The sequence below is a fragment of the Onychostoma macrolepis genome, chromosome 12, assembly GCF_012432095.1.
Source record: "Onychostoma macrolepis isolate SWU-2019 chromosome 12, ASM1243209v1, whole genome shotgun sequence".
Lineage (NCBI taxonomy): Eukaryota > Metazoa > Chordata > Actinopteri > Cypriniformes > Cyprinidae > Onychostoma > Onychostoma macrolepis.
The window spans coordinates 4,727,427-4,834,235 of NC_081166.1; the positions used below are offsets into that span (position 1 = coordinate 4,727,427).

Here is a 106,809-nt window from a genome sequence, read left to right on the forward strand (position 1 = left end):
CATGAGGGTGAGTAAATGATAACAGAATTTACATTTTTGACTGAACTGTTCCTTTAAGAGGCGTAACAGTAATCAAAAACAGTGATGAACAAGTGTTTAATTAAATGTCTCACAATGACACTTCAACGGGGACTCAAATGAATCAGTGATTAATTTTTGTGAATTGATTTGTTCAGACATTTTGTGTTGTCTAAGTGTTTCACAATGTGAAAGGAATAGAAACCAAAACATAAAAGTGAAATACATTAGCCTTTTTAAGGAGTCCTGTGGCTGTTGATAGGAATACACAGATGCTCAAAGTCAACATCTTGACTTAAATAAACAATTTGAAGGTAAAAATTAAAAAAAAAAAAAAAAAATAAAAAAAAAAAAAAAAAAAAATATATATATATATATATATATATATATATATATATATATATATATATATATATATATATATATATATATACAGTATATATATATATACAGGTGCTGGTCATATAATTAGAATATCATCAAAAGTTGATTTATTTCACTAATTCCATTAAAAAGTGAAACTTGTATATTATATTCATTCATTACACACAGACTGATATATTTCAAATGTTTATTTCTTTTAATTTTGATGATTAGAGCTTACAGCTCATGAAAGACAAAAATCCGTATCTCAAAATATTAGAATATTTACATTTGAGTTTGAATAAATGACCATCCCTACAGTATAAATTCTGGGTATCTCTTGTTCTTTGAAACCACAATAATGGGGAAGACTGCTGACTTGGCAATGATCCAGAAGACGAACACTGACACCCTCCACAAAGAGGGTAAGTCACAGAAGGTCATTACTGAAAGGTGTGGCTGTTTACAGAGTGCTGTATCAAAGCATATTAAATGCAAAGTTGACTGGAAGGAAGAATTTGGGTAGGAAAAGGTGCACAAGCAACAGGGATGACTGCAAGCTTGAGAATACAGTCAAGCAAAGCCGATTCAAACACTTGGGAGAGCTTCACATGGAGAGAACTGAAGCTGGAGTCAGTGCATCAAGAGTCACTACGCTCAGACGTCTTCAGGAAAAGGGCTACCAAGCCACTTCTGAACCAGAGACAACGTCAGAAGCATCTTACCTGGGCTGTGGAGAAAAAGAACTGGACTGTTGCTCAGTGGTCCAAAGTCCTCTTTTCAGATGAAAGTAAATTTTACATTTCATTTGGAAATCAAGGTCCCAGAGTCTGAAGGAAGAGTGGAGAGGCACAGAATCCATGTTGCTTGAAGTCCAGTGTGAAGTTTCCACAGTCAGTGATGATTTGGGCTGCCATGTCATCTGCTGGTGTTGGTCCACTGTGTTTTCTGATGTCCACAGTCAACGCAGCCATCTACCAGGAAATTTTAGAGCACTTCATGCTTCCTTCTGTTGACAAGCTTTATGGAGATGCTGATTTCATTTTCCAGCAGGACTTGGCACCTGCCCACACTGCCAAAGGTACCAAAAGCTGGTTCAATGACCATAGTGTTACTGTGCTTGGTTGGCCAGCAAACTCGCCTGACCTGAACCCCATAGTGAATCTATGGAGTATTGTCAAGACGAAGATGAGAGACACCAGACCCAACAATGCAGATGAGCTGAAGGCCACTATCAGAGCAACCTGGGCTCTCATAACACCTGAGCAGTGCCACAGACTGATCGACTCCATGCCACGCTGCATTGCTGCAGTAATTCAGGCAAAAGGAGCCCCAACTAAGTATTGAGTGCTGTACATGCTCATACTTTTCATTTTCATACTTTTCAGTTGGCCAAGATTTCTAAAAATCCTTTCTTTGTATTGGTCTTAAGTAATATTCTAATATTTTGAGATACTGATTTTTGACTTTCATGAGCTGTAAGCTCTAATCATCAAAATTAAAAGAAATAAACATTTGAAATATATCAGTCTGTGTGTAATGAATGAATATAATATACAAGTTTCACTTTTTTAATGGAATTAGTGAAATAAATAAACTTTTTGATGATATTCTAATTATATGACCAGCACCTGTATATATATATACTGTATATACTGTATATATTAATGTCAAACACTTCACAAAAAAATGAGCTGTCTAAATAAACAAATTCACTAACTGACGAGTCTGACATTTCCATCTACTCTAGGCTTTTGGTTTTTGCATTTTACTACTGACATTTATATAAAAATACACTTGTTATATAAATAATGTGATACAAATATGAAGAAAAAAAAAAGTTAATAATAGCTTGTTGCTGGAGAAGCTACCCTGCTTTGTAAACATCTAAGCCTCTGAAAAATCTAGTTACGTTGCTTTTTTAGTTCATTACTCCCCAGCACTCTGCATGATCAAAAACAATGGGAAGTGATTCAAAAGCCTGTGTTCTTCGCTTGTAGTTTGAACTTGTACTTGTGCACCTCCAAAAGACCTCATATTTCAGACGTTATCTTGGAAACTTGGTGTTAATAAGGTCATGTTTGCATAGCATGAAGCATAGCATAACATCTGCTTTCTTTCAAAGTGCAGAGTACACATTAAAGGGATACTCCACCCCAAAATGAAAATTTTGTCATTAATCTCTTACCCCCATGTCGTTCCAAACCCGTAAAAGCTTCGTTCGTCTTCGGAACACAGTTTTTCTCTCCATGTAAGTGAACTCTACAGGATTAAAGACGGAGAATAAAGACAAATGTTTGCCACAAATACGGCTCTGGAAGATCACGAGGAGTAATCTCGCTGGTCTCAGCACTGCACATGGACCAGAGTGAGTGATCGCTCTCACTTAAGTCAAGATATCATTACTGGGTCATCCCTCTCTTTCTCCGTCCCATCAAGAGGGAGATTTCATCTCCTAATGTGACTCTCCCACTGAGGAAGGCACAGAGAGAAGACAGATATCAGTCAAAGAAGCTCCTGCCATTATCTGCTTCCACTGGTATGATGAGATTTTTCTAACTTTTCTGTGGGGTGGGCCTTCGAGGGCCATGCTTGCTTGATGGGTGAGAACAAACCTCAAAAACCGATCGCATTGGTTCTTGCATGCATGTTTAAGGTTCCATTTACCATATTTAATGTTAATTTAATCCTAAATTAAATCTTTTCAAATTTACTGAAAATTTACCCACTCTTAGGCCATCCAAGATGTAGTTTGTTTCCTCATCTGAACATATTTGGAGAAATTTAGCATTACATCACTTGCACACCAATGGATCTTCTACAGTGAATGGGTGCCGTCAGAATGAGAGTCCAAACAGCTGATTGAAACATCACAATAATCCATAAACATGACTCCAGTCCTTCAATTAACATCTTGTGAAGCAAAAAGCTATGTGTCTGTAATCAACAAATCCATCAAGACATTTTTAAATTCAAATTGTTGCTTGGACTGGAGTCGTGTGGATTACTTGTGAATTTTTGGTCTTTTTATCAGCTGTTTGGACTCTCGTTCTGATGGCACCCAGAGAATCCATTGGTGAGCAAGTGATGTTAAAATTCTCCAAATCTGTTCCGATGAAGAAACAAACTCACCTATATATTGGATGGCCTGAGGGTGAGTACATTTTTTTGTGATTTTTGAAAAATATCGAAATCCTTTAAATACATAATTTTTGCTTTGAAGATGAACAAAAATCGTATGGGTTTGGAACGATATGGGGGTCAGTAAACTATTCACTTAAGTATGGGTGAATTATTCATTTAAGTATGGGCAATCATTTCAAGATATTAATAAATATTTACATGAAAGCAGGGTGGATTTTTCAGTATAAAAAATTGATTCTATTATTATTAGAAGGAATAATATATCAAAGGAAACATTGTTCTTGTCTCAGGCATTGCAGTCAAATGTATTTTAGTTAAGCTGCTTTTATTTTCTCTGACAGACAGTGAGACGAATCCCATGGTCTCACCAGCCAATCCTTTATCGTCGAATGAGCATTTTGAGCTTTCAGGAACAGTTTGTTATCCTGATGTTTCCCAGCACTGCAACATCCTAGGATGCACTTAACGAAGGTCTTTGAGGATGGTCAGCTCTCATACCCAGCATGCATCCTTTCAAAAGCTCCACCGGGGGTTTGTGGGGACAATGCAAAGACCCAAACATCTCTGCAGAAAAACATCTCTGAGCAAAGACAGCCCTGATACCGTGGCTTCAGAGAAGTGTTTGGCTGGTCTGGATGTGGCTGGGAGCCAGAAATGTCACAATGCCTCTACTCCCCAACTTGTTGTTGAAGCTGTGTATAAGCATTATTCTCTTCTGACAGACTTCTTTATGGAAAAACCCAAGAAACAACAGGACTGCATTCCAATTTGTTTTCAAAAGCAGCCACACATTTAAAAGGTAATTTGTGTGTCTGTATATGTTTGCCATTATGGCGTGATAAACCTTTAAAGCATAATGGTTTTCTAGTGAAAACGATGTTCAATACCCCGGTTTGTTTTCAAAGCTTTCTGGGTTTCAATCCAGTGACCCATCAGCTTTGCTCTTATCTTTACAGAAACATCCGCTTGAGATGAAAAAGGTATTTTTTTGTTTACATATATTGTTAATGCTGTCTATCATACTGACCGTTGTGTTACCTAAGGATTGTAAAGTTACATACTGTTTTTTCTCTTTGAAAGATGTCTAGTTATTAAAAATGTAAAGGTTTGTGTGGGTTTGTGCTAACAAACAAATAAATAAATAAATGCATTTTTTTTTGTTGGTGCATTAGTAGTCCAATATCCCTGTGTCCCTCACGGTCACACAATATAGGCTTGTCTGTAAACTCTTTTAACAAAATGTAGATAACTGAAGTTCTATTTCTAGACATATGAGATGGCAATGTTTCATTATAGTAATGATAATAATGCAGTGGTCTTTTTGCTGGATAAAATTCCTCCTGACATGAATGGATAATATTGCTAAAATAATCTTCTAATCAGTTTCGTGTAGAAATATAATCAACCCTTTCTTCCTCTAATAAAAGGACATTAGCAAGGTCGGCAGTTGGCTCTAAAAGAGCTTCAGTAAATTGTAGCTCAGAATGAAATGGACTGATTTTAAATGCGTCTTTCAGTTTTTTTTGTCCTCTTTCCTCTTTTAGAGGTTGTAATGTTCCCAGCGTACTGAAATAAATTGTTCAGGTCTACATCACATTTTCATTAGAAACCATTCAATAAATATGCACATCATAACATAACACACTAGAAAAGCAGGTATAGGTTCAAAGATTAATTATGGTTCATGTATGGTGTTTTTAGGAAACAAGGACACTGTTGTGTGGAGAAGAGATACAAAAATTAATAAAAATAACAGCATGTTTAATAAATAGTGAGAGATTTTTCATTTTTAGGTAAACTGTTCATTTAAAACTCAATTTTCTGCAAACTGTATTGGAAAATACACACTGATTTCTGATTATTATCGCACACTGTGATCAAAACAGTTTATCACATAATTAATTAGGGCCGTTTAATGCTGGAATCTAGCTATTCAAGAGCTGATGCAATGTGGGTTAAAATGAGGAGTAAAATATGTTGTATCCCTTGGCACCACGTGCGGGACATGATAATTGGGCATGTTTGAAAGCCCATTTATGTCTGGAGACGTGAAAAGAATGAAGCTGATGTCAGGAAGATGTCAGGCATGTGTGTGGAGGTATTAAGGTAAACAACACTAATGGGCAGGAGTCCTGAAAGCTGGTTGAGAATCAAATCTCGCCCCTGAGTTTAGAGAGATCAGATTGGTTTAGTTTTCTGTGCGTCCGTAGTAGTTCAAACAAATGCATTAGGGTGTATTTACTGATTCATGTGTGGTGTTGTGAGTGCTTCTCACGGATACTTCAGTGCTGCATCACAATTGTGAAAAGAACAAGTAAACAACCAAGTCAGTGTTGCCAGATCTCGTTAGAAAAACAAGCAACCATGTCTGACAAAATAAGCCTAAATGAACGACACCAGGAAAAAGCTGCTCAAGCTGTGGGTGGGGATATCTGAAAAATGTTATTAGTGTTCTGTCATATTTTATTGAGCTATGGGGGCCAAGCACTAGCAAGCCCAAAAACACTACTGTATTCTTGTTTTTCCCCTTTGAACACAAAAGAAATTGAGAATAATTTTTTCATGCATGAAAGTAGATATCATACAAAGTGTGTGCTTTTTGAAAGCAAATAATAATTTATCAATATTCATATTTAAGTATGGCACTTTCAATTATAAATAACTGTTTCTATTATTATTAATCAAAAAAAGAACTTATCTTTCAATCAAAATAATCATAATGCATTGGTATTGCATCTTTTGGTCACTAAAAAAAAAAAAAATATATATATATATATATATATATATATATATATATATATATATATATCTGTAAAAATATATTTCTGTAAAAAGGTCTAAAAAGTTTCGGGACCATAACATTCATACTGACATGCGCATATTGGAAGTAAACGCTTTATTGTGCGGGTTCTCTTTATGACAAATCTATCGCAATTAGCAGCATATCACCACTGCCCAGTTTTACGATGCAATTAGTAGTTCTTTACCCCCAATGCTTCATTTATAATGGATTTTTGTACTGGCACGGAGCATTCTGGCTTAATTCCCCTGGCTATCAACGTACCCCAAAGATTTGTTTAATTAAATGTTTACTATAAATGACTGAGTCAATGGAAACCAATTAATTCTGTGCTCAACAACACCGCGTGTCCATATAGGAGCTTAAAATAGTAAGCGGTTTACATGCCGACTATGCCAAGGTTTCACGGTGGGTTTATCAATCTTAATAGTTTTCTAAAAAGGGAATGATTGTTTAAGACCGTCATATTTTATAAAGAATTTTAGGTTGCTTGATGCCGTAATGTCAGAGAATTTATTCCAATCTTAAATCAAGTCTTATTTGTGAGAGATATTACTTCTAGTAAGGGCTATTGATTTCGTCCTTGCTCGTATCTGAATGTAGGACAGCGACGTATGTGAGCTGCCCCCTCAGGACAGTCATTAGTAAAAGGACTGACTGATAGAGGCAAACTACTGGGATGCCTTTTCTTGTCATACCTCATGCTATAACCAGAAGCGTTTTAAAAAAAAATTCCATCATAACTCCCTTCAGACTACTACAAATCCACCTGCCATCTTTTGGTGTACGAAACATTTATATGTGCCAAAACTAGCTGTTCCAGTAGTAGACGTATCTCGAATACAAGCACACATTAAAGTAATATCATTGCTTCAATGCTTACTATTCTTTTAGTAGTCAGAAATGTGTTTATGTGAATTTACATGAATATGAGTTAAAGTGGTACCTGCATTATTACTTAAACCAGCAAACCAGGTTCATTTGCTTTAAGCTTTTTTTCAGCAGGAATAACTTTCTGAAATCATTTCAAAAAAGTATCTACATTTTATTAACGTTGAAGATATTTTTATTATATTCAGGCCTATATTTGCCATACAATTGCTTACCATCACAGCCTCTGTTATTCATGTAAACATTAAACCAACAAACTAGAGTTTAAAAAGATATCATAGGCATCATAACTTTATATGGCAGCAGAAAAATACTGGATGTCCAAAAAACTGTTGTTATATTTCAGAACCTGTGTTTTGTTGAACATTTCTCACCAAGTGTTTTTCTTAGCCAGAGAGAGAACTATGAGCATGAATTTAAAACTGAAAATTGAATCATGACACCAAATAGTTTTTCCTGCCTCCACGACTGCACTGCATTTTTATCACAATATCTCAAAACATGCTGCCTATAATTTACCTTGTTGTTTCCATTTCTCACCTGTTATGCCATAAAGACAAAGTCAGCCTTTTTGGAAGACTACTACAGGATACATATTCAAAGTAATGTGTCAAGCTGCTGCACTGTTTGGCAAGCATAACCAACTGTTACTGAAGTCAGAAGTAAACAGCATTTTTCAAATTGCATTATAATTATTGTGCACACAGTTTTCAAGTAGTTTTAGCGCGTCACAGCCGCAGGATGTTGTTTTCAGCAGTCAGACTCCCATCTTTTCCAAGTGAATCTCTTTCCATGATGTGAAGGAGTCACATTGTAAGACTAAATAAATCAACTTGAAAGCAAATAAATATTGTTTTTTGTAAAGGGTAAAACTCTCCCTCCTCCACTTACAAAATGTTGAAACTGCAGTGGTTTTGTTAGTTATTTTAAACTTAAAAAAGGAATTAAAACAACAAGAACCAAACATTGCTGTGAGCATGCCTCATATTTTGGGGTCACCTCAAGTAAATAATCGAGATCATATGGGTTCAGCTAACAAAAAACATTTGTTAATAACGAGGTTCAAATCTTAAGTCTTACTTTGGTCCGTTTTAATGTTATGTTTCATAGGAAACAGGCACACGAATTTGAAATACTTGTGCTTTTTTTCCAGCTCATTTGCAAACATCTCTGGAATATGCAAAAACCAAAGGCCAGAGAATTGCTTATAAATGCTAGCTTGGCGCTTCCCATAATTCTCACTCATTGTGTTCTGTCACTGGGTTTTAATAGACTCACAGTATGTGAGCACCATTTGCTAGTCTCTTTCCAGTGATTCACTCCCAGGAGTGATTCTCCATTGATTTAATAGGTGCTGGGAATCATTAGAGCTCTATTGCTACACCATTCACTGAGCATGATGGAGCACTCGCCTACCTGTAAATAAAGGTGAGGCAGGTGAACGCAGAGTTGGACACTGCCTATATCTCAAACCTGAGGAAAGTTTAATAAACGTGTAGTTTCTGTTAGCAGAACCTTTGCACTTAGAGGGTTCGACAACACGCCAATTAAACAGCACTGGCTGAGAAACAGTCTGTTGAGTTTTGAGAGATGATTGTTTGGTGCCAACGAGCTCTTGGCCCTCGCTGCCTCTGCTCTGCGGCCATACCGAAGCGTGCTCCGTCACAACGGGAGATGCATACTAAACTGAACACAGAAAAAGACTGCGCTGGATCAAGCACAGCAGGATGCCACAGGCTGGATCTCACGGGGGAATGACTTGCTAATCTTCTCCAAATAGAAATGTTGCTCTGGGATATGTTGGGGTGATGCACAGGTACAAAGTATGATGTTTTGAAAGCTAAACGTATAATAGGGGATAATTATCTGTGTTAAAACACTTACAATGCATTTATTCTTTTACAGCTCAAAAAGATGAATGGTATGAGGAACAAGTCTGAAGTAAGTGACTGGATAAATATTAGAGCTGTCAATCAATTAATGTTATGTGAGTTTATTCTGCTATTTGTGTCCTCCATCAGCATGGCATGCGTTGTATTGAATTCAGAGAAATTCAAAAAGTTTTGCAGGGAGCAAGAAGTGAATAAGTTTGGAGACAGCATGTCAGAAGAAAGCTGATCACAACACAAAAGCCTCCATAGATGTGTTTATGATGGCTCAAACTTGACTACACCAGCTTATATAACAATGTTTTTTGTATGCTTTTTGCTTTTTTGAGTGTGCAAAATATTTTGTGCTTCTTGAAAGTTTTCCGAAGGGCATAAAAACTATGCATGAAATCGAGACTGATTAGAACACATTTCCACTGCATAATTCAGTCAGTGTTGTTAGAAAGAAAACTTTCTTTTTCTACGTTGTCCTTCATCAACATGTAATTTTGAACTTGCTTCTCGAATATAAAATCTCCCCAAAACAGCTAGAATAATTAAATGTATGATTTTGATGGCGGATTGTAATCCAGAAAGGATTATGTGTTTATGAAACACATGTGAATGAAATCAAATTACTGTATATTCCAGTTAGAAACCAGAAACCATAAGAAAACCAGTTCAAAGGGAGCATAGTTTGCTTTTTGGGTTAATATGAAATTTGAATGGTATGACAATTAGATATTATACTGTACAGAAATTGAAATCTATGTGCTAATACACTCTATACTCATAGTCACGCAATGCTGATGTTGTTAACATTAATAACTTGACTGTAAAGTATAACAATAATAATAATTTGCACGGTTTGATGTGATATGAGCTAAACGATCTTTAGATTAAATCACCATTGGTAGCACAATTTATTGTAATGCTTTTTTCCTCAGTTGGTCAGAACAAGGGTAACATTTTATTATATTGTCCACTTTAGACATTCTACTAACAGTAAGTAACTTTGCAACTACATGTCAACTAGCAGTCATTAGAGTATTAGTAGACTGTCTGCTTAATAACTTCTAACACTTTATTTTAGTGGGTCCACAACATATTGACTATGAGAAACTTTGCAAGTATGTGTCAACTTATTCTACTAACCCTAAACCTACCCTACTGAGAGTTAGTAGACATGTAGTTGCAAATGAATGAGAATTAGTTGACATGTGGTTGACATGTAGTTACAAAGTTACTTATAGTTAGTAGAATGTCTAAAGTGGACTATCAAAATAAAGTATAACCAGAACAAGCATGACAGACTTGTTACTTACTTGTTCAGATGACAATATGTGGTGAAAATTCTTATTTGGGTCATATATTCCAAGATGTAGGCTAGAATGTGATTCCTAAGGAAAGGATTCACACAGGTGTGGTGACTGACTGCCACACATTCACCTCAAAACATTAGATTCATTCTCGCTGGAGCCGTGCCGGAGCACAACCCACGCACGGAAGATAATTCTGCACACAGCAGCAATTCCAGGTTTTCAAACAGAGATGGCGACAAAGAGGCAAAATTTACGGACTGCAGCTTTAAGTTGTCCTCTTTCATAGATACTGTAGATCTCTTCATCTTGCTTTGTATATGTGTTTAAATTCTTCATATTTTTCAGTCTTTGAATCACACTGACTGATGAAAAGTGAATCACAATTTCAAGGCATGTGATTGGCTGTTCCTTACTGATGTTACACTTTCATGTGCACGAGCTTCATAAACTCTGGATCAAAGCCTTAGTTGACAGAGATAATTGATGATCAGCGTCATGGTTCCAACAAAGCCAGATTGAACTGGATTGGTTTTGTCATCTCAAAACTAATCCTGTATCCCTAAGTTTGTTCAGCCACCTTCATAGTACAAGCCACTGGTATTAAGATGTGCATTTGTTGATCCGATCACATGTGGACACATGTGGCTAAAGGTGTTAAAGGTGTTTGAAGCATTTTGAGCTCCCAGATGTAGTCAAAAGTGTAACTGGATTGCTTTCGAATGCATTCGAACAGCCACTAAAGACCACCTACTCTCAGCCTAAACTGACCTAATTCTTAAACATTAAGAATAGTATTATAAACAAGGCCCTAGTATTATAAAGTGTTACCTTTCTATCTTTGTGTGAGGATAAAAGCTGTGAGCTTTCTCTCTTCACCACTAAATCACAGAGAACTTTAAATTAATTAAATACTGAGATGATTAATTACGAGGCTCTTATTAAATTAGTGTTAGGAGTGGTGGGTCTGACATTTCAAGAGACTGAAACATTGCTGTAATAAGTTGATATATTAACAATTTTTGATTGAGCCAGACAAACACTAACCAGTCACCTTGGAATTACAGCAGTCAGGCCAGGAAAGAGGTCCTGCAGTATAAATACCAATCCGACATGCTGTTAGCATGTTATTAATACCAGCTGGGTAATTCAAGAGTAGACCTCATGATGTTGTTAGCTTTTCTATCACTTTGTGTGTTTGATTTCCTCTTGCAGGCAGTCTGTGGAGGCAAAGGAAGACCCCATGATCCTGTCAACTTTCATTTAGGAGCCAGTGACAACAGCCTTACTGCGTTAAATCACTCTGTCGCATGGTATTACTGGGCAAAAGCTAGCTGAGCTTGTGGAGTCCTGACTGAGTAAGCCTGCTGATAAAATCACTCTCTGCTTTCGCACTGGGGTCTGCAGGCTCCAGATAGAGGCTCAGACATCCGGTGCAATCCAAATACGACAGGAACGAGCAATTAATTGCAGGGGTTAAAGTTTGTCAGCAGCACCCCAGCGTTAATGTAAGCTGATGTAGGCCTCGTTATTACTATGGTTTTTAGCTTGGCACGAGTTGTGTGGTTTCACTGTTTTCCTGCAAGCGTATTTCTGGCTTTTTCTTATCGTTCGGCATTAACATGTTTAATCAACAAGCCCCGGAGAACAAATGATAACACTAAATGAATGGAAGTCAGCAAAGCGCTGCGATCCAAATAGATCTCTCTGGTTCATTTCTTCTGAAAATGAATAGCAATATCAAAGAGTAATAAAATGCTGTGTCAGAATATTTGCTTGCTGTAATTTTAATAACTCAAAGGAAAGAGAAGTCACAGTTTGATAACCTCACAAAATGTTTAAATGAGTCTATTAATAAAGACTTTGTTAAAAGGGCAGGGGTTATTCTTGTTACGCTGTATGTTTTGAGCTCTGTAACTTAAATGTCCCTGTGTTGTAACTTAAGTACATGTTTCCATAGACTTTCTGAAATATGCTTTGGTCAAGCTCTTAATTATTCGCATAATGACGAGAAAGTAGCAGGATGCCTAGGAAGAAAACAAAGTGGTCACTCTAGCTATAAACTTCAGTAAAATTACTTTGGCAAAGAAGGTTCATTTTCCATTATCAATAGTGAAGCGAGGTATGAGGCATCATTTACTCAGATGTCAAAATTGCAGATTAATATTGGTCAATGCAGTGAATTTGCAACAAACTTGTTAAACTTGATCAAATATCATTTAGGTTTTTTTTTGTTTTTTTTTCGGTGGATGCGTAGACCTATTTAAGGAGAAACAGGAGGAGCAAAAATTTGACGTAAACGTCATTGGATTAGAATTGATTCTCTATTGTGTGTTGCCAAGTCTGTGTTTTCCCCATGGAATTGGGAAACTTTTATACTTTTACCACGGGTTGTTTTTGCAGTCCACAGGTTGAAGCGAACTCCTCCGCCCCCACTTGAACATAATTTTTACTGCGGTGGAACTCATAGGAAGGAGGTTTTGGGCTGGTTTTGTTACCCAGACCTGGCAACCCTGTTCTCTGTGCCACCGTGAATGACATGTAAAGGTTGCGACAAATGTACGACTTTTACTGCTCCAGTGTTCCCGCAGAACTGGCTACTTTTATAATGCTGCAGGAACACAATTTCAACAGAGCTAGAACCCCCTGAAAGGAGTTTTTGACCCCTCCGGAATGCAAATTTGGTTGCGATTGTGATAGCCATGTTCCCCTGGAACACTATTGGGCTATTTTGACCATGATTGGGCTAGTTTTGAGTACCAGTTGGGCTGGTTTTATTACGCAGACTTGGCAACCTTGACTGCTGTTGTTATTTCTCTATCACTCTGACCTCTGTAAATCACATCAATAGACTTAATTGGATAAAGTTTGCTGTTCTTCTTACCATCAGACAGCAGATTAATTACTATGATAGAGTCTTTACCTGCTTCGCCAGTTTAATGTTGTTTATGATAAGCCAGAGGACACTTTCCAAATGTCAGGTGTCCTAAAATGCGTCCGACAGCCTCAGGAATACAGAAGTCATAACATGTTCTCTGGCTTCAGGCATTTTGTGGAGCTTATGCTTATGAAAACTACATTGTGACAATGAAGGAAATTGCAGTCATAAGTTTGGACAGAGTTCAAGTCAATTTTGAAAAAGTGAAGGTGTCCTAAATCATGTTCAGATAGAGTTGTCAGACTCCAGAATGCCCAAGGCCATCACAAGCATCTAGACAGAAAACTCGGTCATCTGAAAATCAGAAATGTTCGAAATATTGTCCTCGATAGTGCACTTAAATTGGATGTATTATTATGATTTTTGAAAGTTTTTACCTTATAAATGTATGTATGGAGGATGAGTTTCCTAAAGGAATAGTTCACCCAAAAATGAAAATTCTGTAATAATTTATTATTCCAAAGGCACCATAAAAGTAGCTGTATAAAAGTAGTTGAAAAAGACAGAAAGCTCCACAGAAAAATAAAAATAAAAAAGGGTGAGGGTGAGGGTGAGTAAATAATGACAGAATTCTCCTTTCTGAGTGAACTATTCCCTTATAATTAAATTAACATGACAGTCTTGCACTATTGTATCAAAGTTCAAAGCTTTTCATAGTTTCTTCTGCAGGGAAAGCCCAAGGGACAAACCTAATCACAAAATATGTTACAGCTCTTGTTCTTAGTCTTTGTGTAAAACACAGATCTGTCTATCAGTGCTGGGGTTTGCAGTGTTTGCACGAGGATAATAACACCCTTCAGTAGGGCAGATGGGAGGTCATTCCGACCTATCAGCCTTGATTTTTCCATGTATTTCCGACACGCTTGGCTGGAAATACAAACAATTAAGCTGATAAAATGTGCTCAACCTAAACTGTCTGCAAAACTCAAACAAGTTCCTAATTAACTGTTTTGGGAGGTCAGCAATCAGTTGTTGTTCAATTTACATCCCAAGCCTCGGTGCATACGGAAAGAGCTCCAGTCAGGTTTGTGTTGAGTCGGCTGGTTTACAGCCCTGGAAAGGGCACTGGGGGGATGAGCGTGGAGCATCGGCATTTGTTATACCTTAAATAATTCAACAACACTATTCCAAGGCTTTTTGTCAGCAGTAATTTCTTGTGCAGTCTATTGTGACAGAACATTTTTGTATACATGTCACATGCATCATTATAGAGAATGGAACATTGTTACAAACCGCCTCAATCTTTTTTATTTTGTAGAATATATTTAATTTAATGTAATGAACAATGAGATTTTCGTGTAACTGTAAAGTAAATCATACATATAAATGTATATATTTTTAAGTAAATGAAACATTTTCAATAATAATAATTTCACAAATAAAGCATTGAGTGTATTATTTTAAATGTACATATTATTTTTCATTAATAATGTTTTTAATAATAAAGCATGTTTCATTATCCGTAACAAATTACAAAATTGTATACAATTTGTTTTATTAAAATAATAATAATAAAATAATAATACATGTTGTTATTATTACTATTAACAGTAATAATAATAATAGTAGTAGTATAAATGTATATATTTTACATTTATTATTTTATATTATTAATAATATTAATAAAGCATGTTCTAACAACAACAATTATTATTATTATTATTATTAAATACATAAAGTAATTAAAAAATTGTATTTGTAATTAATACACTATACATATATGACCCTGGACCACAAAACCAGTCTTAAGTCGCTGAGGTATATTTGTAGCAATAGCCAAAAATACATTGTATGGGTCAAAATTATCTATTTTTCTTTTATGCCAAAAATCATTAGGATATTATGTAAAGATCATGTTCTATGAAAATATTTTGTAAATTTATTACCATAAATGTAACTAAACTTCATTTTTGATTAGTAATATGTATTGATAAGAACTACATTTGGACAACTTTAAAGGCGATTTTCTCAAAATTTAGATTTTTTGCACCCTCAGATTCCAGATTTTCAAATAGTTGTATCTCGGCCAAATATTGTCCGATCCTAACATATCATACACCAATGGAAAGCTTATTTATTCAGCTTTCAGATGATGTATAAATTTCAATTTTGAAAAATTGACACTTACAGTGGGGCAAAAAAGTATTTAGTCAGCCACCAATTGTGCAAGTTCTCCCACTTAAAAAGATGAGAGAGGCCTGTAATTTTCATGATAGGTATACCTCAACTATGAGAGACAAAATGAGAAAAAAAAAAAATCCAGAAAATCACATTGTAGGATTTTTTAAAGAATTTATTTGCAAATTATGGTGGAAAATAAGTATTTGGTCAATAACAAAATTGAATCTCAATACTTTGTTATATACCCTTTGTTGGCAATGACAGAGGTCAAATGTTTTCTGTAAGTCTTCACAAGGTTTTCACACACTGTTGCTGGTATTTTGGCCCATTCCTCCATGCAGATCTCCTCGAGCAGTAATGTTTTGGGGCTGTCGCTGGGCAACACGGACTCCAAAGATTTTCGATGGGGTTGAGATCTGGAGACTGGCTAGGCCACTCCAGGACCTTGAAATGCTTCTTACGAAGCCACTCCTTCGTTGCCCGGGCGGTGTGTTTGGGATCATTGTCATGCTGAAAGACCCAGCCACGTTTCATCTTCAATGCACTTGCTGATGGCAGTGGCGCCTCCAAGGGGGGGCCAGGGGGGGCCACGGCCACCCCTAAAATGACACTGGCCACCCCATTGCCCCAAACAGAAAGAGTGGAGTTTTTTTTAGAATAATATTTTTTTACATAAATTAACACGAACATTGACGAAACACTACATTAAAAATAAATATAATAAACTTGTATTATGTGTACCGTAGAATTCGCTCTCAACCCCTCCCCCTCTTTAACTGCGTTACGGCGAGAGACTTCGCGTGCTCACACAGCCGCACTATCGAAGCATACTGCAGCACGTGGTCTGTTCAAGTTTGAGAGATGCAATCAACGCGGGAGAGGAAATTTACAAGTAAAATTTAGTTTTCGTATGTTATATAAAACTTAGTTTATTCTGTCAAACTCACATAATACAATACTGCTTGGCTATAGATTAGGCGTCACTAAGGCATTAATTACGAACTGATCTAAGTTTTTATTAGATTAATATTACTCTGGGCTCTACAGTGCGACCCTTTCAGTTGCATTTGAGGCTGAAAACTAGGCTACTGCGTGCGACTATGAAAAAAAAAATATTTAGGAGAAACCTGCGACTGACCCAATCAGCATATTTGAGTTTGCGCTGAAGGAGCTTCAAAGGTTTCTAACGTACTCACAACGTGTTTGGCTGCATTGAGTAATGTAGCCTATCACTTACAGACTTATCCACTCATAACAAACAACGCGAAGACAGACTGTAAATTAGAGATTCACTGTGCAGTGCAAGGAGCTGATTATAATAGAGTTTTGTGAGATGCAAACTAAGATGAGTGACAGCTTTTAATGATTATTAAGGGAGTTTGCAAATGTGTTGGATTTAATACATCAGTTCATTAAACAAGAAGTTAATATTAATTTAAGTGACTTATATTTTCTGACTACAACAGTATTGCCTTATTTTGCTCTATTTCGTCAACGAAAATAGTTTCCGACAAAGTAACAGCTGAGCCGCTGCGCATCTCCATTCAAACACAGCAGTGTTTTGTTTATGCATGAGCTGCGTTTTTAAACGAATCTAGTGTCAATAAAGACAGTCGTGTACTTCGTTCCTGAATGAATCAGCTGTTCAAAGGAATCAAATAAATGAATGATTCAGTGATAAAATCAGTGACATGCTGCCACCTGCTGGCAGATTTAGTTTAATTTTTAAAGTGTATTTCCTCTTATTTAAATCATTTAATATTTCTATATTCAACATTTTATATTTAAACCTCAACATGAATTTATGAATTTAATTGCACTCTCAGCTTCATTAAACATTTGAAAATACACCTACAAGCCACTTGTGTGGTCTTCTGTGCCACCTCTGTAGTACAAATTTATTCCTTAAATACTGATTGCATTTGATTGATAACTTATTGTTATTCTACTTTTTATTCTGTTGTTTTAATTAGAAATGTTAAAAAGCTTATACATTTTTGAATTGATAAATAAAAGATGACATACTAATAAAGTTAGAAAAATGCCATTACAAAGGTAAAAACAAAATTCCCTGTAAATCACTTTAAGGAGTCAAATATCACCTCGTAATGGGATTTTTAATTATTGATTAGAAGGTGCTCCTAAATTTTTGACCGTACTCGTAAAAAGAAAAGTAAGCGTAGAGCCCTGTTACTCCATGAGTTGATCTGTAAATTATTGCAGATCTTTCGCTCTTAAAGTCGCATATGTAGAACAGTTTTTGTTACCCAGACAGACAAGTAGTATTTTATTAATTTATGTCTGACAACAGAAACAGAAAATATTTAAATTAAGCACTGACAGCATATTTCCACAAAAATGTAGGGTTTATAATAAATAATCGAAATGAAGAGGAAAGCAGTCAACATCCCCCTTCTAACATTTAGAGCTTCATTTACTGCAACAGTCAGTGTACCAATTGTTTTGATGAAGTGATGGGTTAAGCATCTTTGCTTCTTGTTTACTTTTACTCTCATTTGAAATGAATTTGCACTCCAAATAAATATGAGGGTACTTGCAGCTGAATTGCAGAGCGACTTTTTTTCTATTTTGCTCTATACAGATTTTTTACATTTTGCTCTGTATAGTAATAGCCTACTGAACTTTATATGCTCCCAGAATTAATGGTAACACCAAAAATTATTGTCTGCCATTAGATTTAGGCATGCAACACTTTTTTGTATTGTGCCACCCTAACATTTTATACTGGCCCCTTTCGGCCACCCTATAAAAAAAATCCTGGAGGCGCCACTGGCTGATGGAAGGAGGTTTTCACTCAAAATCTCACGATACATGGCCCCATTCATTCTTTCGTTTACACGGATCAGTCGTTCTGGTCCCTTTGCAGAAAAACAGCCCCAAAGCATGATGTTTCCACTCCCAATGCTTCACAGTAGGTATGGTGTTCTTTGGATGCAACTCAGCATTCTTTCTCCTCCAAACACGACAAGTTGAGTTTTTACCAAAAAGTAAAAACTCAACTTGCAATCCTCTTCTGGATCATCCAAATGCTCTCTAGCAAACTTCAGACGGGCCGGACATGTACTGGCTTAAGCAGGGGGACACGCCTGGCACTGCAGGATTTGAGGCCTTTGTTACTTTGGTCCCAGCTCTCTGCAGGTCATTCACTAGGTCCCCCGTGTGGTTCTGGGATTTTGCTCACAGTTCTTGTGATCATTTTGACCCCACGGGTGAGATCTTGCGTGGAGCCCCAGATCGAGGGAGATTATCAGTGGTCTTGTATGTCTTCCATTTTCTAATAATTGCTCCCACAGTTGATTTCTTCACACCAAGCTGCTTACCTATTGCAGATTCAGTCTTCCCAGCCTGGTGCAGGTCTACAATTTTGTTTCTGGTGTCCTTTGACAGCTCTTTGGTCTTGGCCATGGTGGAGTTTGGAGTTGGACTGTTTGAGGTTGTGGACAGGTGTCTTTTATACTGATAACGAGTTCAAACAGATGCCATTAATACAGGTAACGAGTGGAGGACAGAGGAGCCTCTTAAAGAAGAAGTTACAGGTCTGTGAGAGCCAGAAATCTTGCTTGTTTGTAGGTGACCAAATACTTATTTTACCGAGGAATTTACCAATTAATTCTTTAAAAATCCTACAATGTGATTTTCTGGATTTTTTTTCTCATTTTGTCTCTCATAGTTGAGGTATACCTATGATGAAAATTACAGGCCTCTCTCATCTTTTTAAGTGGGAGAACTTGCACAATTGGTGGCTGACTAAATACTTTTTTGCCCCACTGTAAGACTGGTTTTGTGGTCCAGGGTCACATATATACACACACACACACACACACACACACACACACATATTTTATATAAATTAAACTTTAATCAATAATAATAATAAAGCATGGTATTGTTATTATTATTAATAGTAGTAATAATCATAATAATAAATAATAGTAGTAGTAGTAGCAATGGTACAAATGTATATGTTTTATATTTATATTTATTATTCTATATAATTAATAATGAAAATGATAATAAAGCATGTTTTAACAACAACAATAATTAATATTATTACATGAATAAATAAAGTAATTAAATAATTGTATTAGTAATTAATACATTGTATGAATACATAGTAGGCTTTATATTCGATGGATATCCGATTATGCAATAAAATGTGTGCAAGCTAAAACACATGTGCATACCTCCTCAATTAAAACACACCTTAAGTCCATACTAGCCACAAAGTATGTCAGGCACGAAATTCAAGGTAAACCAATTCCGACGGAGCTGATTTACAATGATATTGGCATGCTGTAAAAGTTCAGTAAATAAACCCTCGAGCTCTAGCCAGATAAATAAGCATTTGTATTTTTTAATCCCGTAACAGTTCTTGAATCAAGCATGCTGCATGTCCTCACTGTAAACCGCTGTTATGACATCTAAGTGTCTGATCATCCTAGCTCAATAATATGCTGCCTCATACTGCATGCTTTAATTTGAAGGTGATGTCATGTGCCTGTTATTGTTGTTCTTGCTGTGACGAACCATCGCTTGCTTTCTCTCCCCCGCCGTGTAAAGAGCCATCACATCAACACAACACAACATAATCACAAACATCAATCTCTTCTTGCTCCTCCTGAACACTAGTGAGATGTCTCGACCAAACATAATACAAAAGCATTGTTCCAAAACATAGAGAGAGCTGCTGATGGCTAGGAGGTAGTCTTGGAAGACGGCTCCCTATGCAGGCAGCAGAAGTAAGTACTACAGCATTGGTGCACTTATTCATTGACTGGATAAAGTTGTATTTGGATTTTTTCCTGGTGTCTTGCAGAGATTATAGATCGGGTTATTATCCAAAGCATCTGCTTTTCAATTGTTTATTCAGCTGAGAATCTAAAGTTTAAAAGGCCTGTTCTCATTACTCCCATGACTCAGTTTGATCTGCGTATAAATAGTTCAGTGAAAAAAAAAGTGCTATTAATTTTTCATGAACATGGAAAAGTAGGGCTGAATATCAATGGAACTAATGAAATCAGAGTAAAGGGGTAGAAGATAAAAGAAGAGACGGTCACCGGAGAGAGAAGAAAATGAAGGATCGCTGCAGCAGTACATGATACGTGTCTTCTGATGGACAAAACTTGCTGTGATGACATTTTTAAATTCTAAAAGGAGCAGTGCATGCAAAAATGAAAATTTAATGACCCCCAGACCATTCAAGATGTGGTTTGTTTCTTTGTGAAAACAGACTTGGAGAAAATCAGCACTTGCTCACCAGTGGATCCTCTGCAGTGAATGGGTGCCGTCAGAATGAGAGTCCAAACAGCTGATAAAAACACCACAAGTAATCCACACCACTCCAGTCCATCAATTAACAGCTTGAGATGTGAAAAGTTGCTTGTTTGTAATATATAAATCCATCATTAAAACATTTTTTATCTTCAAACCGTTGCTTCAGGCTAAAATGCAAGCCCTCTAACCATAATATTTCTCTATCCAAAAAATTAGTAGTATAGGCTTAAAACAAGTGAGCAAAGCCTCATGGGTCACCAAGGACTCTAATTCATAATTTTTATTATAGCTTCTTATTTGTGGTACTTACAGAATTAAATCTTACGATTCAGCATCTGATTTTATGAATAACATGAATAACAGACATGATGTTCAGAGATACTGATCCAGTGACAACAGTAACAGACTTTATGAGCACTTGAAAGAAACACGTCCCAGCTAATGTGTATTCAGAATTACGAGAATATGCTTTCATGAAGTATAAGTGGTGTAATTTACATTACGTCTGTAGTCAACTAATAAAAGCTAAATAATTAAGGTGAGTGAGATGAAGGTCTGTTTTTCTTCATCTTTCTAAGTGGCCGGCATATTCAGTGTGATTTCTGAACTAATTTAATTTAGTTTATTACACTTAAAAGCTTGTGCTGCTCCCCACATCACTGGCAAAAGCTTTCATTTTCAAAGTGTCTGTTTCATTAAAGGACATAGAAACACTCCCTTATATAACATAATAGCATTTCCCATTTTCTGTTTCTCTGCTGGCATCTATTGTACGGCCCCTACCCAACATGTATATTGTTCAGTGTACAAATGTAACTAAAATGTGCTTAAATCTAGTGAAATTATTTAGTATAGGCCTAATATTAATATTAATATTACAATGAACTTCACAGCCAGAAAAAAAAAAAATGCTGTTTAAAAGTTTTATTTTTTCTTTCTTTCTTTCTTTTTTTTTTTTTTTGAAGAAACAATTGTTTATGCTAACCAAGGCTAAATTTATTTGATCAAAAATACAGTAAAAATGGTAATATTGTGAAATATTATTACAATTTGAAATATCTCTTTTCCATTTGAATATATTTTAAAATGTAATTTATTCCTGTGATGCAAATATGAATTTTCAGCATCATTACTCCAGTCTGATCCTTCAGAAATCATTCTAACATGCTCATTTGCTGCTCAAAAATATATTTAATTATTAATATTGGCATATATACATCCATATTGTTAATTTAATTATTACTATTCTTATTCTTATTATTATATATGTATTAAATATTTTTTTCTTTTTTAAGATTTTGAAAAGCAGCTTTGATGTTTGTCAAAGAATATGAAATGCCAGGAACAATCTTCGGAAATAAATCTCAGTTTTTTGTCATTTTTTATCACTCTTTTGGACTTGATTAGATTTCTGCCTGTTCTGCACATGATGTGAACAATAAGCTATGGTAAGTAACCACAACAAAAGTCTCAGCCTGCCTCTTATCTGCAGACAAGCAGCACTGCATATGTTAGACACTGTAGTAAATCAGGCCGCTGAAAGCCAACTCAGACCCTTAAATTACTGTTGATGCCTATACGGCCGCCGGGCCAGACGCATTATACACATTATGGTTTACACAGTGCTGGACGTGATGAAGAGTGTATAGCTGCATTTAAAGTCTGCTGGCTCGAGTTAGAGTCTATTAAAAAGAAAACGAGTCAATTTATATTTAAAGACTGCCATCTGCTGGTCATTAAAGCTTTCTATATTACAGTAAATAATCTTGGCCTACTAAATTAGGGTGCAATCAATCCCTCAGTAGGGCGCTAATGCACAATCACTTTATTTATTGAATTTTTTGATTAGTTTGGGTGGCAATCAACCTCACAGGACCTTTTCAGACCTGAAAACGCTATCGCAAATAGATTGTCAGCATCTATAATGTGACCAATAAAAGTCCGAAAATAATACATGCACAAAATATTTGGTTGCATTCAGAGAAATAAAACATTTGAATACATATTCCCAGTGTTTATGAAGTGGACAGAGGAATAAATCAACAAAAAACTATTAATATTCATGATGATTTGTGGAATGTTAATGTAAATATAAACAAAGCCTAATCTTCTGAATTACACACAGGAATAGCAGAGCAGATTACTGCTGGCCAGTAGCTAATTAATAAATCATCAATGAATTAATTACATATTATGCATTAATTAGGTGGTAGAGAGGCGCTCATGTGTGCTTCGAATCACTGCTCACTTATTCTGTTTCTCATTAGCAGTGCGGTACGATGTGTTTTGGTGCTGGGATAATGGTTCAGGGTAATGACTCCCCTTTGCAGGATGTCTCTGTTGAAATACACTCTAATTTTGTCCTGCGCTGCTCTCTGTAAAACATTGATCCACATGGGTCTTGCAAACAGATAAATTATTCATTCAATATTATTCTGTATGCTTTATTTCTGTTCTTCAGTGAAGAACCCAATGTGATTCCCTCAAAGAAACTAGATACAGTAAGGTACAGGTTTGATATGAATGCTAAATTGGCATGGTTATACTACTTGATGATTTTATTAAGAGTTAATTGCAGGAGTAAATAGGCAAGCTTTTGCTAATGTGTTAACTTGCTCAAATTATGAACAATGAGCAGACTGCCAATATTGTTATATTGTACCATTATAAGGAATCATAAATCCACTGTTTTCAAACACTTCTCAATCGCACACAAATACAGTGGCTCCTCCATGTGGCGCAACTATGAAATAGCCATAAAACACTACTGAATTATACTGTCATCATACACAGAGATGAGGTCAAAAAGGGTGACCTTAAAGTCCTTCAGATTATATTGAGGATGTTTTTAAAAAATTAAACATTTAATTCGTTGAACAGCTTTACTGAGATGTAGGCCTATATGAATGTAAACTCTCAAATGCATTAAAATACAGACGGTTTGTTTTAATTTAAAAAAATGGACAGTATGTCATTTGAATTGCCAGTCAACAAATAAATTCTTTTATTTATTTTTTTTTTGTCATGTGCAACAATACAGAATACAGCAGTAGTTAATGCCAGCTACATTACTGAGATGAGAGAAGTTTATGAAGAATGAGAACAATTTATGATTAAAACATAACTGAAGTTTAACATTTACAATATTGCAATATAATACACACACACACACATTTCTTTTGTCTTTTATTTCTTCTATTGAACATAAAAGAAGATATTTTAAAGAAAAAATCATCTTTAAAGAATGTTGGTAACCAAACAGTTACCACTGACTTCCATAGTATTTTTTCCAGCAACTTTTTATGGGTGAACTATCCTTCATTTACAATATGTGACCCTGGACCACAAAACCAGTCTTAAGTCGCTGGGGTATATTTGTAGCAATAGCCAAAAATACATTGTATGGGTCAAAATTACTGTTTTTCTTTTATGCCAAAAAATCATTAGGACATTAAGTAAAGATCACGTTCCATGAAGATATTTTGTAAATTTCTTACCATAAATATATCAAAACTTAATTTTTGATTAGTAATATGCATAGCTACGAACTTCATTTGGACAACTTTAAAGGCAATTTTCTCAATATTTAGATTTTTTGCACCCTTAGATTCCAGATTTTCAAATAGTTGTATCTCGGCCAAATATTGTCCGATCATAACAAACCATACATCAATGGAAAGCTTATTTATTCAGTTTTCAGGTGATGTATAAATCTCAATTTCGAAAAATTGACCCTTATGACTGGTTTTGTGGTCCAGGGTCACATATTACCTTTTTAATTACATTTAACATATATAATTTTACAAAGTGTATGTAACCTACGTATAGTCTATTATAATTGGGTTACTTACACTTTAGAAATATTGTATAATGATATGCATTTCCGTTTTCTCTCTTTTTCAGTCTTAAACTGAACACATTTCAAAATTCTATTTCATGTTGTGGAGGAAATTTGTCATGTCAAATTTAGCATTTTATGTATGCTAAATGCACAAAATTGCATAATATTTCACACTTTTTGCGTAATTTGACCAAACTGCAGCTAGAAATGACACACACTAAAACATTCTGTTCTCAAGAGAGATTGACAGAATGGGATTGAAGGTATTTTGCATACGTACAGCTAGCAGTATATCATTTCACCTGTCACTCATCCATTCATCCAGCCAATAAACAAACAAAACAAGGGCGTTTGGTCTTTGCGTGACTCACACAGCGTCTGCGCAAACCCCAGCGCAGCGAGGACGCGCCGGCAGCACTGCGCGCTTGGTTAAATGACGTCACTGTGTCATGTCGACGGGCAGCGTGCGCCATCTTGAAGCGAAACCAAATCACGGGCAGATCTCGCTCGCCTGCGCTCGCTCTCATTCCGCGCTCGTTCGCACCGTCCGCCCGGCTGAGCTCCAGGATAAGCTGCGCTGAAGGCTCGAGGCACAGGCACAGGCACAGGCGATGATGGCAGGTAAACGCGCCGCGCGGGGGTTTGTGTTGATAGGCGGGGGCGCGAGCGGCAGCGGTGCGGCCTAAACATCAAACCAGCCCCCTTAACTGACACTAAATTAAACCCACATCCACTGCTTTATCTCAGTATGCATGCTCGAGCTGGCAGGGCTCTGACTTCTGCGTGATGAAATGCTTCTGGGAGGCTGATCTGAGCATGCATTTCAATGCACTTGTGTTGTTGTTGTTGTTGCAGGGGTTGGTGGAGGCAATGATTTCCAGTGGTGCTTCTCCCAGGTCAAAGGAGCCATAGATGAAGATGTTGCAGAAGGTAAATAACGGCTTGCATTGGTTTTAAACACCTTTGGGTGAGTATGCATGAGTGATGAACAACACGTTGGAGGAGTTTTGAGTAGCGAAGCGTGCATAGCAAGGGTGTGATAGGAAGAGATGGAGGCAGGAGTGTTAAAGATCCACGAAAATGTACATGCTCATCACAAATATCTTAATTACTCTTCAAAAAAAAACTTTTATGGAGGGAAGGCAATGGACAGATCCTCTTGTGCTTGAAACTTTGCGTTGCAATGCTGTAAATATTGTTGGCTCGTGTATGACAGAATGCTTTTGATGTTCTTTAGTTGTAAGTTGCTTTGGGTAAACCCACCTGCTAAATGATTAAATGTAATGGTGGGTGTAAGGAATAATACACATTGTCACAATCAGCACAGACAGCTTATTGTGTTACGTATTTTATAGACATTTTGTAGTATCCTGGTTATTATGTGGCTATATGCATAAATATGCAACTGAATGGATATTGAGATATATAAATATTGAGTAAAATTAAAAATGTGAGCTTTCTGTGGTAGGGGAAAAAAAAGCAAAAATATTGATGACTCAAGTTGCACTCATAGGCGTGTCCAAATTGTTGTCCAATCAAATGCTCTCAAGAATGAGAATGCTACTCTCCCTTTATACTACTTAATATGGAAGAATATGGCAAAAATGTAACTAATAAACCATAATTCTCTTGTTGATTGGGCCTATTTACTGTACATTAGGGCTAATTTGTATTACACATTTTTACATGAAAATGATGCATCTACTTAACACTAAGTTACATGCCTTTTCATAAGGCCAGGTTAAAATTATTTTGTTGACAGTTGTTACAAGGGGGGGATTCGGATATCTCTTTTTAATCACTATAAATCAGAAATTACTGCCAACAACCAGTAAATTAATACATTTTAACCATGTTTTACAAAATAAAATGTTGCATAAATAAAGCAAGTGATATATGAACAAACATATCTGTAAAAATCTTTGGAATATAGATGGGAATGAACTTGTAAATTTTGGTGTGATTTCCGCAGAACTGGAAATTTTTGACTGAGAAAAGCAACATTTGAAGTTATGTATTGTAATTGAAACATAACTCAATAAGTGTAAAATTTAATATTTTGGATATTTTCTTTACACTAGACGTTACGAAAGAAGACATTACGGAAGCAAAATGGTCTTAAATGTAAAAAATTGACCAGTTCAAAAAAAACAAACAAAAAAAAACTTCTTTTTTTTTTCCTGAAGTAAGACTATCATTGACAAGTAGCAGATGATTGGTTACTTTTTGAAAATGAAACACTATGCCAGTTTCAGTAGGAAATATGGCTGTATGGGAAAGAACACAATGCTTGTCAAACTATTTTGTGAGTTTTTAACCCCATGAAGGCGATTATTGGCAAACGGGCAGTTAGCATAGTACAGTAGTAGCAATACATCCAAAACAAAATGTATTATTATGGCATGGCACTTTGTGCATTGATTGATTTGATCTGCTGGTGGGCGCGTCAGTGAACATTTTTGCTGTTTTCTGGGGCTCCTGTAGGGAAGCACATCCTGCCTTTGAAACGGCGGAAAGCACGTCCAACTGGTCCGACCTGCTCACATTATTCCACGTGCTTTGTCCAAGGGTGCTCTCGGCTTCATCCAGAGATCAGTCATTGAGGCTTTACAGGGGTTTTGGGAATACAGATGTGCTTGTGAGTCTAGGAAGGCAAATTGAGATTTACTGTAATGTTGAGATGGTCTGTTCTTATTTGCCTTTTATTTAGTTTTTGCATTATTTCACTAAAAATGTCAAGGTTGTGTGTCTTGTCACTGTATATGAGACACATTGTAGCTGTTTTATTCAGTTCAGAGACTGGAAGTTTAATGTTGAAACAAAAGTTTTTAGTAACTTAGTTGAGTGTTGATTGTATGGTGGCAGTTGGTTGTTGATGTTTTTGCCCCTTCCAGCTCTCCGCTTTGCCCTCTGTGAAAAATAAAACTGATTTCTAGGAAACGGACACATGTTGACTGGTGTAATATCATCTGAGCTGAGTGGCCCTTATGTGGTAGAGAAGGTTATTTAGAGATCACCGTTTCGCCAGATTGTGAGGTGTGATTGCTCCGAGCGAAAGCCTAGTCTTTCTTTCCATGGAATTCTATGGAAATGGAATTGAGTTGTGATAAGAAGGCATGCGAATTTGGATTCAAAACAATATTGTCCATATTGTGTATTTTTAGCGGACCTTCAGACTGTGTGCTTGCAGGATGCAAACATAGAATTAAATATGCTCTGACTTTTTCACACTCGGCATAATAAACAGCTTTGAGATGGCTCCTGGCCATCTAAGTTATTCCTAAGTGTGAAGACTTCCGTTTTTCTCTGCGCTTTCTAGTGGAGGTTTTGTGTTTTTGCTGGTAATAGAGCGGGAAACTGAGCTTAATCTGTTCTTATAGCCTTATTATCTTGTTGCATATGATTTATTGGAATAAATGTGCAAAATAGTGTTCATATTGACTCTTGCTTGTTTGTTTTACTCATCAATTAGGTATAAATAAGGTGTTTTGCACAGTGGTATGCCAGACTTTTGTGCAAAAATAAAGTATGCAAAAATATACCTTGAAACAATGGCTATTGTTGTCAAGTATATTCAGAAAGCAAGAACTAATGCATTTTTACATAGTTTTTATTTTAGATTTTTTTTTTAATATATATGAAGAGTTCAGATGCAAAAGCCTCCAAGTGCCGTCTGAAATTTTCTTCTAAAATGAGCAATTTTATCAGAGTCCTATATTTGTTCAGTTATTTCACTTTAATTGCATAGAAAATGACACATACGTTGCCATTTAAGTGAAATTACTGAACCCACACATAAGAGCCTGATAAAATTTTTTTAGATGGCACTTAGAGGCTTTTGTATCTGAACTCTTCATATTTAAACATTTCTTAAATGCTTTTATAAATGTTTTTAATATTACATTTTTTTTTTTATTCCTGTTCATTTAAATTTCAATAAAAATATATAGTAATATAATACAACTTATTTACATTTAAATAGAATTTTCAACTTTGTTTATATTTATTCTTATTTTAAATAAATTGTGTGTGTGTATACATGTGGTCAAAATTGTTGGTAACCTTGGTAAATATGATTGAAGAAGGCTGTGAAAATAAATGTGCATTGTTAATCCTTTTGATCTTTTATTTTTAAAAATCACAAAAATCTAACCTTTCATTTGGAGAATAAGAATTTAAAATGGGGGGGAAATCTCATTATCAAATAAATATTTTTTCTCAAATACATGTTGGACACAATTACTGGTACTCCTAGAAATTCTTATGAGTAAAATGTCTCCCCATTCATATATTCCCATTCATATTCTCAATTTTGAGCACACCAGCGTGATTATGAACATGAAAATATCCAGCCATAGCTTCCTCTTTCACAGAAATGTAAATAGGAGGGAAAACAAAGCCCAAATTCCCTTAATCATCCATCACAATGAGAAAAACCAAAGAATATTTCTGATGTGCAGCAAAAGATAATTGAGCTCCACAAATTAGTGAAGTGACTTTAAGAAAAGAGCTAGAGCAGTGAAAATTCCCATTTCCACCATCAGGGCAATAATTAAGAATTTTCAATCAACATAAAATATTATGAATCTGCCTGGAAGAGGATGCGTGTCTATATCGTCCTAATGCACGGTGAGGAGGAGAGTTTGAGTGGCTAAAGACTCTTCAAGGATCACAGCTGGAGAATTGCAGACGAAGGTTGAGTTTTGGGGTTATCAAACAGCACCTACATCACCACATGTTGTTTGAGAGGGCTTCAAGAAAAAAATCAAGAAAAGAAAATGCTTTCACCAAAAAACAAACTCCAGTATATTCAGTTATCAGACGCGACTGGAACTTCAAATGGGACTGGCTTCTATTGTCAGATGAAATTAAAATATTTAGCTTTTTAGCAGCAAATACTCAAGATGGGTTTGGTGTACACAGGGATAAAAAGTACCCCATGTGTACAATGAAATATACTGCTGTATTTTTGATGTTGTGGGCCTATATTTCTGCTGGAGGTCCTGGACATCTTGTTTAGACACATGGCATCATGGATTCTATCAAATACCAACAGATATAAATTCAATAAGTGACTGACTCTGTTAGAAATCTTATAATGGGCCATGTTTGGATCTTCCAACCGTACAATAATCCAAACACAAACCCCAAAAACAACACAAAAATGAGTCATTGAGCACAAAACCAAGCTTCTGCTGGCCATTCCAGTCCTCTGACCTGAACCCTGCAGAACATGAGTGAACTGAAGAGAAGAAGCACCAACATGGAGCTGGGAATCTAAAGAGTCTGGAGTGATTCTGGATGGTCTCTGATCTCTAACTCATCAGGCGTTATAGGAGAAAACTCATACTATTTTGGCAAATGGAGGTTTCAAAAAGTATTGAATAAAAGGATGCTGTTAATTGTGGCCAATGTGTATTAGAGAAAAAACATTGCATAATGATATTTCCCCCCATTTTAAATTTCTTATTCTCCAATGAGAGGTTAGATTATTATTATTATTTTTTTAAATAATAGCTCAAAAGGATTAAGAATGCAGATTTCCACAGCCTTCTTTGATCATATTTACCAAGGATACCAACAATTCTGACCACGTCTGTATGTGTTTTATATAATGTAACACACTTACATGTGTGTGTGTGTATATATATATATATATATATATATATATATATATATATATATATATATATATATATATATATATATATATATATATATATATATATATATATATAAAATAACATTTTTTTAAATTATATGTAGTTATATAAATTTCAATAGCAATGACTTTATAGTAGTAACAATATTTTTCTTCATTTGTGTTTTAACCATTTAAAACTCTGCAATTATCTGAAATTAGTAATTAAATTTGTTATTTGGGAGTAGTTATAAAATATACAGTGTGTGTGTAGATGGAGGGAGAGAGATGTATGTATATAGTCAATAACATTTTGTATTATATATTTTTGCAGAATTGTCATCGATGTTATGTAAAGTTAATTTATTTTAAAATCATGGTGAATAATATATTGTATTAGTTACTTGTGTGCTGCTTCTCTACCCCTGAAAGACATTCAAACAGGAAGTGAGTCATTTGTTTGTGGGAAGGACTGCACTGCAAACTCCCTTAAAGTTATATGTGGATGTTTATAAGACCGTAATTCATTCGTGATCTCACATGAAGGGTTAGTGTCGTGTGTGTGGAGGGATTCCCTCACGATCTTACCCGTCTGACATGGCCATGTGGCACCTTTCGCTCACCCTCCCTGCGGGCGAGCCAGCGCCGTCCATACCGCAGATACTCCCAGGCTCTTAAATCTTGCTCTGCTGTCTTGTGTGCGCTGCTGACAGCCACAGCCTGGAACTGTGCTATAATGGCCTCTCTCTACCTTTCAGGATGGGTATGTGTGTGTTTATCTCCGTCTGCCTGTCACGCCGGGTGCTCCGCTTGTTTTTGAGCTTTTTCCTAGTGCTAACGGACTCCTCTGTGATGTAACGTGTTGTTTGGGTTACTGTAGGATGCTCTAATTTGATCTGCTTTTGGGAGGTGCAGATGTTATGTTGCTGTAGGTTGTGGCTGATGTCCGATGTGGATGTTAATCTTTAATATTTGCCCGTATGGTTTATTTATGAGGTGGTTCCATCCGTCATGTACCTGCCTACGCTTCCCCGCTGCTGCTGCGGCTGTTTTGGTTTGTGTTGTGATACAGTACAGTGGTGTTTCCTCTCTATCTGTATTGAATTTCACAAAAACATGTCCAGGTCACCTTAAACCACCTAGAAATAGTGCATATTTTGCAGAAATGAAATGAAGCTCTGTTTTTAGAACTGATAAGATGCTTTCAATTTGTACATTATGACAATTAAACCATAATTAAGCAGTCGTTACTGTAAGATGATAAATTAATATTTATGAGATATATTTTGCTGTATTTTGATTTTTGGTATCTGGCAATAACTTGTTGATTTTGTATAAAATATAAATAATAGCAATACTAATATTAGTTATGTTTTATATAGTATAGAAATGTATCAATTGTCATAATTTAATTTTGTGCATTCATTAAGTTGAAACATTATTAATATTGATGATAATACAAAAGTTGGTAAATATTTAAATGGTGTGTTCATGTTTTTTTTTTAACCTTATTTGCATTCATTAAATTGTAACTTGTATTGCATATAACGCATACTATTCTTTTGGTATTTGTAAATATATAGTATGTGCAGATTTTGATATTTTTATTTTTTTATTTTTTTTCCAGTATTGAATTGATTGTGTAAAAGAGGAAAATGTTATTGCAATGGTCATCAGTAAAGCCTTCATTTTCTGTATGCAGAATAATCTTTATGTTGATGTTGAAATATGACCGGGCATGTTCTTGTTGTATTTTGTGAGGTTCACCCGCTGATATTTGTGACTCATCAGATTACTCGCTATCACTGGTGTGACTAGAGAATGATTAATCAGACACCGACTGTCCAGAACGCACACATGGACAGAGACCAAGGCCACCGCATGTTTGTTGCTCGTTAGCTGATTCCTTCGACCCTGGTTTTCTGTTAGTTTTATATCCTAATTGATGCCTTGCTTTGCTTTTTTGTCTTTATTTTATTTTTTTTATTTTTTTTGAGCTTCATGATGCTATTAATCTATTTGAATACATGAAAACATCTTTTTCTCACCTTAATGTTGTGTTGTTAGCCATTTTAATTAATTACAGAAGGAGAAATTCAGAAAACTTCAGTGCCTATATATATATAAGTATATAATATATATAAGTCAGCTTGAAATAAAATAAAGATGCAGAGTCAGGTTACTTCGGATGTTAAAGTATATTTTCCAGGCTTGATGTGGCACACTTATTTTGTGTTGAGTAAGGCTGGGACGATAAATCGATGCAGAATCGATTCATGGATCGACTCCTCTGGAATCGATTCTGAGCTTAGATTTTAACAGCAGATGGCGTATCATACTTTAGAAACAGCCGTACTCTGCTCGTTTACAAATCCTTACACACACTTGAACCTAAAATAATCATTCATAAAATTTGAAAAGGTTGAAGCGAATTACAAGGGTGTTCACAGTGGGCTGTGTTTACATTACTCTCACTTCATAAAAGCATTCTGAGCTGAGGTGAAATTACATGACTCGGCCGAATGCACAAGCGCTCTTCTTCATGAGCATTTGAGCATGCGGATAAAAACTAGATAGAGCACCGTCTGCTGTTAAAATCTAAGCTCCGATGCATTTGGAAAATCTCATAGTCGGTCCATGAATGGATTCTGCATCGATTTATCGTCCCAGCCCTAGTTAGGTTAGTCGGTTATGTCTACGTTCAGCTCTCAAGTCACAGATCCCTGGCTAAGCATCCCAAACACTCTTGAAATAATAATCAAAAATAAAAAAACACGAAGTTACAGGGCTGAGTAAATGATATTCTCACATTGGCTTTGATGGTACTCAACAGTGAAGTTTGTGTGAACTGTGCTGTTTCTGTATAAACAGAAAACAGAGTCTTTTTGCCGTTCGTCAAAATCTTTTTTTTTTTTTTTTTTTTCTTCATGCTTGTTTTTAAACAAAACCTGCACCTCTGAACCGAGACAGAAGGCCCTACCGAATCATTCATTAGGTTTGCTCAGATTTTGATTTGTCGCTCATCTGAGTTTTTCACCTGATGTGGACTTTCCTCATCAAATCCACAGTGAAGAAACCAAATAGTCATTAGTTTTCAGTTCTATAAATGTACAAGAGGTGTTTGATTATCTCTCGTACTGTGTCTTTGGCGTGTGAACCATTGGCTATATGAAGCCCAGGCCTGTCTGCGTTGAGCTAATTGTTCTGTTTCAGGAACACTGAATCATGCCTCTGTTTGTCCCTGTGTCCTTCCCTCCGAGCGAGAGAGATCAGAAGGGTGAAGCGGCAGGGGTGGAGAGAGGAAATGATCCACACTGAGCATAGATCTGTTTTTAATCCAGTTTGAGCTTCAGAATAAAACCTCTATGCTAAGTGTGTATGAAAATGAGACTTGAATATTGCATATGTTGGTGCAACATGCATTGATCAGTGTTGCATACTAAGATCAGGAACATGCATTTAGGGTCAATTTTGGCATCAGAGCTTTCTACTTTTTTTTTGAAGCCGTGCATGTTGAATTTATGAAATAGATTTGGAATATAGATTGTTTTTACTCCAGTTTGTGCTTAAAGCATCTAAACTTAAGCATGCGTGAAGATGAGTCATGAATAATGAATATTTAATGTAAGACAAAAGTTATTTGTCTTTGGCATGATGTGCAAAACGTGCATTTAGAAAGTTAATTTGTGTCAAAGCATTCTACTTTGTTAAAGCTGTGGATGTTTAATGTATGAAGTAAATAATTCTTATCTTTCTTCCTTTTGGATATGCAGCGGACATTATCTCAACTGTTGAATTTAACTATTCGGGGGAGTTACTAGCCACAGGAGACAAAGGAGGCAGAGTCGTCATATTTCAGCGAGAACAGGAGGTGATGCAACCCAAAGGTTTTTATTGCATTTAATTTCTTAGGAAGTGTGATTCAGTGTTAACTTACGTGTTCAATGTTTGTCTCCATAGAGTAAAAACCGCCCGCTCTCAAGAGGGGAATACAACGTGTACAGCACCTTTCAGAGTCACGAGCCTGAGTTCGATTACTTGAAAAGTTTAGAAATTGAAGAGAAGATCAATAAAATCAGATGGCTCCCACAACAGAACGCTGCACACTTTCTCCTGTCTGCAAACGGTATGAAGACAAAATTAAAATTTTGCTTCTGTTTTTTGTACACCACCATTCAAATGTTTTTTGTTTTGTTTTTTTCTTCAGCAGTGGCGCATTAAATTGATCAAAAAAAGATAGTAGGGATGTGTATATTGTTATAAAAGATTTATATTTCAAAAACATTTTCTTAAACTGTCCATTCATCAAAAAAAAAAGTTTCCACAATTTAAAATTGTAATATTTTTACAATATTTCTGTTTTAACTGCATTTGTACATCAATCAAATGCAACCTTGGTGAATGTTAGATGCTTTCAAGAACAAAAAAAATCTTACCAACTCCAAATTTATGAATGGTGGTATATCTATAGCTGTTTCAAAATTATTTGAGCTGCCTACCTAGACAGACAATGACGTATTTTGCTTTGATTAAAGGAAAATGTGGGTGCTTTTTGGCTCCTTTTCCTCTCACTAGGTTTTTAGAAAGGAGCTTTGGATATGCAATTTCTCTTACAAACTTGTTTTTCCTTTTTGTTTTGTTTTCTCAAAAAGATAAAACCATCAAACTATGGAAGATCAGCGAAAGGGACAAACGAGCAGAAGGATACAACCTTAAAGATGAAGATGGAAGACTGCGAGATCAGTTTCGAATCACAACACTACGGGTTAGTCTACCGCTTCTCTTCCGATGACATTTTGAGTTGAGAGTGCAGCCAGTGAAGGTTGGCTGTGCAGTGAAGCACTGGTTTTTAGTTAATAAATATTTAATAAGGTTTAAAGTTAGATGTTTCCAGAACTTGCAGTCTGTAGAGTACATGCCATGTGATGTAAATGCACAGTATACACCCAGCTGTCAGTGGGGCGTTATGAAGAAAGGGACGCGTTCCAGACAAGTCAAGACAAGGACGTGTAGACAAGAAAAACTGTATAGCAATGTACCATAATTTCTTTGCAAACTTATATAGGTTTTATATTGGTTGTTATATTTTATATATATATATATAAGGTTAATGTTAACTCATTGCATCGTTCGGTGTTTGTCATGGTTCCTTACACAAGGCTATTGTAAGAATGAATGAGGTGTTTTTGTTTGTTTTTGCTGCATTCAAAAATTAAACATGTTAAAACAGAACTAGAAACAATAAAACATGAGAAAACACATAACATTTCATAGGGCTCTAAACGTAATTGATAAACTTTTTAATAAATGGATGTTAAATTGTATAATTTTCATGATTTTAATTTAATTAGACATGCTTTTTAATAAATAAAATTTAATTATTTGAGTTCAGAAAAATTAAAACTGAAAAAAAACAGTATTTAGAGGAAAAAATATGGAATTTAGGAAAAAAATAAAACCGATTTCATAGGGCCCTAGTTGAGTTATTTGACTTAAAGGGTTACTCCACTCCAAAATGAAAATTTTATTAATCACTTTACACCCATGTTGTTCCAAACCCGTAAAAGCTTCGTTCTTCTTCGGAACACAATTTAAGATATTTTGGGTGAAAACCGGGAGGCTTGTGACTGTCCCATTGACTGCCAAGTAAATAACACTGTCAAGGCCAAGAAAAGTATGAAAGACATCGTCAAAAACGATGTTACATCAAGCTACGAGAATATTTTTTGTACACAAAGAAAACTAAAATAACGACTTTATTCAACAATTTGTCTCCTCCGCGTCACCGTCATCCGCTGAACGCAAATAGCGTAGCGTCGTAAAATTACGGTGACGTAAATTCTAAAATTGTGTTCCGGAGATGAACTAAGCTTTTACGGGTTTGGAACGACATGGGGGTAAGTGATTAATGTCAAAATTTTCATTTAGGGGTGGAGTAACCCTTTAAGGTTTAATCAAAAGTAATAATTGCTGTAAATGTTTTGTCTTCCAAACTGGGATTTCTGAGTTGATGAATAGCTACTAATTAAGTCATAATGTAAAATCAAAAATAAAAAAACAATCAAAAGAATATGCTTACTAAAGATTTAATATTATATTTGTCCATTAACCAACATCAGAGAACATGCAAATTTGTTCAGTTATATAAATATGAACTTAAAATTTGAGAGGGGAGTTAAAGAAAAGATTTCAGATAATTTCTTTTAATTTAAATGTTTACTTTTTCTTGGTTTAATATTTCATTAAGTAACTCTGTGGTTGTTTCGCAGGTTCCTGTGCTGATGCCGATGGACTTGATGGTGGAAGCAAGCCCACGCAGAATATTTGCTAACGCACATACATATCACATCAATTCCATTTCAGTAAATAGTGATTATGAAACATACCTTTCTGCAGACGACCTCAGAATAAACCTCTGGCATTTAGAAATCACAGATAGAAGTTTTAGTATCCTTTAAGCAATCAGTGAATCTTTTTTTTTTTTTTTTTAAACGTGCCTGATCTGACTTTCTTACTATGAATGTGTGCTATAATTTTCATAAGCATTTTCCCCAGGCCTGTTTTTATGTATTTATTTTTTTGATGTACATTTAAGACTTCTATGTAAACATTCTCCATGCATGTGAAATGAGGTAATGTAGTTGCGTCTATTTATCTTTTAGACTGCAATAGGTTCACCATACAATATGTCCCCTTGAAAAATTGTATTTTACTGTAAAACATACACATTTTTAGAGGCACCGTCAGCTCCAATCATCTTTTTCAACCATTTCTAAAGAAACTGAATCCCCAAGGAATGACTGAGGCCTGCATCTCTGACACATCTCAATGACTTTAAAAGTGTGTTTGAAGTTATTTCTGTTGCTTTCCTTTACCGTTTCCCTCCTCAGACATTGTAGATATAAAACCAGCCAATATGGAGGAGCTGACGGAGGTGATAACGGCGGCCGAGTGTCACCCACACCAGTGTAACGTCTTTGTATACAGCAGTAGTAAAGGAACCATCCGCCTGTGTGACATGAGGTCCGCCGCGCTCTGCGATAGACATAGCAAATGTGAGTATTTTAAGTCAGTCCAGTCTTTTTTTTTTTTTTTCAGTTGTCTATTTTTTTCCCTCTTTTTTTTTTTTTTTTTCTTTTATACTCTTCCGTCCCTTTATTTTCCATCAGACGGAGAGTCTGAACTCTCTACGTGGGAATTTTCCCTGACGCAGTGTCCTTTTCTCCTAAAGCCTGATCAGACTCTCTCGCTAAAAGGCCGTGGAAAGTTCTCGTTTTGTCTGTTTTTGCCGACCACTGTTTATTGTCAGCAGGGCCTTGTGTTATGTAATCACTGGATTATGTAATTAATCGAGCACTCTGTTCTCAACTTGGACCTCACTCCCAACAAAGCAAAAAAAAGCAAACTCTCGCCATTTACTTCGTCAAACCCACTAGTTACAAAACAGAATGCAAGTGCATAAAACTGGAGTGTTTGGATAGAATAAATGACAAAAAGGAAATGTGACGGTATGATATATTCTAGGATAAACATTTTTTCAGAGTCTGCTCTTGTTTAATAGGGGTTCATTTCTGGTCCATTGGTCACACTAGAAATGGGGAAAATCAAGTCAAGTGCATTGTGACACATACATGCACTACAGTTCAAAAGCTTATTATTATTATTATTATTATTATTATGTTTTTAATAGAAGACACAGAGTCTTTTAATGGCTCACCAAGACTGAAAAAATAACTACAGTGTTATTGTGAAATGATAATCAAAAATAACCGTTTTAATGTGTGTGTGTGTATATGTATGTATATATATATATATATATATATATATATATATATATATATATATATATATATATATATATATATATATAATTTATGTGTGTAATTATTATAATTTTTTCATATTTATTTGAATATATTTTAAAATATATATTTATTTATTTATTTTTTCCTGTGATGTATTGGTGCTTATCAATATTGAAAACAATTGTGCTGCTTAATATTTTTGTGGAATTTTTTTCCCCCTAATGATTCTTTGAATGGAACGTTCAAAAGAACTGCATTTTGTAACATCATAAATGTCTTTACTGTCACTTTTGAGCAATTAGATGCATCTTTGCTGAATATTAATTTCTTTAAAATAAATCTTTCTGACCCCGAACTTTTGAACGTTAGTGTTCATGTGCAGGATTTAGGGGTGTCCCCGACTAAGGATTTTCATAGTCGAATCGGAATTTTCGAATCATGCCGATAGTCGACTGATAGTCAAATCATATATTTGGGGGCGGGGCAAAATATATTACCAAGAGTCATGTCAGACATTCGACAGTCATAAATACACAGGGAAAATGTGTAAAGGACACCTCGCAGATACAAACGGGGTAAATAATGTTTTATGTTTTGATTAAAAGATAGTTAACATTAAACTCAGCAAAACCCTTAAGAATTCACAATTTTTTAATGGGTGTTCTCATTATAATGTTATGTATATGAGTTATAACGTTCTGCATTTCTGTTTTGAGCTATGCGCGCTGAAGATCAATGAAGCATATGATAGACCGCTGAAGAGATAATCACCGTATAGTACTACAATGAAGCTCTTTACTGTAGCTTAACTCAACCAAATGCATCTTATACGAGATAAATAATATACACGATATAAATAAACCGACTGAAACGTTTTGAAATCACTTGTTGTACCCTAACTGTTACCTAATCGGGAAAAAAAAAATAATGAAGTCTTTCACTCTGCCTGTGTCAATTTGAGTCTTGTTAAAGATTTAAATCCCTGCCGCCAAGATGCTCCTCTGTCGGTGACAGATTAGAAAGCGAAACTTTAATCTATAGGGGAAGTTGTATTTATTCACGCAGGTTAATGTTTATTTAAAGCTTCTTTCTTTTAAAATTCTTATTTGCAGCATTATCATAATAGGCTGTAATATTAATTTATTGGGAGAAAACCAGTTATAGCCAAAATGCACCCCCTTATAGCCAAAATGGCATGATCATAACACCCCGCGAATATTCGACTGAGATTGGGAGTCGAATCAGGCTCCTCAAATCGAAGCATCGAATCGTCGACTATCCGGGGACACCCCTAGCAGGATTATGTTTTTATATTTAATGTTTCTTCTGAAAGTCTGAAATGTCATCATAAATATTGTGTTTTTGTTCCTCCAAAGTTTTTGAGGAGCCAGAAGATCCCAGCAGCCGGTCGTTCTTCTCAGAAATAATCTCCTCCATATCTGACGTCAAGTTCAGCCACAGTGGTCGATACATGATGACCCGCGATTACCTCTCCGTTAAGGTTTGGGACCTGAATATGGAGAACCGGCCCGTAGAGACCTACCAGGTACAGTATACCATATTGCAACAGCTGACATTCCAGAGCTTGTACTGTCATGTTTTCAGAACATGGTGTTTCACGTCTTCAATTAATACATACTTCAAATACAGCCGGCACCTCCCCAAAGTTTCACACGCTGCTTAAATGTAATTTTGCAAATGATGTGACCATTTCTTTGTTCGTTTTTGTTGCTGATTCACATTTGTTATGCTCCTCTGTAGGTACATGAGTACCTACGTAGCAAGTTGTGCTCGCTCTACGAGAACGACTGCATTTTCGACAAGTTTGAGTGCTGTTGGAGCGGTTCAGACAGGTGCGGAACCGTATTTAATAAGGGTGGATTCTGCATTCGCACAGAATTTTACTCTGTCCCAGTTCCAAGTACTTGTAAAATATATTTTTTAATTATAGTATACAGAGAGAAATTGTTTTACCTGTGCAGGAAAGATAAACATTCTGGCAAAATAATATGAAATTAATATATAATCAATAATAGAATAAAAATAATAATAAATATTGTGTTATACCAGTGTTGGAAATATAAACATTCTGGCACAATGATATGAAAAAAAAAAACACTTTCTTATATGTATATATGTATATGTATATGTGTATGTATGTATGTATATATATATATATATATATATATATATATATATATATATATATATATATATATATATATATATATATATATATATATATATATATATATATATATATATATATATATATATACACAGTGAGGAAAATAAGTATTTGAACACCCTGCTATTTTGCAAGTTCTCCCACTTAGAAATCATGGAGGGTCTGAAATTGTCATCGTGGGTGCATGTCCACTGTGAGAGACATAATCTAAAAAAAAATCCAGAAATCACAATGTATGATTTTTAACTATTTATTTGTATGATACAGCTGCAAATAAGTATTTGAACACCTGTCTATCAGCTAGAATTCTGACCCTCAAAGACCTGTTAGTCTGCTTTTAAAATGTCCACCTCCACTCCATTTATTATCCTAAATTAGATGCACCTGTTTGAGGTCGTTAGCTGCATAAAGACACCTGTCCACCCCATACAATCAGTAAGAATCCAACTACTAACATGGCCAAGACCAAAGAGCTGTCCAAAGACACTAGAGACAAAATTGTACACCTCCACAAGGCTGGAAAGGGCTACGGGAAATTGCCAAGCAGCTTGGTGAAAAAGGTCCACTGTTGGAGCAATCATTAGAAAATGGAAGAAGCTAAACATGACTGTCAATCTCCCTCGGACTGGGGCTCCATGCAAGATCTCACCTCGTGGGGTCTCAATGATCCTAAGAAAGGTGAGAAATCAGCCCAGAACTACACGGGAGGAGCTGGTCAATGACCTGAAAAGAGCTGGGACCACCGTTTCCAAGGTTACTGTTGGTAATACACTAAGACGTCATGGTTTGAAATCATGCATGGCACGGAAGGTTCCCCTGCTTAAACCAGCACATGTCCAGGCCCGACTTAAGTTTGCCAATGACCATTTGGATGATCCAGAGGAGTCATGGGAGAAAGTCATGTGGTCAGATGAGACCAAAATAGAACTTTTTGATCATAATTCCACTAAACGTGTTTGGAGGAAGAAGAATGATGAGTACCATCCCAAGAACACCATCGCTACTGTGAAGCATGGGGGTGGTAGCATCATGCTTTGGGGGTGTTTTTCTGCACATGGGACAGGGCGACTGCACTGTATTAAGGAGAGGATGACCGGGGCCATGTATTGCGAGATTTTGGGGAACAACCTCCTTCCCTCTGTTAGAGCATTGAAGATGGGTCGAGGCTGGGTCTTCCAACATGACAATGACCCGAAGCACACAGCCAGGATAACCAAGGAGTGGCTCTGTAAGAAGCATATCAAGGTTCTGGCGTTGCCTAGCCAGTCTCCAGACCTAAACCCAATAGAGAATCTTTGGAGGGAGCTCAAACTCCGTGTTTCTCAGCGACAGGCCAGAAACCTGACTGATCTAGAGAAGATCTGTGTGGAGGAGTGGGCCAAAATCCCTCCTGCGGTGTGTGCAAACCTGGTGAAAAACTACAGGAAACGTTTGACCTCTGTAATTGCAAACAAAGGCTACTGTACCAAATATTAACATTGATTTTCTCAGGTGTTCAAATACTTATTTGCAGCTGTATCATACAAATAAATAGTTTAAAAAATCATACATTGTGATTTCTGGATTTTTTTTTTTTTAGATTATATCTCTCACAGTGGACATGCACCTACGATGACAATTTCAGACCCCTCCATGATTTCTAAGTGGGAGAACTTGCAAAATAGCAGGGTGTACAAATACTTATTTTCCTCACTGTGTGTGTATATATATGTATTTTAGGGCTGTCAGTTTAATGCAGTAACTTAATTAGTTATGAAAAAATAACGCACTTAAAATATTTTAACGCAGTTAACACACTGGCCCTGCCCCCAGACCTGTCCGTCATCTTACATTTCATACAGTGGACTGTTGACAAATATAATGCAGGACAACAACTCCATATGTGCAGTTATGCCCTAAAATTCAAGATACTAAGGCAAAAAAATGCCTCTGTATGAGTTTTTGTCTCCTATTTATATCATATGACAAGTGATATCACTCGCAGCGAGAACAATATCACACGAGTGCTGTTTTTGTCACGAGTGTAAATGTGACTTTATACAACAGTTCCGTAAATAAGAAGGTAATATTGTGCTCCATTTTAAACACAATTTTGTGTTTTTGTTAAATTTTGCCAATGAAAATATTACCTAAAAGCCACAGCAGAATTGTTGTGCGTCTCCGAGCAACAGAGCGGTGTTTGGTTTCTGAATGGATCAGCGTTTTGAAGGAGTCCTGAACCAGTAATTCAAAGGCCAATTCCTAAAGCGAGCCGTTTACTGAATTCCTGAATGAATCGGCCGTTTGAACATATCGACTCAAAGACATTTACCACCACCTACTTGCAGATTTAGTTTTTTCTTTAGAGTTTAATTTCATTTATTAAAACAAAGGTATAATTAAAGGGATAGTTCACCAAAAATTGTAGCCTAAACGTTTAACACAATAATAGCTTTAAATAAACTTTTGGGGATATTTTCACAACCAAATTTAGTTTGGGATTATGTAGATTAATTAATCGCAGCACCCTTGTAATTAATTGGATTAAAAATTTTAATCGACTGACAGCCCTAATAAATATAAATAAATATACAGGTGCTGGTCATATAATTAGAATATCATCAAAAAGTTGATTTATTTCACTAATTCCATTCAAAAAGTGAAACTTGTATATTATATTCATTCATTACTCACAGACTGATATATTTCAAATGTTTATTTCTTTTCATTTTGATAATTATAACTGACAACTAAGGAAAATCCCAAATTCAGTATCTCAGAAAATTAGAATATTGTGAAAAGGTTCAATATTGAAGACACCTGGTGCCACACTCTAATCAGCTAATTAACTCAAAACACCTGCAAAGGCCTTTAAATGGTCTCTGTCTAGTTCTGTAGGCTACACAATCATGGGGAAGACTGCTGACTTGACAGTTGTCCAAAAGACGACCATTGACACGTTGCACAAGGAGGGCAAGACACAAAAGAGGCTGGCTGTTCGCAGAGCTCTGTGTCCAATCACATTAATAGAGAGGCGAAGGGAAGGAAAAGATGTGGTAGAAAAAAGTTTACACGCAATAGGGATAACCGCACCCTGGAGAGGATTGTGAAACAAAACCCATTCAAAAATGTGGGGGAGATTCACAAAGAGTGGACTGCAGCTGGAGTCAGTGCTTCAAGAACCACTACGCACAGACGTATGCAAGACATGGGTTTCAGCTGTCGCATTCCTTGTCAAGCCACTCTTGAACAACAGACAGCGTCAGAAGCGTCTCGCCTGGGCTAAAGACAAAAAGGACTGGACTGCTGCTGAGTGGTCCAAAGTTATGTTCTCTGATGAAAGTAAATTTTGCATTTCCTTTGGAAATCAGGTTCTCAGAGTCTGGAGGAAGAGAGGAGAGGCACACAATCCACATTGCTTGAGGTCCAATGTAAAGTTTCCACAGTCAGTGATGGTTTGGGATGACATGTCATCTGCTGGTGTTGGTCCACTGTGTTTTCTGAGGTCCAAGGTCAACGCAGCCATATACCAGGAAGTTTTAGAGCTCTTCATGCTTCCTGCTGCTGACCAACTTTATGGAGATGCAGATTTAATTTTCCAACAGGACTTGGCACCTGCACACAGTGCCAAAGCAACCAGTATCTGGTTTAAGGACCATGGTATCCCTGTTCTTAATTGGCCAGCAAACTCGCCTGACCTGTATTGTGAAGAGGAAGATGCGATATGCCAGACCCAACAATGCAGAAGAGCTGAAGGCCACTATCAGAGCAACCTGGGCTCTCATAACACCTGAGCAGTGCCACAGACTGATCGACTCCATGCCACGCCACATTGCTGCAGTAATTCAGGCAAAAGGAGCCCCAACTAAGTATTGAGTGCTGTACATGCTCATACTTTTCATTTTCATACTTTTCAGTTGGCCAAGATTTCTAAAAATCCTTTCTTTTGTATTGGTCTTAAGTAATATTCTAATTTTCTGAGATACTGAATTTGGGATTTTCCTTAGTTGTCAGTTATAATCATCAAAATTAAAAGAAATAAACATTTGAAATACAGTGGGGCAAAAAAGTATTTAGTCAGCCACCAATTGTGCAAGTTCTCCCACTTAAAAAGATGAGAGAGTCCTGTAATTTTCATGATAGGTATACCTCAACTATGAGAGACAAAATGAGAAGAATAAAAATCCAGAAAATCACATTGTAGGATTTTTAAAGAATTAATTGGTAAATTCCTCGGTAAAATAAGTATTTGGTCACCTACAAACAAGCAAGATTTCTGGCTCTCACAGACCTGTAACTACTTCTTTAAGAGGCTCCTCTGTCCTCCACTCGTTACCTGTATTAATGGCATCTGTTTGAACTTGTTATCAGTATAAAATACACCTGTCCACAACCTCAAACAGTGCAACTCCAAACTCCACCATGGCCAAGACCAAAGAGCTGTCAAAGGACACCAGAAACAAAATTGTAGACCTGCACCAGGCTGGGAAGACTGAATCTGCAATAGGTAAGCAGCTTGGTGTGAAGAAATCAACTGTGGGAGCAATTATTAGAAAATGGAAGACATACAAGACCACTGATAATCTCCCTTGATCTGGGGCTCCACAAGATCTCACCCGTGGGGTCAAAATGATCACAAGAACTGTGAGCAAAATCCCAGAACCACACGGGGACCTAGTGAATGACCTGCAGAGAGCTGGGACCAAAGTAACAAAGGCCTCAAATCCTGCAGTGCCAGACGTGTCCCCCTGCTTAAGCCAGTACATGTCCGGGCCCGTCTGAAGTTTGCTAGAGAGCATTTGGATGATCCAGAAGAGGATTGGGAGAATGTCATATGGTCCGATGAAAACAAAATAGAACTTTTTGGTAAAAACTCAACTTGTCGTGTTTGGAGGAGAAAGAATGCTGAGTTGCATCCAAAGAACACCATACCTTCTGTGACGCATGGGGGTGGAAACATCATGCTTTGGGGCTGTTTTACTGCAAAGGGACCAGAACGACTGATCCGTGTAAACGAAAGAATGAATAGGGCCATGTATCGTGAGATTTTGAGTGAAAACCTCCTTCCATCAGCAAGGGCATTGAAGATGAAAGCGTGGCTGGGTCTTTCAGCATGACAATGATCCCAAACACACCGCCCGAACAGCGAAGGAGTGGCTTCAGAAGAAGCATTTCAAGGTCCTGGGTGGCCTAGCCAGTCTCCAGATCTCAACCCCATCGAAAATCTTTGGAGGAGTTGAAAGTCTGTGTTGCTTAGCGACAGCCCCAAAACATTACTGCTCTAGAGGAGATCTGCATGGAATGGGCCAAAATACCAGCAACATTGTGTGAAAACCTTGTGAAGACTTACAGAAAACGTTTGACCTCTGTCATTGCCAACAAAGGGTATATAACAAAGTATTGAGATTAAATTTTGTTATTGACCAAATACTTATTTTCCACCATAATTTGCAAATAAATTCTTTAGAAATCCTACAATGTGATTTTCTGGATTTTTTTTTTTCTTCTCATTTTGTCTCTCATAGTTGAGGTATACCTATGATGAAAATTACAGGCCTCTCTCATCTTTTTAAGTGGGATAACTTGCACAATTGGTGGCTGACTAAATACTTTTTTGCCCCACTGTATATCAGTCTGTGTGTAATGAATGAATATAAAATACAAGTTTCGCTTTTTGAATGGAATTAGTGAAATAAATCAACTTTTTGATGATATTCTAATTATATGACTAGCACCTGTATATATGTGTGTATATACATTATTATATTTACATTATATTTTTTTACGTGCATTTATACATTATGTATTTTTTAAAATTGTTACATTAAATTTTGTATAGAGAGAATCACAGCATGATTTCTTGTGAATTTTTTGATGGATAAAACCACTCAGCCCTTATTTAAAAAAAATAATAAATGGTGAAAGCAACTTGCTGAGTGTTTAATCCAGTTTTTTATTAAGCTCTTTTATAAAGTTTAAAAGTGAACAATTGTAATGTTTACTTTTAATAATAATGTTTATCCTGTATGATAAAAGGATTTTATTTCTGATTTGGTGTTGAAGTGGCACTTGAACACAAGTGATGTGATTGAAAGAATCACTGAATCAGGTTTTTTGAACTGAATCAAAAGTTGAAACCAATAGTTTGAAAGAAGTTCTCCCACCTGTGAATCAGATTTTTGATCCTGCATCAAAACAAATGATTAAGATACAATCAAAAAGGTCTCCAAATTGTTTCCAACCTAATTAGCTTAAATGCATGACGATTTGCTCGAATCAGTGACGTTGGCTCAACCAATGGCTTGAATGTAATTGAAAACAGTGGTGCTGAAACATTCAAAAATTCAAAAACCTGGTGAAACTGTTCATGTGCTACAAATTGACAACTAATCTTTTTTTTGTTTTTTCTTCTCCCCTGCAATTCCGTCGTCCTCAGTGCCATTATGACGGGTTCCTACAACAATTTCTTTAGGATGTTCGACAGGAACACACGCAGGGACATCACACTGGAGGCGTCGAGGGAGAACAGTAAACCCCGTGCCATGCTCAAACCCCGCAAAGTCTGCACCGGCGGCAAACGGAAGAAAGACGAAATCAGCGTGGACAGCCTGGACTTCAACAAGAAGATCCTACACACCGCCTGGCACCCGAAAGAGAACGTCATAGCTGTGGCCGCCACCAACAACCTGTATATATTCCAGGACAAAATTAATTAAACAGAGAGAGAGAGAGAGAGAGATTTAAAATCAAGAAACAAACAAAAATCTAGAAAAAGAAACTTCCCTCCTCCCCGTCCACCCCCCCCCCCACCCCCCGTGCAGGTCTGAGGATGCTCAAAAAAATCTCGTACTTTGCAATGATAAGCCTAGTCATTAAATCCGTAAGAGAAATATGGCCCTGTAGTCAACCTGACAAAGAAGCAAAGCACTTGTTTTTCACGTTAACCAGGAAGCTGAGAGACAGACTGTATATTTGGGGGGGGGAAAAAACCTCTTTGTGAGGGCGTCAATAATTCACGACGACCCCAAACCAAAATAAAAAACAAGGAAAGGCCGCTGTCATCCATCCCTCCAGCGACGGAACCCACACCAATCAGCATTAAGAGGCTAGATCCACTTCGCAAAAGTCGTACATGTATTCGTCTTTCGGCCGAGCCTTACGTTTTTATGATTTGTTGACCAAAAGTACGGAAACGCACCAGGATGAGTAACATCTCGCTGTCAATCGTATGTACTCGCTGTTTGAAATTCAGGCCTTCATGAGCGTATGTTTAATGCCTGTTAACATTCCTTCCCCTGGCCCAACTCTCAGGCCTTCATGTTCTACCTTTTTAAGCACTTAAAACAGGTCTCCATTTTGGTCAGTGGACAGTTTTGTTTCTTTTTTTCCGTTTCTTTCGGTTTTATTTTTGTTCTGTTTTTATTTTATACTTTTTCTTGTTTTCTCATGCATAATATCTACTCACTGACTGTATCTATATATTACACCATCTGGTGTCAAACCACTTAATAAAAGTAACATAACTACAAAGAGAAAGCGTTTTTACATTATGAGCAGGTATGTATGGTTTTTACGTTCTATATTTGCATGTAATCTGCATATGTAGATCTGGAGCGCCAGTGGTTAAAATGTGAAATCATTCTGCTGAACCCAAATCTGCAGCATTATTGGGGAATTCCATTCAAAAAATGTGAAATTTGGCGATTGGAGTGACTTTCAACGAAAACAAAATGGCCCGATTTTTGATTTTACAAACGCAGCATTTGCTTGTATGTCTTACAAGTCTAAAAAAAGTCAGAAAACGCTATTCCCTCATAATGTTCCGGTTGGGAAGCAAATCTCCGTATTGTACTACTTGAATTTGCAGTTGCACTGTTTGATTGAGGACATTGGCCATGATAAGCATCAGTATTGCCGTCTGTTTCGCTTTAGAGTTTTTATTTTGATATTACGTTTTTTTTTTTCGTTTTTACTTCGTAAAGGGATTCTACCGCCTTAAGTCTGTCTGTATATGTCCTATAATAATCCTCAACCGGTAACCTTGAGGACTAGATGATCTCAACAACCTGTCGCCCATACGACGCCCGGCTACCTTCGACATGCATTATTTTTTATTTTAGCACTCCATTTGTCCGTTCATGTGCTGCTACGGTTTGTGCGGCTTAGTATTTGGACACTAATATACGAGATATCGTACGGTCGGTGACGGCCGTCGCAGAACACTCAAATCAAAACCCGATGTGTTCAGTGCCTCTTGAGACAAAACTGGCTTTCCTCCAGTCAATCAAAGTTAACGAATCACATCGTGATGTTGAGATACAAAACAAGTCGTGTGAAAGTTGATCTAAATGGATTTATCTCGCATCAGGATGCGGTTTAAAGAAGCAGGTGACAACATACAGTTTGTGTGCTGCTGAATTTTGACATGCGGCTGCAAAACTGATGTCAAAATGACAAACGTAACTTAACGGTTGACAAGTACAAAGTTGTTGTTATAGCTGATTGTGACGCTCTTTAAATCTGGGAACTGACAGGTCGGATACGTACTCACAGACCTTGTTCCTTGTTAAATGATGATGATGCTAACGTTGTGAAAGTGTACACTTGTTTGATTATTTTTGACCAAAGTTAAATAAAATTTTAATTGTGTTTATCTGAATCGACACACTGCCCAACACTTATTCAAATTATTTCAGGTGACCTTAGCCAACTTGGTTTTTGGAATGGAGAAGTAGCATATTGTTTATTGTGCCATAAATACTGTTTATATATTGCCTTCTGTAAAAGTATGACTATATGTAAACATGTAAAACTTTAGTGTGGTTCAGTGGCACGTGAAGCCATAATTGTGCAAGCATATTATAACTACACTGATGTTCAAAGGTTTGGGGTAAGTAAGGTTTTTGTTTTTGAATGAAGTCTCTTGTGCTTACCGAGGATGAATTTATTTGATAAAAATATGCAGCAATAACAGTAATATTCTGAAATATTATTACAATTTCAAATAACTGCTTTCTATTTGAATATATTTAAAAACTTAATTTATTCCTGTGATGCAAAGCTGACTTTTCAGCATCATTACTCCAGTCTTCAGTGTCACAAGATCCTTCAGAAATCATGCTGGTTTGCTGCTCAAGAAACATTTATAAATGTTGAAAAGGATTCTGCTGCATAATATTTTTGTGGAAACTGATACATTTGTTCAGGATTTTTTAATGAATGGAATGTTCGTTAAAACTATTTTGTAACAGCATAAAAGTCTTTAATTTACATTTTTTTTTTTTAATCTTACTGACCCCAAACTTGTAAATGGTAGTGTAAATGTAAGTATCCTGTAATATGAAGACAGTCCAAGAGAGATGTTACAGTTTGCAGACATTTATTTGTTGATTCCCTCTGTTGATACAAAACCATGAAATTGACACACACACCGAATACAGTTTTTAAAGACTACAAAACATGCACAGATTTACACAATTTCCCTTATACTCCTGCCTGATTCATTAACAGTTTTATTTAAGGCGATCTCTGGGCTGAAACCCGGACCCTTCGGATGACCAAAGAACATCTGTGATTGTGGTTCAGGTGAGGCAAACTTCATTCAACAATTTCTCAGCTTATATTGGACATTTATTAGTGATTTCAGTTGACATTCAGCAAAGTGTTGATATGGTACTCAACTTTTTGGCAAGTATTTACTAAAGACCATTGCTTAATTGTATAATACTATGAACAACTTGATTCCCAAAGCAAAGGTCTGTTTTTGGTGTCTGAAACATCATAAATACAGAAACTACCTCAAGATACAGAGAAATAGTGACAAGGTAAAACAAGTCCTATATTGTTATATCATCAAATGTTGAGATATACCATAAGATATATATAATCCCTGTTTTGATTATGGGTTAGATAAATCTCTTCCCAATTCACAGTCTGCAGTTACTGGTACCACATTTCCCCTCTCTCATCCCTTATTTTATGACCCTCTCATAATATTCTCAGTAGTCTTGGTACAAGTAAATATAAAATTATGAGGATACATTACATCTAATTCTATCAGGCATGTGCCCATAAGTCTAGTGTGGCCTTCCCTGTGCTGACGGCCCTGGAATGGACTGGCATTATGGGAGAGGAACTATGGGAAAGGCCAGTGGAATACACAAGGGGGAAGCGAGGCAGAGCGGCCCACAGCCGGCGAGAGGAAATGTCACGTGACCTCATCCTATCTGCGTCTACACAAGCACTGATTTACAAGCAGCTGAGATGGTGGATGTGCATATATGAGATTTGTCTTGTTTCTTGGCTTTTCCTGCTCCCTCAAAAGGTGCCAGAAGTAGTAATACGCCTTCCGATGTACACCCTGAAAAGATAAAATTATTAATTAGCAGATGTAGCATTGGTGGTCATTTTAGGATCAGTACTATAACATAATAACATGCATTTGATCCACTTTCAGCTCTTACAACTTTCTCCTCCAGGTTGGTTTTTCCATAGCAGCCTTAAATCAGTGGACTTGTTTTTGCGTCAGCAGAGCTGCGAGCCATCAGTGGAAAACTGCTAAGTCATGCTAACCCCTGTGGAGCGCTAGCATGCATTCCAGCACGCAGACCGCATCCACTGCTGACTCAAAAACAACACTGGATTTGTCACTACACTCTCAAAAATAAAGGTACAAAAGCTATCACTGGGGCGGTACCTTTTCAAAAGGTACATTTTTGTACCTATTAGGTTCAAATATGTACACTTTAAGTACTAATATGTACCTTTAAGGTACCAAAATGGACCCTTTAGGTACAAACATGTACCTTTTGAAAAGGTATCGCCCCAGTGACAGCTTTTGTACCTTTATTTCTGAGAGTGTATAAAAGGATCCATATCTAGGATTTTAAAATTAATATGGATAAATATAATGCTTGAGATCAAACAATTACACAATCTTTGATTTTTGAATTTCTGAAAAATTAAGTTGTGAGTGGCTGTTAAGTTTATTGCTATGCGGTTGCTAGGGTGTGCCTATGATGTTTTGGGTGGTTGTTTATTGGCCCAAGTCAATAGAAACCACCCACAGCTCCTTGAAATATTCTATTCCTTAGATATGGCTTGGTTTTTGTTTTTTTGTTGTTGTTTTTTTTTTTGTCTGACAGGCACAATTAATATGACCTGACCATGTAGTTATTTTAGATGTTTATATAATATATTTGGTAACACTTTACAATAAGGTTCATTAGTTAACTACATTAGTTAACATTAACTAATAATAATTTTTGTACTTCAACTTCAACTTATTTCAGTTAGCTGCCAAAACAATCAGGGTTATATTGTTACCTTAAACTATAAAACATAAATATTGCCATTAATTGAAATTAAAATATAGAGAGTTTTTTTTTTTTTCAGCTAGTTTCCATTTATATTTGGTTTGAGTACTAAAATAACTAAATAAACTAAAAATTTTACTTTAAAAAAACTATAAAACAAGTTAAAAAAAGAAAACTAATAAAAATGAATTATTACACAGTAACTGGTTTTGTTTAATCGACTCACCCGAGACCCACAGCAAGGATGTGCGAAAGGACAAGAGAGGGCAGGAAAACCTTGAGGAATTCTGCTGAGAAGATTCCTCCCTTCTTCATCACACTGGTGTTCCTCATGCTGAGGGTGCTGGAACGCTTTGGGTGTCTCAGCAGAAACTCCCTAAAAACAAAATTTACTGTATCATCTGCTTGATCTTACTCATTACTATGTTAAGATGCTTTTCATGCCAAATTGGTTTATTAACAGTATTAAACAGTGTTTTCTAAAGGTTTAAGTACTTGGGCGGCAGGTTTTCTGGTCGACTCGACCAGTCCCAGATCCAGTCTGCATTTTTCTTCATCAGGATCTCCACCTCTTTTCTTCTCTCCAGATAGTCTTCCTCTGACTTGAACCAGACCACAACAAAATTAGAATAGCTAACAGATGACCTTCATGTTTCTAGTTGTTTATTTTATTGGCCATCTTATAAAGTGAGATAATAACAATGATCTTAAGTGATCCCACACCTTTTGACCAATAAATATCCATGACTTAAAAAAAAATATATGTGTATATATTATAGTCCCAACTCATTTTTGGTGTTTTTAAATACAATGTACTTATGTTAAAAACATGAATTGTAGAGAGCAGTGCACTTATTGTGTTCATGTTGTATTGCAAAACACTTTTGCTGCTATCTAAGTGGGATAAGGTTATGATTAAGATTAAGGACAGGTTTTGTGGTATGGTAGGTTTAAGGGTGGGTCAACTGTGTAATTATAGGAATTATATAATTGCGTGCAGTTGTTTTTTTTTTTGTTTTGTTTTTTTTTTTTAAGATAAGGAAATTGTAAAAACATGTATGTACACAGTAAGTGCATTGTGTGAAATGAATTATTTAAATGCTAAAACTAAGATGTTAAAGACACCATAAAAAAATCCATATTTCCAATAGAATATTTCATAACTTTTTGTTTCAGGCCAGGAAACTAATTAAAAATAATTCAAATTTTTTCTTGACCATGGAAACATTTAAATGTCAGTACTATGTAGTTAAAGACACTTAAAATCAATTAATAAAAGTGGATTTGAAATCGTTTAGAACCATAAAAATGCGTAGTTCCTATTTAATTTTATTGTTAAATATCTATTTTACCTTTTAATATTCATGAACATGATTTTTTTTCAGGGCTGAAAACTGCTATTTTATATTCCCTGTTGATTCTACATTTCTTGACCATGGGAATCTTGAATCATAATTTATAAAGAATTTATCTAGTTGCATGAAAGTCAATATGAAAGCAGTAGTACACTTGCTTTAGTACAATTTAATCAAGTCATGACAAGGTTATATGTGCTGCTAATGTCTACCTGTGAGCTGTTCTTTTCTCCAGAGCTGTGGACCTCGGAGCCCCTGCGCAAGTGCGAAGGAGTCTGGGATCTTGGAGGACTGGTGAGAAAATTATTATAAGATGTATTATAACATTCTCATCCTATCAAATGAACATCTTGTGTGCATCTCAGTGCAGTTCATGCACTAAATTAAAGTCTGCTTGTACTGACCTGTCACATGGCAGGCTTCCTCTTGAGCTGCTCCTGCCCGACTCGTGCTGAGCATCCAGCAGCATCTTCTCCAGGTCTCCGCTTGGGGCGGTGCTGGCAGACTGTTCCTCAGAACCTCCTTTAGGAGTGCTGCCGCCTCCATTATTAAAATGCAGCTCCACCCAGGAACCTGCAGCAAAACCAAATAACATCGTCTTTAGTGTTGCATGAAGATTTAACTACAATTACTGTAGTTTAGTAGTTTTTAAGCCTCGTTTAGATGTTCTTTATAATATAAATGTTGAAAATATATATTTTTAAAAAGCCCAATGTCATAATTCTGACATTGCAATGGCAGCAGCATTGATATGTTTTATTTATATATTTAAGTATGTAAAACACTGCTTGCAAATGTTTCTGTTTAGTGCACTTAATGTTGTGCACTCCTCACTTATGTGTATTCATGCCTTTGACTTTCTTTAGAATCAATGTATTGCACATGTCATAACTTGTTATGAATATTTTATTGACATGACATTGAAAACTGGGCTGGTCATGACACAGCGACCAGAATATCCAGATAACATGCCAGCACTTGAGACTCAAGCCAGCAGTCAGAGGAAAATAAACACAGCTGTGGCTATAAATATCTCATGTCAATTTATTTATTTTATTTATTTTTTTCTCCCACTCAACATCCAATAAAATCAGGCTGTGTAAACTCCACCTCTCTGAAGTAGTGATGGAGACTCCTTTCTGTGAATCAGTTCTTTCAGACAGTTCGTTTTAAAGAACCGGTTAATGATTCTTTGTACCATTCCGTGGTGACTTATTCTTTTTATTTTTGTTTGCGTTATATTAATAACGTTATTTCCATTTACAAAAATCAACTCTAAAACTATTTCGTGTGGATTAAACCGTCATAGGTCGTGTGTTTTTCGAAATGTTTACATTTCTGCAAAATACTGTCCACTAAAATCAAATCATTATATGTTCACGGGTTATGAATCAGACGTGCGCTTATCAGATTCGGTTATTAATTTGTCTTTTTGCGATTCGGACATGTTAAAAAAAAAAAAAATTATATATATATATATATATATATATATAGCTCAATCGAGAACTGAACCGTTCTCGATTCAGCAACACGCCGAGGCGGTTCTCTGTTCATTGTGTCGGTGTGTTGCTGAATCGAGAACGGTTCAGTTCGATTCCTGAATTAATCATTCAAGAGATCCGGCTCTAACGAATGATTCGTTTACAGATCTCACGTCGTGTAGCTTTCTTATTTATATAGCCTAGATATCACATGCGTCATTCCTGTGTACACACCTGCTTGTTCTTTCCACATGTTTTGCCGTTAGATATTAACAAGCCACAATTATTTATGTGAAACTGTAATTTGATGCATGGCATGAACGATCATCGTCTAAAAAATTGCATTGTGCCATTATGAATGTGGTTTTGAGTAGAAGCATGCATAAAAGAACATTAACTTGAGCTTTTTCGACATACCCTGAAGGTTTTCCTCGGACACACTTTGTTTTTCAATCGACATTTTAGCTCCCTTGACCGACAAAACAGCCCGCAGAGGATGATTCGCGTCCGTCTAAATCCTCAATCGAGACTCGATAAGATACAGAAACGCAGTGTTATCCAGAGGCGTGGGTCGCTCCACGCGCTTGTTTGTCAATGAGAACGGCTCTGATATATATATTCTGCACGTCTAGTACAGTAAACAGCATGTGGTTTCATGTGACAGAAGTGGATCGGGATCTTTATTCCATGAATCCACACAGCTGGTGGTGACGCAACATGCGGCTGTGCTAGTATGGATGGAAATATAGGGCAAACAGAATGACAACAATACTGGCACACTGGCACAAGGGATGCCAGATTGTGTGATCCCTCCTCAGAATTGTTGCCAGGTTGTACAATTACTCCTCAAGGTCAGTGACCCAAACACAAAGTTCACAACAAGTTTATTGTAGTTTTTATTTTATTAGGCTTTCTGTTATTATTTGACGTTTATTATTGGTTTATATTATAATTTTTTTATTTTTTATTATTGTTTTAATTTGCTTTAAAACTAAACTAAAACTTAAAAAAAAAAAAGCTTCAAGTAGATAGTGTTTTCATTGGATGTAGTTTTGTTAGTTTTAGCATTTTAGCATATGATTCAAATGTGTAATTTAATTTTAAAATTAAGGACAACCTTGTGTGTGTGTATATATGTATGTGTGTGTGTGTGTGTGTATGTATACGTATGTGTGTATATATATATATATATGTATATGTATGTGTATATATAGTAGTGCTGTCAAACGATTAATCGCATCCAAAATAAGTTTGTTACATAATGTGTTCTGTGTGTTTATTTATACAAACACATACAGTATATATTTTGAAAATATTTGTTGTGTGTGTATATATATATATATATATATATATATATATATATATATATATATATATATATATATATATATATATATATATATAATTTAGTTATTTCTTTCCAATTAGGCTATTGTTTTACTTTTTATTTCAGTTAAAAGTGTGAAATAGACAGGAAAGTTCAATATGCTAACAGATATCCAGTGACATGAATCTGTTGGAACTACTATGTCATAATTGCAGGTGGGAGAAACAGCATTTTTGCAATTCTGTTTAGTGCCACTAGTGGCCTAGAAATTAAGCTCTGCACCTTTAACATCAGTCATTTCATGTTTTGTTTTCCCATCTTAGCTCTCCGTTGCCATCTCCAGGGCTGGAGGATAAATCACAGCACTACACTAGGATGATGATGTTGTTCTGCAGTATTATTTAAGCCATGCTCAATGATGCAGTTTCAGTCGGCAACCATATGGAAGGAACAGCATGCTGTGTGAATCCTGAATCACTTCCAAATAAACAAGAGCTATGCAATGAGTGGAGTTACACAACCCACATGTATGTAGTTGGTTGTTATTTAATGCATAGGCTGGATGATGACGTGATGCTGTGGGACTGAGATGCAGTTGCAGTGCATTGGCCAGCGGGCGGCTACAATAGCTGTATTTTCCTCTGTCTCTCTCACAAGGCAACCCAGGATAGAAGCCAGGCTTCACGCATCTTGCAGAACTGCCAGATCCTAGTGTGTATGCATGTGCACACGTCTGCGCATATGTGTGTGCGTGCCACCCTCCCCTCCTCCTTCCTGCCGGCATCATCCCTCGCTCTCCATCAGGGATGGTGAGGGAGTGTTTATGGTAAGTGCGAGGAATCAAATCTCTCTTGCTTTAAAATCTCTCCTCTAACATGCAGTAGCTCCCTCCCGTTCCTGCTTTTTTCATGTTATTCCCTCCTGGTGATACGGCGTCTGTATTGCTGAGGATCCAGCTGTCTGCGCAGACCACAAGCGGCTCGGTTCTAAAGGGATTCAAGCATCTTCTGCATGGAATTCAGGGCATGACAACATGCAACCCTTGTCGTTTCAGAGCATGTGCTGCGAATCACACAGAATGATGGAGGACCAACAGCTCCCTGGATAAACCCTGCAGACTAAAACATCACAACAACTCAAATCATGCACTTAAGGTGAGTCTCAATCTTTATGCATTGAATTCCTTTCTAGCAGGGTGGCATCAAGCGTGCATTACCATATAACAACCCCGTTATCGGCCTGCTGTTTGTCAGAACTGTCAATATGAACCGGTGCAAAAGGGGAGATGCTGATCAAATGATGCTTGTACAGCAGCTACAGCCTCGCTTGCGCAGGTTGGAATAACGTCCATAGGCTGGCGTCTGCCCACTGGGACATTTGTTGAAATGTTCTCGGAGGGCCATCTGCGATGCAAAGAGGCTCGTTCTGCTTGACGTTTACTTTCTTCAAAGGCCTGGCAGAAAAACACAGCACAGGTTGCATAGGTTGTATTTATATGCAAGCAAAGGATGACGAAATGTGCATCTTTTTGAGCGCAATCGGCAGCCTAAAGGAATGAACTCATTGAGTTCAGATGGGGGGGTTTAGAGTGTTTTTGAGGACGTTTTGGCATAAGCAACAAAATATGAATGCACATAGACAGATTTATGTTTTAATCATTGGCTGTGATGCAAATAATTGAAAGAAGGATGGATATTGCCTAGATGAGTTTGTCTACAAACAGGTTGCATGATGCACTTATAATAACATGAGAAATGTGTGTTTTAGCCTCTACAGTTTGTTTTATATAATTACAGAGGATGCAAATGATAGTAGCATATAATTTATTTTTAATAGACTAATTAATGGTGATGAATATGCTTGCTTATATACTTGTGCACTAGATCAGGAACCTGTATATATGTTAAATATCCGATAATGATTAAGATTCAGTGTTATTTTAGTGTAATTTATATACTGTTATAATTTTTTGTAAATATTTTAATTAAATTTTATTTTTGTTTTCACTTTTATTTCTTGATTTTGTTGTTTTGTCTTTTTATTAGTTTTGTCTGTAAAAATGTCTTTACAATTTAATGCATTTTAATAAATGTAAACAAAAATGAAAAAAGGTGCAACTCGCTTAAAATTAAATGAGTGTTTTATTTTATTTTATTTCAGATAACTATTTTATTTCAAGTAACAAAAATGTGTTTAGTTAACTAACCCTGTTAAGATTTAAGAGCAGCTAGACATTTTTTTTCTTTCATTTTTGAGCATATAGCATAAAGTCTGCTGAGTCACTGTAATTCACTCAGATTAGACTCAAGTAATCTCACATCCAGAATTGTAAAGAAACAGTTCACTCAAAAAATGAAAGATCTGTCATGCTCGCCTGTCATATAGCTCTCCCATATGGTATCTACTGAACCTGTTATGATCTTTACAAAGCTTAGACTCTTAGTATTGAATTATCATTAGAAAATAGCTGATCTGTATCCAGGAAACAGCTTGTGATATTTATTTAGCTTTGATAAGGCAATAAGAATTTAGTAAGAGTTCCAGCTGAGACGGACAGCAATTGAGCTGCACCTCAGAGCTGTCATTATAGCTGCTCTGTTTGAAAAGTGCCGTTATCTTACTCAATGATCCACGTAATGTGTTCAGTTCAACTGGGCAAAGCTGAAGGGTGTCTTTCATCACTTCTAAAGTGAGATTGTTGAACAATGAAGTTAGAGATGCCTATTTCAGTACAGGCTTGCTGTCAGTCTATCATACTTTGACAAGTGCTACACAATTTTTACACCAAAAATGTAATTGTTCAATTAAAAGGCTATAAGTACATTTTGAAACTGCTTATTGATTATTTCATTTAGACTTCAAAATTGGCAAATTTTAGCTAAGTAATCAACATGACAATTATGTCGTTTATAACTAGTTCTAATGCTTAATTTAAACACAGTTTGATACTTGTCCAGGATGCTTGTCCATTAAGCTGTATTGTTTTTAGTAAGGTCAAATATACTACAAATTTTAGTATTTTAGTAAGCTATAGTAGTGCTTAGAAAAACAACTGATAATTATCTGTTTTTAAAATATAAAAACTGTCAAATGTCAAAAGTGATACAGACGTTTTATCTGCTGCGCTGCTAGAATGGAACCACAAAAGGATTTGATGGAGACACTTGCAAAGTGCATTTCTGATGTGATTACATGCTCAATAAAAATGTGATAAACTTGAGTGCTTTCAAAGCAAATAAATTCATTAAAAATGTTTGTGTGTACTTGCTCTTTTGCAATTATAAAAGTTGTTTAAACTTACAGATGTTGTTTCTTTAATCTAGAGAGGTTAGAGATGTTTTCTGTCCTATTTTGTCCTTTTCTGGTTATCTGTAATCTACAAGCCAGTTAGCATGTTGCTAGATTCCTCTTATCTCTAGTCTGCTGAAGTGATCAGTCAAACATACAGCTGGAAAGATGTTTCTGCGGGGATTGGATGTGGATTTAGGATTTGTAATCGTGGTAAGCAGAGAAAACCTTCCAGTTTCTCTTTCTAGAATCAAGACTGCTAAAAGCAAGTGGGTTTTTTTTAATATAAAGCGCTTTTTACTGCTAAAAGTATGCCATTTCATAGCTGCATGGAGGAAATAATAAACAAGACTACCTCAACTTTTCACATGAGTATGATCGGAGCTTGGATCAATTGATTCGAATGAATTTTGATTTCAAACTTTTGTATCTTGGCAAATTTGAGCACATTGAGGTCTCTTTCGAAACTATAGAGAATATCTTTTTCTCACGAGAAAAAAATGAGAAGCAGGAGGAAATGGCTCCATTTGCTCTTCACTTAATCCCATTTCTGTAAATTGAGATGTGATTTGAGATCGTTTATTGATTAAACTGGAGTCAGGTAGTCTCAGAAAATAATGCTTTATTACAAAAGAAGCAAGACGCCAGGTACGCCCACAGTCTTCTGTGCTAATAAAGTGTTAAACACTTAAAAAAGGACAATCAATTCCAGTTAGTACATTATCTTATGTTTATACAAGATATAAAAATCGCTATTATAATGAGGGACTTTTATCATTCATTAACCAATGATAATTTAAATGAAGGAATTAAGTAATCAGTGCTGGCCACCGGAGATTAGCATTTGTGTGACGTCACAGCGATTATTCCCAGTGCTTAGAAACTTATCTCTTTTAGTTAAGATGAACCTCGCGTTTGCGAAAACGTTTTGACAGGTCAGGATATGAAAGAGAAAGGTGCCGCCTGTTAAAAGCACAAAATTACACTTTAGTTTGACTTGACAAGCAAGGCAATGAAGTTAAGAATACATTATGACCTGTTTGAACTCCAAAAAAGTGTTGTCAGATCTTACTGCATCTCAGATAAGGGGAGACTTTTCTAAAGTATTAAATTAGCTATATTGATGGAAATAACCATAAAACTGTTGAAATTAATACCACTATCTAGAGAGCAATGCGGCTACAGAAAATTATTTATACACAATATTTATTCAGATCTGTATTTATGTTTATATTTATATATCTAAGGGGAAAAATCATACATTTTATTAAAAAAATTGTATCTGGCAGTGAACAGACTCTCATTTGTTATTCAGCTCACGAGTCTCTGTTTTCTGAGATGTGAGCCTGTGACTTAATCAATAAATGGCACCAATACCATTTTCTCTGTTGTAAAGTCAACATGCAACTCCGTTTGCAACCCATTTTACTTCAATCTTCTCACGCTTTTAACCGTCTAAAAGTGATTTGTGAAAATTGGGTGCTGAACACCAAAATGAAGCCATGAAATCAATTGAAGATTCATTGCAAGGGCAGAGCAACCTACGACATTTTAATAAATGTTTTCTTCACTATTCATTCCAAATAAGAATAAAATGCATAGGTTAATCATTCCAGGGTTGTGCATCTAAAGTGTAAATGGGTCTTATTTGATTCTGTGTTGACTTTAGACCATAGGAAGATATACAATTACAAAGATGGAGAGTGTTGTAGCTGTTGGCTCACTAATATAAAAGTGTCTTGGATTAAAGTTATTATAAACACTTATTTTATGGCTTTTAGTCAATTTCCGTTAGCTTTAAGGTCATAGTGTGGAACTAAAAGATGATAAAATACATTTTAACAGAATGGAAAATGAAGTGATTTATTCTAGGGCAATATACAAAATGCACTATGTCCCATCCATCATTGCTGTTTTAACTGGAAATGTGTCAACAGAAAATTTCAAGTATTCAAGTATTTCAAGCTGATTTTCTTTTAGTGAAACAGTCAAACTGTATTTGTATGTAATTTTTATACAAAATCTTTTATATAAATCCTTGTGAACTGCAGGTGGGTGGAAAGATGTAGCTGAGGAACAAACGGAAACCAATCTTGACCGTTCACAAACTCAGGTCATCCCTGAAAGGGGTGTGGCCTGTGGAGTACCGCCCAACATGTCCAAGAAACCCCCCAGTGGGCGGGGCAAAGGGGAGCGGCCTGACGCCATGGCAGCACTGCAGGCAGCCAATGAGGAGCTGAGGGCCAAACTCACCGAAATCCAAATTGAACTGCAGCAGGAGAAAACCAAGGTTTGAGTCTAGAGCTACTTACTGTTTACACGACTCCATTTCAGATGTATTATTTTGTTTCTGTATTATGTAGTTTGATAGTCTGGAAATGGCTTCTCAGCTGCAGTATTGCTTTTAATGTTGACCTCATTTCGTTCTGTATATTTGAAAGATTTCTTTTCTCTTGAGTTCAGTCTCTTCGCTGTCACATCATACTTATGTCACTACGGTTGCCTTTTAATTCTTGTTCTCTGTGGATGGAAGGATCAGAGCCAGTGTTTCACAGTGCCTAGGACAAAATATTTGTTATTTCTAGTGCTTGCTGTATGAATCTGTAATTGACATAAACTACCGTTCAAAAGTTTGGGGTTACTAAGAAATTTGGAAATATTGGAAAATTAATATTTAACAAGGATGCATTAAATTTGATCAAATGTCACAATAAAGACTTTATACATTGTTATAGAAATCCTAAATGTTTCATGGTTTCCACAAAAATATTAAGCATCACAACTGTTTTTAACACTGATAATAATTCAAGTTTCTTATACAGTAAATCAGAATATTAGAATGATTTCTGAAGGATCATATGACACTGAAGACTGGATTAATGATGAGGAAAATACAGCTTTGCATCACAGGAATAAATTACATGTTAAAATATATTTAACTAGAAAACAGTTCTTTTAAATTGTAATAATATTTCAGAATATTACTGTTTTGCTATATTTGTGATCAAATAAATGCAGCCTTGGTAAGAGACTTATTTCAAAAACATTAAAAAAAAATCACATTCATGATGTGAAATAAAAAAAAGCAAAAAAAAAAAAAAATTCATTTGATTTAAAACCAGCCTTAAACAAATAGTTTACCCCAAAAATTAAAACGCTTTCATTATTTATTATATAATTATTCATTTTCATTATTTATTCTCTTTACTCACCATCTTTTTATTTATTTATTAATTGGAGCGATTTTAATAATTTTTTATTTTTTTATTATTTTTAATTAGTTAATAATGACAATTTTAATTTGGGCCTGAATAATAAAACAAAAATGTAAGTGTTATTAACAAGCAGCGCACCCTGATTCCATGTAAGAAGCACCTGAGAAATTCAGTCCCTCAAATCCAGTAACACCAATGTCATGAACGCTTATGTTTTATGGATCGTGCTTGTTTTGTTCTAGTGGCTGCGTGTGTACTGTTAGCTGCTTTATGGCTTCATTAGCACTGGGGAAACAGTGTTAAATGAGGGTGAAACAAACTATAGGCGTTCTGTCCAAGCAGGTTCAATGTCAGGCTAGCTTGTGACTGACAGCAGGTCAGGGGGAAATGATCTAGCTTGGTCTATTACATCTGTGGCTTGTTGATCTCGAAGGGAGAAGATGGTCTTTAAGAGGCGTGAGAGTTTCCAAACCATCCATTTCATGGCCTGATGATTGACAGATGGGTGTGATCCTCTGTTCAGTCATACGAACACTTCAGTTGCTTCGATCGAGGATGAACACAGCTCACTATGTCTCAGTTATTCTGTTGTGACATTGAACTGAAGACATTCTCGGAGATGAAAAACTAATTTACTAGGTTAAACCTGTGATCTAAACCTGCTCATAAATATATATATAGATTGTATATGTATATGTTTTATATGTAGATTGTAAAACCATTTAAAGTCCAGTGAGGTTAAAGTCCAAATTGTCTTTTGTTATAGGCTTTTGAAACTTAGACACATAAATAAATGGTTTGCTGTCGTTGGTAGTGCAAGAGCTGCTTGTGTTTCATAATCGAGATTCGCTGCATTCTTATGCAGGATGATTGCAAATATAATCATTTAATGGATTGTGGAAAATATAACGGTTATATGTAAAGATTTAAGTCAAGTCACACATGATTAGACCAGTCTGATTATGTAAAACTCATAAGTAAAGAGAGATTTATTATGGCTGTAAAAAGATTAAAATATTTTACATTTGCAATTACATGATAATATAACACAAACTATAGTTTTTATAAATGTACATTAATTAAAAGAAATGAATTTTAAATATTTTGCTTAATTTTTGCATTTATTTATGATTGATTATTTGCTTCAATTATTGTTGTATCAGCATAGATTGCATATTAGCTCTTTTACAGATTTTATGTAGCCTACTATATTTTATTTATTGGCTTTGAATGTGTAATTAAATCAATGCAATCAATTCTATAGTTTTTTTATTGTTTTTGTTCATTTTTGTTTTTGCACTTAATTTGCGATTTGACTAATTTTGACTGCTGGTTTTTACAAAAGTAAAATGTTTTACAAAAGTAAAAGATGTTTTGGCAAATGCTTTTCTTTTGAAATTTTATTTATCAAAGAATCCTGAAAAATGCTTTTTAATACCTGCAAAACTATTAAGCAGCGCATCTGTTTTTAAAATTGTTTCTTGAGCAGCATATCAGAATGATTTCTGAAGGATCATGTGAAACTGTAGACTGGTGTAATTATGCCGAAAATTCAGCTTTGCAATCAAAAGAATAAAATACATTTTTACAGAAACTATATTAAAAAAAATTTGAATTTCCTGCAAATTTCAGTTTAAATATATAAATAGATTTGAGATATAATTTTGATTGTACCTCTCACCCCTGCGTGTGTTTTTTTTTTTTTTGTGTCCGCTCATTATGTGTGTGTGTGTGTGTGTGTGTGTGTGTGTGTGTGTGTGTAGGTGCATACTGCAGTGGCTCTCAGGATCAATACACACGTCTCAGGGTGAAAATAAATGACTGCGAGTTTCTGCCAGAAAGGACACTGGAAAGTACTGGGGGCCACCAATGAGTATTCATGCTCAGAAAGGGTTCTCTACTGTACATTTAAATATCACACAGGATATTAATGTACCAACTCTTCTGCTTGACCCTTTCATCATGTGAACCGTTTAAAGCAGTCATAAGGGACATCATTATTACTCTAATTAATCATCATAATGTCGGCCACAGTTATATTAATGCTACCATTAAGAAAATGTCGGACTGATTTTAATAAGTGCTATCAGACAATGTATAGCGGATAGAATAATGAGGTTAAATTATCTCACAGTGGTCTGTCTGTGTGTGTGTGTGTGTGTGTGTGTGTTCTGTGCACATACAGAGATCCTGCTGTTGTCCTTGGTTATGTTCAGGACTTTTATCTGATTCTCCTTGCTGATGCAGTACGATCTTTGATTTAAAAACAAATGTGTAAATGATCTGGAATAATGCATTTTCTCCCTGTGCACATCCTTCAGCTGTGGGGGAGTTTTATTTTAATATTCTGACCCTTGTACAGCAGAACTAGGAAAACACTCTAACAGGCCAATTACTACCAGTGCTGAAAGTCAAACACACTGCTGTACCTTATTTTCTGTAAAATTGCTTTTCTGATTGCAGGAATATGAAATGCAATGTTCAGGAACGATTCGGGCATTGTGGAAAAAGAGAGAGGAAATTCATTCTTAATGATTTGTTTTGTGGAGATCTGTGGGGAAATAAATTCAGAGAGGGGCTAGTTTTTGTTAAATAGCCAAAAGCGAATCTTGAATTCTGGCCTGCATGTGTGTGAATGAGTGATGTCTCTGAGAATCATGTTTGACTAACAGAGAGCCTGGAGAGACCGACACACGGTTATGACTGTAAAGAAACGATAGTTCAGTCATAAATAAAAACGGTCTTTATTTACTCGCCCTTGTGTTGGACCAAACAAACACTTTGTTTCCGCAGAACACAAAATGAGACTGTTTCCATGCTTTTTTCCCCCATGGTATTGAAATGAATGAGGACTCAACTCAAGAGTGGTGTGTGATTTGTGAACAAATCATATTTTGAGTGAGATCTTTTCAGTGAATCAGTTAACCTGATTCATGAATCTGATAGATCCACTTGTCAAGTTCAACTCAGTGACTGAAGATGGGAAGATTTTCAGTGACTAACACTTTAAATTATACATTTTTTCACACTAAGCTTCAAAACTTGGAATATAGAGCTCATTTAGACTAATTTTATGGTGCTTTTGTGTCTTTTTATGAAGCTTTAAAGCTTAAGTCACTATTCATTATTATTGGATAGGACCAATTGGACCAATCTTCAAAAGTCATTTGAGTTTGAAATGACTAAAACTGACAGATTTTTCATTACCTATTGTTGTTTTAGTATTATTTATATACAATTATTGTTTTTAATTCATATTCTAAATTTCAATTCAGCCTTATTTCAGTGAACGAAAATGTCAACAATAATAACTCTGTTTATCCCTTTAAAGTGTTTATTGTAAGATGCAATTCAAATGAAGTGCCCTTATGTAAACACTGTCAAGCACGAGATGATTTCTTAGAGTTGGCATGTGATTCAGAGATGAACCATGAGCGTACAGGCTAGTTCTCAGGCCGTCAGCATGCACACACATGAAAATGAAGATCTGGTCTTGGTGAATGCAGTCACAGCACAGCACTGTGTGAGAAGTGTCAGATCAGACTGCTGCTAGCAGCATGCATCAATGCAGCTATTGTGATGGGCTTCCTTAGACTGACAGTAAGAGGGGACATAGGAGCTGTCTCTACTGTTGTTAGGCCTGAATGAACAATACTCTTCATGTATGATGGAAGAGATCGTGCTGGTGTCTCACACGGCATGTCTCCATCTGTAAATACTCACAACTGCTTGGTGGAGTCGAGCAGAAAGGAGAGGTTCGGTGGGGGTTTTGAGGCATGGATTGCTATTATGAGTGAGAAATATACTTTACTTGACCCTATAAATTTTTTTCTTGAGAAATCCACTTGAAATGTACCATATTTCCTGAATGAAATCCAATACTTGTTTCTTGCTAAATTTGGGATGCTGATTCCAAAAATGGTGGTTTTGCTGTAGCACATACTTTTCACAAAATATGATGCGCATTTTGTAGCATTGTTGCTTGGTGTGAAGTCTTGTTTTTTCCTTAATCAGCAGAAAAACTGAGACAAAGACATGATTTCTGTCTTCCTCTGAGTCTGTTTAAAAGTATTTGCTCAATTCTCTGCCGATTCTCACATGTATGGATGATTATGAAGACATTATTTTATGCCTAATCCTGATTTCAAGGTTAGAATTATAAAAAAAATATAAGAAAAAAATACAAATATGACCTAGATGTTTTCTGCTGCATCTGTGAGTGTTTTACTAAACTAATCTAAAATGTGACAAAAATTACAGATTTTGTGAAAAAAGATCACTTATTTATAAACTTGTGCTTATGTAAAGGTGTATATATATTTTTTTGTTGTTGTTTGTTTGTTTTACTGAGATTTTTGAACCCAGTCATCATCATCAAATTAGTTAAGTTGTTTATAGTTTGTTTTTTTTTTTTTTCCTCAAGGGTTCATGAGTCACAGAGTCAAAGTTCATGGCTGTTTCCTGACCATTAGAATTAAACGGGTGGTGTTTGCTCTTGAACCTTTGAAGATATGCAAATGAAGTCTGTTCTGATTGGTTAACCTTCACACTGTGCACGGTGTAGGATAAATTTTTACTGAATAGGTGCTGATTGGTGGTTGGTCATATGTTGGTCATACGCAATTTTTGTAGCTTTATAAATGTTTTTTTTTTTTTTTTTTTTTTATGTACAAAGGAGGGAATTTTGTGTTAGTGTATTACATGTTTTGAGAAAATGGCATATTTTGGCCACTTTTTCCTTAAGTTTTTTTTTTTTTTCTAGTTTCAGTCCTATTTCCTGACCCCTGTCTCAGTCTCCCTCAGAGCAAAATGTCAAGATCATGTCCATTTCCAACCTAGTGCAACCCTGTCTCCACTTCACGGCCATTTGTGGATCCTCCATGTTTGTTTTTTGGTCTGTCTGTCTGTCTGTCTGTCTCTTTATCTTGCTGTGATAGAGAGACCATACTAGTGTGCAAATAGTTTTGGTAATGCACTGAATAATAGTTCTCTATTCACATAATTTGCGGTATAATGTTGATTACCACAGAAAATAATTTCAGTAGGTTTAAAAGAAGAAACATGAAGCTTGACTAGTGTCTGTCTGTCTGTCTGTCTTAGTGCAAAGAAAAGTGAGGCTTGTAAAACATTCATTCATTTATTCATTCATCAGGTCTAACATGTCAGAAAATAATGGTTGTCCTTTTATTAGTGTTATTATTGTTTAAAACTAGTTTTGATTTTAAAACAAAGTACCTCATTTGTTCTACCATTAGGTTATTAGGATAACAAGAAATGCATTGATTTTAATCAATATTTTAAACATATTATTGAAAATTTGTGTTACAACCTTTGCTTTACTCATGAAATAAAATAAAATTATATGAAATGTTAAATAAATAAATAAATAAAAGTAAAAAGGTACTTTTTATTGTTATGGTGTTAATAAGTTCTTACCATAAAAATGAATTCAAATTTTTGAATACACACTTTGTAAGTCATTTTGAAAATGAGTCTAAATTATTTTCTGTCGTTATCGAAATTATGCCTCAAATACTGTCAATAGCGCTCTGAACTGATACTGAACCCTGAACATTAATTTAAGGTCACGGCTGGCTGGTTCTTCACCAGAGGCTAATGGGATCTCGCAGCCTCCAGCACTGCTGACTCTCACTGGACTCAAACCTCGTCTCCACATGCTCTCTTACTCTGCATTAAAATGCATACTCCCTGTAGGCCCAAAATTACTTCTCTTTGCTGTTTTAATCCTTTGAAAACAAGCGAAAGTGTGTCCAGTGACCGTCTGACCCAGTTCTGGTCCAGGGTGGTGTGGTGTCAGCCATAAAATTACACCTCAGGGTTACTGCCTCCATCTGGCTGCCAGTGAGCATAGATAGATTTATAAAAGATAGATTTATAAAAGGCAGCAGAGTAGAGACTTTTACCCTGCTCTCAACATTAAAGACATTCCTTCAGACTCCAACCTAGTTTTATTTAGTGGCGTTTGCTAAGGCAAGCATTGTTGCTTATTGGGTTAGGAAAGTATTCAACATAAATATTCTTCTCCACAGCTTGTACTACAGATATACCTAAAATCATGTGGCTTGTGGAGGAAAAGTCAACGTGCTCAGATTTACAGTTCTTGTCTTGGAGAACAATAAAATGGGCAAAATAAAGTCATAGCAAGGCTTGACACATACTCGCACATTCACAGAAAACAGCTTGCTTCCGCGTTGAAAAATAAGGGGGATAATGTGTTTATTATTTTTAATAAAGGGTTACAAGGAAACATTTTCAAGAAAAAAATATTTAATTTATTAGAACACGACAGTACTAATAAGCTAGTTGATTACTGATTATTGCGATACTAGTAAAATATAACAGTTATATTTAATTCTATGTTAAATAATGTTCTTATAGTCTCTCTTTTCTTTGATGGGGCAGCCCAAACAAAAGCAAAAAGAGTTTACTTTGAATTGAATGCCAGATACAGTATTACATGTCACAATACTGTTTCAAAATACTAATAATAACCAGGGGGAAAAAAAACAAAAAAACTTGCATCATGGATTTGTTTTGAAATGTCAATGCTTTGCAGAATATGCACTATTACAGTTCTCATAATTGGCATAAATGCCATAATTGCTCATATTTATTTGGTTTTTTTATTCGCACACATGCTCGTAAATACATTTTACATATCACACACATTTTGAAAAGCTCGCACTGTCGAGCCCTGCATAGCGCAGTTATTATCAAACTGCGGTACGTCCTCTAATGCTCTTTCTACTGGAAATATGTAGTTAACTGCATAATTTTTGCCTTTGAGAATCAGTTACTCTTTAAAAAAAAGATCTGTCAGATCTGTTTTGCAGATTGAGCTCAAGTCGGGGATGTAGGTTCAGTTTCATCATTGAGTTTCTCATTGCCTTTAGTAAACTAATACATTCTTTTCTATATCTGTTTTATGAGTGCAGGGCCTAAAATGGGGTATTATTGTATTATTGAAATATTGTTTCCTCCAGTGTTGTCCTTGTTTTGTGTCTGAATTTTAAGATGGCATGTCTTTGTTCTGTTACTAGCGTAGTTTATTGCTTGCCTGTGGCAGCATGTGTCAGATTGTGTCAGAACCGAGAGGACGTGTCCTGATGTGATCCCCTTGTGTAGGGTCATGCCCTGACACAATAACTCTCCTATTTTTAGGACGCACTCAATGTATTCTGCACTGCACTGAATTATGGAACATTGCCCACAGCTGTGGTGCAACGTTGCGTTGTATAAACAATGACTCAAATGTTCATTATACATTATACCACATTTAATTAATTGTTTTCAAGTATTTATATTCCGTTGTTTATTTAGAATACTACATATAAAACTTTACAAAAATATATATGTAAATATATAGCTTGAGATAGCACCATACAATTTATTGTCAATTAAATGCATTGTGTGATTTCAGTGTTTAAAGTCCCATCTATTTTAGTAAAGTTTACATCTGTTTCCTCAGGTCAGTAAGCTGGAAAGGGAGAAGTCTCAGGAGGTCCGTCACGAGCAGCACAAGTCCACGGTGGTGGTGACCGAGTTAAAAGCCAAACTACACGAGGAGAAACTTCGGGAGCTCCACAGCGTTCGGGAAACACTCCTACGTCAGCACGAGTCCGAACTGGTGCGGGTCATTAAGATCAAAGACGGAGAGATCCAGAGGCTCCAGGCCCTCGTCAGTGCCCTCAGAGATGGATCCACCGATAAGGTACCATTGGCATGGAAATAAAATGAAGTAGTCCATTTTATATGTACGGAGGTTATCATTTATTTACAGTTCCTCAAATGGCTGCAGTGTTCCATTAATACTAAATGACCACAATACTACAAAAATAAAAACATAATTCTGGAAAAATAAAATAATTAATACAAAAATAAAAGCATACATTATTAATATAATATTGATTCTAGTTATTATATGATAAATGATTATACTTTATAATTAATAATAATAATTAGTAATAAATAAAAATAAATTGTTCATTGTTATTATGTGTTATGACTTTAAGATGTCATCTGTATATTTTTATAACATCAGTAAATACTTTTTTAATATTACATTTGTCCATTATGCTGTGATTATAGAATTACCCATTCCGTGTTTTTACAGATGTCTTTTTGAAATATATTTTCATTATTAACATTATTGTTAGTATGTGTTATGTTGCTGAATTTTAAGAGGGCATCTGTTTATTTTAATAATAATAATAATAAATAGTGATATTATTAATAATAATATACTATGATGGAAATACTAGTAATTGTAGTATATTATGTTATGTTATGTGGCTGGATTTTTAGATGACATCTTTGTATATTTTTGTAATAATAATAATTACTACTATTACATTTATTCAGAATTATTTTGTAATCACATTTATTTTCATTTTCTTTTGCCGAATTTGTTTAGTTATCATTTTTAATTGAAATGGTTGCTATTACAACTGAATAATTGTCCAAAACAATTAATTAAATGAGTAACTTTCCATGTCAGTGTAGTTGTTGTGCACTGTTCTTTAGAAACTTACCAAATGGGTCCTTTATCAGTAAACCAAATATTAAAGAATTGATAACTGAGTTATATTGGAAAAACATATTGACTGTTTTGAATTGAACTATGTTAATATTGGAAAAACATAGCGATATTGAATATAGTTCTCATGTGTTATCTCTGCCGCCACAGGTGAAGTCTGCACTGATGGCGGAGGCGCGAGAGGAGTGCCGGAGGACTTTCGAAGGGGAGCGCATGCGACTGCAGCAGGAGATCTCCGAGCTGAAGGTGGTGAAGAGGCAGATGGAGGAGGCGTTAAGCATGGCTGTTCAAGCCGACAAGAACAAAGCCGCCGAGATCCGCAGCGTCTACCATCTCCACCAGGAGGAAATCAACCGCATCAAGAGAGAGTGTGAAAGAGAGATCCGCAGACTGGTGCGTAATACGCTTTAGCACATGCACTATTAATCAATCAGTTCATCTGTCAGTAAATGACTCAATCGCTCTAAATACATACCCTTATGTATATTTACTTGGGTGGCAGCTGATAATTAAAGCTGTTCAGGTTGAACAGAACCCTTGCCCCAGGTTTCTCCACAGGGACTGTCTGTGCAATTAATGTGCTGAATGAAAATCTTTTGTTAACTGGCAGAGCTTCACACGGTTTACATGGGAAAACCACATGGCTGTTGCCATGATGGAAACAGGAAACTGGAATCATTCCTTTGGTCAGTCATATAATTTGATGAAAGGAATGATTAATTTGCATTTATTTTATTTATTTACAAAAATGCACATAATGATTACAACACACTTCTGTAAGAATTCAACTTGCTGTACAAATTCCATTCAAATCAGTTGATTGAAGCCCTGCCCATTGCTTGTTAAGCTCCACCCACTTTGACTTTTTTTTCTTATTTAGACAAGCTTTATAAACCACCTCAACTACAGAGTTTAAAGCAATGCTTGATTTTCAGTCAGAAGTGTTTATAAAGTGTTTGGATATTATTCTTGTGTGAGCTGGAATGAATTATGACACATTTTATCTACATATTTTCTTTAAATAAATCAATTATGCAGTAAAGTGGTTTAAAAACAGCAGACACTGCAAATCAGTATCAAGGAAACCATTATTTACCTTGGAGCAAATGTGGGTGTTTTTACTGATGTTGAAACTGAGTATAATTCCCTGCCATGCACTGTGTATTATTTTTAAAAGATTTAGTTAAAGGTTTAAACAAGCGGAATAAATGTTGCTTGTATTCTCTCTGGGTACATTGTCTGGGTACAAATGCTCCAGTACTGTATCTTTGGATAATTTCTGTCAAAATCCATTCAAGATGATCTGAAAACAAGATTTACAGTGCATAGACATGTTTTAGACAGTGTAAAACTTGCCTGATATGAAGGGTGGCAACAGTTGCTAAGGTAGCATTGGCAAGTAATGTTTTCAAGGCGGGGCTTAAAGTAAAGATTTTCCTTCCAAATCCCCCATTAAAGCTTCAAGGTTTTATATCAGTTGGTTCACATTTTATATTTAGCAGTATGTGTGCGTATCTCAAAATGGCAGTGTGTGTCCTTGTGTACTACACTTTAAAGTGAAGCTGCTTTCTTCCCTTCAGAGCCTCTCTTGTTCTGGGCTTTTTGCCATCTGTTTTTTCCTGGAGTATGAAAATATCTCTGCAGTCAGTGGCCGCTGGTATCGATTGCTCTCGTGTGGCTGAGCAATCTACTCTATATCGCTTCAGGACTTACTAAATTTGAGAAATATTGTGGAAAACAGGGTTGAGTCAGGACTCTGGATGATATGTGTAGTAGAGATGACCCAAGTGATGGAGAAGATGCTGGATGTTTCACTATTTTCTGAGAAGTATGGATATTTAGGTGCTGTGTATATGGTAGATATATTTATAGGTTTACATTTTTACATGACAGAGCAACAAAACATTGAGTAATGCTTTTTTGTACATCTTTTGTTATGAATAATAATTTTTAATAAAACCAAGTACCATTCAAGAAAATAGAAAATTATTCAATTCAGTTCAATTCAATTGGACAAAATTGTGCCAAAAATTTTTTCTTTTATTTAATTGATATATACAGGTGCATCTCAATAAAGTAGAATGTCATGGAAAAGTTAATTTATTTCAGTAATTCAACTCAAATTGTGAAACTCGTGTATTAAATAAATTCAATGCACACAGACTGAAGTAGTTTAAGTCTTTGGTTCTTTTAATTGTGATGATTTTGGCTCACATTAAACAAAAACCCACCAATTCACTCTCTCAACAAATTAGAATATGGTGACATGCCAATCAGCTAATCAACTCAAAACACCTGCAAAGGTTTCCTGAGCCTTCAAAATGGTCTCTCAGTTTGGTTCACTAGGCTACACAATCATGGGGAAGACTGCTGATCTGACAGTTGTCCAGAAGACAATCATTGACACCCTTCACAAGGAGGGTAAGCCACAAACATTCATTGCCAAAGAAGCTGGCTGTTCACAGAGTGCTGTATCCAAGCATGTTAACAGAAAGTTGAGTGGAAGGAAAAGTGTGGAAGAAAAGATGCACAACCAACCGAGAGAACCGCAGCCTTATGAGGATTGTCAAGCAAAATCGATTCAAGAATTTGGGTGAACTTCACAAGGAATGGACTGAGGCTGGGGTCAAGGCATCAAGAGCCACCACACACAGGCGTGTCAAGGAATTTGGCTACAGTTGTCGTATTCCTCTTGTTAAGCCACTCCTGAACCACAGACAATGTCAGAGGCGTCTTACCTGGGCTAAGAAGAAGAAGAACCGGACTGTTGCCCAGTGGTCCAAAGTCCTCTTTTCAGATGAGAGCAAGTTTTGTATTTCATTTGGAAACCAAGGTCCTAGAATCTGGAGGAAGGGTGGAGAAGCTCATAGCCCAAGTTGCTTGAAGTCCAGTGTTAAGTTTCCACAGTCTGTGATGATTTGGGGTGCAATGTCATCTGCTGGTGTTGGTCCATTGTGTTTTTTGAAAACCAAAGTCACTGCACCCGTTTACCAAGAAATTTTGGAGCACTTCATGCTTCCTTCTGCTGACCAGCTTTTTAAAGATGCTGATTTCATTTTCCAGCAGGATTTGGCACCTGCCCACACTGCCAAAAGCACCAAAAGTTGGTTAAATGACCATGGTGTTGGTGTGCTTGACTGGCCAGCAAACTCACCAGACCTGAACCCCATAGAGAATCTATGGGGTATTGTCAAGAGGAAAATGAGACACAAGAGAAAAAAAAATGCAGATGAGCTGAAGGCCACTGTCAAAGACACCTGGGCTTCCATACCACCTCAGCAGTGCCACAAACTGATCACCTCCATGCCACACCAAATTGAGGCAGTAATTAAAGCAAAAGGAGCCCCTACCAAGTATTGAGTACATATACAGTAAATGAACATACTTTCCAGGCCAACAATTCACTAAAAATGTTTTTATTGGTTGAGATAATGAATTGGTGGGTTTTTGTTAAATGTGAGCCAAAATCATCACAATTAAAAGAACCAAAGACTTAAACTACTTTAGTCTGTGTGCAATGAATTTATTTAATACGTGAGTTATACAATTTGAGTTGAATTACTGAAATAAATGAACTTTTCCACAACATTCTAATTTATTGAGATGCACCTGTATATTAGGGGTCAACCAAAATGTGTTTTTCAGGGCCACTGCCGATATCGATTATTACTAATCAAGTGGACCGATAACTAATATTTTGAACCAATATACACTATATTGCCAAAAGTATTTGTTCATCTGCCTTTAGACGCTTATGAACTTAAGTGACATCCCATTCTTAATCCATAGGGTTTAATATGACGTCGGCCCACCCTTTGCAGCTATAACAGCTTCAACTCTTCTGGGAAGGCTTTCCACAAGGTTTAGGAGTGTGTTTATGGGAATTTTTTACCATTCTTCCAGAAGCGCATTTGTGAGGTCAGACCTGATGTTGGACGAGAAGGCCTGGCTCACGGTCTTCGCTCTAATTCATCCCAAAGGTGTTCTTTCGGGTTGAGGTCAGGACCTTGCTTTGTGCACTGGTGCGCAGTCATGTTGGAACAGGAAGGGGCCATCCCCAAACTGTTCCCACAAAGTTGGGAGCATGGAATTGCCCAAAATCTCTTGGTATGCTGAAGCATTCAGAGTTCCTTTCACTGGAACTAAGGGGCCAAGCCCAGCACCTGAAAAACAACCCCACACCATAATCCCCCCCTCCACCAAACTTCACAGTTGGCACAATGCAGTCAGACAAGTACCATTCTCCTGGCAACCGCCAAACCCAGACTCGTCCATCAGATTGCCAGATGGAGAAGCGTGGTTCGTCACTCCAGAGAACGCGTCTCCACTGCTCTAGAGTCCAGTGGTGGCGTGCTTTACATCACTGCATCCAACTCTTTGCATTGCACTTGGTGATGTATGGCTTGGATGCAGCTGCTCGGCCATGGAAACCCATTCCATGAAGCTCTCTATGCACTGTTCTTGAGCTAATCTGAAGGCCACATGAACTTTGGAGGTCTCTAGCAATTGACTCTGCAGAAAGTTGGCGACCTCTGCGCACTATGCGCCTCAGCATCCGCTGACCCCACGCTGTCATTTTACGTGGCCTTCCACTTCGTGGCTGAGTTGCTGTCATTCCCAATCGCTTCCACTTTGTTATAATATCACTGACAGTTGACTGTGGAATATTTAGTAGCGAGGAAATTTCACGACTGGACTTGTTGCACAGGTGGCATCCTATCACAGTACCATGCTGGAATTCACTGAGCTCCTGAGAGCGGCCCATTCTTTCACAAATGTTTGTAGAAGCAGTCTGCATGCCTAGGTATTCATTTTATACACCTGTGGCCATGGAAGTGATTGGAACACCTGGATTCAATTATTTGGATGGGTAAGCAAATTCTTTTGGCAATATAGTTATATGTATGGTGTAAAAATTAAAATTAATGACAAAAACTTTCTTTAAATGCTTCTAAAATATCTTGAATATGTTGAAATTGGTTTTGAAAGTACCCCTAATATCTATATCTATATATTTATAGCAATATGTAATATAAAATTGTATTTAAAAAAATATTGTATGTATGTATGTATGTGAAAGTGTTTTTTTTTTTTTTGCATGTTTGTCACACTTTCATGTTTCAGATCATCAAACAAATTTAAATATTAATCAAAGATAACACAAGTAAACACAACATGCAGTTTTTAAATGATTTTTTTTTTATTATTATGAAGGGAAAACAAAATCCAAACCCACATGGCCCTTTGTGAAAAAGGGCTTGCCCCCTAAACCTAATAACTGGTTGTGCCACCCTTTGCAGCAACAACTGCAATCAAGTGTTTGCGATAACTGGCAATGAGTCTGTTACAGCACTGTGGAGGAATTGTGGCCCACTCTTCTTTGCAGAATTGTTTTAATTCAGCCACATTGGAGGGTTTTCGAGCATGAATGGAATGTTTAAGGTCATGCCACAGCATTTCAATTGGATTTAAGTCCAGACTTTGATTTGGCCACTCCAAAACCTTCATTTTGTTTTTCTTGAGACATTCAGAGGTGGACTTGCTGCTGTGTTTGGAATCATTGCCCTGCTGCGTAACCCAAGTGCGCTTGAGCTTGAGGTCACGAACAGATGGCCGGACATTCTCCTTCAGGATTTTCTGATAGAGTGCAGAATTCATGGTTCCATCAATTATGGCAAGTCATTCAGGTTCTGAAGCTGCGAAGCAGCCTCAGAGCATCACACTACCACCACCATGTTTGACTGTTGGTATGATGTTCTTTTTATGAAATGCTGTGTTGGTTTTACGCCAGACACCTTCCAAAAAGTTCAACTTTTGTCGCATCAGTCCACAGAATATTTGCCCAAAAGTCTTGGGGATAATCAAGATATTTTTTGGCAAATGTGAGACGAGCCTTTGTGTTCTTTTTGGTCAGCAATGGCTTTTGCCTTGGAACTCTCCCATGGATGCGGTTTTTGCCTCTTTCTTATTGTTGAATCATGAACACTGACCTTAATTGAGGTAAGTGAGGACAGCAGTTCTTTTAGATGTTGTTCTGAGTTCTTTTATGACCTCCTGGATGAGTCATCTTTGTGCTCTTGGAGTAATTTTGGTAGGCCGGCCACTCCTGGGAAGGTTCACCACTGTTCCAAGTTTTCTCCATTTGTGGATAATGGCTCTGACCATGGTTTGCTGGAGTCCCAAAGCCTTAGAAATGGCTTTATAACCTTTTCCAGACTGATACATGTAAACTCTTTTGTTTCTCATCTGTTTATGAATTTCTTAAGGTCGCGGAATGATGTGTTGCTCTTTAAACATGCTTTACTTTGTCAGACAGGTTCTATTTAAGTGATTTCTTGGTTCAACAGGTCTGGCAGTAATTAGGCCTGGGTTTGGCTAGTGAAATTTAACTCGACTTTCTAAAATAATGTGGTTAATCACAGTTCTTTCATGATTTAATAGGAGGGGGCAAGCACTTTTTCACACAGGGTCATGTGGGTTTTCCTTCATAATAAAAACTTCATTTAAAAACGGCATGTTGTGTTTACTTGTGTTATCTTTGATTAATATTTAAATTTTTTTGATCTGAAACATTAAAGTGTGACAAACATGCAAAAAATTAAAAAAATCAGGAAGGGGGCCAACACGTTTTCACACCACTGGATGTATATGTGTGTAGATGTATATGTCTATATATGTGTGTGTGTGTGTGTGTGTGTGTGTGTGTGTGTATATATATATATATATATATATATATATATATATACATACATACATACATACATACATACATACACCCTCCTTGTGAAGGGTGTCAATCACTAGATTTACATGGACATCAATATTCTGATTTTAATATGATTAAGACAATACTCTGATTAAGAGTCTACCATGTAAACAGAGATTTTTGATGACCTTAATCCGGCTAAAGTCATAATCGAAGTAAACACAAATCAAATTAAGACGTGAGTATTCCTATTTTAGTCGCATTATCGAGGTGCAGTACAGACATGTAAACACCTTAATCAAACTATTACCGTCGTGTAGGACTTTTCGCTTTTTCTATTTACACAAAAGGCCTATTTCTCTCAAATATTGTTCACAAATCTGTCTAAATCTGTGTTAGTGAGCACTTCTCCTTTGCCAAGATACTCCATCCACCTCACAGGTGTAGCATATCAAGATGCTGATTAGACAGCATGATTATTGCACAGGTGTGCCTTAAGCTGGCCACAAAAAAAGGCCACTCTAAAATGTGCAGTTTTATCACACAGCACAATGCCACAGATGTCGCAAGTTTTGAGGGAGCGTGCAATTGGCCTGCTGACTGTAGGAATGTCCACCAGAGCTGTTGCCTGTGAATTGAATGTTCATTTCTCTACCATAAGCCATCTCCAAAGGTGTTTCAGAGAATTTGGCAGTACATCCAACTGGCCTCACAACCGCAGACCATGTGTAACCACACCAGCCCAGGACTTCCACATCCAGCATCTTCACCTCCAAGATCGTCTGAGACCAGCCACCCGGACAGCTGCTGCAACAATCGGTTTGAATAACCAAAGAATTTCTGCACAAACTGTCAGAAACCGTCTCAGGGAAGCTCATCTGCATGCTCGTCGTCCTCATCGGGTCTCAACCTGACTGCAGTTCGTCGTCGTAACCAACTTGAGTGGGCAAATGCTCACATTCAATGGCGTCTGGCACTTTGGAGAGGTGTTCTCTTCACAGATGAATCCCAGTTTTCACTGTCCAGGGCAGATGGCAGACAGCGTGTATAGCTGAAAACATCCCAGTTCTTGCATGGCCAGCATACTCACCGGACATATCACCCATTGAGCATGTTTGGGATGCTCTGGATCGGCGTATACGACAGCGTGTTCCAGTTCCTGCCAATATCCAGCAACTTCGCACAGCCATTGAAGAGGAGTGGACCAACATTCCACAGGCCATAATCAACAACCTGATCAACTCTATGCGAAGGAGATGTGTTGCACTGCGTGAGGCAAATGGTGGTCACACCAGATACTGACTGGTTTTCGGACCCCCCAATACAGTAAAACTGCACATTTTAGAGTGGCCTTTTATTGTGGCGAGCCTAAGGCACACCTGTGCAATAATCATGCTGTCTAATCAGCATCTTGATATGCCACACCTGTGAGGTGGATGGATTATCTCAGCAAAGGAGAAGTGCTCACTAACACAGATGTAGACAGATTTGTGAACAATATTTAAGAGATTTTTGTGTACATAGAAAAAGTCTTAGATCTTTGAGTTTAGCTCATGAAAAAACACAAAAGTGTTGCGTTTATAATTTTGTTCAGTGTGTATTTTATATATATAATTTATTTATAATTTAAATTTATATTTATTTATTTATTTATTTATTTATTTTATTTTATTTTTTTACACTTTTATATTACATATTGCTATTTATATTGTTAGTAGTAATTTTTATATAATAAATAGCAGTACTGTAATATACAATTGTATCTTTTTTTTTAATTGCATTTGCCCATTATTACGAGATTATATAATTACTCATACCATGATGTAATATTTTGGTAGTACTTCTCACCCCTATAAACATTTGTCCACTTGTCTGTCCCTAATCTTATCCCATTCTATTACCTCATTGTACAGCTATTGAATAAATGTTACTGGTGAATTATCTGGTGAGTTGTGAATGCAGAAGGTCTGTATGTGATTAGAGGCCTGTTTCATCGTTGTGTGTTGCAGATGTATTGATTTTTGGATTATTTATTGTATTGCAGGGCCACCTGGGGATGTTAATCGCATAATCACGTTTAGCGAGCAGGGTGGCAGGGCATACCAAGGTGAATACGGCTTGTGAGTGTGTGTGCATGTTTGCTGACACAAGTCCAAAATTGTCCTTTATGGACGAGACAGACCACCCAACCATAACAACAAAGCCAGCCCATCATTAGAGATTCTTGCTGAGGCAAGCACTGTTTGTGTTACCGGTGAGAAAGATGCCTCATATCGTGCAGGAAAGGTCTGATGTTAGTTTTCTAAGCGATCAGACTTATGATTTTCATCTGGTAGAATAAAAAATAAATAAATCAGCATGCAAGCAACCACCTAGTAGAACTCAGTAATAACCCAGCATCTGCCTAGCAACCTCATAGCAACAAATATGGATAGATGAGGGGAACCAAAAGACACATGATGTCAGTAAGCTGAAATAATGAGACAGTAGAAAGAAAGAATGAAATAGCAGAATGATGAATCACACAAGGTGTTTCCTGATTGGTCAGCTGCTGTGATGACATCAGCACCAGTTGGAAGGATGCCAAGTTGGCTGTAGAAATGATCTGATGGGATGGAGAGACACTGTGCCTGTGTGATTTTAAATGAAAGAGACGTTCAGATCTCGGTTAATTTAAATAATTCTATTTATTCTGGTCTAGGTTGAAGTGAAACATCAATCAAGGTCATTTTCTCGTATTATGTGAACGTGGAAAGCCTTGGTGTAAGTGCATTTATATGCGTTGTTGTTGTTTATACACAGTCTGAGAGTGATGTGAGGAACACATTGAATACTGAAACTGTTGAGAGGGCATCTGATGCAATCCACAGGGGAATGCTGGACATCGAGTAGTGGGATGTTGTTTTAAATAGTGCCGAGTCTCCAGAAAATGCTTATTTACATGAGCAGGACTTTATTTGTTACACAGATGCAAAGTTGAAATAGCCTACTCTTAGTTTATTTCCTAAAGAAAACTACCTAATATGGGGTGGGTATGTATGTATTTTGCACTTTATAATAATAAAAAGAACATTTCTAGTATCTCGGCATGTAATCCCTTTTTGGATAAAAAGCAAATAAATTTCACTAGTTTTTACACTTTTTGAAATTTTGTTTTTCATTTATTTTTATTTTATTTGTATTATTTATTTTCATCCATATGTATTTTTTATAGATTTTTCCTTTATCATTTTTTTATTTTATTTTTTACCTTTATTTATTTATTTATACTCATAACATACACATTGTCAATAAATTCCACCCATTTCAATTTGAGAGATTTAATTCAGTTGCTGAATTAGAATTTTTAAGTATAATCAACTTGGTTCTGCAAATCATTTAAACTGACTTAAAAAATCATGCTGAAAAAAATGTTGTTGTAGTTGAAATTGCACAACATATTTTGACGAGTTAAAGTACATACGGTACATAGCAACATGGCAGTCTATTTTTAAAGTGGCAAACATAAGTCACGTTTTTCAACAAAGTTTCTCTCTTCTCATTTTATACAAGATGCATTTTGTTTATGAGTTTAAAAAAGTGCGTAATATCTGTACCACTAGCATAACCTGATAGAATGACAGAACTAATAATGCATGTTAATTTGTAATACTGAGTAGAAAATTACACGTCACCTTTAATAAGTCATGGCAATATTTGTTTTAGTGCCTGGAAAAGTGAGATGCTCTTCATAGTTCAAATGTGTCAATCCTCTGCATGCACACAGACTGTAAGTTTATTAAGCATGTGTGAGTGTGAATGGGACGTGTTTAAAGGCTGGGTAAATAATGTTGAGTCCGTGGATAAGGGGCGTAACAGGATTAGTTTCAGAAAAGGAGACGCAGTCTGACACATGAAAGAGAGACTCAGTCTTCTGAGGTGTTGAGATGTCAATTAGAGACGGGCTCAGACGCTCACGAGGGAACGTGGATTACAGCTGTCCCGCCTTTTTTGTGGAGATAGCTTTGCCTCGGCCGATTGAGGCAGTTGGGATCAGCCTGGTGTATTGTTCGAAAAGGCTTTACATCATTAAATATTCTCAGAAAAAAAGTGAGCTGCTAAAAAGTTGGGAAGTGATCCCAACGACAAAAGTGAATTAATATGACATTATTCTCTAATATACAAACATATTTGTTGGCGCATGCTCCACAATTATTATTATTAGTAGTAGTAGTAGTATCATTATTAGTATTGTTAGTATTATTATTATGTATAGTAAATATTATTAGTTGTTTTTTTTGACACATTTGTCATCCTGTATGAAAGGCCATAAATATAATTTTTTTTGGCCTTTTATATAGGATGACAAATGTGTTAAATAAAAAAACACTAACTATAAGAAGTAAAGCGAGACTGGTGATCAGGTTAAATGTTTATTATTTCTGTATAACAATTTACATATAAATAGTACTTACCATGCTTACGTACTAGAACATTTTCCCATGTCAAACAGACAAAACCAGGACACAGTAAATGCTCACCATTTTGAAGATCCCATTCCCGCCAATAGATGGCACGGTTCATTGTACTCATGTAGGAAGGGGGATGTTGGTGATCTACTTAATTCTGGGTTGATCATTGTGACAGTGACTTGTGGCCAAGTATGGTTACCCATACTCAAAATTTGTGCTCTGCATTTAACCCATCCTAAGTGCACACACACAGCAGTGAACACAGACACCATGAACACACACCCGGAGCAGTGGGCAGCCATTTATGCTGCGGCGCCGGGGAGCAGCTCAAAACCTTGCTCAAAGGCACCTCAGTCGTAGTATTGAGGATGGAGAGAGCGCTGGACATTCCCTTCCCTCCACCTACAATTCCTGCCGGCCAGAGACTCGAACTCGCAACGAGTCTGACTCTCTAACCATTAGGCCACGCATTAATAATTAATTGAGTTTTTGTTCCAAATTTCTGTGTTTTGTGTTATTATAACAGTTTACCTCTTTTTTTACTGTTAAAGTACATTTATTTGTTTTTCTTAGGTTTCTTTATTATCTTTAATTACCAAGTGGTTTAGTCTAAGTAGGAGGAGCTTTGTCTTTTTAAGATGACCTCTCAGATTTGTTAAGAGACTCGTAGAGTGAGTTGTGAGATGATTTTGGAGTCGCTGTCTTTTGGGTCAATTCGTTTGACATAGCCAAATGATTGTTTGAACAGTGTTTTGTTTTGTTTTTGTGTTTTTTTGAATTGTCATTGTAAATATCTTTGACACTAGTGGGAAACCATTTTTGCACTCCTGGGAATAAACACTCTGAACTTTTGACTCCATTGTCATGTCACCTCATTTTTACACCTCCATCTGCCGGTACATTTGGAACAGTGGTGCTTATGCTGTTCAAAACATCTTTGGGGCCCTTTTTTCTGCAGTTGACACACCACTGACTCCCTTACAACTATATTTGCACTTATATAATATTATATTATAGGTTTTTTTTATACAGGATGATTCATTTATATATATATAAGTATTAAAGCATCTTATGGTTTACCCTGTGTATCGTTAGATGGTTGTCATTTAATAACTGATTCTCAATCTAAATGATTTAAATGTTTCTCTCCTTCTTTGATGTTTAATATAATACTGGTTTAGTCCAATGAGGATTCATCATGGGCAGGGCTTCTTGGATCAATGCTGAAAGAGAACAAAGTGACTGACAAAATGCAGTGTAAAAATTCAGATGGTTATGAAATAATTATTTGAGTTATAATTGTTTTTGTGAGAAGAATGAAACTAGCGCAGCACAAGGGAAAAAACTGAAATGTATGCTGTTTAGCAGTCATTATACAAAAATATCTGACTGCAGAATGCTGCAGTTAACCAATCAGAATCAAGTTCAGTACGCATGATGTTTAATAATTAAATGCACATTCGTGCTGGTTGGCTTCACATTCAAAGCACGGTCCTACGATAACGCCATTTGATGAAGGAAAATTGGAAAATTAGGACATTTCCACAGAGCAGCAGGTCTTGCTGTGTTCAAATCCATGTTAAGCAGCGTAGCGGCAGGAGTTTGCTGCTGGTGTCTGTCCCTCACAGGTCTGGAGCCCTACGGTCTGGCCCAGAGCCCAGAGCCCGGATCCCGGATACTGAATATCCACGGCTGATATTTCTTGATTAAATTAATTCATCATGAATCACCAAGGCAACAGTGAGGCGTGTGTAATGGATCATAATCAATGTGTTCATGCAGCTCATGGAAACAGAGTGTTTAAAATGCTAATGTGTCGTGCATTTATGCTGAATAAGTGTCTTTCTCTAGCCGCAGGGATGCCGTATAAGAGAACAGGACCTAATTTTCCCACCGAGCCATGTAGCACTTTATATAACACAGATAAACATAGACACACACTGAGATTTCTTGTGAGATACTCTGATCACTGTGGTAACGCCTACAGTGGGCGTGTCAATGTGAGTCACCTGACAGAGAGAGTGAGTCATTTAACACCAGAAAGATTTAAAGAAAGATAAAAAAAGAGATGTTCTTTCATTCATTAAACAGTTTTCTTTTCTTCAGTATGTTGAAGAATAACAGTGTGTCTACAGAGATTTTAACTGAGGGGGTTTGAATGTATACCGGGACTAGTTGTCACAATGTTATTATCTTTTCTGTCTTTGCTGTTTCATTATTGTTTTACTGTTTAAATTTAGGTGAAAATACAGTAGTGTTTTTTTTAGTACCAAGGCCAATTTTTTTTTAATCAAAAGTACAGTAAAAATGTTAATATTGTGAAATATTATTACAGTTTAAAACAACAGTTTTCTATTTAACTCACAATTTTGGATTGTGAGAAATGAACTCAGAATTTTGTGCAAAAAAGTCAGAATTCTGAGTTCACAATTCTAACTTTTTCTTCTCAGGTTTATGAGTTTTTTATCATGCAATTCTGAGCTTTTATCTCCCAACTCCAACTTTTTATCACAGAATGTGAGAAACAAAGTAAGAATTGTAAGATGTAAACTCAGAATTCAGATTTCTTTGATTTCTTTTGAGGTTCAGAAGAATAGTATTTGAAAAAGATCATCTGTAACATTTTAGTCTTTACTGTCAATGTTGATTGATTTAATGTAGTGCTGTCAATCAATTAATCGCGATTAATCGCATCCAAGAATCCAAATGTTTTAGTTTACATAATCTATGTGTGCTGTTTATTTATTATGTGTATATATAAATACACACACATTCAGTATATATATTTAAAATATGTACATGTGTATATACATTTATTATATTTTATATTATATATAAATATTTAATGCATAAACATATTTTTTTCTTAAATATATACATGCATGTGTTTGTATTTATATATACTGTACATAATAAATATACACAGTACACACTCATATATTATGTAAACACAAACTTTTATTTTGGATGCAATTAATCATTTGACAGCACTAATTTAATGCATCCTTGCAGGAAAAAAAACAGAACATTAATTTCTTTTAAAAAAAAAAAGTATTGACGTATTCGAGTTGAGTGCGAAACCTGAAAAATATTCACTGGAGTAAAAAAGTGTGACAACTAGCCACAGTCTCTCCCTTTGCAGTGAGAGTTTGAAAGAATTGTATCAGTCCATCAGTTCACACTTTATACTTAACTGTCAAAGATATTCAGCTAAATACCATTTCCATGCAGGTTTTAGAAACTGAGATGTATAAATCTTATGCGGTGTTTGAATCAGTGCATAATTGGAGTGTAATGCTTCTTTTGAGCTGCCGATCAAGGTCTGTGTGAACTATTTCTAGACTGTACATGAGGCCATTTTTCCAGTTAGGTAATTTATTAGAGCTGTGATTTGTGAAAGGTCAGCCTAAAGATTTTCCATTTGCATGTTCAAACGTGAAAGGAATTGTAAAAGTCTAATAGTTCGCTCACAGAGAACTGAATACTGCTGCAAACCTCCATATAATGGAGCACAAGAGGTACAGTAGCTATAAATGGATGTGTGTATTTGAGAGGGAGAACATCAAGGCAGAGAAAGCAAGCAGCGCTGTTCCTTTCTTTGAGTGGTGCTTCTGTTTGCTGCTGTTTAGTTGCTGTGATGTGAATGTGAGGAGTTTATGAAATGGATTTATAAGTTTTTTTCTCTTACTGATGTATGATGGGATCACTTTGTTCCTATAGACATGGTGCGTGAGTGTCAGAACACATCCAGTAGCACAGAAACATCTGATTCTCTACAGGTTGTGTAGGTGTGCAGCACTTTTGCAAGGATTTATGTTGCATTTTGACCCCTATACTTTATACCATTTATGCATTTTCAGAAGAAAAAGACACAGAAGCTGTTACTGGGGTGGAACCCTTACAAAATGTACTAATATCTACACTTTAGGTAGTAATATGCTCCATTTAGGGGTAAATGAGGTATTTTGAATGGGTTCTTCCCCAGTAACAGCTTTGGGAAATAAACCTTAAATAAATCGTATAGGTGCACTCAGCAATTTCAAATAAATAGTAAAACTAACTAAATAAATAAATAAATAAAGCAGTGTGTAAGTGCATTAATGTCGCCTTCACTTTCTGTAGCTGCACTTGTTTGGTTTGATTCAACTTGAGAAACTAAACCATTAAACTAAAACCATCATTTTAATGTATTTTAAGGTGAGTTTAATTCATTTAAATTCATAAAAACCATATAGACATTTTATGGATTTTTTAAAATAAAATATAAATAAATAAATAGACCAATAATTAAAACTATAGCCATAAAAAGCATTTTTCTTAAAAAATAAATAAATAAATAAAAGATGCTAACTGGAATGAATATAATATTATTATTATTATTATTATTATGTCAGCTAGTCACCAAGGCAACATTTCTCATTTCCATTGAGTTTGATTTGATGTACTAAAATAACTTAAATTGGAAAAAAGGTGAATAAAAACTGTTATGTTTTTGGGGGGATGGATGAATAAATGAATAAATTATTTTAATTAATAAACTATAAAAATTGTGTTACTTGAAATAAGAAACATTAATGCATCCTTGACAAATAAAATATATATATTTTTAATTATTTTGATTCAAATAGCTGCCAAAGGAACGTTTTTGATTTTCATTTAGTTCAACTTAATGTACTAAAAAAAAAACTAAAAATTAATTAAAAAAACTATACAGACAAAAACAAAATGCAGGTGCATCTCGATAAATTAGAATGTCGTGGAAAAGTTCATTTATTTCAGTAATTCACCTCAAATTGTGAAACTCGTGTATTAAATAAATTCAATGCACACAGACTGAAGTAGTTTAAGTCTTTGGTTCTTTTAATTGTGATGATTTTGGCTCACATTTAACAAAAACCCACCAATTCACTCTCTCAACAAATTAGAATATGGTGACATGCCAATCAGCTAATCAACTCAAAACACCTGCAAAGGTTTCCTGAGCCTTCAAAATGGTCTCTCAGTTTGGTTCACTAGGCTACACAATCATGGGGAAGACTGCTGATCTGACAGTTGTCCAGAAGACAATCATTGACACCCTTCACAAGGAGGGTAAGCCACAAACATTCAATGCCAAAGAAGCTGGCTGTTCACAGAGTGCTGTATCCAAGCATGTTAACAGAAAGTTGAGTGGAAGGAAAAAGTGTGGAAGAAAAAGATGCACAACCAACCGAGAGAACCGCAGCCTTATGAGGATTGTCAAGCAAAATCGATTCAAGAATTTGGGTGAACTTCACAAGGAATGGACTGAGGCTGGGGTCAAGGCATCAAGAGCCACCACACACAGACGTGTCAAGGAATTTGGCTACAGTTGTCGTATTCCTCTTGTTAAGCCACTCCTGAACCACAGACAACATCAGAGGCGTGTTACCTGGGCTAAGAAGAAGAAGAACCGGACTGTTGCCCAGTGGTCCAAAGTCCTCTTTTCAGATGAGAGCAAGTTTTGTATTTCATTTGGAAACCAAGGTCCTAGAGTCTGGAGGAAGGGTGGAGAAGCTCATAGCCCAAGTTGCTTGAAGTCCAGTGTTAAGTTTCCACAGTCTGTGATGATTTGGGGTGCAATGTCATCTGCTGGTGTTGGTCCATTGTGTTTTTTGAAAACCAAAGTCACTGCACCCGTTTACCAAGAAATTTTGGAGCACTTCATGCTTCCTTCTGCTGACCAGCTTTTTAAAGATGCTGATTTCATTTTCCAGCAGGATTTGGCACCTGCCCACACTGCCAAAAGCACCAAAAGTTGGTTAAATGACCATGGTGTTGGTGTGCTTGACTGGCCAGCAAACTCACCAGACCTGAACCCCATAGAGAATCTATGGGGTATTGTCAAGAGGAAAATGAGAAACAAGAGACAAAAAATGCAGATGAGCTGAAGGCCACTGTCAAAGAAACCTGGGCTTCCATACCACCTCAGCAGTGCCACAAACTGATCACCTCCATGCCACGCCAAATTGAGGCAGTAATTAAAGCAAAAGGAGCCCCTACCAAGTATTGAGTAAATGAACATACTGTACTTTCCAGAAGGCCAACAATTCACTAAAAATGTTTATTTTATTTTTTTATTATTGGTCTTATGAAGTATTCTAATTTGTTGAGATTGAATTGGTGAATTGGTGGGTTTTTGTTAAATGTGAGCCAAAATCATCACAATTAAAAGAACCAAAGACTTAAACTACTTCAGTCTGTGTGCATTGAATTTATTTAATACACGAGTTTCACAATTTTAGCTGAATTACTGAAATAAATGAACTTTTCCACGACATTCTAATTTATTGAGATGCACCTGTACTTACTACGACTGTGTCCCATTTAAGGCAGAATTTGTGTGACTGTGCTGTGTTCTGTCCTGTAGATGGATGAGATTAAACTAAAGGAGCGCGCTGTCTGTGGGCTGGAGAGAGAGCTCAGCGCTCAGGCGGGCCACACGTGGAAACTACAGCAGCAGAAACAGGCTGTAGACACTCAGCTGGCCCTGCTGCGAGACTCCAGCCCCAGACGAGAGGGCCCTTATTCACCTACTGCAGGAGACGCAGCAGAGAACACAGCTAACCCTGTAAGCACCTCTCCTTCATTACTAAACCTCACCGCTTGCTGCACTTCTGCCTTCACTCTGCTCACCTGCTCGATCCGTTTTCCTCAACCCAGATTTATAGCAGTATAAAGCACAACAGTCAGATTTTATGCAATATTTCCCATTCATATTCTCCATAGAGAAACTGCTTTTGAGTATTTAGCATGTAAAGTTTTCAAGACAGACCTAGCATGAGCTATTAGGTTATGGTATATGTTTCTTTAAAAGCTGGACCATTTTTAAAAAGTCATGTAAATGTCCTAGTAAAAAGGTATAGTAGCAAAAACAAATTAATCTGTATGTTTGGAAATTATGCAATTAACTTCAAATATAAGATCTTTTAAATGACTTACAGTCAAATGGTTTTATATTTATGTATTTTTTTGCTTGTGTCAAGAGATTGTGGAATGAGTAGTTCATTCATTCATAAAAGTTGTTAAATATACAGTTTTGTACTTTTGTCTTTTTGAGTGATTTGTAGACTACCAATTAAATGTGGGGTTTTGAATGTGTATTTTATTTTATCATTTTATTTTATTTTATTGGAAAGAAATTAATACTTTTATTCATCAACAACACATTCAATTGATTAAAAAGACAGTAAAGACATTTATAATGTTACAAAAGGTTTCTATTTGAAATAAATGCTGTTCTTTTAAATATATCTGTTAATTGAAGAACCAGCTAATCCGCATATTAAAATGATTTCTAAGGATCACGTGACACTGAAGACTGGAGTAATAATTATGCTGAAAATTCACCTTTACCGTCACGGGAATAAATTACATTTTAAAATAAATATTAATAAAAAATAAAAAATTTAAAAAAAACATTTCAAATTGTAATAATATTTCACAATTTTACTGTTTTTACTGTATTTTTATCAGTCTTGGTGAGCATGAGAAACTCTTTCAAAAACATTGTTTTTGTTATTCATTTTGGAGCTGGTTAGTTTTGGGTTAATGGCTTAAATTTTTTTATTGAAAATATTTTAAATGCCTATGGAGAAAATAAATAGGAAAAACACTTACAGAAACAAGGTTGATATGAAAAGTGGTTAATGACTGTTGCACTTTACTGTTTTTTTTATTTATCAGCTATGCTGTTATTCAGCATCAGTACTTGAAGCATCTTTAAAGATTTAAGACTCTTAAGATTTTTATTCCAATCCACAGTAAGAACATCTAAAAGGTCATTAATGTGCATGTGACATTAACTTCATGCACAGCAGACTTGATTCTTGCTTGATTTCAAAAGAAAGAAAATGTTATAAAAGTGTGCAGTATGGCCCCTAAAAAGCTGTTTGATTAACTGACAGGTTAGAATTATAAATACAGTTTTGTGCAAAGGTTCAAGCAATGTAATAAATCTGGGTTTGAGGAAAATATTGCTGGTCCAGCTGCTTGTTTCATCTGCTGGAGGAAACACAGATCTGTCCCAGGATCCTCACTCTTGACAGCACGACTCTAATGTCCCGTTCTTTCCTACATCACACATTATTACAGCATTAGGATCATAATTAAACCTCTTATTGCCTGCGCAAACTCATCTATAGACATTAGTGACAGATTTTCATTAACAGCAGTAGCTTTTTAACACTTAGTGTTTCTACTCAGTTAACTTTTGTTAGTAATGTTTGTATCAGGATGATCATCAAAAACAACCAAACCAACCACAACATTAATTTGGTCATTATCATTAAGTCTTAATTTAATTTATTATTCTGCACCTAAATAAACCATTAATAGCATGCCTGCAGTTCTGGCTTTGTGCTTGTTAGGTTTATGCTTTTACTTAATTCCCTGCACACATGATCAAAAATGTATTTAAAACAACTTTATTTTCAGAGTCTCCTGCTGCGACTTGAATAAGGGCCTATTTAGTTTGCCATATATTCTTTCTCTGAAGTCTAAAAAAAGAAACTTGTAATATTCGTCTTCTTTACAGTGCATTTACATTCATGAGTTTTACAGAGGATTTCATCCAAAACAACTTAAATTGCATTTAAGGAATTGTGTTTCTTGGGATTGCACCATGTTTCTTATTATATACAGAAATTGCATAGGTGTATGTATGTATATATACACACAGTGGGTACGGAAAGTATTCAGACCCCCTTAAATTTTTCACTCTTTGTTATAGTGCAGCCATTTGCTAAAATCATTTAAGTTCATTCTTTTTTCCTCATTAATGTACACACAGCACCCCATATTGACAGAAAAACACAGAATTGTTGACATTTTTGCAGATTTATTAAAATAGAAAAACTGAAATATCACATGGTCCTAAGTATTCAGACCCTTTGCTGTGACACTCATATATTTAACTCAGGTGCTGTCCATTTCTTCTGATCATCCTTGAGATGGTTCTACACTGATTATACTGATTGGACTTGATTAGGAAAGCCACACACCTGTCTATATAAGACCTTACAGCTCACAGTGCATGTCAGAGCAAATGAGAATCATGAGGTCAAAGGAACTGCCTGAAGAGCTCAGAGACAGAATTGTGGCAAGGTACAGATCTGGCCAAGGTTACAAAAACATTTCTGCTGCACTTAAGGTTCCTAAGAGCACAGTGGCCTCCATAATCCTTAAATGGAAGACGTTTGGGACGACCAGAACCCTTCCTAGAGCTGGCCGTCCGGCCAAACTGAGCTATCGGGGGAGAAGAGCCTTGGTGAGAGAGGTAAAGAAGAACCCAAAGATCACTGTGGCTGAGCTCCAGAGATGCAGTCGGGAGATGGGAGAAAGTTGTAGAAAATCAACCATCACTGCAGCCCTCCACCAGTCGGGGCTTTATGGCAGAGTGGCCCGACGGAAGACTCTCCTCAGTGCAAGACACATGAAAGCCCGCATGGAGGACTCCAAGATGGTGAGAAATAAGATTCTCTGGTCTGATGAGACCAAGATAGAACTTTTTGGCCTTAATTCTAAGCGGTATGTGTGGAGAAAACCAGGCACTGCTCATCACCTGTCCAATACAGTCCCAACAGTGAAGCATGGTGGTGGCAGCATCATGCTGTGGGGGTGTTTTTCAGCTGCAGGGACAGGACGACTGGTTGCAATCGAGGGAAAGATGAATGCGGCCAAGTACAGGGATATCCTGGACGAAAACCTTCTCCAGAGTGCTCAGGACCTCAGACTGGGCCAAGGTTTACCTTCCAACAAGACAATGACCCTAAGCACACAGCTAAAATAACGAAGGAGTGGCTTCACAACAACTCCGTGACTGTTCTTGAATGGCCCAGCCAGAGCCCTGACTTAAACCCAATTGAGCATCTCTGGAGAGACCTAAAAATGGCTGTCCGCCAACGTTTACCATCCAACCTGACAGAACTGGAGAGGATCTGCAAGGAGGAATGGCAGAGGATCCCCAAATCCAGGTGTGAAAAACTTGTTGCATCTTTCCCAAAAAGACTCATGGCTGTATTAGATCAAAAGGGTGTTTCTACTAAATACTGAGCAAAGGGTCTGAATACTTAGGACCATGTGATATTTCAGTTTTTCTTTTTTAATAAATCTGCAAAAATGTCAACAATTCTGTGTTTTTCTGTCAATATGGGGTGCTGTGTGTACATTAATGAGGAAAAAAAATGAACTTAAATGATTTTAGCAATAGGCTACAAAGAGTGAAAAATTTAAGGGGGTCTGAATACTTTCCGTACCCACTGTATATATTTGTCTTGTTTATTAGTCTAGTTTTAAGTTTTTTTTTCTTTATTCTTCAAATGGCTTGATTGCTGTGTAACAGACTTAGCTCACCAGCGTGGTGTCGTGATATTAACTTGCTGAGAAATTCAGTGTTAGTTTTAAAGCAGCTGTTTATAATTTATTGCAATTTAATAGTATTTACAATTATTTCTGTGATGCAAAGCTGATTTTCAGCATCCAACTCCAGTCTTCAGTGTCACATGATCCTTCAGAAATCATCCTAATATGCTGATTTGCTGCTCAAGATATATTTATTATCAATGCTTACATTTTTTTTTTTTTTTTGAAGCTGAATATTCTTTTTTTAGGATACTTTGATGCATAGAAAGTTCAAAAGAACAACATTTATTTGAAATAGCAATCATTTGTAACCTTATAAATGTCTTTACTGTCACTTTTGATTAATTTAATAATGCATCGTTGACAAATAAATTATTTTTTTTAAATAATATAATTTGAGTGCTGTATAACAGACTTGTTTCACCGGTGTGGTGTATTAACATATTAATTGTACAAATTATCATCATCATTTCTGTGGCACCAAACTAATGTTTAAAAAATGATTTACCTATCTATTTCCAACAAGTTTAAACTTTACTCGGGTTGCCCCTTGTTTAGTCAAATATATAATGATATAAATATACTGGTATAAAAATAGATTTAGTTGTGAGATGGGTATTTCACTCTGTCATCATGCAGCAGAGAGCAGCCGGCTGAAGGTGAGTGTGTGAGTGTGATCTTTCCCACATTTCACCTTCTCAAGGCTGTTAGGAAGTGCATGGATGCACACACTTTGTATTCACACTTTCAGTGTATTCTTGTGTCTCTGTATCCGAGGCTTGTTTCCCAGCAGCAGAACATCCGTGTCTCCGGCTGTATTTGTGTTGCTGTGGGTTTGATGTCTGCTTCTGCTGTGGTGGAGCTGCTGCTTTCATTTTCTCTGCAGGAGAAAAGATGGATTTGATCAGTGACCTTTCAGCTCTTTGTCAGATGTGGCCACGCCAGAGCGCTCTGACTCTGTTCCCTCCTCCGACAGTTTCTACGGTTACCTGACATAATGGGATATTTCCTAAATGCAGCAACACCAAATGGAATTGAAATAAAATAAATAAATAAAAAGTGTATATATGTCAAGTCTTTGATGTTTGTAGAAGATGTTTAAAGAAGCCTTACAGATAGATAGATAGATAGATTAACATTAAAAAATATATATGAATGACGAGCGTTTTTTTTTCCAGTTACCTGCAGTTGGTTTGTTTTCCAGATGCAGCAGTTGGATGAGAAGGATGCTCGACGTTTCCAGCTGAAAATCGCAGAACTGAGTGCTATTATCCGCAAACTAGAAGATCGCAATGCACTGCTTTCAGAGGAACGCAATGAACTGGTGAGTCTGTGCTAGTGTGAAAATGTTTAACTTTTTCATTTTATTTTATGGTAAAATATTTATTTTGTTATCTTTTATGTTTATTTTTTGCTAAAATATTTATTTATTTTATTTTATTATTGTAAAAAAAAAATACTTTATGGTAATATATATATATATATATATATATATATATATAGTTATATTTGTTCTGTTTTAATTTATTGTTATGGTAAAATATTTATTTTATTTATTATATATTTACTTATTTATTTATCTATCTATCTATCTATTTTATGTTCAGCTGCCTTAAAAATAGCCTATAAATAATTGTTAACTGTGATTGCTTTATGCACAAATATAGTGCATGTCTTCTGTATTTAGTTTACTGTAATATCAATTAAAGAGTGTTTTTGCCTTTCTAAGTGTTATGTGATAGTGTGAATGTTCTCTGTAATGGTGGTAAGTATGTGTGCAGTGATGAATGACTACAGTGTTTCCTCCTCTCAGCTCAGACAGTCGTAAAGATCAATACAGAGACAGAGTGATTTAAACGTGGCAGCAGAAACCTTCAGCAAGGGTTAGGACTCAGTTAACCTCTCAATACAGTCTTCAACAATGACTTGATGTTTAAGTAGACCGAAATAGCCCAGTCGGCTTCTCTATCGGTTTAGATTTCATTTCTTAAACTAATTTTCCAACTAGTTAGACAGTCTGAGTTCTTTAATCTGCAGTCCAGGTCATTTAGTTTTGCAATATCTCTGATCACATTTTGAAAGATTGTGTTGTGTTCAAAATAAGTAACCTTGCAGATTTTATTTGTAAAAGATGTTTAAAGAAGCCTTACAGATAGATAGATAGATAGATTAACATTAAAAATATATATGAATGACGAGCGTTTTTTCCAGTTACCTGCAGTTGGTTTGTTTTCCAGATGCAGCAGTTGGATGAGAAGGATGCTCGACGTTTCCAGCTGAAAATCGCAGAACTGAGTGCTATTATCCGCAAACTAGAAGATCGCAATGCACTGCTTTCAGAGGAACGCAATGAACTGGTGAGTCTGTGCTAGTGTGAAAATGTTTAACTTTTTCATTTTATTTTATGGTAAAAATATTTATTTTGTTATCTTTTATGTTTATTTTTTGCTAAAATATTTATTTATTTATTTTATTATTGTAAAAAAAAAATACTTTATGGTAATATATATATATATATATATATATATATATATATATATATATATATATATAGTTATATTTGTTCTGTTTTAATTTATTGTTATGGTAAAAATATTTATTTATTTATTATATATTTACTTATTTATTTATCTATCTATCTATCTATTTTATGTTCAGCTGCCTTAAAAATAGCCTATAAATAATTGTTAACTGTGATTGCTTTATGCACAAATATAGTGCATGTCTTCTGTATTTAGTTTACTGTAATATCAATTAAAGAGTGTTTTTGCCTTTCTAAGTGTTATGTGATAGTGTGAATGTTCTCTGTAATGGTGGTAAGTATGTGTGCAGTGATGAATGACTACAGTGTTTCCTCCTCTCAGCTCAGACAGTCGTAAAGATCAATACAGAGACAGAGTGATTTAAACGTGGCAGCAGAAACCTTCAGCAAGGGTTAGGACTCAGTTAACCTCTCAATACAGTCTTCAACAATGACTTGATGTTTAAGTAGACCGAAATAGCCCAGTCGGCTTCTCTATCGGTTTAGATTTCATTTCTTAAACTAATTTTCCAACTAGTTAGACAGTCTGAGTTCTTTAATCTGCAGTCCAGGTCATTTAGTTTTGCAATATCTCTGATCACATTTTGAAAGATTGTGTTGTGTTCAAAATAAGTAACCTTGCAGATTTTATTTGTAAAAGTATTTTCTGAAATCCCCTTCCTAAGGAAATTATATCCATGCATTTTTAAATATCCAAATATTATTTAGGGTTACTGCATGCTTTTGCCACCTCAACTTTGTTCTGTGTGTGTTTGTGCCCAGTTAAAGCGTCTCCGTGAAGCTGAGAGCCAGTATAAGCCATTACTGGACAAGAACAGGCGTCTCAGCCGCAAGAATGAAGAACTGGCTCATGCATTGAGACGCATGGAGAACAAACTGCACTTCGTCACGCAGGAGAACATCGAAATGGTACAACTCAATCAACATATCTGTATTTGCATAGTATGAGCCCTTTTTAATTGAGAGACTTTATACAGTAGCATAATTATAGTTTTAAGAATTTATAGGTACTTCACATGAACTATAATAGAGGCAAACTTATATTTAAAAAATCAAAAATCAAATGTTGACCAGTTAAAGTTCTTAAAATACTCATGTTGATTAAAACAGTTAATTTACATGCAAACTACCCAAAGTTTGGGATTGGCAAGGTTTGTTTATTTATTTATTTTTAAAAAAGATGTCTTTTATTCTCACCAAGGCTGCATTTATTTAATCAAAGATGGAGAATAAAAACAGACATATTGTGAAATATTATTAAAATTTAAAATAACTGTTTCTTATTTTAATGTTTTTAATATGTAGTTTGTTCCTGTGATTCAAAGCTGAATTTGCAGCATCATTACTCCAGTCTTCAGTGTCACATGATCCTCCAGAAATCATTCTAATATGCTGATTATACATTCCTATACATTTCTTATTATTATCGATGTTGAAAACAGTTGTGCTGCTTAGTATTTTACTGGAAACCATGATACTTTCAGGATACTTTGAATACAAATGTTTTAAAAAAGCATTTATTCGAATTCAAAATCTTTTGTAACGTTACAGAAGTCTTCACTGTTACATTTCATCAATTTAATGTTTCCTTTTTTAAATAAAAAATCCTGCTGCCCCCAACGTATCCTGACGGTTATCAGTATTTTGTTTGCTAATGCAGTCTAATTGCTTGCATTAAATAAATGCACCTGCTCTTCAAATCAAAATGATTCCTCTTGGAAATGTAGTTATTGCAGTAAATGCATGATGAGGGGGCTGGTAGAGCCAGTTCTGTTTTAATTAATTTATATCCAACAACTGCTCCACTGTCATTAGACGTAATTGGCCATTTCCAGCTCAGACACATTACTATTATTTTGATTGATTCCCTAAACAAAAGAAGCATCCATGTGCCTGTTCTACTGCATAAACATGTTTATACATGTTTGATACTGAAGTAATCTTTTCACACTATTTGCATAAAACATTAGCTTTGAATACTGAAGCATCTTTATGTAACATGGTCGTGTTTGCATGTAAACAATTTGTTGGTTGAGTCGTTCAGCATCCAGCAAGTACACTGCCTTGTTACCACTCATGTCTAAATGATCTAATCATTATGACAACTCATCAGACACAAGTAATTATCTGTCAGCAGTATCTGTGCACACATCCGGTCACTCTGTGTTTTATTTTGCAGCGAGAGAAGGCTGGGACGATACGCCGGCCCAGTTCTCTGAACGATCTGGATCAGAGTCAAGAGGAAAGAGAGATTGAGTTTCTCCGACTACAAGTGCTGGAACAACAGAACATAATCGACGATCTGTCCAAGGTATCAGCATTTCTTCTCACATGGATGCACAAAAAAATATATTTTAAAAGCCACAATTATATTAGGAATGAAATTATATGGGGTCAATTTTAAAAAAGTTATACATGCAAACTGTCTTGCTGTTCTCTGATCAGTCTGCTTTAATTTCCAGGCGCTGGAAACCGCTGGATACGTGAAGACTGTGATCGTGAGTCATTTTTGCTCTGGGAAATATTCACCCTTTGAAATGCTAAAATATGTTTTTGCATATGAGCGCAGTACATGTTACCTAACAAAACCCAGATGAAAATGTCTGCAGAAATATGTTTTCTCAAAGGGTGAATGAAATTAGCTACTGAAATGAGTGAGTAATGTACTGTATGTGAGGTTCAGACATAATGTAAATACAGCTGCGTACATTTCTTTCTGTGAAACTGGAAGTGTAGTGGAAACAGCACCTTGTACTTTATAGAAATGAGATGTTCATGTATGATAGAGAATCTGATGCAAGTTCATGTGTTTTGTTCTTTCATTTAATCTTGTGTTGATCTTGTTTCTCAGGAGAGAGACATGCTGCTGAGATACAGGAGACAGGACAGCCTGCGCAGGAAGAAGCCCTTCAGAACCTGTAGGGTACGCAGACATCAGGACTGAACTACACATGCACATTTCATTGTCAAACACATTTTTTTTTTTTTTTTTAAGTGCATGTAAGATACAAGCATGAAGGTGAAAAAATCACAAACATTCTGGCAAAGTTAAAAAAAAATAAAATAAAAAAAAAGCTATTATAAAGTAGTTTTCCCATTAATAAAAAAGTAAAATTTAAATCAGCAAAATAATAAAATAAATACATTATTTTACATTACTGCATAATTCTGTAATGTCTTATTCTATAATCATAGTGTGTATAGAATATTTGCTTGAAATGTTGTATTATTTAATTTTTATTTGCTTATTTTGTTTAGTTTTGATAATCATATACTTTTAATAATTATGCATGGATTATGCATTTATTTTATGATCATATTTTATGTATGAAATATTTATTTTAGGTTTTATTTGTTTATTTTATTGACTGATTGATGTAAATTAATTATGCATTGAATATGCATTTATTTTTATATTAGTACTAAAGATTATCATTATAATTATTATATAATGTTGTCATTTTATGATTCATTTATGATTAATCCTAGTGATGTTTTATGTCTTTTTAAAAATATATTCATTTATGCAACAATTAACATTAACCCTGTGGTTCTCACAGAAACGGTCGAGAAATATATTTAGATTATACTTTTTATGAAGAATATAAGCCTATTTTCTCTGTAAGTATTTGTTGCTATTTTTAATTTGAGCAAATTTTGAAAATTTTCTTTGGGTCAAAAAGGTTTTTAAAAGTAAATCTCTCTCGTTCTCTCCATAGCCGGTGGTGGAGACGTTTTTTGGCTATGATGAGGAAGGCTCTATAGACTCAGACGGCTCCTCTATTTCCTACCACACAGACCGAACGCCCTGCACACCAGACGATGACCTCGAAGAGGTGCGTGTGTGTTTGTGTGTGTTTGTGCGTGCTTGTGTGGGACTGTAAACTAACCGTAAACCTGTCGTCTCTCTGTGCTCAGGGAATGCTGAAGGAGGAGATAGATCTGCGCTTCCGTCAGCTGACGATGGAGTATCAGGCTCTTCAGAGAGCTTACGCGCTCCTGCAAGAGCAGGTGGGAGGAACGTTTGATGCAGAGAAAGAGGTCAAGGTAAATCATTTAAACATCCCAGCCATGAAATATTTATATTCACTCTCTTTACAGTAACCACAATATCTCAGCTATTAGCAGATGGCTGTATAGTTCATCATATGAATATGATTCTTTTTGCAATATTACACCGTGTCATAACCAAACACAATGCAATAGAGCATCAAGCTTTAAAAGCTTTTTTGACGGGACATTTTGTCAGTCACTTGGTCTCCATTTCTGTAATATTTATTCGGTACTAAATCCAGCTTCACAAAACATTTGCATTTTGTCCCCCCAAAATTGTCCTCATTTAATTAAAAAAAAAAAAAAAAAATGTATAAATAAAAATAAAATTTAAAAAGCATCATCACCAGAACAAAATATTTGATCATTGTAATTGTTTCATTTAAATCAAATGCACCTTTCTGGGTAACATCATAAATTCCATCTTAGTTTTCAACTCCTTTCCTCCAATCACCTTTAATCAACATTCTGGTAACGCCCACTTTTCACAATCCAATGTATTCCTGAAAAACAAAATCAAGTCCCGCCCTACATTTGTTTCCTAACTGAATATAATATTTTACTCTAATACACAAAAGTAAAATGGTTTACGAATGGCATTTTTCTTTTTCTTTCTTTTTTTTTCTTTACAGATGTGCAAAAATGATAATTGTTTGTCTGTTTTAGACTCGAGAGCAGCTTCAGGCCGAAATGATCCGGTACCAGACCAGAATAGCAGATCTGGAGTGTGTTCTAAGTCATCAAGGACAGGTAAAACACCAGAACTTTTACCGTTAGAACTGCAAAATCACATTTAGCACAGTTGTACTTGCATAATTCCATTAAAGATATAGTTCACAAAAATGAAAATTGCTGAAAATGTACTTACCCCTCAGGCCATCCAACATGTAGAAGAGTTTGTTTCTTCAGCAACTCTATTTAGCAGTATGCCACTTTCTCACCAGTGAATCCTCTGTGATGAATGGGTGCCGTCAGAATGAGAGTCTAAACAGCTGATAAAAACAAAACAATAATTTCTTACAAATTAATGGACTGGAGTTGTGTGGATTACTTGTTGATTATTGTGATGTGTTTATCAGCTGTTTGGACTCTCATTCTGACGGCACCCATTCACTGCAGAGGATCCAGAATGTAATACAAAGCGAACCAAAACTTTTGCAGTGTAACTTTTGGACCCCATTGAAAGAAATATAATTTTATCAGAGATGATGAATATGTCTTTCCAGAAGTCTTTGACTCTCTGCTTAATTTTTAATATTTTTTTCCACCCGAGGGCCACTTATAGTCTAAATCAAGGGTTTTTTTTGCGGTAACGCACACACACACATGATGACAACCCTAAAAGTAATCCCATATATTCCGTGAGTGAAGAGAATGTGAAAGCCGGCTAGAGAGCAGGGCTGGTCATACATCAGTCTGGGCTGTGAGGGGTCCGTGCGCAGATGAAATTGCTCTGGGATCAGAGATGCACTGAAGGAGAATGAGTGTTGGAGAGGATTTTACACGATAAGATCTGCTAGCATTGAATTTTTTCAATCATTTGCATTCATATTATATGCATTTTTCAGGATATGAAGTGGATTGAGGAGAAACAAGCTTTGTATAAACGCAACCAAGAGCTTGTAGAAAAGGTGGGTGACATTCACGTTCGTCAGACTGATAGAAGACGAACATCACAATCAGAGCATGTTTTCTTTTGTTTAAAATTGTTTCTATTAATAACACAGTTTAAGTTTTTAAAGTTTGATATGAATGACTTTGGAAAACTTAGTGTAAAGACAAAAAAGGCTTCTTTATTCAAGTTACAAAGGCACCAAATTATGGAAATGACCCCAAAATGACCTTCTTTCAGTAGTTCAACAGTGGTTTTAATTAATTTCATGAAGCCGATTTGAGGCAGTGAATGCAGCTCATTTGTTTCACAGGTTTTCCTGTCAGATGCCCTTTTTTTTTTTAACCTCACACTTTGTTTTTTTTGTTCCCAGATTAAAAATATGGAGATGGAGGAGACACGACTGAAAAATGAAATTCAGGATGCAAAAGACCAAAACGAACTCCTGGAGTTCAGAATTCTTGAACTTGAAGTGAGTCTGACATGAAGATCTTTCTACTCCAAAATGTGTGATGTGTTTGCAAGTATGTCAGACACAGATTTAAACTTCTGAAACAGAAGAATAATAATGATGCTCTTTTTTTTTTCTCCAGGAAAGAGAGAGAAGATCTCCAGCCATAAACTTCCAGAACATCCATTTTGCTGAGGGCATGAGTCCCCTGCAGTTGTACTGTGAGGCAGAGGGTGTTACTGTGAGTTGCCCTGAACCTATGCCTCATGTCTCCGTAGAGAGACTGGGGCTAGTTGTCTCATGGGGGAAGTTGTATTATGTAACTATAAGATTTTAGTAATGAATGGTCAGGTTGGGGCAAGTTGGCACTGTGATACTGTGGTAAAAATTCAATAGCTTTTTTTTTTTATTATTTATATTTTTTTAATCATTATTTTAATTTATTATTATGTTACATAGTTTTGTAACATTTTAAATATTTTGTGGCTTTTTACTTTATATAGTTTTTTTTTTTTTTTTTTTTTTTTAATTATTAAATTATTTTTAAATTATTTAATGTTGTTACCTTATGTTTTCATAATTATTTTACTCATTAAATCTTTTAAAAGAATTATTTTATATTATCCTACATAACACATTTTATATGCATAGTATTTCATATTTTATTAAATAATGATTTAACCTTATTTATTTTTTCAAAATTGTTTTACGTATTACTTTTAAAATAAATCTTTTATATTATACTACATATAACAACATTGTAAAACAGATGTTTTACCTTTTACTTTATATATATATATATATATATATATATATATATAGTATTTTAAATTGCATCAAATAATGATTTAATATTAATGTTGCATTGTTTTTATAATTATTTGCCTCGTTAAGTCTTTTAAAATATTTTTTCTGTATCATACTACATACAGCACATTTTATATATATATATATATATATATATATATATATATATAGTGCTTTTTATTATATATAGTATTTTTATTTATTAAATAATTATTTAATATTTCATTACCTTATGTTTTCATAATTGTTACCTATTAAATCTTTCAAAAGAAATGTTATTATATTATGCTCCATATAACTCATTTTAAATACAGACATGTTTTGCTGTCTTACTTTACATAGTATTTTATGTTTTATTAAATAATGATTTATATGAAAACCAGTGCCACAGAAAACAACTCTTACTGTAGATATTTGACTAGGTTTTAATTATTTTAAGGTTCTTGTTGATTTTTATTGCGCGTATCAGCTGAGAAACCCTTTTTTTTTCAGCACAGTTTTCAATTTATTTTTTCAGATGGAATTGATATCAGTCCAAAGCGTAACAGTCTGTCCGTGATCCAGCACAGATCTAATCTGCTGATGTCTGGAGGAGAATTTGTGGTTTAATATCGCTCAATTAAACTCTTTCTCACACCACAGGACATTGTGATCACAGAGCTGATGAAAAAACTCGATATTCTGGGGGATAACGCCGTAAGTGTATGTTGATTTCATATGTAAATGTGTGTGTTTACACATGCCTGGGTGTGTTTGGTACACATGCATATCTCTGTCACTGATGTCTGATCTTTTCATTGGACGACACGCACAGAATCTGACCAATGAGGAGCAAGTGGTGGTTATTCATGCCAGAACAGTATTAACATTAGCCGAGAGGGTATGTCTTTTTAAAATAATATTTTATTTCATGTTAATTATTTAATGTTTTAATGACTGTTTCATGTTTCTGTCTTTTTGATATCTCTTGTGTCCAGTGGTTAGAGCAAATCGAAGTCACCAAATCAGCATTACAGCAGAAAATGTTGGACATCGAAAGTGAAAAGGTAAATGTATTTAAATGCATTACGCACTTTAATTTCCATAAGTTACTTCTTACTTATTTTACCCCAAAATAAAAAAATAAGTTATTTAGAAATAAATTACAATTTTATAAGAACATTAAGCCTATTATGTGTACGTTTTCCCTCAAATTCCAAACATTTTACTGTAGATTTTTTTCATGATTATTATTACATTTTCATTACATATATAAATACTTTACCATTTTTGTTTTGTTTTGTTTTGCTTTGAAATATTTTATTTCTGCCAGGTAATGGGAATTTGGTCGGGTTGGTATATAATTAATATCATTGGAAGAAAAAAAATTATATATATGTGTGTGTGTGTGTGTGTGTGTATATATATATGCATGTGTGTGTATATATATATATATATATATATATACACACACATACATACATACATATATATATATATACATATATATATACACATACATACATACATACATATATATATACACATACATACACACACACACACACACACACACATATATATACAGTATATATAGGTTCTAACAACAGGCTTATTTTTTAATGTACATTTTTTTTAATATAATTTAAAAATATAATAATAATGATAATCATATATGCAGAATGACTTTTGTCAATGCTGTGTTTTTACATCAAAATTATTATTTCCTCTTGTCATTTTCCTCCTAAGGAGCTCTTTAGCAAACAAAAAGGATATTTAGACGAGGAATTAGACTACAGAAAGCAGTCATTGGACCATGCACATAAGGTAAGGACTGTACATCAGATAACACATGGCCAATAATCCATATGCTTTATTCTCAAGCACTGCGGAGGAGTTTTACTCTATTTTGAGATGTAGTTCTGCCCTCCTGTGCCCCCTGCTGGTGAATGCATGCCATCTCTGGCCCACACCCCTCTGTGTTTGTCTCAGCGCATCCTTGAGTTGGAGGCGATGCTGTTTGACACTTTGCAGCTGGAGGAGACGGGTGGGAAGGTGTCCGAGCTGCTGAGCGAGCAGGACCGTGATTCGCTGAGAGAGGCTGTGGATCAGTGGAAGAGGCAGGTCTTGAGTGAATTACGAGAGAGAGATTCACAGATACTCAGAGAGAGGATGGAACTGCTACAACATGCTCAAGCGGTATATACTTCTATAAAATATGAAAAATAGAAGTGAAGTGAAAGAGATCATGCTTATTTCTATTGCAATGTGCTGGTTATTGATTGATCTGTTTTTCCTGTCTCGACAGAGGATAAAAGAGCTGGAAGAATGGATAGAGGCACAGAAGCGACAGATAAAGGAACTAGAAGAAAAGGTAATCATATAGAGCACTCATCTATCATTTTCTGTCAAGATCAGCGCAATCATCTTCTCCAATAATATTTTTTACTTTATCAAAATTTAATGTTTATTTTATTCTCTCCTCTTTGTTCCATTTGTGTTGTTTTTTTGTCTTTTGTTTTTGTTCCCATGTTCAGTTTTTATTTTTATTTTTATTTTTTTCTTTAGCCTTCATTCTTTGGTCGTAGATCTTCCAGAAAGCAGGAAACGGTGCCATGCAGCTCAGTGGACTCTGGTAATACATAATTTATACACATTAGATTATAAGAAAAATACTCTATATCACTCTTTGTCCAGAACATTGTTGCTGAAATTGTAAATATAACAAAATGACAAAACTATGCACCAAAATAATGTAGTTATGTAGTTTGTCAAGACAAGACTTTGAATGTTGATACTGAACGTTTACAACATTTTGAAGGTTATAAAGTATAAGTTGTATGTAGTTTGAGGACAGTTTAAAGAGATTTGAAGACTGGATTTTAAACATTTTAAAGAAATAAAGAAATAAAAAATGATCAAAAGTCGTGGAAAAGACATTTACAAAGTTGCAAAAGATTTCTATTTCTAAGAAATTCTGTTCTTTTTAACTTTATATTCTTAAAGAATCCTGAACATATATATATATATATATATATATATATATATATATATATATATATATATATATATACAAAAGAATTCTGAAAGAGAAAAAAAACATAATATGAAGCAGTACTTAAGGATTTTTGAAAGATCATGTGACACAGAAGACTGGAGCAATGCTGCTGAAAATTCACAGAAATAAATTCCATTTAAAATTATATTAAAATAGAAAACAGTTATTCAAAACTGTAAAAATATTTCACAATATTACAATTTTTTCTGTATTTTTGATCAAATAAATGCAGCCTTGGTGAGCATTAGAGACTTCTTTCAAAAATAGAGAAAAACCCTAGTTCCAGATGGCAACAGGTTCTAAGTGTAAATGTTGTTTTTGTTTAGCTCACAGGCCTCAAGTGTTCTTCTGTACCAGAGGAGGGTGACACACGTGTCATCAGGGGTCCCACCCATCTTATCTGCGCTGATACGAGACTTCATACTGTTCACATCAACTCTGGAATATGGACATGGAATATGGTGCTCTCATTCTTGTGGACTAAAACTGTTTTTATCCTCCTGACCTTTTGAACTTTGCTTTATGTGACCTCTGTGCGTGTGGAATTTAAGGACTCTTAAATTGAAACGCTCTCTCCTTTCCCTGCTAAGCAGGTGGTGCTGGAGGCTGCTTCTCTTTGGAAGCCTGATGGAATGAGAGGTGTTACGTTCAAATCCTTCCTCCCACTGTTTACACTCACTCTACTTCGGTTCTAGTGGTACAGTACATCTGGTGTTTGCGTGGTGGTGCTCGCCCGCTCCTGTGCATTGAGAGAAGTGGAACTGAAAGTTCAATCCTGGAATTAAAATTATGTCTGGTTTTCTAATGTACAGGAGCAGTGTTTCAAATAAATTTCTCAGAGGAAGACTGAAAAACTAAGAGGATGTTTCTGCGTCTTTTTCTGCTCATTGAAAATAAAGCAGCACAGTGGATTCTAATGTACATGCGTACCTCTGAACAGAAACTCAACGTAAGGTAAGCTTGATTTGTACATGCTTTGAATATGCTTCATTGTGTGTGTAAAAGCAATTAAACATTTACATAATATTTCTTGTCAAATACAGACAGTAATTCAAAGTTATTTCTCTAGATTTCTTTAAAGATTTTGGGTCAGGAAATATAAATGTATAGAAATGCATAGACATATTTGCATATTTTTAAAATTGTAATACTATATATACTATACTTTATACATAGTTATACCTTTGTTTAGTATATTAATAATAATAAATGAGTGTGTGTGTGTGTGTATAAATATATTTTTTTTATTATAATGTTTTAATATTGCTTATAATAATAATAATATATATATTATTATTATTATTATAAACAATATTAACCTCTTAACTGTCACCGTCCACCCTGTGGGACGCCTACGTTTACTTCACTATTTTACAATTAAATCCTAATATAATCATGACAAACTATATATCGTTGGAAAGGTCTAAGACTCCTAAATAGGTATTTTACCACTTTTTTTGTTAAAAAATTATGTAGGAAAAGTAATAGATTAATTTATGACAAGAGTGCACCTGAAAAATCTACATCATAACAGGAGTTCTGACCTTTGTCACAGAAAGTCTTCTTATTTGCCTTTTTCTCTATCACGCTTTAGAAATCATAAGAAATTATATATCAGTTGAAAACTTAAAATCTCAAAATTCATCCTTTGAAACCCATTTTAAAATCAGACATTGCATTACCATGGAAATGGTACATCAAAATTACGTTGGAAAATGTTTTCATTCATGAATTATAAAAAAATAAGTTTGGATGGTGCACTCATGTCTGTGTTCAAAACTGTGAGTGACAGTTAAGGGGTTAAAACATTATAATTTTTAAAAAAAATATGTATATGTATATATATATATATATATATATACAGTGAGGAAAATAAGTATTTGAACACCCTGCTATTTTGCAAGTTCTCCCACTTAGAAATCATGGAGGGTCTGAAATTGTCATCGAGGTGCATGTCCACTGTTTATTTATTGTGTATATATAAACACACACACATACAGTATATATTTTGAAAATATTTA

At 35.7% G+C, this 106,809-nt stretch overlaps 3 protein-coding genes across 3 annotated transcripts; 2 read left to right on the forward strand and 1 right to left on the reverse strand.

Moving 5' to 3' along the window:
• The first annotated feature begins 24,998 nt into the window (after nt 1–24,998).
• On the forward strand, nt 24,999–48,870 carry ppp2r2d (protein phosphatase 2, regulatory subunit B, delta). The gene is made up of 10 exons (XM_058793929.1): nt 24,999–25,219; nt 25,454–25,528; nt 34,013–34,110; nt 34,200–34,365; nt 34,892–35,004; nt 36,509–36,686; nt 37,130–37,294; nt 39,421–39,590; nt 39,806–39,897; nt 46,648–48,870. Exons 1-10 carry the CDS (start codon nt 25,210–25,212, stop codon nt 46,925–46,927), a joined length of 1,347 nt encoding a protein of 448 aa, XP_058649912.1. The 5' UTR covers nt 24,999–25,209; the 3' UTR covers nt 46,928–48,870.
• A 703-nt stretch (nt 48,871–49,573) lies between these two features.
• On the reverse strand, nt 49,574–55,085 carry bnip3 (BCL2 interacting protein 3). Its single transcript, XM_058793930.1, has 6 exons — nt 54,780–55,085; nt 53,286–53,454; nt 53,094–53,172; nt 52,022–52,128; nt 51,753–51,902; nt 49,574–50,571 (listed from the first exon to the last, which is right to left on the reverse strand). Exons 1-6 carry the CDS (start codon nt 54,820–54,822, stop codon nt 50,529–50,531), a joined length of 591 nt encoding a protein of 196 aa, XP_058649913.1. The 5' UTR covers nt 54,823–55,085; the 3' UTR covers nt 49,574–50,528.
• Nucleotides 55,073–105,742, forward strand: jakmip3 (Janus kinase and microtubule interacting protein 3). The gene is made up of 26 exons (XM_058793931.1): nt 55,073–55,213; nt 56,013–56,515; nt 56,744–56,843; nt 61,029–61,267; nt 69,682–69,924; nt 70,900–71,142; nt 88,295–88,495; nt 93,491–93,610; nt 95,591–95,737; nt 97,008–97,139; nt 97,291–97,326; nt 97,680–97,751; nt 98,548–98,664; nt 98,747–98,875; nt 99,548–99,631; nt 100,450–100,512; nt 100,867–100,965; nt 101,087–101,185; nt 102,394–102,453; nt 102,566–102,631; nt 102,729–102,797; nt 103,480–103,557; nt 103,723–103,929; nt 104,039–104,104; nt 104,299–104,365; nt 105,115–105,742. Exons 4-26 carry the CDS (start codon nt 61,133–61,135, stop codon nt 105,153–105,155), a joined length of 2,574 nt encoding a protein of 857 aa, XP_058649914.1. The 5' UTR covers nt 55,073–55,213; nt 56,013–56,515; nt 56,744–56,843; nt 61,029–61,132; the 3' UTR covers nt 105,156–105,742.
• The last annotated feature ends 1,067 nt before the right edge of the window (nt 105,743–106,809 follow it).

What these genes read in the sequence shown, in the direction of transcription:
- bnip3 (XM_058793930.1), bottom strand. Translation starts at nt 54,822, where the DNA reads ATGTCGATTGAAAAACAAAGTGTGTCCGAGGAAAACCTTCAGG. An exon ending in GAGAAAAGAACAGCTCACAG is followed by an intron (nt 52,129 to 53,093) that starts GTAGACATTAGC and finishes GTCTGGTTCAAG; the next exon opens with TCAGAGGAAGACTATCTGGA. An exon ending in CCAGAAAACCTGCCGCCCAA is followed by an intron (nt 51,903 to 52,021) that starts GTACTTAAACCT and finishes TTTTGTTTTTAG; the next exon opens with GGAGTTTCTGCTGAGACACC.
- jakmip3 (XM_058793931.1), top strand. Translation starts at nt 61,133, where the DNA reads ATGTCCAAGAAACCCCCCAGTGGGCGGGGCAAAGGGGAGCGGCCTGAC. An exon ending in CGCAGGAGAACATCGAAATG is followed by an intron (nt 95,738 to 97,007) that starts GTACAACTCAAT and finishes TTTATTTTGCAG; the next exon opens with CGAGAGAAGGCTGGGACGAT. An exon ending in GATACGTGAAGACTGTGATC is followed by an intron (nt 97,327 to 97,679) that starts GTGAGTCATTTT and finishes CTTGTTTCTCAG; the next exon opens with GAGAGAGACATGCTGCTGAG.
- ppp2r2d (XM_058793929.1), top strand. An exon ending in CTGCGATAGACATAGCAAAT is followed by an intron (nt 37,295 to 39,420) that starts GTGAGTATTTTA and finishes GTTCCTCCAAAG; the next exon opens with TTTTTGAGGAGCCAGAAGAT. An exon ending in GGCCCGTAGAGACCTACCAG is followed by an intron (nt 39,591 to 39,805) that starts GTACAGTATACC and finishes GCTCCTCTGTAG; the next exon opens with GTACATGAGTACCTACGTAG.